Genomic DNA, 144179 nt, shown 5'->3' with positions numbered 1-144179 from the left:
TCAGAATCAGAATCAGGTTTATTATCACTGGCATGTGTCTTGAAATTTGTTAATTTAGCAACAGCAGTTCAACATAATATAGAAGAAGAAGAAAATAAATAGATAAATAACAGTATACGTATATTGAATTGATTAAAATTCGCGCCAAAAAAAAGAAAATATATATTAAAAAAGCGAGGTAGTGTTCATGGGTTCAATGTCCATTTAGAAATTGAATGGCAGAGGGGAAGAAGCTGTTCCTGAATCACTGAGTGTGTGCCTTCAGGCTTCTGTACCTCCTAACTGATGGTAACAGTGAGAAAAGGGCATGCCCTGGGTGCTGGAGGTCCTTAATAATGGATGCTACCTTTCTGAGACACTGCTCCCTGAAGATGTCCTGGGTACTTTATAGGCTAGTACCCAAGATGGAGCCGACCAAATTTACAATCCTCTGCAGCTTCTTTTGGTCCTGTGCAGTAGCCCCCCCCCCCATACCAGACAGTGATGCAGCCTGTCAGAATGCTCTTCACAGCACATCTATAGAAGTTTTAGAGTATATTTGTTGACATACCAAATATCTTCAAACTCCTAATGATTTTTTTAGATTATGAGAACACTCAGTCCTCTTTTATTGTCATTTAGAGATGCATACATGCATTAAGAAATGATATAACGTTTCTCTGGAGTGATATCACAGGAAACAGGACAAACCAAAGATTAACGCTGACAGAACCACATAATTATAACATATAGTTACAGCAGTGCAAAGCAATACCATAATTTGATGAAGAACAGACCATAGGCACAGTAAAAAAAAGTCTCAAAGTCCCCGAGTCCCCAATAGCAGGTGGCAAAAGGGAGAAACTCCCTGCCATAAACCTCCAGGCACCATCAACTTGCCAATGCCTTGGAAGCAGCCAACCACAGCCGACACTATGAGTCCATCCATCCAAAAGCTTTGAGCTTCCAACCAGCCTCTCCGATACAGCATCCTGAGCGCCATCCTCTGCTGAGTGCCTTCGACCTCTCCCCGGCCGCTGAAACAGGCAAAGCCGAGGATTTCGGGGTCTTCAGCTCCGGAGATTCCGGTTACCACACAGTAGCAGTGGCAGCAAAGCGGGCATTTCAGAAGTTTTCCAGATGTTCCACCGTACTCTCACGTCTGTCTCCATCAAATCAGAATTGTGCACGGCCCCCTACTTGACAGATAACAGATATCATTCACCGAAGTGGCCGCGCGCGCTGCCATCACGCCGCCATCTTCTCCTCCCTCCCGGGTTTCTTTGTGATTGTGGTTTACGATACCATGTTTTTTTCATTGACTGTAAATGAACAAAGGGGCACATGGGGTGTCCAGGGAGGCATAGTACCTCTGGTGAAGGGGCATCTCTTGTCCAGTCCAAGGCAGGTCACTCACCTTTGGCCCCCACCAGAACTTGGCTCTCAGCTGTGGCTCCAAGTAGCTGTTGCTGTTTTGACTGTAACTGTTTTGCGCAGATACACTGTTTCGACAGGCAGGCTAAACCAGGGTGAGGGTAGCCGGTGAAATAGGAACATGCCTGTCTTAGCATGTGAAGTCAGGTCCGGTGGACAGGGCGGATGAGATCAACAGTGAGATCCAATGGCCAGGAAGGTGTTCTGCAATGCTACGTGGAGACCGAAGGGCATGACAAGACACAGAAAAGGTCATGGTCATCCTCTGCAACCAAGGAAGACCCCAGTTCTGACAACTACTCAACCCAGACTTCCGAGGCCAAGAAAGTGGAGCTACCCCAGTGCAACAGCTTTTCCACTTTAAGATCACTCCAGCAGACATCTCCTGTCATTGTCAGATATGACAGACAACCACCAAATGAACAAGGTCAGCACAGACACCTAGTGCAGATAATAGAATGCCGTCACACAATGCCTTCGACGACTGAACCCAACAGATTTTCATTTTCATTGTAATACTGAAGATGATTGTCGATATCTTCAAATTCTTCATAATTCCTAACTTGTTGAAGTAGTGAAATAATATCACCTTCGCTGTCGGCCAATTCTGGTATCTCCAAGCCAGAATGTTTGAAATGGCAAAACAGTTCTGAATTGCTGCTTACTTCTTGCAAATATCAGTAACAAAAATCACTGCCTTTTGAACACAAGCAGAAGCAACTGGTGCTATTTGAGAAGCGTTTGATCAAAACAATCACGTCTAGTGGCCATGCAAGTGCACATGACTGAAGGTGGTTAGAAACTGTTCGGCAACAGCGTCCTGTCCCAATTCAACGGCACAGTGACTAAAATAAACGGAGTGAATCCGCTATTTTGTCCATTCCATAAGACCATAAGATATAGGAGCAGAATCAGGCCATTTGGTCCTTCAATTCTGCTCTGCCATTTCATCATGGCTGATCCATTTCTCTCTCAGACCTAATCTCCTCCCTTCTGCCCGTATCTCTTCATGCCCTGACTAATCAAGAATCTATCAATTTTGACTTTAAATATACCTAATGACTTGGCCTCCACAGCCACCTGAGGCAACGAATTCCACAGATTCATGACTCTCTGGCTAAAGAAATTCCTCATCTCCGTTCTAAATGGACTTCCCTCTACTCTGAGTCTGTGTCCTCTGGCTTTAAACTCCCCTACCACAGGAAACATCCTCACCACATCCACTCTATCAAGGCCTATCAACATGCAATAGGTTTCAATGAGATCCCCCTCATTCTTCTAAATTCCAGCAATTAAAGGCCCAGAGCCATCAAATGCTCCATATATGACAAGCCTTTCAATCCTGAAATCATTTTCGTGAACCTTCTTTGAACCCTCTCCAATGTCGGCACATCCTTTTTCAGACAAAGAGCCCAAACCTCACCACAATACTCCAAGTGAGACCTCATCAGTGCCTTATTAAGCCTTGAACATTACATCCTTACTTTTATATTCTAGTTCTCTCCAAATGAATGCTAACATCACATTTGCCTTTGTCACCACAGACCCAACCCGCAAATTAACCTTTAGGGAATCCTACGCGAGGACTCTCAGGTCACTTTGCACCTCAGATTTTTTAAATTTTCCCACCATTTAGAGTCAGTTTTGTTCTTTAAGCTATGTCCCAAATAAGTGACTGCCCTGGTTAACTGATGGCCCAATTAGCCAGAATCCACTGTATATTGAAGAAGAGGGGAGTCATCCCAATATTCTGGCCAAAATTATGCCTTATTTAACATAGTTGCAAGAAAATTGATTAATAAAACAATGAGTATTCATCTGTACAAGTTGAATGCTGCATTTCCAACAGCATTGGCTACAGTTCAGTAATACTTCATTGGGTGTAAAGCAGTTAGAACAAAGAGAGTGTGCAATTAAGCTGGAAAGTGTGCGTAAAAGATTTACTAGGATACTGCCATGACTGGCAGGCTTATGTATTAAGGAGAGACTGGATAGGCAGTGACATTTCCCCTGGAGCAAAGAAGGCTAAGGAGTGACCCTATAGAACAGGGCTTCCCAGCTTTTTTATGCCATGGACCAATACCACTGAGCAAGGAGCCCATGGACTCCAGGTTGGAAAACCTTGCTATGAAAGAACATGAAAATCATGCAGAGCACAGAGAAGGTGCATAGCCATGGTCTTTTCCCTGGGCAGGAGAGTCTAAAACTAAACAACATGGATTTAGGATGGAAAGTAAAAGATTTACAAGGGACCAGAGAGACAACATTTTCACACAGAGGGTGGTGGGTACACTGAATGAGCTGCCGTGGAAAGCCAGAAGGTGGGTATAGTCACAAAGTTTAACAAACACCTAGACAGATACGTGAATAAAAAAGGTTCAGATTCAGATTTGGATTTAATTATTTATCACATGTATATTAAAACATAGAGGGAAATACATTGTTTGCATTAACAACCAACACAACCTATGGATATACTGGGGGTATGGGGGTACTGGGGTAGCCTATGGATTATACTAGGGGTATGGGAGTACTGGGGTAGCCTATGGATATACTAGGGGTATGGGAGTACTGGGGTAGCCTATGGATATACTGGGGGTATGGGGTTACTGGGGTAACCTATGGATATACTGGGGGTATGGGAGTACTGGGGTAGCCTATGGATATACTGGGGGTATGGGGTTACTGGGGTAGCCTATGGATATACTGGGGGTATGGGGGTACTGGGGTAACCTATGGATATACTGGGGGTGTGGGAGTACTGGGGTAGCCTATGGATATACTAGGGATATGGGAGTACTGGGGTAGCCTATGGATATACTGGGGGTATGGGAGTACTGGGGTAGCCTTACTGATCACTGTTTCCCCAGCTGCAATGCTGATATTTTCCAGAATAATTCCAACAGTCCAATCAACGGCAGGAACAAGCCACAGCGACAGGGTTTCTCGCAGGTCATCGACACTCGTTTAAAAGGAGAGCTTCGCAGGCCTTCTGGCTCATTCTGATGGTCCAATCAATGGCAGGAGCAGGCCATAGCGACGAGGTTTCTTACAGGTTGGCAACACGTGTTTAAAAGTACAGAAGGGACAAGTGGGGCAGCCATTGTTGGGAATAGACCAGTGAGAGTAGAAGTGAGGCTTTGGCTCAAGTGAGGCGTTGGCTCTGGGTAAGCTTATGTTAAGGTTCATTTTTTTCTCTCTCTTGCTGTAGTTGGTGTAGTAAATGGCCATTGTGTGTTCTTCATGCCGAATGTTGGAGTCCTTGGAGACCCTGGGAAGTAGTCACCCTGAACTTGCAGGAGACGAGTAGCCGGGTGACTGTCAGGAGAAATGGAAATGTGAATAGGCAGTTAGCACAGAGCACCTCTATGGCCATTCCCCTCAATAATAAGTATACCATTTTGGATACTGTTGTGGGGATGACCTCCCAGGGGAATGTCATGGAGACCAGGTTACTGGCACTGAGCATAGGTCCGTGCAGCAGAATGGAGAGAGAAGAGGGGAGCGGTAGTGTTGGGGTCTCAATAGCCAGGGGAACAGACAGGAGATGCTGTGGACATGAACAGGACACCTGGATGGTATGTTGCCTCCCAGTTGCCATGGTCAGGGTCGTCTCGGATTGCGTCCACAACATTTTGGAGAGGGACAGAGAGCAGCCAGACGTCTTGGTACATATTTCTACCAATGACATAGGAAGGAGTAGCAAAGAGGTCCTGAAAAGAGAACTTAGAGAGCTAGGTAGAAAGCTGAGCAGCAGAACCTTCCAGGTAGTAATTTCTCGATTGCCGCCTGTGCCACACACCAGTGAGGGTAGAAACAGGATGATCTGGCAGATTAATGCGTGGCTGAGAAGCTGGTGCAGGGGGCAGGGCTTCAGGTTCTTGGATCATTGGGATTTCTTCTGGGGGAGGTATAACCTGCTCAAAAGTGACGGGTTGCACCTCAGCCTGAGGGGGACCAATATTCACGCAGGCAGGTTTGTTAGATCTGTTGGTGAGGGTTTAAACTGATTTGGCAGGGTCGTGGGAACTGGAGTGAAGGGACTCAGGATAGGATGGATGATAAAAAAGCAAAGGTAGCGTGGAGCCAGACTGTCAGGAAGGGCAGGCAGATGATAGAACATAATTTCAGCCAGCAGGGTGAGTATCAGTGCATTAGGGATGCAAAATCAAAAAGGGGAGCAAATGCAACACTCAAAATGTTATATCTCAATGCATGGAGTATAAGAAATAAGGTGGATGATCTTGCTGCACTTTGATAGATTTTTGGGTATGATGTTGTGGCCATCACTAAATCGTGGCTGAAGGATGGTTGTAGTTGGGAGCTGAATATCCAAGGTTACACATTGTATCAGAGGGAGAGGAAGGTAGGCAGAGGGGGTGGCGTGGCTCTGCTGGTAAAGAATTGCATCAAATCAAGAGAAAGATATAACATAGGATCCAGAAGATGTTGAATCCTTGTGGGTTGAGTTAAGAAACTGCAAAGGTAAAAGGATTCTGACGGTAGTTATATACTGGCCTCCCAACAGATTACAATGGAACATAGATTACAACAGGAAATAGAAAAGGCGTGTCAAAAGGGCAATGTTATGATAGTCATGGGAGATTTCAACATACAGGTCAAATGGAACTAAATCTCAAAAGAGTAAGTTTGTCCAATGCCTACGAGATGGCTTTTTAGGGCAGTTTGTCATTGAGCCTATGAGGGCATTAGCTATACTGAATTGGGTGTTATGTAATGAACCGGAGGTGATTAGGGAGCTTAAGGTAAAAGAACCCTTAGGAGGCAGTGAACACAATATGATTGAGTTCAACTTGAAATTTGATAGGGAGAAAGTGAAGTCTGATGTAGCAGTATTTCAGTGGAGTAAAGGAAATTACTGTGGTATGAGAGGGGAGTTGGCCAAAGTAAATTGGAAGGAGCTGCTGGCAGGGATGACAGCAGAGCAGCAATGGTGTTCATTTAACACTTAAAGCTGCCTACTGTTTGATTCTTTTTGGTGCAGGGGTGACTGTATTTGAAAGTAATGAGCAGCTGAGAGATGCTCATACGAGGATAAGAACATTTGCAGGTTAATGCATCCTTGACATAATTTTCAACTCATTTTTCTGTAGAATTTTGGCTCCCTGCATTCATTTGAAATTAGCCTTTGGAAAAGAACAGCTTAGCTCATTGGACTTGGTTATTTTCACCAGTTAATGAAATTGAGGGAATGTCCAGCTTTGAAATGTGGTTACCAAAACTCCGAGCAGCACGTTTCATGTACCCACCATTCTCTGCATATAAAAAAAACCTCTGACATCCCCCCTATACTTTTCTCCAATCACCTTAAAGAAATGCCCCCTCACGTTAGTCATTTCTGCCCTGGGAAACCACCTTTAACTGTCTATTCTATCCATGCCTCTTATCACCTTATATACCCCTATAAAGTCATTTCTCATCCTCTATCTTCCAAAGAGAATAGCCCTAGCTCGCTGAACCTAATCCAGGCAGCATCCTGGTAAACCCCTTATGCACCCTCTCCAAAGCCACCAGATCCTTATGATAATGAGGTGATCAGAACTAAATGCAACACCCCATCTTTGGATAATAAACAGAATCATATCTGTGTTCTATTGCTCACTACTAATTCAATAGGCGCAATCTTCTCTGAATTAATTCACTATCCCGCCAAGCAATACACGGTTATCTTACGTAGATAATGTATGTTTTATTTAATAGAAATTCTAAACAAGACTTAATGATATTTATGTGACAACACAACATTTATTGCTATCAAATCTGAGGAAAACCGGAGCAATATAACAATGTCAGAAGTTTAAATGTTCAACATGGTTAAAAGTTAAATATTCTGCTTGCAGATAAACTACTGTGCCAAAATATATTGCAGTTTAATGGGAAAACTGGTATTTCCGTCCAGATAGTCAAAGAATATTCATGTCTCATATTTTGCAAATGATAGGTATGTAGCATCAAAACTGATCTTTTAACAATACCCTATTCTCCTGCAAACGCTGGTATGGAATCTTGTTTGTCTACATAGAGAGGGATATAAAAGAGGTGGGGAAGTTGCACTACTCATTGGGGAGAATGTTTTACTTTAGACGAGACAGTTTATGTCCCGTCTGCAGTTTGTGATGAAAAGATTGAGAGAGGGCAGAGGGCCAGAGTGGGCTGTCCAAGAGGGCTGAGATGCTGCCTGACCTGCCAAGTTCCTCCAGCATTTTGTCTGTGTTGCTCAAATGCAAAGAGAATAATATTGTGGTTGAAGACAATATCATGAGCGCTCAAAATAATGTGATATGTGGGAGTGAAAAAGCAAGGGTCCCGAGGGAGTTTGGGCCTGAAACATATGGTTTACTGCCAAATCCTGTTTTGTGCAAAGTGATAGATGTCTTGCTTAAAGGTGCGTGGGGAACGGAAGGTCAGTAACTATTAGAAATATATGTGTGTTGTCCATCTGAGATGAGAAGCCAGAACTAAAGTGAAGCACTTTGAGTACATTGTTTCAATGCAGGATTTATTCATTGACTCACAACTTTAGTCCCCATATGCCTTTTGCATTAGGATTTGTATATGAACTGGTAGAAGAACACATTTGGTCAAGGTTGAACTTCTGTGTAGAATTACTAGGTCGTTGGAAGTGGCAACCAAGAATGGTAAAGAATTTCATCGTACTGATGCAACTGGTATAAGCTCCTCTGGAGACGATCCAGAGGAGGTTTCCGATAATGATCCCAGGAATTAAAGGATTAATATATGAGGAGCCTTTGATAGCTTTGGGCCTGTACTCACTAGACTTTAGAAGAATGAATGGGGTCTCACCGAAACCAATTGAATATTGACAAGCCTAGATAGATTGGACATGGAGGTGATGAGTCTAGGGCCAACGTTAACAGCCTCAGAATAGAAGGATGTCCCTTTAGAACAGAGATGAGGAGGAATTTCTTTTGCCAGAGGGTGGTGAATCTGTGGAATTTATTGCAACAGGCAACAGTGGAGGAATGTCATTGGCCTATTTAAGGCAGAGTTTGAAAGGCCCTTGACTAGTAAGGGTGTCAAAGGTTACGGGGAGAAGGCAGGAGAATGGGGTTGAGAGGGAAAATAGATCAGTATGATGGAATGGTGGAGCAGACTTGATGAGCTGAATGGCCTAATTCTGCTCTTATGTCTTAGCTACATTCTGGAGTCAGAGGACCACAGCGAAGTCTAAAGCTATGGTTCAAAGAATCCTGGAAAGATCTCTTGCAACAGCCATAATTCTCCATCATTTGCCAGTTTAGAACAGCCAATTACTCCAATTGCCAAAAGAAATATCACATTTTGACAGCCTGCAGATCCAAAATAAGACACGAAACAGTAGAAAGGAGTCCTTCATTGTTTGAGAATTTCTTTGGCCATTGAAGATCTGGGATTGTACATTTTCTATGGCATGAGCAGTAACAGAAATGAACAGACTGACAGATTGACTTTCAAGTAAGTCATTGATTAACAATTGGTGCATTGAGATGCAAATTAATTGCTGCAGGCTGTCCAACAATTTGCATATACAAATTTAACCATTCTGTTGACAGCAAACACTGTTGAACTTAAAGCCTGCTCTGCTAGGGATTTGCAGTTAAAAGGTCAAATGGAGTGCATGATACAATACAACAAACAACAAGAATAATTATTCCTCAATGCCACAAACTATAAAACCAGAGCATCTTTAATGGTGTGGTTTGTCTGAGGTCAGATTGATTAGGTTTAAAGGACGGTACAGCATTGTGGGCTGAAGGGCCTGTACTATCCTGTAATGTTCTATGCCCTATGCAACAATAGAAATTGGATGAATGTTCAACATTCAAGACTCAAAGTGCCACCTTGGCTGGCAAGAAATAATAATATCCGTGGACACAGCTTACAGTCACAATGGATACAGCAAACAGGTCCACGTTGGACTAGTTTATAGCAAGCTCAGAACAGTCCCATATGGCCTAAAGCAGAGATTCCCAACCTGGAGTCCATGTACCCCTTGCTTAATGTTTCGGTTCATGGCATAAAAAAAAGATTGGGAACGCTTCATTTCAAGAGTCAAACTGAGGCTGAACGAGAGTGGCTAGAACAAAATGATGTGCCAACAAAAATTGATCAAAGTGGTTGTTTCAAAGGCAGAGGAAGACTATTCAGCTGTGTGGGGCTAGAGTCAAACTTAATCAAAATGTAGATAGTGAATAATACCTGCTGTCCATTTCACAACCCTTGTGCACAGCATTGACAGGATCGAAGGTATTCACGTAATAGGACTCGCCTGGACTCTCACAACAATAAGTGTTGAAAAAGGCAGTCAGCAGTACCTACTCATCAAAACACAAAAAGGACTCTACTCGTAGGTAAGGTTACCCAATGCAGTCAAAAATGTTCAGGCAGTATTGGATAAAATATTGCAGGTACTGATGCAACCATGATAATACACCTGTTTGTTTATTTAACATTTAAATTTCAAAGTAATTTTATTACATAGGTATGCACAGTACTGCGCAAACATCTTAGGCACATATATACATAGCTAAGACATTTGTACAGTACTGTATATGTCAATGTGGAGCAAAGAGTGAGTTTGTAAATCTAGCAGGAGCAAAGGAGGTTGAGAATATTGAGAGTTGGATGCCACGGGAAAGGTGTGGGGCAGGTGGCAGAGAAGAAGTGCCGGGGCGGATGCAGACACACCCAGCCTTGAGACATCTCGCAAGGTCATTTGATTCCAAACAATGACCATGATACTGTGCTCAAGCTGGAGTTGGCAATATGTTGCATCAGGTTAGGTGCAAATGTTGTGATAAGCCATGTGATTGATGAAGTTTGTTGTTTAATTTAGTACAATAGACCAGCAATCAAGGAAGAATTGTGAATAGTGTTTGGAATCAAGAAATTCTCATAGGTTCAACAAGACAAATCCTTTAACCTAATAACATATCGTAAACCATGGCCAATATATGGTCCCAAATTAGTGATCCTTACTATTCTGTTATCAAAGATCCAAAGATGGACAATCCTTCTGTCACAATAAAATAGTACAGAATTTCCAAGCAGAATGGTGTCATGTCTGCCACATGAGTACTCAGATGTTGGAAGTGAAAATGCGTTCAATGCACTAAATGCAGTCAATGACAAATTTTCACTAAATGAAATGGAAATTGCAAATAATAACCGGAAAGACCCAGGACTGAAAAGGATCGTTCAACAAACACTGAAAGGATTGGAATGATCCAAAAGAGGAACTTAAACTCATTAAAGATTCATTGAAGTGAGTTGTTGTATGAGTGGGGATCCATCATAGAGTGGACTGAGCTGCTACATTGAAGGATTCAGAATCAGAATCAGATTTAATATCACTGGCATATGTTGTGAAATTTGTTGTTTTGAGGCAGCAGTACAATGCAATACATAATAATAAAAAAAATTACAATAAAGATATACTGTACAGTATATTAAAATTGAATTAAGTAGTGCTTGAAAAAATGTTTGTTTCAATTTCATATACAATTTCATAGGAATAGATAGTATTAGGAAGTCATATTTGCTGCTGCATTTGGACAGTAGCCTTGAATAATTGGTAGGTAACCATGGTATTTGTTAAAAACTAGGAACAGGCCACCAATTTTTTTTTCCAGCTACAGTCAGGGCAATATAGACTTCTTCTGAGCATAAATGAAGACTTTTATATCTTCATTTCTGGGAGTGAAACTTTCCTGGTGCAAATTGATAATTACTCAGAATAGGTTGAAACAAAATACATGTGTTAATGCAACCCAACAGAGCATAATATAAATATACTAGTCCAAAATATCTTTAGCTGCTTCATGAATCACTTTGCTTCCACCATAAATTCAGAGGTGGAGATATTCATTGGAATTGCACAATATTCAGTTCAACTCATTAGCTAATGAAGTAGTATATGAATGATTGCACTAAGTCCTAGAAATCATTCAGACAGGGGCTGATAAATGTCAAGTAACACTCGTGCTACAAAACTGCTAGTCATTCAGAGAACATCAAACCTCCTCTTCTAATATTCCTTGGGTTTACCAATGGGAGTCCCACACTATTGAGGATTATCATGGATCAGAAACTCAAATGGGCCAGCAGCATAAATACTGTGGCTATAAGAGCACATAATTGGCTAGGTATCCTGCGGAAAGTAACACACTCCTAATACCCCCGTCGGCAATCGCCTCTGATCTGGGCCGACATTTATGTGCCGGGCAGCACCTAGTTAATTAGCTTGTTTATTTCGACTTTTTTCTTAAATATGTACTGGGTGCATTCCGGCTACTGCTGCACCCCTGCATGCTTCGCGGCAATGTATCGGTCCGCGGCCTGGAGGTTGGGGACCACTGATTAACATCAAGAACTCAGTTCAAAGATCACAGTTCCAAAGGTTCAAAGGTTCAAACGTTCACTTATTATCAAAGTATGTATGCAATATACAACTCTGAGATTCTTCTTCTCCAGATGGTCAGGAAATAAAAGAAAGCCATGAAAGTCAGTTCAAAGAGAAACAGCAAACCCACCCTCCCCACACAAAAAAGAAAGGCAACATTATCATCAATCCCCCCCAGACTTCAACCCTCCTGCACAAAACACAGCAAGAATATCGGTCCCTAAATCCCTCACATTAACCCAAATCAGCCCCCATCTACTGTGTTCGCAGTCTTTATGTAACAGTGCACTTCCCTGTTTATTCTTCATGGTGCATTTAGCAGGCAATATCCACTATTTGAGCAGTGGGTCCCCCCTCCCTGCCGAGGAGAAGATACTTCCAACTAGCAAAGTAGCCTAAAACATTATGTACAAACGTTTGTAGATCATTTAATTTCAGTGATACACATTTAAATCCAAACAACAGTCTTAAAGCACTTTTAAAACTCACAGAGCATTTTTATCTTCTAAATTGCAAACCATTTCTAAAATACAAAGGGTTTCCAAAATACAATTCCTAGAAACTAAAAGGACAAACCAACAATGCAGATGTCATCCATCAGAGAAACCGAAGGCAGAGGAACGGACTCTAGCTCACCTTATGTTTCTCTCATACTTCTTGATGTTTCTTACCCCATAAACCTGAACTGCTCTCTTCATTCATACAGTTCCTCTGCCACTTGAGTGACTTCACATACATATGATATTCTTTCAGCAACTTTTTTTATACAAACAACCTTAAAGTTTCTTGGAGACACATTTCCCAGGTACCGACAATTAATGCTGTGAGGTTGACTTGCCTGAGTACATAAATATTCCAACTCATTACTAGATCAGTTATTGATGTGCTAAGTGTCTGGCTCCATCTGGTCTGCAAGATTCCATGAGTTCAAGAACTTAGCTAGTGTTGTTTGTTTTGAAACAAGCCCAGTTAAATTCAGCTATAAGACAAGGGTTGTGACCCAACATCTTGCTTTCTATAGACAGTGTGTCTGTTTGTGAAACTGTTTTTTTACAATTTCAACTGATTACTGCTTTCTATTTACATTCTCAGAAATGGAGCCTGGCTCCTGTTTACTACCAGAAGCTAAATAACGAATATTAGTTTGAAGTTTAACTTACAACTGTTTGTTCTTTACAAGCAGCCACTGCTATATTTGGAAAGCTAAGCTTGGGTAAAAAAAAACACGAGGCTCCTTGGCCCAGGAGTGGATATCCATCACAGACATACACTCAGTGCCAATTTATCAGGTACAAGAGGTCCCTAATAAAGTGGCCGCTGAGTGCGTATGCACAGGTACAATGAAAAACTTACCTGAAGCAGCATCAGAGGCACATGCCATCATATAAGTAACATTCACAAGAAAACTAAAATGAAACATAAACAAAAGAAAACAATTAGAACAAAGTGCAAAGTGATCAAAGTTGCCACAGTGTTGTTGAACTGTGGTGATTAGGAGTGTGCTTGTTGATTTATGAATAGTTGAAGGGAAGTAGCTGGTCTTGAACCTGGTGGTGAGGGACTTCAGACTTGTGTACTTCCTGCCTGATGGTAACTGCGAGGAGATGCCATTACCAGAATGGTGGGGTCTTTGGTGACGGATGTGGCCCTCTTGAGGTAGTGCCTACTGTACACACTGTACACATGGTGAGAAGGGATATGCTTGTGGTGGTTAGGACAGAAACCACTAACTAATCTCTGCAGCTTCATGGCACAGACAGCACCTGAGGTCAAGACTGAGCCTGGGTTTCTGGTGCTGCGTCGCAGCTACGCTGCCCCTGTGGAGCAGCTCAAAGCTTTGACTAAATACTTGGAGGAAGCCTTTCTCACCAGTGAGAACATTTCCAAGGAGTGCTGCCTCAAGAAAGCAACATCCACCATCAAGGACGCCCATCGTCTAGGCCGTGCTCTCTTCTCGCTCCTCCCATCGGGCAGAAGACACAGGAGCCTCAGGTCTCATGCCATGGCCAACCACTGCTCAGAGCTGGAAACTTCTACACAGCTTGAAATCTACATGGCTCTTTAATAAAACATTAATTAAAAGAAAATCCTAACTGTGTGGCAACAAAGGCTATGTGTGCAGGAGCATTTCAGTTACTGCAGGGCTGTGGACCCATGAAACTTCAATGAAACAGTGACCACGAGGCTCAGGAATACTTACTATTCTACAGTCACCAGGCCCCTAAACCAGCGTGGATAACTTCACTCACCTCAACTTTGAACTGATTCCACTTACTGTCAAGGGCTCTACAAATCATGTTCTCAGTATTATGTATTTATTTTTTAGTTCTGCGATTTGTCTTCTTTGCACATTGGTTGTTTGTCAATCATTGTTTATGTATGATTTTTCATCAACTCTACTGTATTGTTTTTATGGAGGCTCAGTTATGAGTAGGGAGGAGATCTCATTGCTGACTGGTTGTGGGGCAAATCTACCCATGAGGATCAAAAGGGACACAAATTTGACTGGGCATCAGTTGCTACCCAACATACGGCATGCAAGAGAATTCCTAGAAGCATAGTTTTCCACAAACAATTCAGTAAGCAGACATGTAGACCTTGATCCTATTTATGAGCCAATGCAGTCAAAATTCCAGACCACAACTCACAAAATTCGCAATCAACCAGCGACGAGATCTCCTCCCTGCAATCAGAACTGGGTCTCCGTAATGACAATCAGTCAGCTGATTGATAAGTAGATAAAGGCCCAGAATTCGTGGGAGACACCACAAATCAACAACACACCAATGATGTGTCCTCGTATGGTGACAAGACACTTGCAAATGAGTTGCCAAGATCGGAGGACAACTCCACCCAACCATCAACCACCTGAGCTATACATTTTCCAAATTATTTCCAAGTCCAAACGTTTAATGCTAAAATCAGGAAAAGCCAATAATGGCTGAGGTGTGCTTTGTGCCAGATGTTGGAGAACTGGAAGATCCAGAGTCTCCTCGGGAACTACATCTGCGTAAAGTGTATCCAGCTGCAGCTCCTTAAAGATTGTGTTGGGGATCTGGAGCAGCAACTGCATGACCTTCAGCTTGTATGGCAGAGCGAGGATATAATTGATCAAAGTTAGAGGGAGGTAGTCACCCCAAAGTTGCAGGAGGCGAGTAGCTGGGTGACTGTCAGGGGAAATAGAAATGGGCATTTAGAGCAGAGCACATCTGTGGTCATTCTCCTCAAAAACAAGTATACGGCTTTGATTACTTTTGTGGGGAATGACCTTCCAGGAGAATGCCACAGCAACCAGTTTACAGGCACTGAGCATGGGTCCATGGTGCAGCAGAAGGGAAAGAGAGAGAAGAAGGGAACGGTAGTGTTGGGGAACTCAACAGTGAGGGGAACAGACAGGAGATTCTGTGGACGTGAATGGGACACCCGGATGGTATGTTACCTCCCAGGTGCCAGGGTCAGGGATGTCTCAGATCGTGTCCACAATATTTTGGAGAGGGAGGGAGAGCAGCCAGATGTCTTGGTACATATTGGTAACAATGACATAGGCAGGAAAAGCAATGAGGTCCTGAAAAGAGAATTTTGAGAGCGAGGTAGAAAGCTGAGAAGCAGGACCTCCCAGGCAGAAATTTCTGGATTGTTGCCTGTGCCACACATCAGTGAGGGTAGAAACAGGATGATTTGGCAGATAAATGTGTTGCTGAGAAGCTGGTGCAGGGGGCAGGGCTTCATGTTCTTGGATCATTGGGATCTCTTCTGGGGGAGGTATGATCTGTTCAAAAGTAACGGGTTTACACCTGAACCCGAGGGGACCAATATTCTCACGGGCAGGTTTGTTAGAGCTGTTGGGGAGGGTTTAACCAATGTTGGCAGGGGTGGATGGGGTGGGGGGGAACCAGAGTGAAGGGACTCAGGAAAGGACAGATGGTAAAAAGTAAAAATAGCATGCAGTCAGATTGTCAGGAAGGGCAGGCAGGTGATGGGACTTAGTTGCAGCCAACAGGGATGATTTTGTGGCCATCACTGAATCATGGCTGAAGGATGGTTGTAGTTGGGAGCTGAATATCCAAGGTTACACGTTGTATTGGAGGGATAAGAAGGCAGGCAGAGGGGGTGGTGTGGCTCAATGGCATCAAATCAGTAGGAAGGTGTGACATAGGATCGAAAGATGTTGAATCCTTGTGGGCTGAGTTAAGAAACAGCAAGGGTAAAAGGACATTGATGACAGTTATATACAGGACTCCCAACAGTGGCTGGAGGTGGACCACAGGTTACAGCAGGAAATAGAAAAGGCGAGTCAAAAGGGCAATGTTATGGTAGTCATGGGAGATTTTGATATGGAGGTCGATTGGGAAAATCAGGTTGGTAATGGATCTCAAGAGAGTGAGTTTCTTGAATGCCTAAGAGATAGATTTTTAGAGCAGTTTGTCGTTGAACCTACTAGCTGATCAGTTATACTGGGTTGGGTGTTATGTAATGAACCAGAGGTGATTAGAGAGCTTAAAGTAAAACAACACTTAGGAACCAGTGATCACGATATGATTGTGTTCAACTTGAAATTTGATAGGGAGAAAGTAAAGTCTGATGTAGCAGTATTTCAATGGGGTAAGGGAAATTACAGTGGTATGAGAGAGGAGTTGGCCAAAGTAAATCAGAAGGAGCTGCTGGCAGGGATGTCAGCAGAGCAGCAATGGTGTGCGTTTCTGGGAAAAATGAGGAAGGTGCAGGACGTGTGTATTCCAAAAATGAAGAAATACCGAAATGGTAAAATAGTACAACTGTGGCTGAATAGGGAAGTCAAAGCTATTGTAAAAGCAAAAGAAAGGGCATACAACAAAGCGAAAATTAGTGGGAAGATAGAGGATTGGGAAGTTTTTGAAAACCTACAGAGAGCAACTAAAAAAATCAGAAGGAAAAAGATGAAATGTGAAAGCAAGCTAGCAAACAATATCAAAGTGGATAGTAAAAGTATGTTAACAATAAAAGAGAAATGAGAGTGGATATAGGACCACTAGAAAATGAGACAGGAGAAATAATAACAGGGGACAAGGAGATGGTTGCTAAGTCTTCACTGTGGAAGACACTAACAGTACATTGTAGCGTGTGAAGGAAGAGAAGTGGGTGCAGTTACAGTTACAAGAGAGAAGGTGCTCAAAAAGCTGAAAGATACTGAAGGTACATAAGTCACGCGGACAGAGGAACTGCACCCTGGGGTTCTGAAAGAGGTAGCATTAGAGATTGTGGCGACATTAGAAATGACCTTTCAAAACTCATTGGACTCTGGAATGGTGTCAGAGGACTGGAAAATTGCAAATGTTACTCTACTCTTTAAGAAAGGAGGAAGGCAGCAGAAAGGAATTTATAGACCAGTTAGCCTGACCTCAGTGGTTGGGAAGATGTTGGAGTCAATTGTTAAGGATGAGGTGATGGAGTACTTGGTGACACAGGACAAGATAGTACAAATTTTACATGGTTTCCTTCAGGGGAAATCCTGCCTGACAAACCTGTTGGAATGCTTTGAGGAGATTACAAGTAGGATAGGTAAAGGGGATGTAGTGGATGTTGTATATTTGGACTTGCAGAAGGCCTTTAACAAGGTGTCACACACAAGGCTGCTTACCAAGTTAAGAGCCCATGGTATCACAGGAAAGTTACTAACATGGTTAGAGCATTGGCTGATAGGTAGGAGGCAGCGAGTGGGAATAAAAGGATCGTTTTCTGGTTGGCTGCCAGTGACTAGTGGTTTTCTACAGGGATCAGTGTTGGGACCACTTCTTTTTACTCGGTATATAAATGATTTAGATGATGGTATAGATTGCTTTGTTGCCAAGTTTGCAGATGACAGGAAGTTTGGTGTAGGGGCAGGAAGTGTTGAGGAGACAGATAGGATGCAGAAGGACTTAGACATATTAGGAGAATGGGCAAGAAAGTGGCAAATGAAATATGATGATGGAAAATACATGGTCATACACTTTGGTAGCAGAAATAAATGTGCAGACTATTTTCTAAATGGGGAGAAAATAGAGGAATCTGAGATGCAGAGGGACTTGGGAGTCCTTGTGCAGAGCACGCTAAAGGTTAAAATAGGTTGAGTTGGTGGTGAGGAAGGCAAATGCCATGTTAGTATTCATCTCAAGAGGTCTAGAGTACAAGAGCAGGGATGTGATGCCGAGGCTTTATAAGACACTGGTGAGGCCTCACCTTGAGTATTGTGAACAGTTTTGGGCCCCTCATCTTAGAAAAGATGTGCTGGCATTGGAGAGGGTCCAGAGGAGGTTCACAAGGATGATTCCAGGAATGAAAGGGTTATCATACGAGGAGTGGGTTGATGGCTCTGGGTCTGTACTCACTGGAATTCAGAAAGATGAGGGGGGATCTCATTGAAACCTTTCAACGGTTGAAAGGCCCAGACAGAGTAGATGTGGAAAGAATGTTTCCCATGGTGGGAGAGTCTAGGAGAAGAGGGTGCAGCCTCAGGATAGTGGGGCGCCCTTTCAAAACAGAGATGCGGAGAAATTTCTTTAGCCAAATGGTGGTGAATTTGTGGAATTTGTTACCACAAGCAGCTGTGGAGGCCAGATCGTTGGGTGAATTTAAGGCAGAGATTGATAGCTTCTTGATTGGACATGGCATCAAAGGTTAGGGGAGAAGGCCGGGAACTGGGGTTGAGGAGGAGACAGAAAAAAAGGATCAGCCATGATTGAATGGCAGAGCAGACTCGATGGGCCAAATGGCCTAATTCTGCTCCTATGTGTTATGGTCTTATGGTTTTTAAACTACATTCACAATAGTTTTTGTTTAAGTGAGAAAGTCAGTTATAATTATGCAAAATGTGCATACTGATGAGTTACTTGTATCTTGTTTAAGGTTTAAAAGGAAATTTGACAAAATGGGGATCAGCATAATGTGTCAATACACTCTGTACTGTGTATCTATGTGTGTGAAATATTGTGACCTTGTCGAATGGGACAGTGATGTGGAATGCCCACTTTGTTACTATATAACAATGAATTGGTATGTCACCAAAGACACTTGTAAATTTTTACAGATGTACCATGGAGGACATTTTAACTGGTTGCATCACCGTCTGGTGTGGGGGGACGAATGCACAGGACCTGGAAGAGCCGCAGAAATTTATAAGTTCTGCCAGCTCCATCATCGGTACTAGCATCTAGGACATTTTCAAAAGGCGATGCCTCAAAAAGGCTGTGTTCATCAACAAGGACCCATCCCCCCACCCCCATCACCCAGGACATGCCCTGTCATTGCTACCACCAAGAGGAGGTACAGAAGCCCAAAGGCACACGCTCAACATTTCAGGAACAGCTTCTTCCCCTCTGCCATCAGATTTCTGAATGGACACTGAACTCATGAACACAACCTCAGTATTTTTCCTCTCGTTTTGCACTATTTATTTAATTTAAATTTCTTTTTATATATATATATGTCCCACTGTTCCTTATAGATTTTATTATTATGTATTACAATGTACTGCTGCTGCGAAACAACAATTTTCACAACATATGCCAGTGATATTGAAATTGATGCTGAATTAAACACAACAGAACCTTAAAGCCTCAATATGTATATGGGCTGCTGCGGTATGAAACTATTATAAAAACCAAGTTTTTGACCCATTTCTGAGGAAGGATATGCATCAAAAACATTAAAATGTGCCCTTTCTTTTTTACAGATGCTACCTGACCTTCAGTCTATTTTTAGCATTGATAGTCTTCTATTATTGGTCTATTGAGTTTTTTTGGTACAGATTTATTTATTGCTTTCAACAATATCAGACATTCACAAATTCCTTATTTTCTTTATTTTGTATTTCTCACGTTCTTTTCTCCCCCATGGATTTTGAGCTAGTCCTGACAGCGTTTTCAGCTTTTAATTGTCTTCCTGCCTACTTGCCTGTTAGTAAGTATCTTTTCTTTGCCTCTCTTTGCAATGCGCATATTAACATTACTTGGTAACGTTACAAAAACATTAGCTAGTTCCTTTGAAGTTAGTCAGATTTGGATTCAATCTTATTAATGTTCAACTTTTTTCCGCTAGAATATATCCAGACCTCTCCTTATCAGTTCTATCATATAACCATATAACAATTACAGCACGGAAACAGGGCATCTCGACCCTTCTAGTCCATGCTGAACACAGGGGCCTCTTTAGGACGGCATGTTAGTTAGTGCCAATGATTGTGATCGGGGTCCAATTTCCACTGCTGTCTGTAAGGAGTTTTTATGTTCGGCCCGTGACCACGTAAATTTCCTCCTGATGCTCCACCTTCCAAAGACGTATGGGTTAGGGTTAGTAAATTGTGAGCATGCTATGTTGGCACCAGAAGCATGGCGACACTTTCTGGCTGCCCCCAGCACAGTCCAGATTGTGTTGATCATTAACGCAAACACTGTATTGCACTGTATGTTTCAATGACAAATAAAGCTAATCTTGCTTTAATCTCTAAAGGTGGCCACGGCAGTTTGAAGAAAGTTTGTAACCAACCTACCAATGCATCAACTTGAATGACTCAGAAGGCACATTGCCCAAACCCACAAGCACCACTATCTAGAAAGGTAAAGGAAACAGGTGTAAGGAAATGCCGCTAACTGTAGCTTTCTCTCCAAGCTACCCATCACTCTGATGTGGGAATGCATTAACATTTTGTCTTCAGTGTCGGCTGAAAATCCTGGAACTCCCTAGCCAAGTTTGCTGTGAGAACTGAACTGAAGCAATTCAAGGCAATGGCTCACCCCAAGTACTTAAGCATGGCTAACACTAAATACTGGTCTTGCCAGCAAAGTCCTCTTCCTAGTAATGATGTTTAAACTTACACTGGAGGCCAATCTAAAGAGTGCTGCATTGTCACAGTTTCTCCCAAAATGTTAAACTCAAATTTCTATAGTTCATTCAGGTTTGGAGGATTTTCAGACAAATTGATGAGAAGTTGATAGTTATCTTATTGCCCAAAGCAATATTTCTTAACCACTGAATAAATATTCTAGCCAATCAAAGTTCTTTTATTCTATTTTTAGGATTAAATGGCCACCATATTTTCCTGTGTAACAAGATTAGAATTTCCAATTAGTTCAGAGTCAGAATCAGAATCAGGTTTAATATCACCAGTTTATGTTGTGAAATTTGATGTCTTTGTGGCAGCAGTATAATGCAATACATAGTAATAGAAAAATAATGTGAATTACCATAATACATACATATATACTGTATTAAATAGTTAAATTAAATAAATATTATAAAAATGTTTTTAAAAAGTAGTGAGTTAGTTTTCCTGGGTTCAATATCCATTCAGAAATTGAACAGCAGAGGAGAAGAAGCTGTTCTTAAATTGTTGAGTGTGTGACTTCAGGCTTCTGTACCTCCTCCCTGATGGTAACAATGAGAAGAGGGCGTGTCCTGGGCAATGGGATCCTTAATGATGGATGCCGCTATTTTTTTCACTTTGAGAAGTGTCACTTTATGAAAGCATATCTTGTTTGGCGCAGATTTCCATTGTTTTCTACTTTAATTAAGTTGTATTAAGCCGTTATCGTTGCTAGTATACAGGGAATGTTGACTTTGGATGATAATAGCAGCTAAGCAATGGGAGGGGCAGTCAGCACCATGCTTTGCAGTGGCAGCTGTAAGACCGGTGTTCATGTTCCACTGCTCTCTGTAAGGAGTTTCTACATCCTCTCCATGACCACGTGGGTTTCCTCCTGGTGCTCTGGTTTCCTCTCACATGCCAAAGATGTACCGGTTAGGGTTAGTAAGTTGTGGGCATGCACTGTTGACGCAGGATGCAGAGTGACACTTATGGACTGCCCCTAGCACATCTTCGGACTGTGATGGTTGTCGACACAAGTGAAGCATTTCACTGTATGTTTCGATGTACGTGAGGCAAATAAAGCTAACCTTCATCCATATTTCATTTTCACTTATACTGGCTGCTTTGACCATTTATACTAATTTTTGTTGACGATAACTGTCAGAAAACTTTCTCTTCCCATAAGTAGGAGGAAATCTGCAGATGCTGGAAATCCAAGCAACACACACAAAGTGCTGGAGGAACTCAGCAGGCCAGGCAGCATCTATGGAAAAAAGTATAGTCGACATTTTGAGTCAAAACCCTTTGGCAGGACTGGAGTAAAAAAGATGAGGGGTCGAGTTAAAAGATGGGGGAGGGAAGAGAGAAACACAAGATGATAGGTGAAACTGGGGGGGGGAGTAGGATTGAAGTAAAGAGCTGGGAAGTTCATTAGTGAAAAAGATCCAGGGGGATCTAATAGGAGAGAATAGAAGGCCCTGGAAGAAAGAAATGGCCGGGGGGGGGGGGGGAGGAGCACCAGAGATGGGCAGGCAAGGAGATAAAGTGAGAGAGGGAAAAGGTGATGGGGAATGGTGAAGGGGGGGGGCGGTCATTTCTGGAAGTTTGAGAAATCGATGTTCATGCCATCAGGTTGGAGGCTACCCAGACAGAATATAAGGTGTTGTTCCTCCAGCCTGAGTGTGGCCTCATTGCAACAGTAGAGGAGGCCATGGACTGACATATTAGAGTGGGACTGGGAGGTGGATTTAAAATGGGTGGCCACTGGGAGATCCGGCTTTCTCTGGCGGATGGACTGTAGGCTCTCTTCTCTTGTCTTACTTCCTAAGGCAATGGACTAACTGAGTTTCAGTTTCATAAGTATTATCCTGCTCAAGTAAGTACTGCTCTGAACAATTCTTCTCATTCAGTGTGGGGTCCCCATTTCCCGAAAATAAAGCTACCTGTTCCTATGCTAAACAAATGCTCACATACTGTCAGCTGTGGGTGAGTGATAGCTTCAAATTGAAGCTGGAATTACACATATCCGGGGCTCACTCCACTCCAGAGAGATCTAACTCATTAATTCAATACTCTACTAAGTAATGGTCTATCAGTGGTATTGGACTTATTGATCCCATAATACCATTTACAGAAGAGTAGGAATATTAACTTGGTACCTCATCAACATCCATGTCCTTTAGATTCTTTAGCCAGAGTGGTGAATCTGTGGAATTCATTGCCACAGACAACTGCAGAGACCAAGTTTTTGGGTATATTTTTGTGTGGTTGACTGGTTCCTGATTAGTAAGAGCATCTAAGAACATGGGGAGAAGGCAGGAGAATGGCATTGAGAGAGATAATAAATCAGCTGTAATGGAATGGTAGGGCAGACTCCATAAGACCATAAGACAAAGGAGCAGAAGTAGGCCATTCGGCTCATCGAGTCTGCTCCGCCATTTTATCATGAGCTGATCCATTTTCACCTATTTAGTCCCACTCCCCCGCCTTCTCACCTTAACCTTTGATGCCCTGGCTACTCAGATACCTATCAATCTCTGCCTCAAATACACCCAATGACTTGGCCTCCACTGCTGCCCATCGCAACAAATTCCATAGATTCACCACCCTCTGACTAAAAAAATTTCTTCGCATTTCTGTTCTGAATGGGCGTCCTTCAATCCTTAAGTCATGCCCTCTCGTACTAGACTCCCCCATCATGGGAAACAACTTTGCCACGTCCACTCTGTCCATGCCTTTCAACATTCGAAATGTTTCTATGAGGTCCCCCCTCTTTCTTCTAAACTCCAAGGAATACAGTCCAAGAGCGGACAATGGGCGGGATGGCCTAATTTTATTCCTATTTCTTATGATTTATGGTCTTATAAAATTTACTCCTCAACAACTTCCAAAACTCATCGAAAAGCAAAAAAAAAATTGCAGACGGTGGAAATTTGAAATTAAAACCGAAAATGCTGTCAATCTTCAGTATTTGTGTGGAGAGGTAGAGTTAACAGTTAGGCCAATGAACTTGCAGGTTTCTAGCTTCTGTTGTTTTACTTTCACCTTCCATTACTTTTTAAGTCACTGTCATTCCTCTTCCAGGAAGATCATAAGACCACAGGAGACAGGAGCAGAAATTAGGCCATCCAAGTCTGCTCTGCCATTCACTCATAAATGATTTATTTTCCCTCACAACCCCATTCTCTTGCCTTCTCTCTGTAACCTTTGATGCCCTTACAAGAAGCTATCAATCTCTGCTTTAAATATATCGACACCATTGCTCACAGTGGTTTCTGTTTCCTTTCTCTTTTTTTGTAAAGATGTTATCCAAAATCATTCCACACCCTCATTTTTGTCCTTAGCAGATGTTTGTAGGTCCAACTTATTCCATGGGGACTTCACCCGAAATTTTATCCTTCACACCCACAATTACCGATGTCCAGTTTTTTCCTCAAATCGCTGTCCTTGATGCATTATGAGATCTATTTTAATGCAATTCCTAGACACATGTGTTTTCTCGAAAACAACACCAACACTTATTCTGTCTCTAAGCTGTCCCCATCAGCACTTTCATTTCATCAAAGTTCACCACATTTCTATACTTCAAACTTTTCAGACATCAACGATGGGCCAACTTTGACAGCTCTTTGATTCTAATATTCCTTTCTCACCTTCACATTCCACTCACCCCACATCTGCATCTAATCCAATCTCTTGCCATCTTTTCAACATTCCTCCTAACCTTCCCCTCTCGGATACTGAACAATCAATCCTTATCATGGGCTTTAGCATCATTGAACTACATGCCCATCTTATTGAGTTCTGAGCTCCACGTGCTCTTGAACTTTTCTCCTACAACCTTCACCTACATGTTCATATCTTTAGCCAGGAAACTTCAACCCCAAGCCCGTGGAGTCCTTTTCCCCATTTCTAGAATTCCCTATTCACGTGGATCATTCCTTTGGTCCTCCTACGCACTTCAGCAATTTTCATCACTAATTCCCAAACTAATATTGGACATTTCAAATTTTCTACTGATTTTCAAACCACTGAGCTTGCAGCAGTGCCCTCACTAACATTAATTGGGGGGGGGGGGGGATTGTACCTTAAAGTTTCATTAAAAGGGATTGCTGTTAGGTTTTGACAAGGCGACCATTTCTAAACTTCAGCTTGTCACATGTCCTACTAGACCATCTCTCTCCCACCAAACATCAGGTTACCATCACTAAGGTGAATACTGATCTCATTTTCTTGGGAGGTCCTCATGTCACAACCTCAGCCTCTTGGTCCTCCAGTCCTGGTAATTCTATTTTTACCTCTTCTCCAAGATTCAATAATATATGAAAAGATATCAATAAGATTGAAAGAATACAGAGGACATTTACAAGAATGTTGCAAGGACCTGACAACCTGACTTAATAGGGAAAGTCTGAATAGGTTAGGACTTTATTTCCTGGAGTGCAGGAGAATGAGGAGAGATTTGATAGAGGTATACAAAATTATAAAGGGTACAGATATAGTTATAGATACAGATAGAATTAATTTTTCTGTACATTGACTCCATTCTTTCTTCCCCTATTTAGCCATGTCCATAATACCTCGGCTGCCACTTCTCTGGCAGATCGACATCCTTGATCCTAGCTGGCTTATTTTCACCGTGATGCCCTTCTTCCATGACAGAGTTCCCCTCCACTGCCATCCCTCATTTCCCTGGTGAATTTGTTCTTACATCAAACAATTTCTCCATTAATTCCACTCACTTCCTCTAACTCAGAGTCATAGCTGTGGGAACTCATGTGTGCCAGACTTTTTAAAGGAGACATGTAGCAATTCTTGCGTTAGTCCTACACAGACCTCTTTCCTTGCCTCTTTTCCCAGTATGTTAGAAAGTCTATCAATACTGCTTTCTGCCTTGTACAAAACTCAAGAATTCCCTTACATTTATAACAATTTCCACTCTCCTGCCCTTTTTATAATCCATCGCCAACTCATCCTTTCCATTTCTTAAAAACAAGGGATTCTGTATATGCTAGAGATCTTAAGCAATGCGCTCAAAATTTCTTGACTTCTCTGTCTCCAGATAAGATAGACAACCAATATCTATTAGAAAACTACAGATTCCCAATGAGTGAGTGAGTGAGGCCTCCAATGGTCAGAGTTGACCCTGGATATTGTGTCCTAGCTGTCTAGATACTCAAGCCTGGGCAGTACGATATGGAGAGCAAGCTGTTGCCCATGTAGTAAGCTCCCTCTATCCACACATCTGATGAATCCAAAGGAACAGTGGAGACTGATACAGTTTGGTACCAGCAGTGTCACAGGAGTTGCCAGTCAGTGTTGAACTCAATGTAGGATGCCTTAACGACTCCAGCTCCATATTTTTCTCTCAAGGTTTACTCCCAAAGCCTTCCCCATGAGTGGGTATAGCCACAAGACAGCGGAGGTTTGAGATCAGACCTTTCCTTTTCCTGGATAAGCTGCCAACCACGGCTGATGAGCCCCTTCTGCCCAAAGCTACCGGTTTTAAGGTGCCGGTAACCTGCCTTTGCCCCTTCTACACAAACAAAATGCTGGAGGAACTCAGCAGGTCAGGCAGCATCTACAGGAATGAATAAACAGTCAAGGTTTGGGGCTGAGACCCTTCTTCAGGGCTGGAAAGGAAGGGGCAAATGCCAGAATAAAAAGCTGGGGAGAGGGGAAGGAGCGTAGCTAGAAGGTGATAGGTGAAGCCAGGTGGGTGGGAAAGGTAAAGGGCTGGAGGGGAAGAAATCTGATAGGAGAGGAGAGTGGACCGTAGGAGAAAGGGAAGGAGGATGGGACTCTGGGGGAGGTGATAGGCAGGTGAGAAGAGGTCAGAATGGGCAGGTGTTGCAGTTTGGCCGCTTGCAGGAATAGATGCCAGGAGGGAGGTTATCGGGGTGGGATGAATGGACACTGTGGAAAGTGGGGGGGGGGGGAAGTAAAGATACATTTGGCGGTAGGATCCCATTGGAGATGGCGGAAGTTGCGGAGAATGCTGTGTTGGCTGTGGAGGCTTGTGGGGTGCTAGGTAAGGTTGAGAGGAACTCTATTGCTGTTAAAGCAGCGGGAAGATGGGATGAACGCAGATTCCCATCGCTATTTTAAGTACACCTCCCCCAACCTTGCTTCCTATGAGGTCTCCGTTCTTCCAGTTACTACATCTCCATCATTTCTGCCTGATGATGAGACTTTCTTGAACACCTTCCCTTTTCCTCAGCAACACCTTTCCTCTACTGTAGTTAGCTGGGCTTGCAACGGTAAGTGCTCCATTTACCGCGCTTCTGCTCTCAACCTGAACAAGCACTGCTCTTGTCCTCACCTTCCAATTAATCATTTTTCATATTCAATGGATCATTCTTTATAAGATCTACCAGCTTCAATGGGATCCCTCCATCTTTCCCTTCCCAGCACTCACATGAGTCTGCACCATACACAGCTTGGTCCAGTCTTCCACCGGTCACTTCAATTCTCCATTCTGACTCTCCTGTTTTTGGCTACCTACTCTGTTCCAACAAAGCTGAACATAAACTCAAGGAACAGCACCTCACCTTCCTGCAAGGCTCATTGCAACTCTTGGTACTTAAAGAATCCAACCATTTCAGACAGAAATGTCACCACGGTAGCATAGCGGTCAGCGCGATGCTATAATAGCTCAGTGTGTTCCAGAGTTCAGAGTTCAGTTTCGGTTCCGGTTCCGTTCCGTAAAGTCTCTGTTTGTTGTCCCCGTAGAAGGCACGGATGTTCCCAGGTGCTCCAGTTTCCTCCCTCAGTCCCAAGAAATACTGGGTAGGGAAAATAGTCATTACAAATTGTCCTGTGATTTAGGTCAGTGTCAATTGGGGTTGTGGGGTTACTGGGGGAGCATGAGCCAGAAGGGCCTACTCTGTGTTGTATTGCTAGGTACATTTTTTTTAAATTTAAAAAGAGTGAACAGAGTTACTTCTGATGCAACTTTTAAGAACAGTGCAGGCTTTCATCTTTTCAAAGATGCTAGCAGACCTACTGAGTACTTCCAGCATCACAAATGTTTGATTCACTGGGTTGCAAATTCTTTTATTTCTGATTTTCAGAAATGCTGTGATCTACATCCCACATCTGCAGCAGTTTTCTTTTTCGCTACTACCTCCACCCATCTCCAGTTACACACCTCCTAACAGAGACAGAACCAACGGTATCAACATCACCGGGATAGTTTTGGTTTCCACACCCTCCCGGACATCCACCATGTTTTCCCCATCTCCTCTCTTTGCAACTTAAAGTACACTTTTGTTTCATCTTTTCCGGTTCCGCTAAGGTCATCAACCTCAAATGCTATTTCTGTTTGTCTCTTTACAAATGCTGATTTACCAGCTGAATATTGTCTACTTTTTTTTGTTTCAGAGTAGTGTGCATGAATTGGCTATTGTGTTTCTGCAAAACAACAGTAACCACACCTCAAATGTATTCCATCAGTTTTAAATGATATTTGGCTGATTCAGAAAGGTGACTTATAAATGCACGTCTGTTTTTCATTTCTCAAATGTAAACTTTGCCATTCTTAGGATTTCTTCACACGTACACACAAAACGTTACAACAGAGGAAAATTAAATTTGGAACACTTCTTTCTTGTATCACATCAGCTTGAGCTTTTCAAATAATATCTTGGGGTGTGAATATTCAAAGTTCGACATGTTGACCAGAGCAAAAAGCAATCGGTTTCAGAAGAAACCCTTCTGCTCGCCCTAAAGCAACTTGATCATAACCATCAATTCTGATGAAGTTTCGATTGTTGATTGGATGATCAGCCTCCAGCTGCTTTCATTCTGATTGGTTCACACTTCTCCTTCCTCTTGGATACAAGGGCGGGCTACTGATTGGCCAGAGATGACGCGAAGCAAGGAGTGAAGCAAAACCTGTGCTGTAATTGGTTAAGTGTGTCCACTGGACCCGCCTTCTTTCCCAGGACAGACTGGGCTGTGATTGGATGACGGTGCGTTTGATTGACAGGCTGGTGCCTCCTTCCTAAGGAGGTTGTGCCTTGACTTGTACGGAGGAAAGGACCGGCTTTGCGGGACAAAGCCCCGGCTCCAGCGAAAGAAACAGCAGAGGGAGGAAAAAGAAGCAACAAGGGGGGATAAAAAGTCAATGCAAAGAAAATGATCATCAGTATCAGCGAGGAAAACGACAGGAACCCAGAGAACATGGCAGCGGGGGAATATTTAAACCGCTGTCAGAGGATCTCCAGACAGGTAACCGTGCAAAAAACAATATGAACAAAAGGAATAGCAGAGTAAACAGCAGCACTAGCAGCTCCCTGTACATATAGATTGGGCTAGTGACAGGGTAGCCACTAACCACTTTTAGCATTCCAATTTAATTCATTATCTTACGTTCCCGTGTTCTTGCATATCTTTCATTTGCACCATTGAGTCCGGCGACTTGGGTGAAAAAAAATCATTGTAACTTGTTTTGTCTGTTATGAATTTGCGTTTTATTTCTAGTCTTCCCCTTGTTAAGATGTGTCTTTTCCCCCCAATACAATGTTCTTTTTCACCTACCTCTTTTTAATTTTTTTTCATGTTTGTGATTTCAAGTGCTATGGCACAGGGGGAAAAGGTGATATTCCAACTAAATCGATCTCTATTGAATAATGAAGTGGTCATTTGATTCACTAGGTTGCAAACTTTGCAAAAAAAATTATTTTGAAAGGGTATTGAACTGTTTTTGTTTCCTCCTTCACCTCCCCCATTCGACATTAATTGTGTATAAATTAGTGAAATCTTTCCCATTAAGTGCAGCCACGTTCCTCGATTGCAATTTATATTACGTTAGCCAGTTAAAGTATAACTGCAACACATAAAAATAGTCATTCTAAAATTACAACACTGCAAATTCCACCGCATCAGTGTTAAGTAGTGATCCAAGATAGCAAACATGTATGTCTGTGTAGCTTATTTTAAATATCCCAATTCATTTTGGTCAGGAGCATAATCCCCATTATATTGTAACGATCCTTTGTGAATCGACTAAAATGCAACCTCTTTGCATCATCTTTCCGTTTTCCCCCCTTCTTTGCATTTTTTCTCTCTCTCTTTGCTGTAAAGAAAGCATTTGGCCAACATCGATGCCAATCAAAGTTGTTTTTCTCTTCCAGCCGTGCCCGCAGTGTGTGTTCTGCCAGGGCAGGGGGCGCTCCAGCTAAGGATCTGCTTGTTTACATCATTGCTGGACTTATTCCAGGCTCCTTTGTGATTTCACTTAAAGCTGCAGAGGTCTCTTTTCAACCTGCCAAATTCTGCAATTCAGAATCACCCACTGACAAATGCATCTGTATGCAGATTGATATGTAAAGATGGACAAATAGATCTATTGTTGCAACACAATTGCGTTTTTATTGAAAAGAGGAAAAAATTCCTGGAATTAAATTATTTTGACTGCTGAGAAGTGACATCAGTGAGACAAAGCCTTTTTTCCCTCTCTTGCTGCATATTTTAATTTTTGTACTCCAATGAGGGAAAAAAAACCATGCAACAGTATTTTAAATCATTAATGTCTGTGTTGTTAAGGTTACTTTTTCAACATTTGTTGATATAACAGGCTTTCATCCTACCTGTTATTCCTTTTCTTATCCTTTGTGTGCCTACAGTGATAGCTCTCTCAGCTGTTCTTTTTTTCTTGCAAATGAGATGCACAATCTAAAAAAATATATACATGGGCAGTTTTCTTAGAGAACTGCATCCCCAGGCTTTAGGATTAGATCCATTATTTTGTATCAGCCAGATCTCCTGTTCTTCCAATAAAGGTTTGCTGCTGAAACAGAGCTCTGGTAAAGTATGAAAGCTTCACTGCCTCTTTAGTGGGTCATACTGATTTATTTTACCATTGGTCCTGATTTGGCCTGGACAATCCCATCTTTCAGATGAATGATCTAATTTCTAAGAATGTTACTGCATTAAGTCATCACTTCTTTATATGTCTTAAGAGTTAGCAAGATTAAAGTTTTCAGTGAACTTTCATCCAAGCAGACATGCATCTACCAGGCATCTGTCTGATTTTTGGGCTGTGTGGAAAATCATTATTGTATTTTATTATCAAAGCATTTCAGCAGTCCAGTTTTAGATTGGTTTGCAAGAACAAAGGCAGCTGAAGAGAAACAAAAGTGGGTAAAGATGAATGGATGATATTTTCTAACCTGGAGCCCTACTGTTCCATTTCTTCCCCACCCCACCCCCAACCAAGTGTAATTGTGGTTCTGTTTAAAGGCCCCAATAAGATTGGGGAATTAAGTGTCAGATCATAATCAAATACCATCATTAATGGAAATAGATTATACACTTCTTCACTGTAACTGTAACCACAGCACTCTCGTTCTTCTATGGCCACTTTAGTTCCTTATCACTATTCTCTTCACCACCCTGTGCCCCTTCACTTATTACAGGATCTTTTTGCAAAACAAATTAAATAGCCAGTTTTCCCCTTAAGGTGCTGACTCATTGTGCTTCAGTGGGCTGCAGAATGTTCCGGTGTCTTTTTTTTAAGATGTGGAGGCGCCAAGATCATCCCCGAGTCCTGCCCTTGCTCAATATTCTTTAATGAAAATGTTCCAGTAGGGTCACTAAGCTCTACACTGTTCCATCTGAAGGGCACTTGGAGGTAATTGCTGTGTTCTTATTCCAGCACAATAAGTAAATTAAATCTAGGTGGCTTGCCTCTGAGGCAAATGTTGAGGTATTTTGGGAGTCTTTGACACAAGGCCATCAATATTGTAGTCTTAATCGGAGGATTGTAATCCTCACCATCTGTGATGCTCAACAGGGTGTCAGCCATACATTCTTTGCTTGTCTCGAGAAATAATCCAAATCCAATACTTCAACTGCATAATCTTATTTATACACTGAGACTGTTGTCTGCTACAGCAACAGAGCCTTTTGGACAAACTTGGGTGGGATCAGTTTGTATTCTGGTATTAAGCTTGCTGGGGCAGTGAGTACACAAATTGGGTATGATTATTTCCGAACTACGAACATGGGATTATTGTATTCCACCATGTATGACTGAGATAGAGCATTACTGTTTGGAGTAACACTGGATGCTAGGTACACAAGAGGCTGACTCAAGCTTGTTGATAACATACGAGATGTGTAGGAGCCCAAAGTCTTGCAAACTGCTTATCTACACCAACCAATGAGGAAAAATTTGCTCCCTGCCAAAAGTAAGGATAGAATAGCACCTTGGAACATCGGACTATTCATGCATGTTTTGTGGAGGAGATGCCACATTCTTTAACAATTTATTATCAAAGAGAAGGCAAAATTGATGGACTCTTGCAACCAGCTTACACGGCCAGAGCTAAAGTAGGTCAACTCAAATAAATAACTATCAAGAAGTGTGTAGAGTCATACGCATTACTATCTCAGGGCATTAATAAAGGTTTATGGAAAACTGGCAGTATGTCAATTGTTTGTGAGAGGGTTGGGGCGGAGGAGTTATTGAGAAGAATTGGTGATTGAGAAATGAAGCAGGTTCGAGCATGATGAGAAAGGAAGATGGAGTGCATGTCACGGTTTCCAGTTCTGGTAAGTTATTCTCAGAATTTTGAACTACTTATGGTGCAAGATTACTATGATATGAGCAACACGAGGATATTATTTGTATAATTAGCACTTTATCTTCTCTAAATTTGACTGACAAAATTAGTTTTGAGATTTCAGGAATAATCCTAAAACTACACAGTCAGTATATGTACTCAGTGGCTACTTTATTAGGTACACTGGCCTAATGCAAATATCTAATTTACCCAATCATGTGTCAGCCACCCAATGCAAACAGCATGCTGATATGGTCAAGAGTTTCAGTTGATGTCCAGACCAAACATCAGAATGGGGAAGGAATGTGATCTAATTGACTTCTGACCATGGAATGATTGTTGGTGCCAGACTGGGTGGTTTGAGTATCTCAGAAACTGATCTCCTGGGATTTCGATGCACAACAATCTCTAGAGTTTACGGAGAATAGTGCTGAAAACCAAAAAAGATCCAGTGAGCAGCAGTTTTGTAGGCAAAAGCTCTTTATTAATGAGAGAGGTCAGAGGAGAATGGCCAAACTGGTTGAAGCTGACAGGAAGACAACAAGAACTTAGGTAGCCACACATTGCAACAGTGGTTTGCCGAAGATCATCTCTGAATGCACAACACGTTGAACCGTGAAGTGAATGGGTTATAGCAGCCGAAGACCACAAACATACACCAACTGACCATTTTATTAGGTGCGGGAGTTGTATGTTAATACATCATTAATATTTAGACAGATTATTCATATTTGTGAACTCGTCCAGTACTTAAATCTCAAAAGAAAATACTATCAACAGGCACCAAGGGCATTTTAAGAGGGGATGAATGCTACTGCCATGTAAGATCTTTAGCAACCAAGGAAGGTTCATAGACCTTAACAGAATCCTTTCTGTAAGTACGTAGCTACCTGAACAGTCTGTGAATCCTTGACCATTTTAGTCTATCTTAGACACTCAACAGAGTTCAATTCAGGTTTGCTGCAGTTCAAAGCATTATTTAATTCTCTGATTCAGCAAGGCTGGATTAGTTGACCATTGGGATCCCACATTGGATGATACACAGTTCATCTTTAGGCAGGCAATCTTTGTAGTGATGTCATCCCTCAATATCAAGTAGTTTACGATTATTATATGTGAGATAGTTGACCATTGGCTTTATAATATTACTTGTGCAAAAATACTCGGATATTATTTAGCACAGGTCACTAAACCATTTTTTGTTGACATGATTGGATAATAAATAAAGGAAGTTGGTAATTAAATCAAGTCAAACAGGAAGTTTACTGTGGGAGCTCTTTTTTTAAAAAAAATTATTCCCTGAGGGACTTTGCTGTGCTTAGTTTGAAGACTGTTGATGGTGCCTTTCTCAGCTCCCCAAAAGTAATCATCGTCCACATAAACCAAGAAGGTCCTAGGGCAAGTTGGTCAGCTGTGCTGATGTCAGGCAAGGCAACCGTCCTTTGTTTCCTAAGGCAAAGTAGAAGACCTTCATTTATCATACCTGGGAAGGTGTGTCTTTAGTGTGCTCCTTGCTCATCGAGCTGGCCTGCACTGCCAAGCATGAGGATGGTTTATTTGGATAAGAACCAAGATGGCAGACGGTGACTGGTATTGTACTGAAGGTAGTGCTAGAATTTGACTTGTAGGGAAGTCTTCCTCCAGAAGGAAAACAATGGTGTTTCAACATGTTGAACAAAATCTTTGTTTACAGAACTTTCGTGCATCCTTTCTGTCTTTGGTGACTTGATTATTTTTTTGAAGAAAGTCAGCCCCAGTGTCTTCCTGGCTTCTTGATGCTGGTGTTAAAACATGGTCCGGATTGGGAACAGTTTTCCAGCGCAGATGAAGTGTGCAGCCAGTGGAAAGAGTACATCTTTTTGTGCTCTATTTGACCTTGACAGATGATAATCCGTTGCATTGGTCATCCTGGTGAATGAGGCAACTTCCAATCCACATTGACATCCGGAAGTCCCTAATTTCTTTTGTTTCCTTGTATCAAGCTGACTTCCATTTTAAATAAGACCCGGATATTTTCTTACACCCTTTGCTTCTGGAGTCTGTTAGGTCATGGACTTGGTTCCCCATTGTCCTAATGTGCACAGATACTGGCTTACTGGCATAGTATTAATTGCCTTCCACCTTGTCTCATGTTGAAGATCTGTAAGTTAATTTGTACAAAAATAATTTGACTCCTCAGGTATTTTCAAATATCTTTTATACTCGCATTGAACTTTGTCACTGCAGCTAAATTGTTACGTTAAGTGTACGGAAGTCCTAAAGTTAGTTGCTGCCTGCCTGGCCTATTGATGGGGATTTTTTTTTCTTTGCATATGGCCTAGGAGGAAGGGTTGGCAAGTTTGCAGCTTGCTTTCTCTTCAGCAAAATCCACTCTGCAATCACTGACGTGCTGGAGTTTGTTACAACTGCTCAAGGCAAACCTGCTGCAAGTGTAGCAAACTGCACTAAGACTTGTAAGTGACTGATGCACAGAAAGGATTTTTAAAAGAATCTTATTTTTAACCCTGGTGTTTCAATTTTTGGGAATCTAATTTTGGCGGTAATTTGGTGCCCAGCCTCTTGAGCTTGCTGTCTCAAATGATGAGATTATTGTTGATCTATTGTTTCAGTATAATTTTCCTCTACTAGTCTCATATACGGTGAGAAGCTGGGTCTCCACAGCCATCCTGGAATGGTGAATTCTAAAGGAAATTTTTCTGAGTGGCAAGCTTTCTTCTCCTTGCTGCCAAGTGGCCATTTCCCCTTATTTTGAAGCAGTGATCTGGGATTGAGACACTACAGAGAGTCATGGGAAACATCTGCTTATCCGTACTGTCAAGCCTCATTGTATGCATTTCAAGGTGTGTTAGCCGAGGGTGAGCAGTAAGCAGGGCAGCACAGAAGAGTAGCGGTAAGTGTAGTCGCTTACAGCGCCAGCAATCACCGATTGGGGTTCGGTTCCCAGTGCTGGCTTTAAGGAGTTTGTATGCCCCCCCCCCCAAGTGGGTTTCCTCTGGCATTTCAAAAGATGTCTGACACTGGAAGCATGGTGACACATGCAGGCTGCCCCAGCACAGACCTCTCTGATTTCACGCAAACAACGCGTTTCACTATTTCGATGTATGTGAGGAATAAAGCTAATCATAATCTTTTATCTGTATTTCACTCGGACTTTGAAAACAAACATGAAAGAATTATTTTGGGCTGTGACCTGGCTGGGTTAGTGGGAGTATACGGTAGATTTGTGGGTGACCCAAAAAAACAAAGTCAGCATTTTTGCCTGTGGGATATTTCTGCACCTGCACTGCCCCTCCCCCAAAACCACCACCTATTTATTTATTAAATTAATAAATAATTAATAAATCTGGTTAATTAAATTAGCCACTTTTATTAAATTTAATTACATAATCTGTGCTGGATATCACAACTGCCCGAGCACTCTCATTACCGAGTGCCCTAATGACACATATATTCTTAGTTTTACTCAATTGTTCTGTCAGTTAACCATTTGACAGTTGGATAAATAGCATTGTCATCATGAGCTTTGCAAATACAGGGAAGTAATTGAATCAGTAATGCAAATTATACACTGTGTCCTTGTGTGTTTTTATATCTGGTATCAAGTGAAATTGATAAATTGGGAATAGGCTAATCAAGTCTCCTAGGCAGGGAATATGTAACCTGTAAAATTTGTATCGATATTCTCATTTGCAACAGTATGTTGTTAAATTAAAGAACACAGGCCCTTTTAAGTCTCACATATACAGGAATAACTAAGTGTCTGCATTGGCCATCTGGGGGTCTCTACTAATCTACTTACCAGGATATGAATGGATTTGAGAATGAGCCTTTTGTTATACTTTTGAGTGTGAACAAACAGAATCATTAAACATAATGATCTGGTCCAGATTGGAACATTTGAAATAGATTATGTGTATAATTAAGTAATTAACGTGTGGTTACCTTGTGGAACTTTAAAGTTTCCAATTTGACAAATTCCTTGGATCCACCACCCATAAGACAGTTTGACCTTAAGTCTTTATTGCCCTTGTGATCATCTGGTGCATAACAACGCGATACTTCTGTCTGAATCTGACCAAGCCTGAAGAAATTGTCAAGCAGGAAACGCCTTTCATTGGTGGTAGATGAGTATTTGAAAATTTATATATTAAAAATGGGGCACCGTGCTAGCATAATTGTTAGTCTGATGTTGTTACTGCCCAGGGCACCGGAGTTTGGACTTTGTAAGGAGCTTGTATGTTCTCTCCATGACTGCGTGGGTTTCCTCAGGGTGCTCCAGTTTCCTCCCACAGTCCAAGGACATTCCAGTTGGTTGGTTAATTGGTCATTGTAAATTGTCTTGTGATTAAATGAGGGTTAAATCGGGGGTTGCTGGGTGGCGAGGCTTGTTGGCCATGAAGAGCCTGTTCTGCGCTGCATCTACAAATAAATTTAAAAAGGGGCTTGGAGTATGAAGGTGATCTTATCATGGATGTATTGGAGAAATCTCTTCTAATGCAGATGACCAATGCGATCTGTGAGGAATGTGCCAAGTTTCCCACATCTGCATTAGCAAGCATAAAAGTTCCAGTGCTTTATCACACAATGGTTCTTGCATCTAAACGGAAAAGTCCAAAGCTGTTGACGATGTATTCATTCAGAAAAGCGCAATTCATCAGGGAGGGATGTGGATTGCTTAACCCTGCTGGAGGATGGGAGCATTTTAGCCGTTAATATAGGAAGCCAATCACCGGAATGATTCACTGATTCAGTTAATGTTTAGTTCACTGGATGCACATTGAAGTGCTCTCTGTTGATTTGCCTGGTGATTCCTGCATACTGAAACTTCTGAATTAGGTATTCGCTTTTTAAAAAAAGGCGTTCCAGTGGCTCTCTGCAACGGCAAATGCAAGGGGGTTAAAATTACCATTTTTGATGGAGGATTGGGGAGTGATGGTGCTACTATTGGCAGGGATGAGGATGAGAGGTGTGCCGTGGATGAGTTAAACAACCCAGGTGAGGGATCAGGATGAAGTGGGTGGGAATTCTGTCTTGCCCCAACACACACCCAGTGGATCAGGACTCCTGTCCTTGCTGAGTCAACGTCCCATCAGAAGCTTGTCCCAGAAGAGTAAGTTAGATGTGCTATAGGAACTGGCCTAATGAGGACTCGTATCCAAGCTGTGGAGATGAAAAATAGGAAAAGGCTCCACACCCTAAGGATCACCAGCAAAATCCCTGCTGCCTCCTTGGAATGTACTGTTGACCCTGTTTTTTGGGCTCTGCTTTTCCAGCGGAAAGTTAATTGGGTGATTTGAGTACACTGTAAAGGAAATATTGGTTTTGGCTTATTATTGCCATGTGTACCAAGATACAGTGAAAAGCCTGTCTTGCATACTGTTCATACAGATCAAGTCATTGAACGGTGCTTTAAGGTAGAACAAGGCAAAACAATAATAATGTAGAATAAGGTGCAAGAGCTACAGAGAAGGTACAGTGCAGATAAAGGGCACAATGACTGTAAGGTCAGAAGTCCATCCTATCGTACAAGAGGTCCATTGAAGACACTGATAACAGTGGGATCGGGGCTGTCCTTGAGCTTGGTGGTGCGAGCGTTCAGGGTTTTGTACCTTTTGTCTGATGTGGGAAGTGTACAAGGCACTGGCAGCTCAGTTTTTCACTGCATGAATGAACGTTATTAAGAGTGATGATCTGACTGCAAGTCTCCATACTTGGTTTCCTTTCCAACTCTACCACTGCACAGCCACTGGCTGTGGAAATCTGAGCACTGGATTATCTCAACAGCAATTCTATAACGCTATCTTAATTCCTGCAATGAGCCAGTCAAAGTGGATTTGAGGGAGTGGTGTCGATAGGCAAGAGAGTTGAATCTGCTGGAGCAATGGAAGCAGAATGGGAGAAGGAAGACCAGAAACCTCCTGCTGAACGTGTGTGAGCTTTTACAATAGTGAGAAAGGATACTTTGCCTGATACGTTCCCAGAACTTTCAGGAAAAGGAAGTTCTTGTCCAAACAATAGCTGGAGAGAGCAGGCTTGTTTGTGGTGAGGAAGGATGCAATAATGGGAATTTGGAAAGTGTTGGTATTTAGTGAGAAAGATGGTGGTTGCTGACTATGGTTGGTGAGGTATTGATCGACTGTTTACCCCCGCGGGTGAGGTATGTGAAATGAGCCACTGAACGTGGGAGATGCTCTGAAAATTGGGGGAGGCAATGATTAGGAGTCTGCAGTATAAGTGGTAAATGGTCTGAGAGATCAGATGATTGTGGTTGAGAATGGATGGGACTCAAAGAACCCTTAATTTAAAAAGAGCTGAATGATGTGTGTCATTGTGAGATGACATTGTCATGAATGTGAGTGAGGAAGTGATGGGAGAGTTTGAAATTGAGGAAAGCGAACGGCAAAAATGCCATCGCCTCAAGGGAAGTGCAAATCTTATTGGAGATTAAAGTCACCTTGGGTGTAGAATCCTTTGGGATAAAGGTAGCAGGAACAGAGAGGCCAACCTTGATAGAAGAACACTGGGACTTGCAGCAAATCCAAAGAAATTTGGTTAGATATGAAAAGATGCCTTTTCCATACCAACATTGTTGGCAGCTGTACCTTCTGGTCCTTCTAATGTGTTGTGGCCAGTCATTCATTGAAGAATCTGAAGTTGTGGATGGCAGGTTACTGGAAAGGATTACTGGGAGAAAAGGTTCACGTACCCACTCTTTGTACTTGATTGGTACATTTGCTGAAGCCTCCCCCCCCCCCCCCCCACTTCATTAGCTGAAGCAATAAGCCTTGGGTTCAAATTTTGCTTGAGCACTGGACCGTACACATTTAGTGTCCATAAACTCATTACCTGAGATTCAATTTTATTGACTCCAGAGCAATCAAGTTTGCATAATGGGCTCCTGATTTAACCAGGCCTGTTTCACCAGAGACAAATTCCTTACCCCCCAGCATAATGATAATAGATCTGGTGAATTGCTTGCCACAACCAAGTACAAAATTAAATTTATTATCAAAGTACATATGTGTCACCACATATAACACAGACATTAATTTTCTTGCTGGCATACTTAGTAAATCCAATAACCATAATAGAATCAGTGAAAGACCGCACCAACAGGGCAGACAACCAGTGTGCAGAAGACAACAAACTGTGCAGAGACAAAAGAAAGTAATAATAATAATACATTTCAAGAACATAAGATGAAGAGTCCTTAAAAGTGAGTGCATGGGTTGTAGGAACAGTTCAGTGATGGGGCAAGTGAAGTTATGTGCTCTTGTTCAAGAGTCTGATGGCTGAGGGGTAGTAACTGCTTCTGAACCTGGTGGTGTGGGTCCTGAAGCTCCTGTACCACCTTCCTGGTGGCAGCTGTGAGAAGAGCAGGTGGTAGGTGGTGGGGGTCCCTGATGATGGATGTTGCTTTCCTGCAACAGCGCTTCATGTAAACGTACTTAGTGGTGGGGATGGCTTTACCCATGATGGACTGGGCCATATCCTCTTCTTTCTGTAGGATTTTCCATTCAAAGGTGTTGTTGTTTCCATACTAGGCTGTGATGCAGCCAGTCAATATACAGTCCACCACACATCTGTAGAAGTTTGTCAAAGTTTTTGATGTCATGTTGAATCTTCGCAAGCTTCTAAGGAAGTAGACGTGCTGCTGTGCTTCCTTTGTAGTTTGCTTTGGTGCTGGGCCCAGGCCAGATCCTCTGAAATGACAACACAGAGGAATTTAAAGTGGTTGACCCTCTCAACTTCTGATTTTCTGCGATTAGGACTGGCTCATGGACCTCTGGTTTCTTCCTCCTGATGTCAATAATCATCTTCTAAGATGAATTGCTTTTTCTTGTTTGTCACATTTCCAGAGCTGCAATGCACGCTTGTCATTTGTTTAATATCAACAAGTGGCTGAACCTCTGATATAGAGGGCTATGTTTAACAGGCTTGTTAATTCTTGGGTGAAGCACTTATTAATGGGAATCACGGTGATTGGTGTTTTCAGAGGTGGTAATTTAATATATGAGCCAAGAAGTTCACTGTACTCCCAGGAAGATATTAATGGTTGGCACTGTGCCTCATGTGTTAAAGGGACCAGGAGGGGCAGTGATTCAGTTGTATTCTAATGTGATGATGATGCTTACTGTTTCTTACCAGGTCACTGTGCTAGTAAGATGGATATTGTTAGCTTACTAAATAAGTAATATCCTTGCTTTAACTTGCAACCTAACCGTGTCCTTGCATTACTGGGTTTCCATTCAGACAGAAGCTACTTGCATTGGGGTCTCTCTCAACAAGCCACTTAATTAGGGCAATTCATACATCAGCCCCAAAAGGTTAAGAAACTGTGTTTAAGAACAGAAAACAAAAATCATAGATCATTTGGCCAGTCCATGGAGTCTGTTGTTTGTAAGATTATGAGACATTTGTCATGAACGAAGAAATAAAATGTATTTAATATAATGTACCATATACCCAGCTATATAGGAGGTGGAGATAATATTGTTTGCATGTTATTTGGTCCTGCAAAGAATGTATACTATTTCCTACATCACGACAGCGAGAACACTTGAAATATAATTGACTGGCTGTGTAATGCTTCTGAATGGCATTAGATTATGAACAACACTCCATTAATGCCAATTCTTCCTTGCATTAACCTGCATCTTAAGTCTGAATGCTGCATGTAATATTCACTGAAGTGCGACTCTAAGTTACTCCACTGGTCATTATTACTGACAGACGGAATAAACTTGCCTAAGCTTGTGTAAGTGACCCATGTCTGCCAGCAGTCTGTCTGAAATTAATTTTTGGGGATTTTTTTTCAAACCGGTTAATTTTGTGCTTCAAGTACTTTCTGGGGGTTTGTGTGGATTGAAATCTTGTAGCTTATTCCTAGTTTTATTAAATTGTAATCTGAGCAACGTTTGTGATTTGATTCAGGTTTGACTTGTGGACATCTGCAATTTTGGAAGCCTTCAACACAGTCTTAAGAAGTAGAATATTTAATCTGGAAAAACATTGAATTTGCTACCCCAAAATTCTCCCAACACCTACAGCACCTGCTGCAGACCTGTTTACATCAATAATTCATTCTGGCATCCTCTAGCTCTAAACACAATCTCTGGACAAAGACCAAATTTGAAAGAGTAACAAAGAAAAGAGGTGAATGAACGGGCCATGAGCCTCCATCTATTGATATATCTGATCACCAGTATTTGGAAGGGTTGTGAATGATCTCAACCAGCAGATCACTGAAAACGGCTTCTAGGTGAATAAATTGCTTTACATAATTCTGAAAGCTCAGTCACAAACGAGAAAATTTGCAGATGCTGATATGCACTCAGTGGCCACTTCATTAGATACAGGAGTGGAACCTGGTGAATTTGCTGCTGTTGCCTATCCTCTTCAAAGTTTGACGTTGTGTAATCAGAGATGCTCTTCTGCACACCACTGTTGTAATGCATGGTTATTTGTGTTACTGTCACCTTCCTGTCAGCTTGAAGCAGTCTGGCCATTCTCCTCTGATCTCATTTACAAAATGTTTCGGCCTGCAGAAGCAATACTCACCGGATGTTTTTGGTTTTTCACACAATTCTCTGTAAACTCTAGAGACTGTTGGGCGTGAAAATCCAAGGAGATCAGCATTTTCTTAGATACTCAAACCACCCCATCTGGCACCAACAAACATTACTTGGATCACGTTCCTTCCCCATTCTGATGTTTGGTCTGAACAATAACTGAACTTCTTGACCCTGTCTGCATGCTTTTATGCATGAGTTGTTGCCACACGATTGACTAATTAGATGTCTGCATTATTAGGTACACCTGTACAGCTTGTTAAAGTGGCCGCTCAGTGTATTCTCAAAAGCTCTCAGTGCTTTTGTATTCTAAACCAGTGAACGGGTTCAGACCCGTAACCATAGCTGTGAAATAGGCAGGCAGGCCAGTGATGATAATACATATTTTCTTTTTTTGAGACAGTACTCTTTTCACCCAAGACCAGCTTTTATTGGAATAAGTGGTGGCAGAAAGTGAATGGTTCATTAAAATCTGAAGAAGAATGCTGAAGAAAACCCATGAGGGGTGAGGAAGCACTCTCCCAAGCTTGTACTTTATTTCCTTGTAGCGCCACTTTGCTGCAGGCTAACCGTTATATAGAAAATGTCACAATACCCCAAAAAAATCATGCATTCATTTTGCTGTTAGGGAGCCCAAAGGACCCAGCTAATTGGCAGCTGAGATCCAGGTCGAATGTGTGGCTTTGGAATTTCTGTTGTAGACTTGGATTTCTGAGAGCTTAACCCAGCGGTGAGAGCCAGAGAAACCTGGCCACTTCTGCGTCAGAAAAACATAATTTAAAACAATAGCAATTTGTTTCTCTTATTTGCTGTGTTTATGTACTTTGTAATGACCTTTGTCCAGTCATTCAGTGCACACAGTCTTTTTCCCACAGTGCGGGAGCTTCAAACCAGAGGGCACAGTTTTAACGTGAGAAGGGAGAGGGTTACAAGGAATCTGAGGGGTAGTTTCTTCTCAGAGAGGGTGGTGCATCGATAGATTGAGTTGCCAGAGAAGGTTGTTGAGGTGACAACATTTGAAAGACATTTCAGTAAGTACATGGGTGGGAAGAGTTTAGAGGATATGGGCTAAAATGGGACTAGCTTAGGTGGGCACCTTGGCTGGCATGGACCAGCTGAGCAGAAGGACTTGCTTCCAAACTGTATTACGCTCCTGGCAGTTTTTTTAAATTTCCAGAGAAGATCTTGCTTACTTTATCCAAGTCCTTCCAAATACATTCCTAACTTTGCCCCCTGTATCATTCGACATGCGCATAGCCTTTGCGACACAGGAGCTGTGATGCTGCATGTGGTCATTTCATTCTGCACTTTATCTTACAGTTATCAATCTTAGTAGTTAGAAATATTTACTTAGCTGTTTCTCTAATGTACATACAAGCAAGCTATCAGCCTCTTTATCAGAGAGCCTGCTCATTGCTAGTTCTCTCTAGCATCGTTGAGACTTTTTAATTATTTTCACACAAACACTTTGTTCTTTATTTAACAGGCACATTTTTTTACTCCTGCTGTGCAATTTGGGGCCCAGTTTAATTCCTTTGTTGGGTCCATGTATTCTTTTGCAGTAGGATTGGTACCAGCAGAACTTCCTATTCTAAGCTATACGTCATTGATTTGAGAAGACATGCTATTGTACCAAAAAATTATCTAACCAAGATTGTGGAGCAGCATTGTATTGGTGCTAGGAGGTTTCCTCTTCAAACATCTGATACCATTTATCACCATATTCTTAAGTGGCTTTCTGTGATTGTCATTGACATGTACAGTATCGCATTGAACATTACAGTACAGGCCCTTTGGCCCACAATGTACTGACCTTTTAACCTGTTCAGAGATCAATTTTATCTGAATGTTCTGGTTTATCCACCCCATCTGCCAGTTTTCCCCCGCATCTGCCAGTTTTCCCCCGCAGCTGTGGTTATGCGGCCATATCCCAAATATGAATCGCACTTGTGGCTCTCTAGTTTGTACATTGGCTAATTTTGTCGGTGACCATGAAAAGAAAATCTTGGACTAAGCAGCCATCTCAGTTGTAGTCCAGTTGATAAAAATCACTCAGCATTTAGTTCTGTTGCAGGTATTTACATGTTAATTTGTAACCCGTAACCCTCTCCTTTTGGAAATCCCTCACTGGCCCATGATTTGAATACAATTCAATTCAATTCAGCATGTAATTGTTTGAGGTTATAACTGACTTGTAGGTAACTTGGCACAATTGTTGCTGATATTTCTTTGGTCCCATCAACAGACATCCCACCCTGCAAAAACTCATTTCAAGGAGGTAGCACCATCAGTTTGCAGGAGACTCCCGAAACTTCCGGGAGAGGTGGGATATCTGCATCAATCCTCTCATATGACTCGCCTCCCCCTGGTTATGACTGTATGGGTACAAGTTGTTTCCCTGCCTCCCCTTCAATGCTGTGGGCTTGGCTTGTGGAGCGATCTTGATTGGTGTTCACTGCTTTTGCAGAGATTATTCCATAACACAAGGATGATCACTGAGAAAGTCATTTCTAATTCTTATCATTAAAAGTGATAGCAGGAAGCCAATTTCTTGTCCATTCTCTTTTACTCTGCATTTGCTAAAGTGTCCTCTTTTTCACCTTAAACTTGTTATGGTTTTCTGTTATCATGGTTTACTCCTTTAGAACACGGAAGAGTACAGCACAGTAGAGGCCTTTCAGCCCATGAAGTTGTGCTGACCTTTTAGCGTACTCTTAAGATCAATCTATCCCTTCCCTTGTATACAGCTCTCCATTTTTCTATCATCCATGTGCCTATCTGTGTGGTGCATGGCCAATTGGTTAGGGCGTTGGGCTCGCGATCTGAAGGTCGTGGGTTCGAGTCTCGGCCAAGGCAGTGTGTTGTGTCTTTGAGCAAGGCACTTAACCACACACTGCTCCAGTCCACCCAGCTGGAAATGGGTACCAGCAAATGCTGGGGGTTAACCTCGCCATAGACTGGCGTCCTATCGGGGGTGGGGGGAGGGGGGAAGTCTCGTACTCTCAGTCGCTTCACGCCGCAGAAACCGGCATAAGCACCGGCCTGATGGGCCACAAGGCTCGGGACAGACTTTAAAAATGTGCCTATCTAAGAGTTTCTTAAATCTCCCTAATGTATCTGGTTCTACCACCACCCTTAGCAGTGTGTTCCATGCACCCACCGCTCTGCATATAATAAATAAATAGACAATTCCTGCTATACTTCCCTCCAATCACTTTAAAATTATACCCCTTAGTATTAACCAATTCTGCTCTGTGGAAAAAGTGGCTGTCCCCTGTATCTATGTCTCTCATCTTATACACCTCTATCGTCACCTCTCTTTCTCCTTTGTTCCAAAGAGAAAAGCCTCAACTCGCTCAACCTGTCCAATCCAGGCAGCATTCTGGTAAACCTCCTTCACACCCTCTCTGAAGCCTCCACACCCTTCCTATAACGAGGTGACCAGAACGGAGCCCAGTACTCCAATTCCCTTTCTCGATATTTCCTTTCTGTTTAGCCCAGACACTCTGCAGAAAATAACAGGTTCCCATCTTTGGAAGAGGCTCAGTGACAGGCCCATGTTGCATTAAGAATCTCATGCTCAGCAAAACTTGAAGATTAATTTCTCAGAGTGTGACAGCAATGTTGCTGCTTCAATTTTACAGAAGCTACTCTGCACTGTTGATTAAAACATTTTGCTTCTGGTGTTCATTTTGCATGTATCTGTAGTGTTAATTTTGCATGTATCTGTAGTGCATTTTGTTGTTGTGGGCTGAGATTACACTGCAGCTATGTTGAAAATTAATGACTTTGTTTTTGCCTGATTTTAATCAGCAGTGGACTCCTGGGAACTACATCATAGAAGAGTGCTAATTACTACTCGTAATCCAAATTCAGCAGTAAATGGAAATTAAGTGCTTCAGAGGACTAAAGGCGCTCTATTGTTTCTTCCCGTCTGCACCATCCTTCAAGCACCTCACCAAAGTCTCTGAATTGGTACTAAAATCTGAGATTGCCCTCTGGACAAGTCTCCCAAATTGCCATTCCACCTGTTTGGTCCTGAACAGTTTGTTTACTCTTTGTTGCAAATGAATGTGTTTGGAGGTATTCCAGTATCCGCACGTGCAGCTTTCAGCAGGGCCTGGGTCAGCAGATAGAGATAAAGAGTTGAGAATCCTCTGCATCTTTTTTTTCCTTTTGGCTGTTCTGAGAAACCCAAACAAAGTTCTCTGTGTGTTTGCCTGTTCTTCCTGGAGTTGCTGCCACGATGTTGTGGCTTGTGATTGTGCAGAAGAGTTCTGGCACTCCCTTGTTGTGGAGTACTGAGCCTGATGTGACATGCAAGTTTGAGTATGTCGATCATTCTAGGCATGCTGTCTTTAGCAGGAATCACTGTGTTGACTGGGAGGACATCTTGTCCCTCGGCCATGCACTCTCACACCAGTTAGCACTTGGCCAGGGTCAACTTACCAAGCTGGGGTTCTAAAGTGAAGCTGCTCAAACTATCTTTATATTTTCCAATAAACCTTGAAGAGTTTGGTAAAGAAGGTAAAAGCAAGGATGGTTTGCTGAAGGTTTATAAGGCATTGGTCAGATCGCATTTGGAATATTGAGAGCATTATGGGCTCCTTATCTAAAGAAAGCTGTGCTTGTCCTGTTGAAGATCCAGAGGAAGTCTACAAGAACAATCATGAGGATGGGAAGGTTAGCTTATGAGAATAGTTTGCTGGCTCTGGGCCCTGTACTCAATCGAGGAGAGGGCAGTAGAATCTGAAGGAAATATGCTGAATGGCCTGAATAGATTGAAAGTGGAGAAGATGTTTCCATTGGCAAGAGAGTCTAGAATATAAGGGCACTACCTTAGAATAAAGGGATGTCTTTTAAAAGTGAAATCACGGTGAATTTCTTTAGCCAGAGGGTGGTGAGTCTGTGGATTTCGAGCAGGGCTGTGACAGACAAGTTGTTGGATTAATTGGTTAAGGGTTACAGGGAGAAGGCAGGAGTATGAGCTGAAAAATAAGTCAGCCATGGTTAAATGGTGGAGCAGGCTTAATGGCCTAATTCTATATCTTATTGCCATGATTGGCCTGTGATTGGGTGAAGCATGGCCATTAATATATAATTCTGCAGCACTGGAGGGGATTGATACTCATTGCAGCAAGCAGTCATTGGCTTAAGAAGTCCATTGTTTGGATATGAATATCACTGGTATGCTCGGTATTTACAGGGAGCCAGAAGTTGTTTGATGACTGAACAGAAGAGTGGTGTTGTATTAATGAGGGAAGGAATTGGTAACCTCAAGTGTGAGGTGACTGAAGGAGAAGCTGAGACATAACAAGGTGAAACAGGGTTTCCACGGGGAGTTTCTGATGATCTAGAATTGGAAGCTGATCCAATGATGTCTTTCAGAAGGGAATTAGATGAGCATCTGAAAGGGAAAATGTGAATGGTCTTGGACACGTATAGGCAATTCCTGGGTTAGGAACATCAACTTGCGGACACCTGCGCACAGGAACGATCTCAACAATAATATTAAATTCCAAAAAGCCCAGTGTACGTGCATACGTTTGTTCCTGCAAATATCAGAACTAGTTTCCTCTCTCTCCATTTTACCAATTGTTTTTTTTCTCTCTTGTTACACCCATATGCTTTTCATTCTAAAGTAATGCTTTTGATGCCATCCTTTACAATGTTGTGGTATATTTACCAAATTAAATGATTTTTACGTGTTTTCTGACTTAGGGACAAATTCAACTTGTGCGTTTCTGTAAGATCAGGACCTGTTTGTTACTGAGGGAAGGCCTGTGAATGAAAACGTTACTGCTTGTGCTCTATTTCCTTTTCCAATTTTCTTACATTGCAGTTCAATGCAGATTGATCTACCTCCTTTCGTTTGCAAGTCTGAGCTGCTAGAGCTTTCGTCTTGTAGCCCTTCACAATGTTTGTCATCAGAAAGCTATAATGCTCTCATTTCCGAGCTTGAAATGTACACTGTGTTGTCACTTCATTAGGTACAGGAGGTATCTAATAAAGTAGCCAGTGATATGTTCGTAGTCTTCTGCTGTAGCCCATCCACTTCATGGTTCGACATGTTGTGCGCATTTAGAGATGCTCTTCTGCACACCACTGTTGTAACAAGAATTGCTGTTGCCTTTCTATCACCCCTCTCATTAACAAGGTGTTTTTACCCATTAAACTGCTGTTCACTAGATTTTTTTTTTGCACCACTCTCTGTAAACTCTATATGAAACTTCCAGGAGATCAACAGCTGAGATACCCATTGGGCACCAGCAATCATTCCATGATCAGCGTCACCTGGATCACATTTCTTCCCGATTCTACTGTTTGGTCTGAACAACTAAACCTCTTGACCATGTCTACGTGCTTTTATGTGTTGTATTGCTGCTACTGTGTGGTCCAGAATCTCTGGAGGAGAAGGCCCCGAGTCCTTGGCTTTGCTTGTTGCTCGGCGGCTGGGGCGGGGTTGAAGCGCTCGGCGGAGGATGGTGCTCGGAGAGGCTGTGTCGGAGGCTTGAAGTTTTCAGATGGACTCAGAGTCCGCTGTGGTCGGGTGCTTCCAGTGGTGTTGCATCGGCAAGTTGGCAGCGCTTGGAGGTTCATGGCAGGGAGAGTTCCTCCCTTCTGCCGCCTGCGTGAGATGATGAGGCTATCGGGACTTTGAGACTTTTTTTTTACCGTGCCCATGGTCTGCTCTTTATCAAATTATGGTACTGCTTTGCACTGTTGTAACTATATGTTATAATTATGAAGTTTTGTCAGTTTTAGTCTTGGTTTGTCCTGTGTTTTCTTGTGATATCATTCTGGAGGAACGTTGTATCATTTTTTTTGTAATGCATGCTTTTCTAAATGACAATAAATGAGGACTGAGTGTCCTCATAATCTGATCTAATGATTGACTGATGAGATGTATTTGCCTTTATGGGCAGGTGTATCTTAACAAGAGGCTACTGAGTGTATAAATAAGATCCATTCCTATTGGATTCTATTGAGCCATGCTCACCACATGTTCACAGTCAAAGATAATCATCCACCCCTTCCCTGATTATTTTGGAATTGAACAGCCTCTGTTGTATGATCACATTTCCCTTAATACCAGAGTTCTTTCTTTTGGTGGGCTGAAATGGGTGCAAGAGTTTGTTCATGGGTGACCCAGAGCAAAGTTTAAAGAGAGCTCAGGAGCTTTCAGCTTTCTGGTGGGCTGAAACCAGCATGGGGCCAATAAAAAGAAAGCAAAGTGGCCATTGTGTGAGCGGGCCAGTGTTAGAGTGCTCCGTCTTTGGTTCATCGGGCTTGGGCAAGAATAGATGGAGGGTTTAAGTAAGTAAGAAAGTTCTAGTCTTTTTTTTTTACTGTGTTGGTACATGGCTAGTGTGCTGAGAATGGATCAGGAGGTAGTAGTATGTTCCTTCTGTGAGATGTGGGAAATTTGAGAGACCTCCAGTTTCCCTGATAACCACATCTGCCCGAAGTGCATCGGGCTGCAGCTCCTTAGAGACCACGTTAAGGAACTGAAGCTGCGACTGGATGGGAGCTACAGTGAGGTAGAAGTTGCAGAAGGCAGGTTTGAGAAGGAAGAGAGAAAATCGATTGTATCAATTGTACGTGGCCTATCAGTGGCGTCAACAGAGCTTTACCAAGAGGGATTTCTCACAGGTCGGCAGTTATTTAAAAAGGGAGCTTCGAGAGCGTTTGTCCATTGTACGTGGCCTATCAGTGGCCATAACCAGAGCACTAATCGTGAGTTAGATAGCAGGGAAGGTTCAGAGATAAAAGGGAGACACTGCCTAGTGGAGCGGTTATCGATAGAGTGATCTGAGGCAGAGTAGTCGGGCTTTGGCTCATTCAGGCTTCAGCGAAGTAAGTGGGTGAGTGGACTTCATTTTTTTTTCTTTTTTGAGAGGAATAAAGAGCATGTCTATAGGGTTAGGACTTTGCTCTGGGTGTCAGATGGGGGAATCCTGGGAATCTTCCAGTCTCCCAGATGGCCACATCTGTGCCAGGTACACCAAGATGCAGCTCCTGAGAGACCGACCGTGTTAGGGATCTGGAGCTGCGGCTTGATGAGATACTGCTCATTAGGGAAAGTGAACAGGAGATAGATAGGAGCTACAAGGGGTTAGTCACCCCAAGGCTGCAGGAGTTGGATAAGTGGGTAACTGTCAGGGAAGGGATGGGAAGAGCTTAGATAGTAGAGAGCACCCCTGTGGCCATCCCCCCTAGTAATCATTATCTCGTTTTGGATGCTGTTAAGGGAGGGGGGGAGGTGACCTGACAGAGGACAACCACTGTGATCGGGTCTCTGGCACTGAGCCTGGTTCCTTGGTGCAGAAAGGTGAGAAGAAGATGAGGAATGCGGTAGTCATAGGGTATTCCCTAGTGAGAGGAACAGACGGGGTTCTGTCAGCCCGATAGAGAGACCCGCAAGGTGTGTTGTCTCCCAGGTGCCAGGTTACGGGATGTCTCGGATCAGGTGCGGGGTATTCTGAAGGGAGAGGGTGAACAGCCAGAAGTCTTAGTACACGTTGGTACCAATGACTTGGGTAGAAAAAGGGAGGTTACCAGTGGAGTTCCACAGGGGTCAATGTTGGGACCGCTGCTTTTTACGATGTATGTCAATGATTTGGACTATGGTACTAATGGATTTGTGGCTAAATTTGCCTATGATACAAAGATAGGTGGAGGAGTGGGTAGTGTTGAGGAAACGGAGATCCTGCAGAGAGACTTAGATAGTTTAGGGGAATGGGCAAAGAAGTGGCAAATGAAATACAATGTTGGCAAGTGTATGGTCATGCACTTTGAATCAGAATCAGGTTTATTATCACCGGCATGTGACGTGAAATTTGTTAACTTAGCAGCAGCAGTTCAATGCAATACATAATCTAGCAGAGAGAGAAAAAATAATAAATAAAATAAAACATAATAAATGAATAAATTGTGTATATTGAATAGATTTTTTTTAATGTGCAAAAACAGAAATACTATATATTTTAAAAAAAAGTGAGGTAGTGTCCAAAGCTTCAATGTCCATTTAGGAATAAACGGGCAGACTATTATTTAGATGGGGAGAGATTTCAAAATGCAGAGATGCAAAGGGACTTGGGAGTCCTTGTGCAAGATACCCTAAAGGTTAACCTCCAGGTTGAGTCAGTGGTGAAGAAGGCGAATGCAATGTTGGCATTTATTTCTAGAGGAATAGAATATAAGATCAGGGATGTGATGTTCAGATTTTATAAGGCACTCAGGAGACCACACTTGGAGTATTGTGTACATTTTTGGGCTCCTTATTTCAGAAAGGACATACTGATATTGGAGAGAGTTCAGAGAAGATTCATGAGAATGATTCCAGGAATGAAAGGGTTACCATATGAGGAACGTCTGGCAACTCTTGGGCTGTATACCCTGGAGTTCAGGAGAATGAGGGGGGATCTCATAGAAACTTTCCGAATGTTAAAAGGCCTGAACAAATTAGAATGGATATTGGATCACTGGGAAACGACACTGGAGTGGTAGGAAAGGGGCAACAAAGGGATGGCAGTAGACCCTTGTGTATTTTGCATCTGTCTTCATTGTGCAAGATACTATCAGAATGCCAGAAATGTGAGAGTGTTCGGGGGCAGAACTGAGTGTCATTGGTTTTACTAAGGAGAAGGTGCTTGGGAAGTTGAAAAGCCTAAGGTTAGATAAGTCACCCAGGGTTCTGAAAGAGGTGGCTGAAGAGATTGTAGTGACATTAGTAATAATCTTTCAAGAGTCACCAGTTTGTGGAATCGTTCCTAATGGACTGGAAAATTGAAAATGTCACTCGCACTCTTCAAGAAGGGAGGGAGGTAAAAGAAAGGAAATTATAGGCCAGTTAGTCTGACTTAAGTGGTTGTAAAGATGTTGGAGTCTAATATTAAAGATGAGGTTTTGGGTTCTTGGAGGCACATGATAAAATAGGCCAAAATCAGCATGGCTTTTCTAAAGGGGAAATCTTGCCTAACAAATATTTTGGAATTCCTTGGGGAAAAGAACAGGCAGGATGGACAAAGGAGAACCAGCGGATGTTGTTTATTTGGATTTTCAGAATGCCTGTGACAGGGTGCTGCAAATGAGGCAGTTTAACAAGATAAGAGCCCACTATATTGCAGGAAAGGTACTAGCATGGATAGAAGATTAGCTGATTGGCAGGAGGCAAAGAGTGGGAATAAAGGATGCCTGGTTGGCTGATGGTGGCTGGTGGTGTGCCGCCGGGGTCAGTGCTGGGACCACTTCTTTTCATGTTGTATATCAGTGATTTGGATTAAGGAATTAATGGCTTTGTGGCGAAGTTTACGGATGATATGAAAATGGGTGGAGGGGCAGGTAGTGTTGAGGAAGCAGGGAGACTGCGGAGGGACTTGGACAGATTGGGAGAATGGACAAAGAAATGGCAGATGGAATGTAGTATAGGGAAGTGTATGGTCGTGCACTTTGGCAGAAAGAATAAAGGCATGGATTATTTTGTAACTGGGGAGGAAGTTCAAAAATCAGAGGGAATTGGGAGTCATTGTGCAGGATTCCCTAAAGGTTAACTTGCAGGTTGAGTTGGTGGTAGGGAAGGGAAATGGAATGTTAGCATTCATTTCGAGAGGACTCATACCAAAGCAAGGGTGAAATGCTGAAGCTTTAAGGTATTGGACAGATGGCACTTGGAAGACAAAGAGCAGTCTTGGGCATCTTTTCTTTAAAAAAAAGATGTGAGATGTGTTGGCATTGGAAAAGGTCCACGAGACTGATCCCAGGAATGAAGAGGTTCGGATAAGAGGATTGTTTGTTAGTTCTAGCCCTGTACTTGCTGAAGTTTAAAAGAGAGAGTGGGTGGGGGGACAAATCTCAATACAACCCATCAAATCTTAAAAGGCCTAGACAGAGTAGATGTTCCCTATAGTGGGGGGAGTCTGGGACCAGAGGGCACAGCCTCAGGTTTGAGGGATGTCCACTTACAACAGATGAGAAAATGTTTCTTTAGCTAGAGGGTGGTAAATCTGTGGAATTCATTGCCACAGGTGACTGTGTAAGCCAAGTCATATTTAAGGTGGAGGCTGATATGTACTTGATGAATCAGGACATTAAGGGTTATGGGAAGAAGGCAGGAGAATGGGTTGGGGGATAATCAATCAGTCATGATGGAATGGTGGAGTAGATTCATTGGACCGAATGGCCTAATTCTGCTCCTATATCCTTTGGTCTAATCATCAGCACTAACACTGTGTCAACCTTGACATTGTCATACTGCTGTCCAAAGTGTTGAACTACAGTAAATTGTGGAGATTGCATTGGGTCCAATTTTTGATTTTCCATGTATCTGTGATGTATTTTTCTCTCTAGGCCATCCCTCTAACTCGAGGATGCCTCATGTCCTCTCTGGTTCTGTGGGCTACAGGGTCCCATGTAAGTACAGCCTACTCTGTGCCAGTGGGACAGGTGGGCGAGTTGTTTAAGAGGTTGTGCACTCCTTTCCCTGTTAATGTGTGGCCTTCTCACACTTCTGGCGTAGACCAAAGTACTCAGTACCTTCCTTAATTTTGAGCAAACGTGGACGTGCACTGCGTTACACTCTTCACTGCAGAGCCACAGAGTACTGCAGCACTCAAACAGGCCTTTTGGTCCATCTAGTCCATGCTGTGCTGATCTTCTGTCAGTCACATCTACCTACACCTAGACCATATTCCTCCAAACCCTTCCATGCATATGCCTACCCAAGCTTCTCTTACATCTTACAACTGAATCTGCCTACACCTCCACTGTCAGCTCATTCCACACTCGCACTTCCCTCTCAGTGAAGTAATTTCCCCTCCTATCTCCTTTAAATATTTCACCTTTCACCATAAACCTGTGACCTCAAGTTCTAATCTCACCCAACCTGCCTGCATTCACCCATAAGACATAGGAGCAGAATTAGGCCATTCAGCCCATCGAGTCTGCTCTGCCATTCCACCATGGCTAGTCCTGGATCCCACTCAACCCCATAAACCTACCTTCTCGCCATATCCTTTGATGCCCTACCTGATCAGAAATGACCAAGTTCCGTCTTAAATATACCCACGGACTTGGCCTCCACTGCAGAGCGTTCCATACATTTACTACTTTCTGGCTTAAAAAGAAGTCTCTCCTGTTCTAAACAGTTGCCCCTCAATTTTGAGGCTGTGCTCTCCAGTTCTGGATGCCTCCACCATAGGAAACATCCTCTCCATATCCACCCTATCTAGTCCTTTCAACATTTGCTAGGTTTCAATGAGATCGCTCCACATTCTTCTAAATTCAGGCCCAAAGCTGCCAAACCCTCCTCACATGTTAACTCCTTCATTCCTGGAATCATCCTTGTGAACCTCCTCTGTACTCTCCAATGACAACATATTCTTTCTAAAATATGGGGCCCAAAACTTTTGGCAGTACTCCAAGTGCAGCCTGACTCATGTCTTGTAAAAGCTCCACATCATCTCCTTGCTTTTGTATTCTGTTCCCCTTGAAATAAATGCCAACATTGTGTTTGCCTCCTTTATCTCAGTATCAACCTGTAAATTAACGTCCTGGGAGTCTTTCACAAGGACTCCTAAGTCCCTCTGCACCTCTGATGTTTGAACCTTGTCCCCATTTAGATAATAGTCCACACTATTGTTCCTTTTACCAAAATGCATTGTCATGCATTTCCCAACACTGTATTCCATTTGCCACTCTTTTTCCCATTCTTCCAGTTTGTCTTGAGTCCTGCTCAGGAAGCAATGCCATTGCAGACTACCTACCCCTCCACCTATCTTGGTATCATCCACAAACTTTGCCACAAAGTCATCAATTCTATTATCTAAATCATTGACAAACAATGTGAAACCTTATCTATAACCTTCATCATTTTGTATATCTCTATAAGATCTCACCTTTTCAACTATGCTCCAAGGAATAAAGTCTTAACCCATTCAACAGATCCTACCTAGATCTTTGGGTGCTATAACTTGTCTCCATCTTTCCAGCCCAAAGATCTTCATTTTCTCATGACTAATTAATCCAAAACAGCTCAATCCATAGACCTTCCAAATCCATTTTGGGGTTGGGGGGAGAGTTGATGAGGACCAGTGTTAGAATCATGCCATTGTTAGTGTATCATGGTCCGTGCATCTCACTACATGAAATAGGGAACAGTGAAGTTCTGAGGACTTACTTTCAGTTGTTGAGCTTAAATTAAGTATTTCGTCCATTTGTCTTGATAGGAACCAAAGTAGATTTGTTTCTAAAAGCTGTGGGATTGGAATCTTGAGTAAAGATTGCCGGGATAGAAATCACACAAGTCATGAGATTGGAGCTTTCTTTTTAACTTGCCTTTCCACAGTGGCTGAAAATATATGGTTTAAAAACTGTTAATGATCATCGGGAGTTTAGACAGCACCGTTCTTGGGTTGGGAGCTGATGGGTAATCCAATATGGCATCAGCTGTTGTCAGTGATGGATGAGGCTTCCCACGGGTGGACAGCTGTTGTGCCTGTCAACAGCACAGCTGGTATGTAGAGCTGGTCATGTTTCACTGCTGGCAAGGCCTGGCAGTGGTTGAATAGGATATCAGATGAACCCGTTAACCCTTCTTTCATTGAGAGAATGCTAGTTTATTGCTGTCAATAATCAACCACGGAAACTCTTAAGTGTGCTGTCCTCCTACATGCCAGTATTACAGGCTGCCAGCAGGCATTCAGATCATTTCTTTTAGTGAATGATATTGTTTTTATTTATTCAAAGATGAGCTAGATGAGCATATTCCAAGACCCTACTCAGACATTCTCCCCTCTCCCTTCTTGCAAGGGACAAAAGGTACATACGCTTGAAAGTGTGTACCACCAGGTTCAAAGACGGCTTCTAGTCCACTGGTATCAGACTCGGAAAAGGACCAGTTGTATGACAAAGTGGACTCCTAACCCCTCCAACTCCCTCATTATCATCTTGCTCTTTATCGCTTGCCTGCACTGCTCCTTCTCTGTAGCTTTTACACATTATTCTGCATTGTTATTGTTTTACCTTGTTCTGCCTCAATGTACTGTGTAACCAATTGTACGAACAGTCTGCAAGCTAAGCTTTAAGCTGCCTCCTGGTACGTTAATAATCAAAGTATGTACAGAATACTACATGCAACCTTGAGGTTTGTCTCCTTACAAGCAGCCACAAAACAAAGATACCCAATAGACCTCATTTTATAAAAAAAAAAGACCAAATGCCCAATGTGGGGGGAAAGACATCATACAAACAATAAACATAAGCAAATAACATTCAGAACAGAAGTTTACGAAAGTGAGTGCATAGCTACAAGTAACAATAAGTCAATAGCATTTTATTCCTATCACTAATTGATTTTGAACTGAGAATACCTCCATGAGTAAGTTGAGAGTCGAGCATGTTGTTGTGGTCTGGAATCATGTGGACTTGTTAAGGATTCCAGTCCTCCTTCCCCAAAAGGCATCTGTTAACCAGCTGGGTTTTCCTGATTTCAGGGTCACCATTATGCAGATTTATTCTTGAATGTTTTGAATCAATTGAATTTAGTTGCTTTGGAGATGATATACAGGTCATTAAATTAATTTGCAATTAAGTTGTTAACTAGAAACCAGTACAGAACCGTCCTTGATGTATTATGTCAAAACTAATGCAGAACCTAAACTGGAGATTTTGTAGGCACTGGAAATCGTACAAAGTGCTGGAGGAACTCGGCAAGTCAGGCAGCATCTATGGAAATGGATAAACAGTCAGCGTTTTGGGGTGAGACCCTTCCTCAGGTCCTCTGAACAAAATGTCTACCCTTTATTCTTTTCCATCAATGCCTCCTGACCTGCTAAGTTCTTCTGGTATTTTTTGTGTGTGTGTGTGTGTGTGTGTGTGTGTTATTATGCATAACCTTCTGTCATACTGAAAACCAGTGGTCAAAGTAAATTTATTATCAAAGTACAAATATGTCACCATATACAATCCAGGCATTCACTTTCTTGTGGGCATACTCAATGAATCCAATAACCATAATAGAATCAATGAAAGACTGCACCAACAGGGCGGGCAAGCAGTGTGCAAAAGCTGTGCAAATACAAAAAGAAAAGGAAAAATAGATAAATAAACAGTATATCTCAAGAACATGAGATGGTGAGTCCTTGAAAGTGAGTCCATAGATTGTGGGAACAGTTCAGTGATGAGGTGAGTGAAGTTACCCCTCTGGTTCAAGGGTCTGATGCTTGAGGGGTAGTAACTCTTCCTGAACCTGCTGGGGTGAGTCCTGAGGCTCCTGTACCACCTTCCTGATGGTCGCTGTGGAAAGGTCAGTGACTTCAGGTCCCAGCCTGATCCTTGTCCGTCTTCATTCTCTCTCGGTCAGGCCAATATGGGGGTGGTGTCATTTGCTGTTAGTTTGATGGGGAAAGAACAGGAATGCCATACAGTAATCCCTACTGAAAGTGCTCATCTACAGGTGCTCTTCTCTGGTCAAAGAGCCATTCTTGTGTCAATACTCAATAACCATCTCTCTTCCATTAATAATAAATGACCTCCCTCTAAGTTTCTAATATACAGAGCAATAACTTTGAGGGAAACAGATGGAAAGCACTGTTAAAAGAAAGTTTCTGAGTGGTTTTTAAAGGGAAATGAAAGATCACTCAGGTAGTTTTAATGGTTTTAGACAAACCTTTGTCCTGCAAAGTTGTTCTGTGGAGCAGCTTGTTCCATAGGTCATTGAATCTCAGTAATCAGGACCTCCTGAGACCTATCCTAGTTCTATGCTTGCGTAATTTATACTCGTGTGTCCTGATCTCTCCTAACCTATCTAACTCAAATAGTCTATCCACATGGACCAAATCTAATCATTTCACTATATAAAAACCTTATTCAAATCTCTCTTTTGTCTGCTTTGCCAGAATAATCAGACAGATGGCCAAACCTATTCTGATAACCAGGTGCTTTAAAACTGGGCCTAGAAATTCTAATAAATCAAACATGATGCACTAGATTGGCTTTAAACTGGGGCACCAGTAATGACTTTGACCCCTTGCGCTTGAGGTCCCCTTCTTCACTGCAAAGTCAAGCATGGGAGAAACAATACTATTGGGGGTGGGGGGGTGTGAACAAAAACTGCAGGCATTGGAAGTCTGAAATAAAAACAGAAAATGCTAGTAATATTCAGCAGGCCAGGCAGCATCTGTGGAAAGAGAAACAGAGTTAACTTTAAATGTTAACCGAAGAAAAATGGATAATAACTGAGATTTGAGTTACTGGCCTGCTTCCACATGGACTCTTCAGTTGACTTAAGTGTTGGACAATGGATAGCGGCATGTGATTTCTTTCAGGGTAAAGTGTTGTTTACTGGACTAGCTATCTGAAGCCCGAAAGCAGCACAGTAGCGTACTGCTTTCACAGTGCCGGCAATCCAGGTTCGATTCCCACCACTGTCTGTAAGGGGCTTGTATGTTTTCCACTTGACCATGTGCTCATTCCAAAGATATATGGGTTAGTCAGTTATTTCGGTGCTGCGGGCTCGTTTGGCCGGAAGGACCTGTTACCGTGCTGTAAAATGAAAGAAATACATAGAGGCGTGAGCATAAAACTCTCTGGGTGATTTAAATCCCATTAATTAAATGGATTCAATTTATTTATGGTGACTATCAAAACCCAAGTGGTTCACTGGTGTCTGTTGGGGGGGGAGGGGAATATGTTGTCCTTAATCTGAACCATATGTGGCTCCAGCTCCACAAACTCTCAATTTGTCTTCCGTTGCATCGCGGAAACACCAGTGCTCTTGAACCGAAAAGTCATACAGACACTGGTGGATACGGTCCAGGCCATCATGGGCAAAGTCCTTCCCACCACTGAACACATCTGCATGGAGCCCTGTCATAGGAAAGCAGCATCCACGATCGAGGACCTCCACCATCCAGGCCGTGCTCTCTCCTCGCTGCTGCCATCAGGAAGAAGGTACAGGACCCACACCACCAGGTTCAAGAACAGTTATTACCGTCAGGCTCTTGAACCAGAGGGGATAACTTCACTCACCCCATCACTGAACTGCCCACAACCTATGGACTCGTTTTCAAGGATGCTCAATATTTATTACTTGTTGTTTGTCCATCCTGTTGGGTATGGTATTTCATTGATCCTATTGTGTTTCTTAGATTTACTGTGTATGACCACAAGAAAATGAATCTCAGGGTTGTATATGGGGACATGGACCTACTTCGATAATACATTTACTTTGAACTTTCAGCTGACCTAGCAAGCCATTGTATTCAAGACTAATTAGCAAAATGCTGGTCTTTGCCACCCAATGATCTTTGAAGAAATAATGAAAACAGCAATTCTGTCCTACGGGTGGGCTACAGTCTCTTCTTGTGAGTTTTGTTTAATATCTGATCAGACAGACAGAATTGGAGTGTTGGTGTTAATTTTTGAGCTCAAATGCATCTAGAACCCATAACCTTCTCATTTCTTGGGCAAGAGTACTACAGACTGAACCACAGCTGGCACTTTCATTAAAGTGGATGTTGTGTAATGTTGGTTACTGTTCCAAGAATGAGGAGCATTTGGATTTAGGCCTAGAACAAGCCTGTGTGACTGCTCCATAGTAGATCATTACTTTCAAGGAATCTTGGGGCGGGAAGAGGGTGCCCTGAGAACTGAACCGAGTCTTGCCTTTGGTATCTACAGGGTTGACTGGTGTTCTTTAAAACAGGGTGCTGAAACTTTGTGAACAGAGCTGAAGTTGTATTATGATAAAGTGCATTTTATGAGTTCATCTTCACAGAATGCACTGAATTCCAGTGAAGTCTAACAGATGCATGAAATTTTTCGAGCTGCGTCCCATGTTGGTCTGGACCAGATCCTGGTATCTGTTCACACATAGTTCTTTAATTGCTTTGGCAGACTGCGTTACATTGGGCAATTCAAGGCTTTATCTAAAGGGCTTTGCTACTTTTATCATCTTAAGGCTATTACCCCTGCTGGGCCAGCAGCTCATCCGAGTCCTCGATCCTGGGCCAGTCTTTAAGCAGTCCCCAAGTGTAGCCCATCTTCAAAGACCCTTCCCCTCCCAGGTCTTTGGAGCTTCTGTTGATGATTCTGTAGCTCTGGGTGGGGTTACTAGCTCCATACCTATCCCCCACTCCTTTTGCAGCCCGCTTGGGACCTTGCATGGCACAATTTACTTTTATTTTACAGTGAGCTAAATCTATCCTAAATTGTGTGCGCTCTGTCCATACAAACTATTGGCCTCAAACTCTTTTATCTCCATGCTTTCCCTGTTTTGAAGCCAGTTTCCTGTGAAGCTGGAGCTATGTTAGTAGCACTGTTTCCTCTTGAATCAGATCTTGGTCTGACTTGGGAGACCAATGAGCCTTTGAACCAGACTGAGACTTTGGGTTGGACTTGGGAGATTTGTGCCCCTGAGCCATACTGAGACTTTGGTGCTCTTCTGAATGCAGATCAACCTGCCAACAGTGCCATATTTGGAAGAGACATTAAAGCAAGGCCCGATGTAATGTCTCAGACCAATGCAAAATAAGCCAGGGATATCTCTGAAGAAGGTCCGGGGAGTTGGTATACTGGCATGTAGTGATCCCTCAAGCAGGAATTAAACAACTAGCTAACATGCAATTGTTGCACCTTGCTGAGTCCAAATTGGCTAGCATATTTCCTACATAATTTTGCTACAATTAAAACCTGTTTGGTTGTAAAGTCCTCCAGAGTATTGAAATCTCCGAAAGGCACAGCAAAAATGCAGTACTTTTCTGCCTTTTAACAGGCAAGGACATTCCAAACCTCCTCTTTCACCCACTGCAGGATTTTTTTTAACAAGTATTTGAGATTAGATAACAGTTCTATTGTTTTCAATAGTCCTTGATAATAGTGTTGGTGTGTGACCTCAGTTCATACTTGGGGAAATGTTTTAAGCAGAATTTTTAAATATTCACTCTGGCAACACCCAATTATTTTTGTCTTTTTCTTAAGACCTTTCAGTAAAGCATAATCCCAACAAAAAACTATCCTGACATAAAATCATAAGCTGCATAAAATACAGGATTATACCATTTAGTCAACTCCATCATTTGTTTTTTAACTCCATTCTCCCCATAACCTTAACACCCTTAACCCTCTTACCAACTAAGTGTCTATTGCTTTCTGTTTAAATACATTCAATGACTTGATCTCTACAGCCCTCCATTATAACAAATTCAACACCCTTTGAAAATGAGGTGAGAAGGAATTTCTTCAATCAAAGAGACACCCGTTTATTCTGAGCGCAAACATGAGGAAATCTGCAGATGCTGGAAATTCAAGCAACACGCACAAAATGCTGGTGGACGCAGCAGTCCAGGCAGCATCTATAGGAAGAAGTACAGTCGACGTTTCGGGCCGAAACCCTTCGTCAGGACTAACTGAAAGAAGAGCTAGTAAGAGATTTGAAAGTGGGAGGGGGAGGAGCAGATACGAAATGATAGGAGAAGACGGGTGGGGGAGGGATGGAGCCAAGAGCTGGACAGTTGATTGGCAAAAGGGATACGAGGCTGGAGAAGGGAGAGGATCATGGGACGGGAGGCCTAGGGAGAAAGAGAGGGGGAGGGGAGCACCAGAGGAAGATGGAGAGAAGGCAAGGAGTTATTGTGAGAGGGACAGAGGGAGAAAAAAAAGGGAAAAATAATAAATAAGGGATGGGTAAGAAGAGGAGGAGGGGTTATTAATGGAAGTTAGAGAAATCAATGTTCATGCCATCAAGTTGGAGGCTACCCAGATGGAATATGAGGTGTTGTTCCTCCAACCTGAGTGTGGCTTCATCTTTACAGCAGAGGAGCCCCCAGTCTGATGGCATGAACATTGATTTCTCTAACTTCCATTAATGTTCCTTCTCCCCTTCCTATCCCATTCCTTTATTTATTTATTATTTTTTCTTTTTTTTTTCTTTCTCTGTCCCTCTCACAATAACTCCTTGCCTGCTCTCCATCTTCCTCTGGGCTCCCCTCCCCCTTTCTTTCTCCCTAGGCCTCCCATCCCATGATCCTCTCCCTTCTCCATCCTTGTATCCCTTTTGCCAATCAACTTTCCAGCTCTTAGCTTCATCCCTCCCCCTCCTGTCTTCTATCATTTCGGATCTCCCCCTCCCCCTTTCATATCTCTTACTATCTCTTCTTTCAGTTAGTCCTGACGAAGGGTCTCGGCCCGAAACGTCGACTGTACTTATTCCTATAGATGCTGCCTGGCCTGCTGCGTTCCACCGGCATTTTGTGTGTGTGTTCCTTTATTCTGAGGCTGTGCTGTCCATTCCTAAACACCTGCTAATGGAAACATCCTCTCCATGTCCAACCAGTAGCCAACTGGTTTCAGTGAGATCTCCCCCGTCCTTCTGATCCAAGTACAGATCCATATATAACCACAAGGTCTCAGTTATTAAGGGCAGGTTGAAAATTGAGACAAGACGCTGCAAGTGCTGGAATCTGGAGAGAAACAAAAAAGCCTTTTTGGGCCAGACAGCCCCTATGGAAGGAAATGGGCAGGTAATGTTTTGGGATTGAAAGTTAATGAACACAAAATATTCCTCCAGCAACTCCATGCAGAAAAACTGAATTACATTTTTGTTTTGGTGTTCATTTAGCGGAGGATAAGGGAACATTTTCTTTGTGAAAGAAAGAGTTAATGATATTTCTTGGGCACGAGGAAAGTGAATTTTAGTATTGAACTCCTTGAAACAGGAAACCAAAAGAAAGTTTCCTCTCAAACTGTAAAAGGCAAGAGAAAGCTGTCAGCTGCATTTGCGATACAAAGGCTTTGAATCGTGCCGTGTTGACGTGTGGTAAATGTAACGATCCAAAGTTCCTCTTTGTTCCACCTTTGGTACTGTTGCTTTAAGCCAACCAACATGATGCACTGCACACAGCCTCTTTCGAGATTATCAATCTAGCATTGCAACTTGGATGGGAGAAGTCTTGTAGTGGCATTTTAAAGAAACGCTAACTACCTTTCCTATGATCTTTAAGGTAGGACATTTCTGTGCTGAGGAATGGAACACTTTGGCATTAAGAAACCCATGTCAGTTTTGACTTATCTTAGTGAACAAAGTGCAGAAGCTCAGAAAACATCTTCCCCAAGCTTCCACAAATAAGATTGGCATTTACAAACAATGAGCCCAACGCGTATTTGCGTTCCTTTGAAAAGAATTTTGCACCTTCCCCACATCAAAGCTGCTGGTGAACGCAGCAGGCCAGGCAGCATCTCTAGGAAGAGGTACAGTCGACGTTTCAGGCCGAGACCCTTCGTCAGGACTAACCTAACGAAGGGTCTCGGCCTGAAGCGTCGACTGTACCTCTTCCTACAGATGCTGCCTGGCCTGCTGCGTTCACCAGCAGCTTTGATGTATGTTGCTTGAATTTCCAGCATCTGCAGAATTCCTGTTGTTTGCACCTTCCCCGCTATGCAATTATTCCAGTGGCTTGTAGCCCAAATTCTAGGTCAGATATTTTTGCTTGACTCAAATTTGCAATCCTACTTGAAGCTGTTGAGGGAACTGCTTTATTTTATCTGGTACTATTTTCTGGAATGTTGCTCCAAGACCGAGAGGTTGGATCTTGAGGAACCTGACTGCTCTAATACTTGGAGGATCCTGTTGTTAACTTTGGATTGCAAAAGTAAGGAACAGTTCTGGTTCTTAGTACTGTCTGCTAAAGAATATGTTTATGATTTTTATTTTGAAGAGGCAGATGTGATTAAGCAATTGTAGGTCACTGGGTATATGGTGCAGGGCACACAGAGAATATGGCAGGTCTTCTGCATGGACTCTCTAGGCAGGGTTTGGTATTGTGAATAGTCCTTTGCAAACAGAATGCAGGGACCTTGGAGTTTTTAAAAAGAACAAGTGTCATTGTCCTGAACAGTGATCTCTCAAAGTGCTGTGCAGTGTTTGTAAGGGGCAGCGTGGTAGCATAGTGGTTAGTGTAACGCTTTACAGCATTAGCGACCCGGATTCAGTTCTGCTGCTGTCTGTAAATAGTGGGTTCTTTCTGGATCCCTCTTACATTCCAGAGGTGTACAGGTTAGTGTTAGTAAGCTGTGTGGGTGCCAGAAAGATGGTTCCACTTGTGTGCTTCCCCCAGCACATCCTTGTACAGTTGGTCGTTGTGTTTTGATGCACACGTGACAAATAAAGCTGATCTTTGTCTTTTAAATGCCTGATTGCAGAAATAATTCTACTTTCACTGCTGGGTTCGTACTGTCAGTTATTTCAAGCATTCTTCTAGTTGTTGATTTCTCCATGAACCTCTTGTTAGGCTTATAGTTACCAGACAGTAATGCAGAGTCTGCTTTACTGGGAGTAACGAAGTACGTTCCTTCCCAAAGGCTATGGAAGGCCTTGTTATTGGGTGTGATCGTTGTGAAACAGACCCATGTTAATTTTTTTTTAAAAAAAGTAACTTTGTTTTATTCCGAGCTAAGTGATGTTTGACCTTTTAATCATTCAATTTTGGCCTGTGTTTATCACACTCTCCCCTTTTTGCATTCTGCCCCTTTCCCTTTCATAATCTTTGTACGTCCATGCCTTGGACTGCTCTGTTTCTCTACCATCTCTGATCACGTTTCACCCCTTTTTCTCTGCAAATCATATTTTCTTCTTACTGTTTTCCTCAGCTAATTTACATCTTTCACTAGTTCTGCTTTCCTAGACATTTTTTTTCTCTTTATTTGTTTTCTATTTCGGTTTCTTCTATACTTCCAGCTTTCAATTCCTGTGCTTCTGTTGAATTAATTCCCTCCGATTTTCCTGGTTGCCTTCTAGCCCTCCTCTCTGCCACGCCGTACTATAGTGCGCTGTTTCTGTTAGAGTAAAGGACAAGGTAAAATTACGATAACATGCTGTCCAGCATCGGACTAACCAGATGTTTGCGGTGCTCCCCATCTACACATCGAGACATTGGTTCCCATGCATCCTTTAAGCTAACTGAAGCCTTGATACTGATCGTCCTTTAAACTTGTCAGTGGCACAGCGGCGTAAAGCTCTGACAGCACCGGTGACCTGCAAGGAGTTTGTATGTTCTCCCCGACACCATGTGCATTTCCTTCTGGATTGCTCTGGTTTCTCCCACATTCCAAAGGTGTATGGGTTAATAGGTAACTGGGTCAGGTGTGTAATTGGGCCTGTTACTGTGCCGTATTCCTAAATAAATAAAAATAAGAATCCTTGGAAAATGTATTATTCTTTGTGGGAATGCTTTTTTAGATAAAGAGGTGAGCTTGAAGTATGTTAAAACATTGTTGGAATTATGTTCAGTGGTGTGGAAAATCTACTTGAATGGCATCTCTGAAGGCCTGGGCATATCGGATTAACTGGAGTTTTACTGTCCTTTGGTATATTATCACTCCAGTGCTGTGTTGACATGGCCTAGATTCAAGCAACAGGACTGTTCCACATTTCACTCAGCAGACACTTATTTGTAGCTCTGCATCGCATGTGCCTGGTGTGCTTTTCCACACCCTCGGTTATTTTGAAACTCATTCGTCAGCCTTGTGTTTATAGTAGGGCTTCGTAGAGCCAGCAATGTCCCTTCTCTGATCCACAATCATTGGACTACTTTGTCTGGTTGTGGACACTGCCCCACTCCCCATTCCACACGCAACTACTAACCTCTCATAAAACATAAGCGCATAAAGCATAGGAGCAGAATTGGGCCATTTGGCCCATCGAGTCTGCTCTACCATTTGATCATGGCTGATCGATTTCCCCCTCAGTCCCAATCTCCTGCCTTCTCCCTATAACCCTTCATGCCCTGACTAATCTAGAATCTATCAATCTCTTCCTTAAATATACCCAATGACTGCCTCCACAGCTGTCTATGGCTGCAGATTCCACAGATGCACCTCTCTCTGGCTTAAAAAAAAATTCTTCCTTATCGCCATTCTAAATGGATACCCCTCTATTCTGAGGCTGTAATCTCTGGTCCCAGACTCCCCCGTCATAGGAAACATCATCTTCACATCCACTCTTATCAAGACCTTTCAACATTTCTATAGGTTTCAATGAGATCTACACTCATTCTTCTGAATTCCCAAGGAGTACAAGCCTAGAGCCATCAAACACTCCTCATGCAAGACTTCCAATCCTGGAATCATTTTTGTGAAACTCCTTTGAACCCTCCCCAGTATCAGCACATCCTTTCTTAGATAAGGGGCACAAAACTGCTCACGATATTCCACGAGAAACCTCACCAGCACTTTATAAAGCCTCAACATTACGTCCTTGCTTTTATATTCTAGTCCTTGCAATGTTAGCATTCATTTTTGAATTTGCCTTCCTCACCATAGACTCGGTCTGCAAATTAACCTTTCATGAATCCTGCACAAGGACTCCCAAATCCTTTTTGCAAGTCAGATTTTTGAATTTTCTCTCCATTTAGAAAATAGTCTATGCTTTTATTTCTTCTATCAAAGTGCATGACTGTACACTTCCTGGCACTATATTCCGTCTGTCACTTCTTTGCCCAGTGTCCTAATCTGTCTAAGTCCTTCTGCAGCTTCCCTGCTTCCTCAACACTACTTGTCCCCCCACCTATCTTTGTATTGTCCACAAACTTGGCCACAGAACTATCAATCGTGTCGCCCAAATCATTGACATATCATGTAAAAAGTATCTGTCCCAAAACAGACTCCACTGGAACACCGCTCAATCAGAGAAGGCTCCCTTTATTCCCAATTTTTGCCAGTCCTCCAGAACCATTCCAGAATCTAGTGATTCTTGAAAGATGGTTACCAATGCCGCCACAATCCCTTCAACGACCTCCTTCAGAACCCTGAGGCGTACATCATCTGATCCAGGTGATTTATCTGCCTTCAGACCTTTGTTTCCCAAGCATGGCAGCTTCACTCACTTCTGACCCCGGCACTCTCGAACTTCTGGCATACTGCTAGTGTTCTCCACAGTGAAGACTGATGCAAAATATTTATTCAGTTTGTCTGCCATTTCTTTGTCCTCCATTACTACCTCTCCAGCATTATTTCCCAGTGGTCAGATATATATGCTCAGCTCTCTTTTACGCTTTATGTATCTGGAAAAATCTTTTAGTATCCTCTTTAATATTATTAGCTCGCTTACCTTCATATTCCACCTACTCCCTCTTTATGACTTTTTAGTTGCCTTCTGTTGATTTTTAAAAGCTTTGCAGTCCTCTAATTTCCCACTAAGTTTTGCTCTATTATATGCCCTCTCTTTAGCCTTTATGTTTGCTTTGACTTCCCTTGTCTGCCATGGTTACATCATCCTGACTTTTAGAATACTTTTTCCTCTTTGGGATGTGTCTATTATCTTGCACCTTCCAAATTGCTTTCAGAAACTCCAGCCATGGCTGCTCTGCTGTCATCCCTGCTGGTGTCCCCTTCCATTCAACTTTGGCCAGCTCCTCTCTCATGCCTCTGTAATTTCCTTTTATTCCACTATAACAATGATACATCTGATTTTAACTTCTCCTTCTCAAATTTCTGGGTGAAGTCGATCACATTATGATCACTTGCCCCTTGGAGTTCTTTTACTTTAAGCTCTCTAATCATATGTTCTCCATTGAGATGCCCTCCTGTTTTCCTTTTCAACTGTACAGTACCATTACAGTGGGCTTCATATTTTTAATTTCTAGATATTGGAAAAGTACTAATTGGAAAATGAGATTGAGTTGCATTCTTGCTTGCGGGATGTGACTGGAGCCTTGAATTATTCCACCCCTGTGATGTTTAGTAAGAAGTCTCCTCCTGGTTCTCTTACAGGAACGGACAAACCGGGTCCCTCGACCATGCAATAATGGACAGAACGCATTGATACCGGAACATGAGGTAATGTTGAACTTGGTTCCATCTTTTCCGAGTAATTTTGGGGGAAATTTGAGGGAAAAGGAGTCATTAGGATTGTTTAGATATTGATACCACTACAAGGCAACCTTGCTGCAAGAGAACAAATCACAGAACAGGCCCAAACAGACGAACACTCCACTAATGGTGTGCAGTTATAAAAGGCAGTCAGTGTGTTGTTCAATCACAAGGCCGTCACTACCAAGGAATAATCATCGCCTTTTGGCTAGCAGGTTACAAGACAAAATTCATGAATGGAATCACACATATTTCTATTTCAGTTCACAGGTTTGAATAGTTATTGCAGTTTGCCCTGTTGCCAGTCTACTCTGTGATAACATAGCAATTAGCACATGGCCTTGCGGCCCTGGCTATAAGATCGGGGTTCAATTCCTGCCGCTGCCCTTAAGGAGTTTATATGTTCTCCCAGTATCCACGTGGTATCCCTCTGGGGGCTCTGGTTTTCTCCCACATTCCAGAGACGTACGGATTAGGATTAGTGATTTCTGCTCATGGCTATATTGGCTTCAGAAGCGTAGTGACCCTTGTGGGCTGCCCATCGTAACCCTCGCTGATTTGATTTGATGCAAAAGGCGCATTTCACTGTGTGTTTTGATGTACGTGTGACAAATGAAATCTGATCTTTTTCAGTACGTCTTAATGTGAGTTGATCTAATCCGTGAGTTTTGGAAAGACATTTCCAGAGTAATTATTGCAATTGTTTATATTTATCATCCTTGTTGTTTTGGGATATAAGTTTTAAATGAATTTTTTCTCCCCATCTTCTGGAGTTGTCATCACATTTGTTCTTACACCTGTATTATTATACAGCCAGCTATTACTGTTTGCCAGCAGCCTGAGGTGACTCTCTTGCCCCTCCGGTTTTCCTCATCTTCCCCCCACCCCACAACAGTTTTATCTTGATTGCTGATGCTACCTGTGGACAAGCATATCAGCTGCTGCTTGTGCCTGTAGGAGTTTGGTTTCAGGACTTCACAAGCTGCTTATAGTGTTGCTCTCACAAGTCATTCTGTAACAATCCTAGGAGAATTTCTAACTCTTGATCTTTTGTGTTGATAATCAAAGGTTCATTTATTATCAAAGTATACAACTCTGAAATTCTTCTTCTCCAGATAGCCACAAAACCAAGAAAGAAAAGAATGGCAGCACGATCATCGACCGCAAAATCCCTCCTCCCCGCACAAAAAAAAAACACAAAATCAGAACTGGCACATTCACCCCCAAAACCCCCTCCCCTGCACACAAAAAAATGAGAAAGATCAGGCAAAAAGCACAGCATATTAATAAAACCTGTAAGACTGAAAAAGAACAGTCTATAGTCCAAGTCCATAGCAAAACACAGAAAACCTGGGTAACCTGTTTTTTTTAAACCAAAAAAAATAATCAGAATCTGGTAGCACAGTGACACAGCTGGCAGTGCCTCTGCTTCTCAGCAACAGGGATGCAGGTTTGATCACGATCTGCCAGGGTGGAATTTTCATGTTCTACATATGACTAATGGGAATCCCCCAGCTGCTCCTCTTCCCTCCCACATCCCAAAGAAGTATGGGTCTGTAGATTATTGATTATTGTAACCTGTCCTTAGTTGCAGATGAGTAGTAAAATCACGTGAGAGTTCATAGAATGAAGAGAGAATGAAATTAATATAAGATACAGAAATAAATTCCATATGCATCACTGGCACCTATCCCTGCCATCAAGGACATGTATGCTGAAGGGTGCCAGCAAAAGGCCAGCAAAATGATGAAGAATCCTAGCCACCCTGCTCATAGACTGTTTGCCCCACTCCCATCAGGGAGGAGGCGACGTAACTTCCATGCCAAGAGCAGCAGACTCAAAAGTGGTTACTTTCCCCAAGCAGTAAGACTGAGGTTCAAAGGGGACGTGAGTTGAGAGCTAAAGGGCAAAAGTTTAGGGGTAACATGAGGGGGAACTTCTCTACTCAGAGAGTGGTAGCTTTGTGGAACGAGCTTCCAGCAGAAGTGGTTGAGGCAGGTTCGATGTTGTCATTTAAAGTTAAATTGGATAGCTATATGGACAGGAAAGGAATGGAGAGTTATGGCCTGAGTGCAGGTCGGTGGGACTAGGTGAGAGTAAGAGTTCGGCATGGACTAGAAGGGCCAAGATGGCCTGCTTCTGTGCTGTAATTGTTATATAGTTATCAACACCTCCACCCACTAACTCCACCATGAGTTTATTTCCCATCAGTCACCTTAAGTACAGTCTATTGTCATTTGATGAACATACAATCAATGTATATAAGCTATCTTAATGTATAATTATTATTTTTTCATTATTATTATATTCCTGATCTCGTGTCTGTGTGTATTTTTTGCACTGTATCAGATCCAGAGTAACAATTATTTCATTCTCCTTACACTTGTGCATAGGAAATGACATTAAGCAATCTTGAATGAGAGGATTATAGGTGTTCGGCAGTCAAGTCAGCAGGAACTCAGTAAGCCAAAGGACCTGTTTCCCTGCTGTATCTCTAAGCACCTTTAGCTGGTATGAGCATGGTGGTGAAATGCTTGCGCGAAGATAGAAGATTAAACCTCTCTTGTTACAGTTACACTCTGCTTCTTGCCTTCCCTTTGTAATGGGAGCACTTCCATATTTGGTATAGATCGAGCGAAGGAAAGATTTGTAAGATCCAGTCCATCTACAGTCAACAGGAATTAGACTGATATATTTTTTCCCCTGTTCTCGTTCTTTTTTACCACGTAGATCAATAAGGTGAGCACAGAGAGTGATCGTGCCCATCTGTTTGTGAAGGCGCTGGGCAGCAGGAGCTGCCTGGATGGAGTCGTACAGCTCATGGGATGCCACCCTCAGTACCTGGAGTCATTCCTGAAAACCCAACACTACCTGCTGCACATGGACGGACCCCTCCCCTTCCACTACAGACACTACATCGCCATCATGGTAAGGCCAGCGAGCGTTTGAAGGCTGTTGACAGTTTAGAGTGATGTTAACCAAAATCTCCGTATGGCAAAGTTAGAGACTGGCGGCAGAGAGGGACAGTCAGGGGGAGCACTGCAACACCCACAGAGTCACTCGCTCCGTTGGCTGAGTCACAAACTTGGTTGGCCACAGGAACTCCTGGGGGGGGGGGGGGGGCATGCATGGCCATTGGAACCTTGGGGTTAAAGTTTTATGGGAAAAAAAATATTTAAAAAATTTCTTCAGCATTTTTCCCTTCCCGTGTTACGTTTCAACATGCATTCATGAATAACAAATTGTATTTGTAGAAAAATTGAGAAGCAAAACCAGATTCCTTAGACTTGCTGAGTGCTTCGAGCATTTTTAAAATTCCTGTTTTGTTGTTAAAACAGTGTTAAGTAATGCCATAAAGTTTTTCAACTCATTTCATTGATGTAACACACAAAATGCTGGAGGAACTTAGCAGGTCGGGTGGCATCTATGGAAAGGAATAAACAGTCAACATTTTGGGTCAAGACCCTTGAACAGGCTGGAAAGGAAGAGGAAAGAAGCCAGAATAAGAAAGGTGGGGGGGGGAAGCCAGGTGAGGGGGAAGGTGGGTGGGTGGGAGAGGGGGGGATTGAAGTAGGAATCTGAGAGGTGATGGGTGGTTGTAAAACTGTGTCATTCAATCATGAAAGGGAAGATGAAAGTTGGACTGCGGAAAGATTTAAAGATGGGTTCAAGAATTTTGATCTATTCAGCTAAGGTGCTGCAACTCAGCACGGAAAATCTGGGAAGCACATGATGTGGATTTGTAGGCTTGGCGTAAAGTATGGAATCGGGGAGGACTGAGATCAAGAAGGAATAGGGAGAAGAATTTGAAATTTAAGGTATTTGTAAAGCCAGTTAGCAATAGTGTCCTCACAGTGGACACTTCAAGGTAGGCAATTGTTCTAGATCAGGTTGTGACATCTCATCATGTAAACTTGATGTGCATCCTCTAGTGTTGGAATCTGGTACTGCAGTAATCTAGTCCAACATGAAAGTGAATGTGTTGAAACCAAAAGAGATCTCCGTACAAGACTGTTCCCTAAACCTTCCTTTGGTTTCTGTCATGTGTCCCTGGGGGATGAGATTCTTTTGCTTCCAGCCTCCTCATTATATTCAACACTGCACTAAAATCCCAGCCTCAAGCTATTGTGTAAACTTTGGTATTTTCCTACTTCAGCTCAACAGAGATGGGTTAATGAAGGAGAGAAGGTGATGCTGAGTTCTCTGCGTAAGAGGTTCTCTGTTCACATTGTGCCAGGGGTTCCCAATCTTTATTATGCCATGGAGCCTTTCCATTGACTGAGGAGCCCGTGGACCACAGATTGGGAACCCCTGACTGTGCGGACAAATTATAAACGGTGGTCTTTACACCGGTGCATTTAGTGAGTGTGGAGATTTCTGCAGCATTTTCACTAGTGGTTTCCTCATAGTGATCACACAATAACTCTTCCTCCTCCTACCTTACCATCCCTCCACTGCCCACTACCTCCATGTCTCCCCGCACCCCCCACTAAATATTGCCTTTGAAAGAAAATGTGATGCATTATTCAACTTATCATTGCAACAAGCCCATAATCCTAAACCAATTCACATTATTACACACAAAATGTTGGCAGAGCTCAGCAGGTCGGGCAGCACCTGTGGAAGGAAATGAGCAGACAATGTATTGGGCTCAGACCCTTCATCAGGACTGAACAGGAAAAGGGAAGAAGCCAGGATCAGGGGGAGGGAAGGGGCAACAGTACCAGCTGGCAGGTGATGGGTTCCCTCTTCTAATTCTGCTTTCTGCTCCCTTCCTTTCCAGTCCTGATGAGGGGTCTTGGCTTGAAACTTCCACTGTTTATTTCCCTCGATAGATGCTGTCTGACCTGCTGATTTCCTCCAGCAGAGTGAGTGAGTGTATGTTGCTCTGAATTTCCAGCATCTGTAGAACCTCTTGTCTCTAATTTTTGTCGAACCTTCTTTCCCTTTCCCTCCGTGCTAGGCGGCAGCCCGACACCAGTCCTTGTACTTGGTGGAGGTTCACATTAATCAGTTCTTGCAGGTGGGTGGTGACCCACAGTGGCTACAGGGGCTCGGTTGTATCCCGCAGAGACTGAGGAACCTCAACGAGATCAACAAAATCCTGGCACATCGGCCCTGGCTCATTACTAAGCAACACATTGAGGTGAGCGTCAGCCTTGCGTCCATCACGTCCGCCACACAATTTGACCACTTTGGAAAGGAAGAAATGTGTTTCGAATGGATCATAACCATAAGCATCCTCACTTCAATGAGGCTCAGTCTGTTACTGTTATCTTGTTGGTAAAACAACAAGCTGCTGAAGGAACTCTTTCAATGGTCTTGACTCAAAACATTGGACCATCCCAGTGCATCCGTCCATATTGATTGACTTGATAAGGTCCTCCAGCAATTTGTTTTATGCTCCGGATTCCAGCATCTGCCATCTTTTGTGTCTCTACTGCGGTTCTGTATCGGGATCTAAATTTGTTCTGCTTTTATAACATAATTAACCTACCCTACTAATGTTAACTCTTTGAGTTATCCAGCTGGCCCAGTGAACCTCTCCTCAAATTAGCATTCTCAAACTCCTAGTTGTAGTTACTAGAGGCAAGTTGATAGATGGTTAAGAAGGCGCATGGTACGTTGGCCTTCGTTAGTTAAGAGGTTGAGTTCAAAAGCCACGAGGTAACGTTGCAGCTCTGAGGAGCTCTGGTTAGACCACACTTGGGAGTATTGCGTTCATATCTGATCACCTCATAATGGGAAGGATTCCATACAATAGCAAGAGTGCGGAGGATACTGCCTGGATTAGAGAGCATGTCATATGAGGAAATGCAAACTAAGACTTCTCTCTTTGGAGGGAAGGAGGAAGAGCGATGACTTGATAGAAATGTGTAAGATAATAAGAGGTATAGATAGACAGCCCATTTGTCCCAGGCAGCACGGCTAATACACAAGGGCATAATTTTAAGGTGGGAAGGAAAGTAGGAAAGTATGGGGGGGGGGGTGGATGTTAGAGATAGGTTTTATTTTTTAAACAGAGAGTGGTAAGTGTGTGGAGTGCGCTGCCAGGGGTGGTACTAGAGGCAGATATATTAAGGACGTTGAAGGGACTCTGGTAAATAAATGAATGATAGAAAAGTGGGGGGCTTTGTAGAAGGGAGGGTTAGATTGATCTCGGAGTAGGTTAAGAGTTGGGCACAGCATTGTGGGCTGAATGGCTTACACTACGCTATACTGTTCATGTGTTATAATGAGTACCTTTCAATTTTCCCTTCATAATATTCATAGCCTGGGAAAGGATTTCATTCACCTCATCTCACAAAGCTCTGGTGAGGTAAATATAATTAATTACAGTTTTCAACTTTGTGCGCACGCAGAACCTGCTGAAGATCGGCGAGCACTGTTGGTCACTGGCAGAGCTGGTCCATGGCGTAGTGCTGCTGGCTCACTACCACTCGCTGGCGAGTTTCGTCTTTGGCTGCGGGATCTGTGCTGAAGGAGGGCACGAAGGCGGTCACATCCTCCGGCCGTCGTCGATCAACAACCAGTGCTCTGGCGACACTACCAACGGGAACGGCAACGTCCCGGACCCCTCCGTGGTTCACCGCAGGCGAAGAGTAAGCAGCAGCTGGAAGGGCGGATGGCGGAAGCGTGGGGTCGCGCGGAGAGCGGTGGTACTGTTGTCAGGCAGCTCCGGTTAATTGCGCAGAGAAGATCCCTTATTTAGTCCAGAATTATGGTTGTACCTGCCTTGGCTGAGAGACAGGTGGAGCAACAAACGATCTGCTGGAGGAACTTGGCAGGTTGAGCAGCAACTGTGAGAGGAAAAGAATTGTCGATATTGCAGAGTTTTGACCCAAAACGTCGCCAATTTCTATCCCCCCCCCCCCCACACTTGACCCACTGAGTTCTGCAACACATTGCCTGGTGCTCCAGGTTACTGCATCCACAGTCCCTTGTGTCTCCATTTAATGGGTGAAGTTTCAAACAAACCACGTGGCTGCTACCAGCCCAACCTGATGTGGCCTCCATTTTGCACTTCCACAGCATTTTTCTCCCTCACACCTTTATAAGATGTACGTTTGCACAGAGTAGTGCTTGCATGTGCAGCCTCGGTAAACCTAGGTGCAGGTAATCACAGTCACAAACTTTCTGAAAGCGCTGATGGCTGCTGGAGTTAATTCTCCTGTAGCACCACATCCAAATAGCCTCTGGTCATGCCTGAGCTGAAACAGAAGGCAGTGTAATTCCAGTTGGGTCCAGTCCTGAGTTTGTCTAGTGTCCAAGTTCAGATATTATAACCACGCCAGAGGCTGCGTGGCAATCAATCAGCCTCTTGATTTCCTTAACCTTGTGCTGGGGGACCAAGGTTAAGAACGTGGACGTGGCTAAAAATTGCAAGCTCAATATTAACCAAGCCTCTAACTTGACTTCCTTGGTCTCCGTGACCAAGTCTTTGGGGAAGTCTCTACTGCTGTGGTTCTGTTTCCAAGTTCAGCTGTTCTTGGAGTCAAAGGGCACTTTCACACAGAAACAGGCCCTTCAGCCCAACAGGTCTGTACTAACTATTAGCCCCACCTAAACCTGCACCTGGACCGTAGCCCACTTCCCATCCATGTACTTATCCAAACCTAAAATGTTGAAACCGTACCTGCATCCACCACTTCGGCTGGCAGCTCACTCCACACTCCTACCATCACCTAAGTGAAGAAGTTCATCGGGTCCACTTAAATATTTCACCTTTCACCCGTAACCCATGACCTCAAAGTTTTCATCTCATCCAATCTCCATGGAGAAAGCCTGCTTGCACTTACCCTATCTATACCCTCATAAATTTGTATAGCTTTATCAAAATGCACCATAAAGCCCCAACCTATTTGGTCTTTCTGAATAACTCAGATCCTCGGGTCCCAGCAACATCCTTGTACTCTTTCAATGTTATTGATAATCCTCCCTGTAGGTGGAAGACCAGAGCTGCACACAGTAACACATGATTTCTCTTGTTCCTCTTGCCAAAGATTAAGAGATTGTTTGAAGTTGCATATCCAGAGTGGGCAGGGGAGGGAGCATAAACTTTGGCTCGTAGAGTATAAGTTATTTTGTGTCTCGGCTTTAGACTCTGGCTTTCTGCACAGGGAATGAATTTTGCCAGCAGCACAGTGGTCCAGTGGAAGGGTATTGGGGGGGGGGAAAAGGAACAGTTTTGTGAAGCCCTGAGCCTGGGGCGAGGAGGCGAATGAGTCTGATGTCCTGGAAAAGAGCCAGCGCTGAGTGACTTCGTTTCCATTCCTTCCAGTCGGTGGATTACTCCAGTGATTCCGAATATTTGGTGGACAAGATGCAGAAATTCCAGGCAGAGAAGGAGAATGAAGATGAGATGCTGAGGGAAGAAACCTGGATTGCATCAGAGACGGAAAAGGACACCAGTCCACCAACAGTGAACCGGGGTAAGCAAGGTCACCTCAGCTGGTGTCTGATTTGTTCCTGCTTTACTGATCTGGTGTAAAGTTTGTCGTTGCTACTTTCATCTTGAGAAGATTGGTAACCTCTCTGAAATCTCCACTTGTGCTGCCTTTAAGACTGGGAAGAGATGAATAGTCTTGGAGGAGGAGCTGAGACTTGGAGGAGATGATTAGTCTTCCAAAATAATTGATTTCTCTGTCACACAGCATGGAAACAAGCCCTTTGGCCCACTGGCTCGCTTAGATCCCCATCTGAGCTGATCCCATTGGCCCTTAAATCTTCTCTACACAAGTGCCGGTTCCCCATGCCAGTGAGTGGTTTCTCTCCTCTGGAGTATCGCCGGCTGTTGTGGACTTTCTCCCAGGAAGCTGAGGAAATGCTAGTCATCTTAACGTGTTTGGATGCAATGCAAATCCTCCCCTCTCCTCCCCCACCACCCCAGGAGCCAGCCGGTGGGTGTAGTGGCACATCCACACTGGATTTCAAAGTAAGTGGTCCTGGGTTCGGATCCGGCCAACTTTCCATCTGTGCTGGAAAAACAGCCCCACCCCCGCCTCAGCTGTGGAATGGAAGGTATTTTGAAGCTCCATTCCATGGTCCCCCTGTGGAACGGTGATCTGTGTGGCTCTTTCCCAGCCACATCAGCAGACCTCTGGTTCACTCCAGATTGAAGGCCAAGCGATTGACTAGTACAGGCCTGGCCATGAGTGACCTGCCAAGGCCTGGACTGTAAGCAGAGAAGGGAAACTACTACACTCAGTACTGAGTTAGGACAGGATAAGATTCTGTTTTTGTGAGTGCTTTTTAATCTTCCCATCTAAGTGGACAATGAACCTGTGAACGCTACCTCATTATTTTCTTTCTCTTTTTGCACTATATATTTTAATTTATTATTACAGCAGTGTAAACAACAAATCACAACATATGCCAGTAATATTAAATCTGATTCTGATTCTAACGCCTCACTCTTTGATTACACAGCTCCGGACGACAAACCTGTTACTATCCCTGACTTGTCCTGTTACGTAGAAGACCCTGAGTTTGGTTATCCCGAGTTTTCCCGAAGAAGTGGAGAGCAGCTTCCTGTTTTCCGAGCTCAGGTAAAATTTCATCCGTTGGATCTTCCGCTGTGGCAAAGGATGTCCTGTAGCACGATTTTGAAAGCCTTTTTGAAGTTAAGGTGGAGAGACTATGGTCCAGTGGTATAATGATTAGGTTACTGAAATGGACTTCTGATCTAGAGACATTCAAATTAAGGTAAAGAAATTAATAATCTAATATTATTAATCAAGCTGCTGGCCTGTGAGTAACATTCTACAGTGAAGGAAATTTGTCATTCTTGCCATGTTTTGTTTGTCTTGGATCCATGGCGATGTGGGCATCTCCGAACTTCTCTTTGGAATAGTCCGGCAGATTAAAGGACAGTTACGGAGTGATGCCACCAATGAAGAATGAATAGGTCAAAAAAACTTGCTCGGTGTAGAGGTTATAGGAACTCCAGAAAAAGAGATGATGATTAGAAGGTTTGAGAGCTCACAGCTAAAGTTGATTTAAATACAATCTGCTCCAGACATGAAAGTAACACAGATCTATAAAGTTAAGAGGGAGTAGTAAAAGTCGTCTGCAAACTTGGCATTGTAAATTCCTTGTCCTTTAGACCATTGCTCATTCCTGCTTGTTTCACTTCCTCTGCTGAACAACAGGAGCTGACACTGGGGCTTGGCTGACGAACTGTGCACACACCAGTGTGGTTACAGGGTTACCTTTGAAACTAAAGTTCTACTCTCATAACAAGGTGGACTTAAACCAAAGAATTGGGTGACGTAGACCTATAAACATTTATATCCCAAAAGGAACAATTTGCCATTCTAATCTTGACCCTCAGTCTTTGGTTGCCATTGCATCTGAGGTTGATGTAGAGATCGGTGTAGAAATTGGGGATACCAACCCCAGTCTAAGACCAGGGGCCCGGTACATTACTGTCTTGATGACCAGTCAACGTTCATGCTTTTGGACAATGAAGTTGTAGCGCAGATTTAAAGCTGAGGGCTGATATGTAAGACAAAGCAGTAAGTTTCTAGGCCCTTGAGATGGCAGGGAAAAGTCTCTTCATCCGGTGCCCCAGCACTCCCTAACGCTTTTCTGCACTTTCTCCTGCAGGACTACTCCTGGGAAGACCATGGGTTCTCGCTGGTGAACCGTCTGTATTCGGATATTGGCCACCTCCTTGACGAGAAGTTCCGCACTGTGTACAGTCTGAAGAATGGCACTATGGCCAAGCAACGAGGCTGTGACTTCTCAGTGCTAAAGAGAGGAATTTGGAACTACATCCATTGCATGTTTGGTATTAGGTAACTGCCATTTATACAAGATCCTTTTCAACAAACCATAGAGTTCTCAAAATTTTTAAAAACTCACAGAACGAGCAAAAACGAGGAAGTATTTCATTCTCAGAGTCATAGAGCACTACAGCAGAGAAATGGGGCCCATCTGGTCGGTCTAGCCGAACTGTTCGTTACTCTGCCAAGACCCATCGACCCACACCTGGACCATAGCCCACCACCCCGCCCATCCATGTACTTATCCAACCTTTTCTGAACTGTCGCAGTTGAACCCATATCCACCACCTCAGCTGACAGCTCATTCCACGTCCTTACCACCCTCTGAGTGAAGTTCCCTTGAAATAGTTCATATTTCACCCTTAACCCATGACCTGTAGTTGTAATCTCACCCAACCTCAGTAGAAAAAGCCTGCTTGCACTTACTCTATCCATACCCCTCATAATTATGTATCACGAATTGATGTCTGAGCAAGAATACTTCCTATATACAAAAAAATTGTCGTCTCTCAGTGGCTAAATCAGACTGGATCAATTTTTTTTGGTCTTAATGGGCCCATTTCATGGGAGTTGGTCCCTTCCTCAGACTCATTTGCAATTTTTGGATGACAAATGCCAACCAGTGTTGTTGGATTATTATCAAGGTCGGGAGTATCACAGGAGTTCCCCTCCCCTTCACTCCACTGTGGCTTCCTCCCAACAACCCTGCCTTCCTTAGGAACACAGGAAGAACTTGAAGCAAGCTCTTTGCAATCTGCAGCAAAAGCACACTGCTGGAGGAACCCAGGAGAAAGAGGAAGTGTTGACGTTTCAGGTCGTGCTGCTGGATCAGAGTCTGTATGGACTGTGAGCTTGCTGTGTTGGTTTAAAGAACCTGATGTAGATTCTTGATCCAAAATATTGGCATTTCCTTTGCCCTTCTCAGATGCTGCTTGATCAGTTGAGTTCATCCAGCAGTTTACTTGTTCACTCTAATCTTCAGTCTCCTATCTCCATCTCAATGATTTAGTACAGCTCGGGGGAGTGAGTTTGCCCGCGTGGTGAGCATACCGGTGTTCCAAAGCTGCTGATTAATAAATAATCAGATGTACAGTGTGGAAGCAAATTCATTAACACAGCATTTACAGAACCTCCCCACGTTAAGGAGGAGTTGCTCTCCTAGAAAACCATAGGTATCCTCGTATTCCAAAATGTGAACAGTTGACACAGATGGACAAAATTTGTTGATGCTTTTTTATTTTGTCCATTTAGTTATTTCTCTCTCTTCCCCCCCCCCCACATAAATTCCATAAAAAATTTGTATTCCATATCTCAAAGTTTTTGGTAGGGATTTGTGATCATAAGGGCAGGAGAGTAGTACTGCAGATTAGTGCAACACTGAACAGTGCCCGTGATCGGGCTTCAATTCCCACTGCTGTCTGTAAGGAGTTTGTACCTTCTCTCAGTGACCATGTAGGTTGCCTCCAAGTGCTCTGCTTTCCTCCCACACTCCACAGATGTCCAGGTTAGTAAGTTGAGGGCATGCTATTTCAGCACCAGAAGCACAGCATTACGAGAGCTGCTCACAGCACCTCCTCGGACCATGTTGCTACTTGACGTAAACGATGCATTTCACTGTACGTTTTGATATACGTGTGACAAATGATTAAAGCTACACCGTAAAACAGCATGAAAGGGACAGTCTAAAATAATTTGTACCAATCCACTGGCGCAGATGCTCTGGAGAACATTGGCGTTAATTGATGCTATTTTTCTCCCTTCAATGTGACAGGTACGATGATTATGACTACGGTGAAGTGAATCATTTCCTGGAGAGGAATCTTAAGGTTTACTTGAAGACTGTGACTTGCTATCCTGAAAAAACAAAACCTCAAATGTTTGAGAGGTACTGGAGACAGTTTAAATACTCAGAAAAGGTGAGTGGTGACCCGGAATAACCCTGACAACAAAACCCAACTGGAAAGAGAAAAGGCCATCTTTTCCCTTCTGTAAAGCTATTATAAGATGCTGGAGCAACACACAGACAAAATTCTGGAGGAACTTAGCAGGCCAGGCAGCACCTATAGAAAAGAGTAAACAGTCAACATTTCGAGCTGAGAGCCTTTGTCAGTTCCTGCAGCATTTTGTTTGTGTGTGTGTTGCTTTGGATTTCCAGCATCTGCAGGTTTTCTTGTGTATATAATGCTGGAGTATGTTATTAGAGAGGTATGTTTCCCCTCAATCTCTTGTGTACGAGGTGTTGTGAACTTGTAAATGGGGGTATTTACTTCATTGTTTCTTTGGACAGTGGTTGTCTAGAGAGTCACATGCACTCTAACGAGTGTGCCAAGTGGGCACAGCAGTGGGGCATCAGCCACTGTATGGTTATTGTCCCTCCACTGAAATCTGCCGTTGTACACAAGACCGAAAGCCTAAGGGTTCTCCTCCGCCCCCCCCCCACAGAGACACACACACACACACACACACACACACACACACACCCCCCCCCCCCCCCCACCGGGCAGGCAATGGCTAATACTAGAGGGCATGATTTTATAGTGATTGGAGGAAACAATAGAGGAGATGCCAGAGACATTTTTTTGCACAGAGTTTTAAGTGCATGGAACATACTGCCTGGGATGGTGGTAGAAGCAGATAAATCAGTGGTCCCCAACCACCGGGCCGTGGACCGGTACCGGGCCTCAAGGAAACGATATGATTTGGTGATAAGAAACGATATGAGTCGGCTGCACCTTTCCTCATTCCCTGGCACGCACTGTTGAACTTGAAATAACCTACCAAATCATACCAAATAACACAAAACGTAAAATAACACTAACATATAGTAAAAGCAGGAATGATGATAAATACACAGCCTATATAAAGTAGAAATAAGGTATATGCTGTGTAGTTTCACTTAACAGAATCGGGAAGATTAAGCCAAAACCGATTTGTGGGGAGGGGATAAAAAATCGGCAGGTGCCCGCGCAAGGCTTCATGGTCATGGTAGTCTTTCTTGGGGTAAACACAAGTGTCCCGTATTTGACTGCTACTTTTGTCCCTTATTTGGGAGTGAGAAAGTTGGCAGCCCTACTCGAACACCCCCCGCTCCCCCATCAGCCGGTCTGCAAGAATATTATCAATATTAAACTGGTCCGCGGTGCAAAAAAGGTTGGGGACCCCTGAGATAAATTAAGGACTTCTTAAAAGATTCTTGGATAGGCACAGGAATGATAGGAAGATGGAGGGCTATGTAGGAAAGAAGTGTTAGATTGATCTTGGGGTAGGTTAAAAGGTCAGCACAATGTGCTGGGCTGAAGTGTCTGTACTGTGCTGTACTGCTCCGTTCTATGCCCCTGGATTCTGCTAAAGGATGTAGGCCCTTCCTCTTTACTGTGTCAAAATTCCTCTTAATTTCATTTCTGCAATCCCAGCTTTTTGATTTATTGCTGTTTGCTTGCAACTAAAGAGAGTGAACTTCCACTCGTAGAACAGAACTTAATTTGGATATCTAAGACGGTAAGAGGCATTGATAGAATGAACAGTCAGCATCTTTTTTTACCCCTGGGCTAATACAAGAGGGCATAATTTTGAGGTGGTTGGAGGAAAGGGGAGGATGTCAGAGGAGAGGGTCGAGTACATGGAACGTATTGCCCAGGAATGGTGGTAGAGGCAGATACATTAGGCGGACTAATGTATCTCTGCCTTAGGAGGACTCTGCATGACTTAAGGATTGAAGGGCGCCCATTCAGAACAGAAATGCGAAGAAATTTTTTTTAGTCAGAGGGTGGTGAATCTATGGAATTTGTTGCCACAGGCAGCAGTGGAGGCCAAGTCATTGGGTGTATTTAAGGCAGAGATTGATAGGTGTCTGAGTAGCCAGGGCATCAAGGGTTATGGTGAGAAGGCAGGGGAGTGGGATTAAATGGGAGAATGGATCAGCTCATGATAAAATGGCAGAGCAGACTCAATGGGCTGAATGGCCATCTCCTGCTCCTTTGTCTTATGGTCTATGTGGAAGGGAAGCATTAGAGTAATCTTGGAGTAGATTTAAAAGACACAACATTGTGGAACAAAGATCTGTATTGTTCTACATCCTATGCCCCTGGTTCTTGTTACAAGATGTAGGCCCTTCCTCTGATGTTTCAAAGTTCCTCAAGTTTCATTTCTGCAACCTCGCTCTTTGGTTTGCCTGTAACAGAAGAGAGCTGAACCCAAACAGAAAAGAGTATGGTACAGATGCAGGCCCTTCATCCCACAGTGTTGTGCCAAGCTACAGAAAAGCTGTTCCCAGCAAATTTACTTTTCTTTTTTAAAACAACTGCCTTTCTCTTCCTGTTGCAGGTTCGTGTGAATCTGTTGATCCTGGAAGCTCGAATGCAGGCAGAGCTTCTCTATGCACTGCATGCAATAACCCACTACATGATCTCTTAGAAAGGTCAAAAGGAAGGATGCCCTTACCTGCGGGGAACTTTTTTTAAAAAAAAAATAAAGACTGGACATAAGCTTAAAGACTTGAACGTCTTCTTGGATGGAGGCATCGCAGGGCAGCTGGAACCATGTCACAATGTCTGTGACAGTTAATGTGCAATTATTGACAATGACGCAATCAAGCATTGTGACTGTATGTACAGAGAGCAATGTTACTTCACAAAAGTGTTTCATGCCTCAGCACCAAGTATTCACTTGAGGATCTTCAATCTCTCTAAGTTTTCAGATGTCAAAAGGCTATCGCATCAGTGGTTTGCGTGACTACCATCAAGCCTTGATGATGGGACGGATGAGCCCCCCTTTTTTTGGAAAAGAAAGACTTATTTTTGCTATGAATAGTAATAACAGAAAATATGTTTGACACGTGTTGAGTCTGTTTCATATTGGAATGGCGTTTCCAGATCCTTGCCATATTACTTTTGGTTTTAAGACTTATCCAAAGCCTTTGTGTGTTTGGGTGTGTGTGTGTGTATGAGTCGGGGGGGGGGTGTGTTAGGTGGGTTCGGGGGGGGTGGGTGGGAGTGAAGGGCAAGGGGAGGGAGCAGAGTTTTAACTGTGCCAACGAGCTGTGAATTTAGTAAATCTCGGGTGACTGAATAGGGGAAGAAAGGAAGTATCGTGAGCCAGTGGGGCATAACATTTCTTGAGTTTATCCAAAACAAAGGCACTAATGAGTGAAACGTGAATGTTCTTCCCTGCCCTAGTTAGTGGTTACCGAAGTAAGCACTGCCATAATGCAGTGTGCCAAATAAGCATGGTTGACTTTCTTGAACCTACTGAACAGTCAATGACAGAATCCACAACGTTTAAAAACTGATTTTGGAGTCCAAATCTGCGCAGGTCAACATCAGTGCTTTTAAGTTGTTCATTAATCTAGTGGCGTCCAGTCCTTCCAATGTTCTGAGGTAACTTCGAGCCTCCTTACCAGAAGTTCTCTTGCAAGTTGCATGTGCGATTGGATGGTTGACAGCACTGCATGCTTGTGCTTTTTTCTTTCTGTTTAATATAGAAAGCACTTCAGGCCTCAGACAGGTACCTGAACTTGGGATGAGTATGGCAGCCATTGGATTGGTGACGCAAACTTAACTGGAGTTGGATCTCTGTGGAACTGTTTTATTTATTTTTTACATTCTATATCCAGTAACAGTGTTACATTACAGGAAGAAAGAAATGGGGAAATATAACCCTACCTACAATGTGTATAATTGGCTTGTACAACAATTTTACCCGTAGCTGGTTCTCACCATGCATGTAATATGGTCATTTCCACTACAACCAAACGAATGACAACCCATCATTTTCCATTTATCGTCAGATAGTGAAACATAGAGGATGTCTGGACCTTGTGGGAGTACTCATAGTTTCAAACTACAATTGTGAATTAACTCCAACAAGCCCTGCTCCTCTACTTGTTGCCAAGCAACCAACCACACCCCTCCCCAATTTTAAAAAAAAGAAAAAAAAATTGTTGGTGCTGGTCTATCACTAGATATAATGAGTATAAAAATACAAAAAATAACACTTTTTCTTCCTTCTAGCGGTATAAATGTGACTGTAAAAGTTTTTTAAATTAAAAAAGGAATATATTATAAATGGACACTATTTTGGAACAAACGGTCCTGTGGTTTAATGATACCCAGAATGAGAGTCTTGTGCAGTCACGATCTGAATCATCACCTTCATTGTGATTAGAATCATTTTATGTGATGTGTTCTATTTGGGAATTATTGGTTTAGTGTTCCAAAATGGAGTAGCGGTCAGTCATCGATCTCAAGAGCCTCGTGATCATACATGAGGATTTTCTGTTTTTCAAGGATTTTCTTACAATCCAAGAATAAGGAAAATTTCTGAGCTATTGCAACATATCTGTTGCTGCTGTTGTTGTCTCTGATGTAACTTCGGAAATTTCAAAGCTCTGCAGTAGCATTTTATTTGCACCAAAATAAAAAAAAAATAACATTTTTAAAACTGTGAGGAAAAAAAAAGTGGTCTGTGGTGAAATTATCTCTGACTCTCCTGATTTCTCTGTGTTAGTTTACATTTTCACCTTTATTCACCCCCATGTATTGTTTTAAAGTATGGATTACACCTGGGACAGGAGTCGAGGGCAGCAATTACTCTTGCAACAGGGACAGAACAATTAGTATCTCATTCAAGTCTACATTTGTATCAAGAGTGTCTGATGTTCTTTTTAGAAGAGGAAGCCAGGTTTTGTCCATCCTTGTCCACCTCTCATACTGAGACCAAGTGAAACACTCCAGCATCTCCTGCAGTTTCTTTCCAGAACAGACTTATAATTTGGAAAATCCTGGGTTCTGTTGCTCAGTAGTATAACATCTGAAACACTTTTCAAGATGCTTTTATAGTCATGGAGTCTACAGCACAGAAACAGGCCCTTTGGTCCATCTAGTCTCTGCCAAACTCTTACTTTGTGTAGCTGACCCCCCCCCCCCCCCCGGAACTGGACCATTACACTCCATACCCGTCCCGGCCTTACTCTTATCCAAACTCTCATTTAAAAACAGCAATTGAATCTGCATCCACCATTTCTGCTGGCAGCATATTACACACTCTGCACATTTTGAGTGCAGAAATTCCCCTTAAATATTTCATCTTACACCCTTAACTCAAGACCTCTGCTTCTAGTCTCACCCAACCTCAGTGGAAAAATCCTGCTTTCATTTACTCTATCTATATCCTTCATGACTTTCTATACCTCTATCAAATCTCCCCTCATTATCCTACATGCCAGAGAATGAAAGTCCTAACCTATTCAACCTTTCACTATAAGTCACCCTGAGTCTCAGTAACATCCTTGTAAATTTTCTCTCTACTCTTTCAAACTTATTGGGCACAATACAAACCAGTAGAGGTGGGGTGTAGAGGTTTTGCTGGCCACTCACTCTGCAGAACCTACTCCCTCCTTGGCATTATGGGGCTCATCACAGGCTGCTGTGTGATCTTCTATGGAGCAAGAGGGGTGACCTGTGCACCATTGCTACTGGGTGACCTGGGCAAGTGTGTCTGATGTTGAAATACCCACTGATGAGGGTATACCCAGCCCATCGTAGGGTGCATCTCAGCATCATCTCTTTCCTGGAGGTAGGTGACCTGACCTGCAGACAATACTCCAAATTTGGTTTCGCCAATGTTTTATACATAGAACTTCAACACAACATTCCAACTCTTGTACTCATTAATTTATAAAGGCCAATGTGCCAAAAGCTCTCTTTATGACCCTTAAATGATTTCCATGATATACAGTACCTTTTACTCAAGTAAATTTCTGCCACTGGATAGTGGTGGGTTTAGACTCTGTTACACTGTCAAAAGTGGGGCAGATTGAGCTACAGTTGAGGTCTGACTACTTGTGTCCACTTGTGGAATTATCCTGGTCAATTTAAAATGGTGTAAAGCATTTGTATTTGCTGACCATTTATGAAAATAATTGTCATGATTGATGTGGCATTTGGTGGTTGTAGGTTTTCATTTGGTGTGGTAGTAAATCCTGGGGGGGGGAGGAAGGGGGCAAGAATCTACTGGGGGAGAAGAAAGAGCAGGAAAATGGAGCCAACTCCTCCTGTGGCTAATAAAGTGTCTCCAGAGTATGTTTGTGGTCTTCTGCTGCGGTAGCCCATCCACTTCAATGCGTGCACATCACTGTTGTAACGTGTGATGATTTGAGTTCCTGTCGCCTTCCTGTCAGCTTGAACCAATCTGGACATTCTCTGGCCCCTCTCATTAACAAGGCACCTTCACCCACAGACTGCCACTCACAGGATGTGTTTTTGTTCGTCACCTCAAGCCATTCCGTCTGGTACCAACAATCATTCTGCAGTCAAAATCACTCAGCTCATATTTCTCCATTCTGATGTTTGCTTTGAACAACAACTGAACTTCCTGACTGTCTCCATGTGTTTATGCATTGAGTTGCTGCCACATGATTGGCTATTTAGTTATTTGCAATAATGAACAGGTGTACTTAATAAAGTGTCCATTGAGTGAGTAGGTGCTCCTTCGACGCTATACTGTTCTACAACTGGGGCTGAAACCGTTCAGCGTTTACCAGTAATAAAATACTGTGGAAGACAATTTTAACACCAATGAAACTGGAGTGGCAATGTATTTTGCTTTAATAATATGGCTTTTAGAATGCAGGTATTGTGCAAAGGCTAATGTCCAATTAGATGAGGTTGTTGGCACATAAAAGAGAACATATTACTCAATAATGTTACCAGGTAGCCCAGTGTCAGGTCCCAGGATTACTGTCATTACCAACCTGTATTTACGATTAAACCAAAAATTGATGCTTTTGCCTCAGTTTATTTTGTAAGCAAATCTAAACGCAATGTATCAGAGTGGTGAAGGGCCCCCAGTCGTCTTGCACTCTATGCCCCTGATCTGTCAGGGACTGTAGGGTGGCTGCCCCTGCATCAGCCTCCCCACGTTAAACATAGTCACGCATAGGAGTTCTCTGTTAATGAAATCCACCCTAACTAACACAGCGGCATATGTGGATCCTGGCTCCGCCTCTGAAGCCACCCGAGGACCCACCAATAGACAACACATTAGGAAAGTATCATACTTGATTCAAGTGATCACAGCCATAGATCATTGTAGATTCAAAAGGTTGTGTGTCTGAATCCCCTCCAGCATGAGTACTGTTGGACCTCCAGTCCAGTGATGGAGATGGTCAAACCAAATCCCTTGTCCCCCCTTTAATAGAGAAACTGAGATATCCCCAGTGACCTGGCTGACATTTTTCTCTACTTCAAAAGAACAGGTTATCTGATCATTCTCTAGCTTTCAGGAACTGACGAGAGTCCACCTTTTGATGGGCTTTGGGATTCCATGATCCCACCGTGGATTCTCTTCAATCCCATCAATGCATTGATAAACTGAGGCAATAGCGATTTTTTTCCCCCAGCATAAATACATTTCTTAATGATCCAGTAGTATTATGGATTTTACAAGTAGCTCAGGCAATTGTGATGTTTTGTGTTTGTGGGCAATGTGTTCCAATTTTTCTTAATTTCAAATCTTTAATACATTTTAAAAGTTCTTTGTTAACTTTAAAGTACTTTGGGATGTTTTGCAAGACATTTGATAGATGCCATATTAATGCAATTCTTAATTGGTCTGAAATGCAACAGCACCCTTAACTGGCAGGAGGTGTGTACTGCAGCTTGGCTATTGCCATTTAAAAATGGCAGCATAAATTATACGTCACCTCAGGAAAATACCCCATTGAAAATTGCACTTGTCGAGGGCTCTCTTGAAGTTTACCATTACAGTACAATGGATTTGTATTTTTGTTTAATCTTGCAGGATACACTGACTTGGAGTTAGCTGAAATCTGCCTCACCATCCACACTAGCTGCTGTGGTCATTCCCTTACCAAAGTCTCTATCCAAAATAGTGAGGGCCCAAGGGTGGGCAGAAACAGCTAAAAACACTTTGACAGAACACAAAACCTGCTCGAGTGGCTTTGACAATTGTCCAAGTGTAAGAATGCCCTGAAACTTTGCAGCCCCAAGGACCTGGGTTCCGTCCTGACCTTGGTACTTTCTGCAGTTTTATTTACTTTTTTTTTTGACCGTGTGTTTCTTTGGATGAACTTTTTAAAAAATCTCTTCTCAAGGGTATAGGTTATTGGGATACTAAAAATTACCCCTAGTGTACAACAGTGGCAGAAAGATACAAAGGGGTTGCTGAGGGAGAAATGTTGCACTGACACAATGATGCGGCGGTCTCCCATCTCCAGTGAACTCTGTTCAATCCTGACCTCTGGTGCTGCCTGTATGGACTTTGCACATTCTCCCTAGAACTGTGTGGATATTCCAGTTGTCCCTTAAAGACATGAGGGTTGTTAGACTATCTGGTCACTGTACATTGCCCCCCTATTGTACAGATGAGTAGAGGGGAAAAACTTGTTTCCCTGCAGCATGACTCTAAGCGAGGAGGAAATCAGCTATGATGGAATGGTGGAGTAGATTCAATAGGCCAAATGTCCTCATTCTGCTCCTGTGTCTTAAGGTCTTATGGAAGTGATAGGATTGTCTGTTTCAAGCCAGCATTGATATGAATGGCCAAGTGTTCTTGTGTTTTAATTTTAAAAAAAGCTAGCAATGTGCCAGTCAGCTTGTAGACCTTACCCACACACACATTATTTCCTCCTTCCTTTCAGGTCCTCTTGAAGATTTTTACAACCACCCTATGCTTATATCATTACCTAGTAATAATATATGCCAGTCATAATACACCCATCAACCCCTCTCCAATCTAACACATCTCAAAGCTTCCAAAGACTATCAGCTACTTAGTAAACCATGTACACTGTTTCACCCTGGTACTTTTGAAAGAGGTGACACCCATTCAGCAATGGCAACAGTTGCTTGATTGTGGACAAATGAAGAGTTCAAGAAAGTGGATGGACTATCAACAAAATGGGTTGCTTCCTTGCAAATGATGTTGGACATCACCAATATTGTAGAAACTCTAGCCTGTTAGCTAAACAAAAAATATTTCATGAAATGTGTGAATTGGATCAAAGGTATTTGAATGTTTGGTAAGTTGGAAATCGAAGGCCCAGCCTCTGATGTGTCCTTGTTTTCAAGCTATTATGTTCCAAGTCTGGTCACGTGTATCTGGTCAGTGGTAATCCTCATAATATAGACGGTATATCTTTAACAGGAATAGACTTTCTCTTGTTGGACATGGTTACTGATTCAAATTTGCAAGGTATGAATGTCACTTATCAATCCATGCCTAAATTTATCAAGACATTGTTGGGTTTCCTTTTCCTTGGCCCTAGTGACACAGCTCAGGCTCCTCACTGGAGCCAGAAGATAATTAGGATTTCACAGCATGATCAGAAAGATCTCCATATCCTCCAGCAGGCTGAGGGGAGTCATAATAAGCGGAGACACCCTCTCTGGTGTCTACCCTGGGAAATGTATCCAAAGAAAGCCCCTACACCCTTCCTCTGAATGTCTCTTCCTGATATTTGGATCCACTCCAGCAGCAGAGCAGGAATGCCCATTTTCTAAACAAGTGGGCTCAAAGCTGCTCAAACAACAAAGAGATTATCTTCTCCAAAAATATCTTTATCACAATGGTTGCAAATCAACCAAACTCAATCACCAGCAAACTTACAAAACAGTGAAGATTCTTTTTAAAGGCATAGATGTTGTTAAGGTTGGGGAATCAAGATTATTTCAATTAATATAATTAGCTGGGTCATTACAATCCATTTTGAAATACTTATGTCATATCATTATTGCCCTGGAATCGATTCCCTCCAGTCCCTATTCTGTCCACACTTGGAAGGCACATGCTAACCAATTTGCAGAATACCACACTTTGAAATCTAAATTGGAAGCAACTTGACACATATAGCATAAAAATTGGCACCACAAAGTCTAATTTCACAGTCACTGCCTTTTCTCAATCTACTGCCATTCAGGCAGAATAAATTATAAGAATTGTGTTCACTCACTGTTACAAGCTCCCAGCATAATGCTGAAGCATCTTAGGACTTCAAAAGAATGATTTGTATAGTAAGAAAAAAAGATTTATATCAACAAGGCTAAACCAAAACTACTAGGTAATTCCTAAAAAGTTAGCCTCCACAGCTCTCTGGGACAAAGACCTTTGGAGATTCACCACTCTCTGGGAAGTCTCTACATACATCAGTTTTAAATGTCCCTTGTCCAAAACTCTCCCAGTAATGCAAGCATCTTGACATCTTTCTGTCATTCCCCTTTAGGAATGTATGTGTTTCAATAAGCTCACCCTTCATTCTCGAAAACTCTAAAGAATACACATCCACCTTGTTTAATCTCTCGATTAATTATACTATATTATTTCTTGGGCAACAGGATCAAAACTGTGCACAGTAGCTCTTCCAGCACCCTGTGCAACTTAAACAAACTCCCTATTTATGAACTCAAACCTTTTTGCAATAAAAACTGATGTACATAAGAAATTCTGCTTTGTGTTGGAAATCTTGGGCAACACACACAAATGCTGGAGCAAAAGTAAGTGAGTTAGCAAGCTCCTCATCTATAGAGGGGAATAAACAGTTGACATTTTGGACAGCGACCCTTTATCAGTGCTGGAAAAGAAGAGTAAAGAAGCCAGAATAAGGTGGAGGGGAGGGGAAGGAGTACAAGCTGGTGAGTTTGGGTGAGCACATGGCCGAAGAGTTGTACAGCAGCAGAGATCACCGAGGGAGAGCAGTGAGACAAGGTCTCACTGAATGCCAAAGAGAAGATTTAAACTTCGTCAAGGTAGAAATACCTCAAAGAAACTTCACAGTGGAGCAGCAAATCATGAGCATGAGATTCTGTAGGTGCTGGAAATCTGCATTTACTGTGTGTTGCTCAAGATTTCTATTATTAGTATCTATTTATTAACTATGTTTGAAATAAGTCTACATTATGAACTGTATCTTTACTATTGTTTTAAACTTTGAAAAAAATCCAGACCCTCATACAAGCTCTTCCACCCCCCCAAAGTGTCTCAAAAATACTTAAGCTGCAACTAGACCTGACCATACTATGCAGTAAAACATCTTTTCTTTCCTATTCCATACTGTTCAAAAATAATCACAGATTAGCATTGAGCCTTGTTTTTATAGCAGATAAGTAGTTGCCTGTAAGGGGAAATATTTGCTGAGCTATGATTTAGAAGTATGCTGTGCACAATATTTTTACTTTTTTCCAAAGACATTTCTTTCATTTTCATACTATGGGTAACTTCCCCAATTTAAAATTGTATTGTTCAAGATTCAAGATTGTTTAATGTCATTTCCAGTACACAAGTGTAGAAGAGAACAAAATAATTGTTACGCTGGATCTGATGTAACACAAAAAACACAATAAATACATCAGATAACTTAGATGCGTTGATTGATTGTATGTCTGTAAAGTGAAGCCAGGCATAGTATTGTCTGTACAAAAGGTGACTGAAGTAGCAGTGGTTGGGGGTGTGGAAGGGTGTGTTAGTGGGTGGAGGTGTTGGTCAGCCTTACTGCTTGGGGAAAGAAACTGTTTTTGAGTCTGGCGTTCCTGGTGTGGATGCTACGTAGCCTCCTCCCTGATAGGAATGGGACAAACAGTCCTTAAGCAAGATAGGTTGGATCCTTCATGTTACTGGCCCTTTTCCAGCATCTTTCTGTATATTGAAACAGCAAATGCAAAATGCTGCAGTTTAACACTCTACCCTATTTACCCCGTTTTTTAAAAAGTGCTTCCAAACGGCTCAACGGTGAATCAGCATGTAACTGAGCCACATAGGTCTCAGATTAAATCTCATATCTACCCACTAATAACAATCGTCGTGGGAGCTCCAGCAAGGGGGTAAAAAAAATCAAATAAGGTTGCAACATCTGCCGTACATGCTGTAAATAAGCTAAGAGGGGTGCAGTTCCATGCTGATGCAGTACAGCAATGTGAAAACATACTCTACCATGAAGAATCAGCACAACAAGAAACTAAAATGCATTCACACCAGTAAGTTCAATGTGGCAGCTGGAAGTCATGTAAACTCAGACAAATAAATGACAGAAAATTCTGTTCATTAAAACTTGCTTTTTTTTTTAATATTGATGGTCAAGCAGAATATTCTATTGTATACAATTTTTTTCCTGGGATTTTGAAAAAAAAATCAATCACAGAATGCATATTTAGTCTACCAGAAATGCAAAGGACTACACAGTATTTTGATAACCTGTGCCTGAACAGATCTATTATGATTTTTTTTTGAAATATTAGTACCAAGCATTATAGAGATGGACATTAGAACAATATGGCAACAGCATCACAAGTTACACAATTATAATAAGTGAAATAAAAATAAATCAATAAACGCAAGTTATGATGTCAGTTTTCTCAAGACATCATAAATCTACTTAAAAGGTAAAAATATCCAGTTGGGTTAACATTTAAAATAATATTTATATGATCATTCTAAATGTGCTACTGCCATGGATTACTCAATAGGCAAAGCGTACAATACATAAACTGTAAATCATTGATCACATACATCGCGCACCCATTGCTTTCTTCATTCATTAGGTTTATAACTGACATGCATTTCTTTTATAGAATGTACAAGATCAAGCACCACTAAAATGTTTAAAATATTTGTATTAGTACCACACACCCCAGTGACAAGTGTGGTTATCACTACACAAGGAGACAACAGGTTGTGTTCTGAGATGTTGGAATTTATAAAAAATGCCTTATAATACGAGATTAATAATAACTGGTCATCTCCCTGAAATCTACTGCAAATTATTTTCCAATAAATTTGCAGTAGAAATACCAGAGTCAAGTCTCAAAATGCCGTGGTATACGGAAGTCTTGGAATGCTCAACCACTTAATTACACCTTTAGAGTTCCCATATCCAAACCTTACAACCAGAATGTTGTAGATACAAGTTTGGTCCAACTGATCTATACCAGCAGTTTCTGAACTTTCTAAATATTTCCTGTCAGGATTTCAAATGGCGCTGTATCTTAGTCATCCTTTTGAATGCAAAAACTTTGACAAACAATGGTGGTGCAGCAAACAGTCTCTTCTATACAGTACAGATAATCAACTTTAGACTGGTTGTGATCTTCATAAACGGAGTACTGCACTCATGGTGCAGAGTGCAAGTTAACCAGTGTGCAGACAATTGCTATTATAATGATCTTGATAGCCAGAGATGTTTGGATATATCCACAGGCAAAAGTACAAATATCTGCTATCATGTCCAAATCAAATTAAATAGTTTAAATGAACATACCAGCAATACAGTTAAGAAATTAACAGGAGCTTATCAAGTCCAGTAAGGGCCAATTGTTGAGACTTCACCTCAAGCTTAAAATGCCACTATTAATGCTACAAATCCTGCCAGCTCTCCTTACAAGTAGGGTTCAACGACCAACATTTTGCAAAAGGGATGGTGGGAGCTAAGTGGGAGAATTCAATATTCCTCGACACATTAATAATAAAATCATGGAAACTCGGACACATATTTTATCAATACACTATTTTTATTTCACTTATTATTCTTGAAAATGACTGTTGACAATACCATGAAGAGCAAATACATACGTGACTTTAGAAAGTAACTCAGGGTAACTACATCTCTCCATGTGAGTACGCAGCTGCTGTGAATTTCAGCCTGTGGCTGACTGATTCAAATCATAAACCTTTACTGCTATAAGTTATGGCCGTGAAACCTCATCCTTCCACTCTGTGGCGCATTACGCTCAGGCTCCTTGAAGGCTTAACCCTACGAGTAAAGACATTTTCTCATTCCTTTCAAAGATGCTGACATATGATGCATCGCAATTCCATCTGCAGCAGCCTCCTTTAGTACCTTACTCAAGCGGTAAATACTTTATGTATGGTCGCTATCATTTACAGTCCAAAGAATATTAAAGAAATATCAGGCAATGCACTCAGGGAGATGCATTCACTTATAATTAACTTCAATAACCTTGGTTCTGGCAGGGAGTAGGGAGAGATGAGAGAAAATACCAAGGTTAATGTTCATTCATGCATAGAAGCATCAACCAATCTCCAGGCTCACATATCTTAAATGATCTTAAGTGGTAAAGGTGACCTCTCCCAGGCAGCAAAATGTCTCATGTCAAATCTCAGCGACAGGGCGGGAGGAGGAGGAAAGAGAAGAGAGAAAACTTTTGCCTCACAGGTTTGCATTTTTCTCCCTCCAGAGGTCAAGGGAAAGGATAAGATTGGAGGAGCATGTTGGATGGGGGAAGAATAGTAAAAAAGATGGGAAAAGAGGTAGGATGCAAGACTCAGTTTTACAGTGGGCACCCAGACGAGCCAAGAGGGCTGTTTGACTATTGCAGAGTTTACTCTTAAACAAAACCTCACAAAGGGTGTGAAGTATGCTTCTTTCTGCAATGAATATATTTCTTAGAAATCATCACATATGGTATATAAAATATCACACATTCATAAAATATACTTTAATGTTGCAAACCCCATGTACCAAAATAGTACCACATGGAGCATTTACATGAATGTTTTACAGATACAGAATACTCTTAAATGCATAATTAAAAAAAATTACAGAGATTATTTTACTCCAAAAGATTTTACTTGGAGCTCTGCAAATGTCATTAATCATTATCCTGATAATAGGCAGGTCTCATGAAACACTCTGGCTATTCAGTAATTTAAGGAAAGGAAAATATTATTGTAAAGATAAAATTGTAAAAAAAAAATCCAAACACATTAGACTAAGAGACTATAAAGTTCACACTCTAATAGCAGACTACGGTTATTTTCTATTTCTTTACACTTGTCTTTCCACAACCAATAATTTGCATCCAGCTGAAGGGACTGTATAGTAAAACTCTATTTGTAATCTACCTCATCAGGAAATGAAGTTATGGCTGGATGTGTGCACCATTCCTACAAGAGAACTTCCTTAACCCTGCTCATCAAAGGGGCTTTTCTGCAAAAAGTTTCTACTGAAATAAGTTTATTTATAACACAAAACATGTCATAAGCATTGGGTTATGGAGCCATTGTTTCATTTTAAGATGACTGTGGGGTTTCAGGACAGGATTAGCCTGCATTCTACAAACACCCTCCTATTCTCCTCTATGAAAGTACTATTTCAATCCCTTCTATGCATCTCCCCACTTTTCCCTAACAATCGAAGGCAAAGATAAAGTATAGACCACTTTCAAATGTGGGGAAAGTTGTACGAAGGTGAGTAAAATCTGCCCAGATATGTCAGCTTTTCCTCTTCTGAAGATGCAGAAACTCATTCAGTTTTGCCCAAAAGGCTGAAATTTTGCAGCAAGATGAAATTGCAAACACAAACCCCATACCCTGCAGCAGTGTGAAGAATACCTCTTTAATCTGGTTCCTGTCAGAACTTTATATGCACACAAACGGAATGAATACCCTGGGCTGAGCAGGAGACAGGAAAACTAAACCTAATTTTTTTTTTAGCTTGCATAAATAAAGTTTACAGAGACATATTAGAAATGGCCAAAGCATTAAAATTAAAATAGTTCAAGTTTAAAAGTCAAGGTGTTTGAAGCTACAAAATTACTAATTAGTGAATGAAGTTAGAACTTCATTTATAAGCAAAATCTGAAGCTAAGTTTTAAAAAGGACAAAAATGTAGTAAAGACATTTAATGTATATGCAATTAACTTAGTCTGTAAACACTTGAATCTGGCATACTGCCCTTAAAGAGCAAAAACAAAAACACACTTGCCTTGTTTTTTTTTTGATACTAGCAATATAATCAGAATCACCCTGAGAGGTAAAGGCAGGTTTATGTGAACATAAAAGGTCTAAAAATTTGATTCCATGAACTAGTTGGTTTTTAGTGTTTATGTGGCATGCACATCTGCTCTTGACTCTGATCCTCGGTAGTTTTATATAAAAACATTAAAAAGAACTTACATGCCAGTGAATGAGACGAACAGAACTGGGAATCGTAACAGTGACCACCAATCACTCCTGTGCCTGTTCCCTCTTGTTAAACATCACAACCTCAGCACACATGCCAACAGCCTACACCATAAAGGGCCACAAGCTGTTTTACAGCAAACTGAGGATTAAGTGCTATAATTGTTATTAAATAGTCATTAAAATGAAGAGGGGGTAGGGGGTGTGCGGTTACAATTCTCTCCCAAAAGAATTTCCTCCACTATAAAAGATAAGATTACCCATCTTTTTCTTTTTGTCTGGCAATGAAAAGGCAATTTAAAAAAATTCGAACTTCTGCTACTGGAGGTTGAAAAAGTGGCAGGAGAGCGTATGGGAGAGAAGGGAGTTCTTTAAAACCATTCCAGGAATCGTTTAAAAGAGAACTTTGCTCCTTAAGTTAAAAACATTAAAGCTGGCAAATTCAAACAATAGTCATTTTCAACATCTAAGGTCATTGACAAAACTCACAAGTTCGGCGCACAGTAAAGCCTAAATAAAAGTGCCTCATGTTAAAGATTATACCACTACTTGGTATTCTTCCCACCAGACACCAATTGTCTGAGGGCGCTTCATAATTTAGTGCTAAATTAGAGGAGTGCTTTGGGCTGCAAGGAAGCATTCAAAATTAACAATAGTAATTCATAAAAATAAATCCTCACAACCTAATTCTAAACTTTCATTGCAAATCTGGGTTGAGTTAACACTAGCCCAGAGGTAAAATATACACATTTCCAATTTCCATTGTCTTATTTATACTTACACCATCTATACAAACTTTAAATTGTATCACCCAGTACTAACTTTTTAAATAAACCATTTTTGGTTTGAATCACCTCTCAATTCAATTTCACAATTTCCCTCATTATATATTCTGATTTTGCATGTAGCAAAAGATATTTTTGTTAAAAAGGAGTGTGTTTCATGGGAAAAAAATGAGTACAAAGTAGGATTGAGGAGGATGAAAGCAGTTTGGGTCCTATGTACTCTATGAATCTATGGTTATAGTATGTAAAAATTAACAAACTTCAATAAAGATTATTTCTTGATACAGCATGCAGGTGATCAAGCCACAATTCTTAATCCTTCGGCAAGAACATCCTCATGAATTCATCAAGAGTGCATTGGGCTTGTGTGACTGCAGCAAACATCAGTCCAGAAATGCAACCCCAAACAGATCAAGTTCAATTTTATGAACCTTAGTGTGTACATTAGGCCCCAGAAGTGATTTCTGATAGTCAGCATCTATAAACTTTGAGCTTATGAAGACATCCAAGTTATTTGGTGACTCATAAATCATTCCTAGGTTGTTTATGCAAACTAATCCTTGACAGCTTTAGGCTTGCTTATAGTTCAGAGCATTATCTCGTAGAATTAAAGCCACTTCTTGACTTAATTACATAGTTTAAATCAACCAACGTGTTTACTTCCTCCTCTGCAATGGACATATGGGTGACATATGAGATCTTCTTCAATTAGAGAGAATAGCACCTTTCATCACATCAAATGATCCCCAAGTATATTTCACCCAATGATGTAGTTTTGAAGTCTAGCCAATGTTGTAGGGAAATAAAACAGCTGTCCAGGGATCAGCAAGATCCCACATATTGCCATGAAATACATTGCCAGACAATTTGCTTTAATAATACTAATCAATATTAACCAAGTCATTGAAAGAACACACTCTTTTTCAAAGATTGTTCTGGAACGTTTTACGCCCATCCTAGAGGAGTAATTTGGTCTTGCTTTAAAATCTCACCAATGGCAACTTTCATCATTTAGAATTTACATATGACAAGGGCATTTTAAAAAGCATGTTTCATGGAAACAAAGCCTGTATCCAGGAGGGGGAAATCAGTTCAGTCATAAGGACACAGACATATATGCCATGTGTTTAATCCCAGTACTATACCAGGATGCTGGACAAAATTAAGTGCTAAAGTAGAAGGCACAGTTTAAATGGAGAGTAGTACAAATTTTAGTCAAACTGCTTTTTTTTGACTTGAAAGAAAATTTCCCAAATTTGTGAGGTTTGCTCACATTCCCCTTCATTAAGCAACATGGCAAAATGAAATCAACCTCCCTCTCTCAAAGAATGAGCCACGGGCTATTAGACAGGGTTCCAAAACTCACTCGACAGTTAATTCTAAATTCAATTGTTAAAAGAATGGAGCGAGAACAATGGGGGAGAGGGGGACTAGACGCAATCAAAATGTCCACATTAAGCACACTAAAATGAAATTACACAATAACTGGTGGTTTTCTTGTTGGCTTTAAAATGTATAATACTAACATACGGAATTGGGTATGAGTGTGTAGGCTGAATGCCTTAGCATTGCTAGAATAGATTGGATTAATTATAATCTATTCCAAAAGGAACTTATGTCACCACAGTTTTACTGGAAAATATCTGTGCATTTCTTTCTTTGCATTTTAATCCTTATTTACAAATAGTTCTGACTTTACTCAATTTAAGTTCCAAACAGCATGTATACTGAATGTAGTCAACGGTATCAGAGAAAGAGAAAGGAGGAAATCCTCAGTCTACATACTCTATACTTCTTTGTGATATTTCACTTCATCTGTCCAACACAATGGTTTGTGCTCAATTAATATTTTTTCATGTGAGTATTGCAAATTTATTTTGAGGGGTTTTGTTGGAAATCTGAATGACTTACTTCCACGTAGTGTTTCAATGCAAGCTCTAAAAGAACAAAATGGTTTGCTACCAATTAGCTTTTTTTAAAAAAATGTTCTGCACTTTGAAAAAAAGTTCCAATAATCATATTTGCTCAACTGTTAGGATCCTATATATTTGCATTATTTTCATTGTCAAGGATCATTGCACCAAAAGTTTAGAACCAGACAAAAATAAACATCCCCATTAGTGTGTGCAATTCCTTCCGAGAAATTCTTCGTAATGTAATAAGCATTTTCAAATGGATTGTGTTGGCACTATGACATTCCAGAATCACACCAGAAAATAATTTTGGATGGGTTTCAACCACACTGGAATCAGAGTGCACGGCAGAAGGAAAGTATCTCCTTAGATGAATTTGTTGGAATAAACAGGAACGGATACTCGACTCCTGGATTAGTTTAAAATAAAACTTCTTTGTGAAGAGAGATGACTGCCAGCTGACAAACAAACCTGTGGAAAAAAAAAGATGTACTTAAATCAAAGATGCAACAGTTAATTTTATTTCTTTTACATAACTATTGCTATTTAAAATTTCAGTGAGGGCAACTGTACAGTATATGGGCTTTTAACTTTAACTTGCACAAAGGAATTATTAAACTTAGTTGTTCCCCACAGCAGCAAGTTATATGGTGACATTTTCTACAAAGGATAAAGGAAAACTAAAAAAAATAGAAAAGAATCCATTAGCAGCTACCACACAGAACTCACTTCTAGTGAATACGACATAATGATTTAATTAAGTGTCTAAAAGCAAATTTCCTACTTATTTCATGCTGCAAGGAAAAGTTAGAGTTTGTGTCCAAGTGAGGGCTCATATGTGGACAGGCTCCCATGCAATACATTATGAAAGCGAATAATCTTTGATCAACCAATATTTATCAATCTGCAGAATCTATTATAATTTTAGAAGCCGAAATGAAGACAAAGATAATTACAAGATCAGAGACCGAGAGAGTGAACCAGGAGACAGACAGCAAAAAAGAGATTGAGTTGGAAAAGGTACTGTGATCGGGGGAATGGGAGAGCAAGACCTTCCTCTCCCACTCCCAACTAATTCCTCACTCCCCATTTTCTCTTGCAGCCATCCCACAGTGATGTGAACGCATAAAGAATTTAAGTATATTAGGAGATTATTAAAGAAAACCATTTTCTAATAGACCCAAAGTGTTTTCATTGTACATTCTATTGTTTTAGCTGCACAATGATTAAATTTAAAAAACTGCTGATCAACTCAGTATCAAATTTGTCCCAACAAAAGTTAAAAATAGGATTAAATGAAGTTTACAAGCATCACATAATTAAATCTAAAACATCTGATGTGGCAGGAGTGAAAAATCTTGCACTTATGTATAAATTATACCCAGTCCAGAAGCTATTGCCATTCCGAATTGACATAAGTACTGATGCCATGAAAAATTAATCATCAGACAAGTCAAAGTGGAAACATTTTCAATAAAGACAGGTAACTACCAGGTACTAGCTTATTAATCAGAACAACTTATTAATGCCTCTCTAAGGTATGCTCTCTTCATTAGAGAGCCAGGTCAGTTCTAGAAGTCTATTTGTCATTTTGTCTCCTTTTTAAAAAAAAAGTGACATTCAGATTATAATTAAATTATTCTAAAAATTTCAGGAAGAAATGCTAGGAACTGTTAATTGTATTCATTATAGAATTAAGGTACACCAAAGTTTGTAAACAGCAAATGAACTTCCCAGAGACTGCTTTCTATTCCTCTCCATCTTTAATTTCTATTTAGACATTTCCCATCTCAGTCGAGTTTGGAAATTTGTTCAAACTCAGTCAGGCAAAACTGGGGTGGTACAGTAGCGTAGTGGTCAGCACATCGCTTTACAGTGCCAGTGGTCACAGATTGGGCCTCAGCTCCCACTGCTGCCTGTAAGGAGTTTTTACGCTCTGCCTGTAACCGAGTGGGCTTCTTCCAGATGCTCCAGTTTCCTATCACATTCCAAAGACTAAGGTTGGGGTTTGTGAGTTGTGGGCATGCTATTTATTTATTTAGAGATACAACATCGAATAGGCTCTTCCAGCCTACAGAGCTGCACCGCCCTCTGATTTAAACCTACCCTAATCATGGGACAATTTACAATGACCAGTTAACCTACAAACCAGTATGTCTTTGGACTGGGCAGGAAACCGGAGCACCTAGAAAACATCCACACAGTCCACGGGAAGGAACGTACAAACTCCTTACAGAGGATGCCAGGATTGAACTCCAGACTGACGTCTGAGTTGTAATAGCATCACGCCAACTGCTACACTACCGTGGTGCTATGTAGGTGCCGGACGCGTAGCGATACTTGCAGGCTGCCCAACCCAATCCTCATTGATTTGATACTAATGATATTTTTCACTGTATTTTTGATGTACGTGACAATTAAAGCCAATCTTATCTCTTTTTACAGAAAGCGTCTAGTTGTTTTGAAATATTGACACTTGATGGTTGGAACCTCAACCTGAAACCAAAAGGCAATTTCTTGGCAATAACATTATCATGTTGGTAACTCTCATGCATTTTCAATACCTGTATCAGAAATATTTCTGCCTACAGATGTTTCCATTTCACATAATAAACCTGACTATAGAAGGGTAATAATTGCTTTGTCATCTATCTCAGTGATATTCACTGGTTAATATGCAGTAATATGATTTGGCAGCAAAGGAAATTAACTACATTAGATGGCAAATCTGTTTTATGTTTACAGAGGCTAATTTTTTTAAGGAATTAAAGCTAGAACGTTACATTTAAGTCATCATCATCCCAATTTTGGTTGAAAAGAGTTACCTGTATTGAAATTAACTTGGCACCCAGCTACGAGAAGACGACTGTGAGGTGTTGGGATAAGATGGATTCGTGGCAATAGGATCCAAATTGAAATCAAGTCCTTCATCGTCCATGAGATCATGATCAATTATGTAATCCACATCACAGTCGAGACTTTCCATGAACATATCCAAATCAAGATCTCGAGGGAAATTCTCATGATTCATATTCACTCCTCCTGAAGAGTTGCTGCTGCCGTTTGAGTTGATGGTGGATGATAGATCAATTTGCAGAGCCTGGCTCACTGGGGTCTGGAGTTGGGCCTTCAAAGTGGGCATTTGGTTTGCATCAGGTGGTGGTCCCAGCATATTCAATGTATGAGGTATAATATTAATAGATGAGGCTGGTGATCCTGCAGATTTTCCTTGTTGGCTGGGCTGGTTAATTTTTGACTCTGCAGATGGACTGTTGATAGAGTCGATGTTCAACAGCATAAGATTTTCACTGGCTAGTCGTCCACCTGTCTGTGGCATGACAGGGTCAACTTGGCTCATCATCACATCTGTATGAGCTGGCGACTCCGAAGTCAGGAGGGCTTCAAGAGTTGCAGGTACACTGAAGTGACTCTGCACAGACGTCAGATCAGAAGAATCATAGAAAGAGTTCCCATAGGCAGAGGTCTTTGACCCAGAGTCAGAGCTCTGTGACCTAAATGTATAGTTTGAGCTTTGCTGTATCAAGCCAGCAGATAATGATTGCTGGGTTGGCAACAATGCAGATGATGGTGGCATGAGGTTTAAACTGTCAATGAGTTCAAGTTCTTCAATTATGTTTTCAGTGAGTGTTGATGGTAATTTGCTTGAAGAGCTGGGGTAGGCTAGTGTAGTATGAAGCTCATCTTCCAGATCATCCTGTTCTGGCACTATGGGGGACAGGTGTCCAGTACTTAATGTACTAGCATTAGAGCTCGTTCTTGGCCTAAAGCTGGTCCAGGTCTCAGAGTCCTCATTGTTACAAGAGGAAGGACTTCCAGGCCATTTGGAAATTTGTGAACTAGGGCTCTCAGCACTTCCTTCCTGAGCAGCCTGAAGGGCAGCCTTTTTCCGTGCAGCCCTTCCTTTGCTCTTTACAAGCTTGCTATTATTGTCCATTGACGCCGCTCTTCTCCTGGGTGACTTCCCACTTTTGCCACCTTCAGGATTAAGTATCCACCAAGAGCTCTTTCCGGTTGCTTCATTGTGGACTCGGATGAACTTGCTGTGCAGAGAAAGGTTGTGTCGAATGGAATTCTGGAAGAATTTTTTAAAAAATAGGTGAGAAAAATACTTGCAGAAAAACTTTTAATCAGAATAGTTTAATCTCACTGAAAATTTATATCCAAAACATTAATTCTCGAAAGCTCAATTCACCAGTGCATTTGAAAAGCTTCCAACTTACTTCAGACATTCTAATTTTTGTTTTAATATGAAGTTACTTTTTTTTTCTTTGAAAAGGCACATCCTACATTCAATCTCTTCAAAAATTACATTGAAGAACATGCTGGGTTGACTCGTTCCCTCATTGCCAAAACAATAAATATTACACTTTCAGAGATCATTTTTGGCTACAATAAAAATAAGTTTGCATTGGAAGACAGACAATAGAAATGTTTTCCAGATTTTTGTATTTCTCAGAGAGTTAGTTGAGGATCACACAAAGATTTTGCGATTCAAAGGAGCCCACGTGCATGGCATTTGTGAAGTCATTTTTGCTCTTTTAGACTTTACTTCCTCAGACCCAAGAGTAGCTACTGTATTTTGTCGGATAGGAAAGTTACTAGGCAGCCGTCTATCCCAGGGGATCATGGGTTTGCACCTCTGGTGGACTGTGTCCTCTCCAGGGCGCAAGCCTGGGTGGGAAGATTTGAAAAACCGGCTGTTGCCCATGCAGCAGGTTCCCCCTCTCCACGTCACTGATGTAGTCCAAGGGAAGGGCAAGCGCCAATACAGTTTGGCATCAGTGTCGTCACAGGATAGGGAAACTATTCCAATATGCCACAATAAATGAGAGGGAGCTTTAGAGAGGGTTGTTGTTCCTTTTCGCGCTTTGTGGCGCAGTGGGCAGCATTTTTGCTGTTTCCTTAGTATTTGTGTTTTTTTTTACGAGGCAGAGTTGCTAGGTCAACGCTCAACACAGCACGGAGGGAAAACGTGCAAGAGGCCAGCCAGATTCGAACGAACCTGGGACCTTGAAGTCCATTACTGATGCCACTACACCATTGGCAGCTTTAGAGAGAGCATAGAGGAGATTTACCAGGATACTGCTTGCATTAAAGAGCATGTCTTGGACCTTTCTCTTCTGAGTTAAGGAGGACAAGAGGAGACTTGATAGAGGAGTAGGAGGAGGATTGATATAGAAGCTTAATACCAGGGCTAATATGTGGGGGCATAAATCTAAGGTGATTGGAGGGAAGTATAGGGGGATGTCAAAGATAGTGTTGCATGTTTTTTTTCCCCCACAGAGAGAGCGCAGTGCATGGAACATGCTGCCAGGGGTGGTGATACAGGCAATTGCATCAGGGGTATTTAAGACACTCTCAGATAGGCGGATGGAGGGAAGAAAAAAATGGGAAGGTAGTGTTAGAAAGTTAAAGGGTCAGCACATCATGGGCCAAAGGACCTGTACTGTGCTGAACTGTTCTATCGAGATCAATGGCTGGTTTCACAGCTGCAAATGTAGAAGTTGCTGATCGGCAACTGTGGGAATACGGAGTTGTGCCAATAAGATATGGCAGGAGTGCCATACTTTTCCACTTCACGTTTCTTTTTAATTTTACCAACAGTAAGGGATACAAAAGTATCAACATCTAAACACACACAATTGTTCCAGCCAGAGATTTTTCAGATTACAGAACAAGTGGATAAATTATAAATGGATGACTAAAACGAAAGATACAAACATAAATCAAAAACCTGTTCAGCATGTGACAGAAGTTTCAAATCCACAACCTACTGGAATGACGAACCCGAGACATTAATGAACCACAAGCTACTCGTGCACATGCAGAATTAATTCAACTGTAGTTATTTCTGGAACATTGGTGCTAACGACACACCCAGCTTTTATTGCCCATCCCTTATTGCCCTCGAAGTAATGGAGCTGAGTCCTTCAGATGAACATGCTCCGGGGTTAGCGGTTAGCACAATGCATTACAATATAGGTGACCCAGGTTCGATTCCCACGTCTGCCTGTACAGAGTTTGTACGTCTGATTGCGTGGGTTTCCTCCAGGTGCTCCGGTTTCCTCCCACAGTCCAAAGGCGTACTGGTTGTTAGGTTAATTGGTCATTGTAAATTGCCCCATGATTAGGCTAGTATTAAATTGGGGATTGCTGGGCAGGTCAGCTCAATGGGCCGTAAGGGCCGATTTCTCAGAATACCTCAACCAATCAATCAGTAAATAAAGGCATCAGATAATATGTTCCAGGAAGTGCATTCAGCAAAGGTGAAACAATAACACTATCTCCGCAAGGTCAAGAATGCGTATGACTTGGGAAGAAAATTTGTGGGTGAAAGTCTGTTTTCAAAAGCTTATTGTTATGGAGCTTCTTGGTCTCAAGAAGTTATGGAATTGGGATGGGCTGTGAGAGAAATCTATGGAATCAACTGTAGTGCATTTTACTCGAGTAAGAGGAAATTGATATGTAGACAGAACAAGCAATTAGGAAGGCCAACAGTGTATAGATTTTAACAGAGAAAAACTTGCTATCTTGCTTGAATTATATAGGACCCTGGTGAGACTAGGCCTAGAATATGGTCTCCCTTCCCAAAGCGAGAGAGCATCCAGCAAAGATTCGCCAGATAGATTACTGAGATCATGCATTTATCTTGTGAAGAAAAGACCTATACAACCAAGTTTAGAAGTATGAATTGGCGTTACTGGAATGCACAGATTTCTTACGTTGCTCAAAACAGTAGATCAGAAGATGTTATTTTCTCTGGTCAGGTGCTTGGAAATGGACACTGCAAATCCCAAGGATTCAGAGGAAAGATTAGAGAAATTTCTTTATCCAGAGGAATGCTTTACCTGAGAATTCGTTTATTTAGTTTATGCCTGTCACATGTAATGAGATACCCTAACAAATTTGATTGGTTAGTTTCCACAAGAGAGAACTGGAGTGAGTGAGGCCTCTGTCGGTCAGAGTTGACTGAATATTGCATCCTAGCTGTCTAGATATGCAAGCCTGGGCAGTATGATATGGAGAGCAAGCCGTTGCCAATGTAACAAGCCCTCCCTCTCCACACAACTGATGAACCCACAAGAACAGCAGAGACTGATACAGTTTGGTACCAGCAGCGTCGAACTCAGCGAAGGGCTGTCTTAGAGACTCCTACTCCGTATTCTTCCCCTCAGGGTTTACTCCCAAAGCCTTCCCATGAGTGAGTATAGCCGTAAGGCAGAAGAGGTTTGAGATCAGAGTTTTCCTCCTCCCAGACAAGCTGCCAATCACAGTCGACAAGCTCCATCTGTCCAAAAGGTTCCTTAAGGTTGTTATGCCGTGGTAGCTAATGGGGACAAGCTCCCACTACCTATTAAATGCTCCCAATGGCATGCGCCTCAAATAGCCTCTGACAACCAAGTCCAGATCCTGGCCTTCAAGTGCGGCATAGCTGCTAAGCCTGACGGAACCATTTCTACTGACAGGAGAAGGGGGGGAAGATGGGTTACCGGCACCTTAAAACCAGTATTAAACCACAAGACCATAAGACATAGGAGTAGAATGAGGCCATTGAGCCCACTGACCCTGCTCCGCCATTCCATCACGGCTGATCCCGTATCCCACTAAACCTTATACACCTGCCTTCTCACTGTATCCTTTGATGTCTTGACTGATCAGGGAACTATCAACTTCCGCCTTAAATACCCACGGACTTGGCCTCCACTACAGTCTGTGGCAGAGCATTCCACAGACTCACTACTCTCTGGCTAAAGAAAATCCTCCTTACTTCTGTTCTAAAAGGTCACCCCTCTATTTTGAAGCTGTGCCCACTAGTTCTGGATACCCCCACCATTGGAAACATCCTCTCAAAATCTACCCTACCTAGTCCTTTCAACATTCGGTAGGTTTCAATGAGATCCCCACAGAGTCTTCTAAATTCTAGTGAGTACAGGCTCAAAGCTGCCAAATGCTCATGTTAACCCTTGCATTCCTGGAATCGTCCTCGTGAACCTCCTCTGGACTCTCTCCAATGAGAACACAACCTTTCTGAGCTATGGGGCCCAAAACTGTTGACAATACCCCAAGTGCAGCCTGACCAGTGTCGTATAAAGGCTCAGCATTATCTCTTTGCTTTTATATTCTATTTCCCTTGAAGTAAATGCCAACATTGCATTTGCCTTCTTTACCACAGACTCAACCTGTGAATTAACCTTCTGGGAGTCTTGCTTGAGGACTCCCAAGTCCCTCTGCACGTCTGATGTTTGAACCTTCTCCCCATTTAGATAATAGTCAATACTATTGTTTCTTTTACCAAAATGAATCATCATACATTTCCCAACACTGTATTCCATCTGTCACTTTTTTGCCCATTCTTCCAATTTGTCTAAGTCTTGTTGCAAACACATTGCTTCCCCAGCGCTACCTACTCCTCCGCCTATCTTTTTGTATCACCTGAGCAACACACACAAAATGCTGGAGGAACTCAGCAGGCCAGACAGCATCTATTGAAAAAAGTACTGTTGGCGTTTGGAGCTGAAACCCTTCGGTAGAACTTTCAGCCCGAAACGTCAACTGCACTTTTTCCAAAGATGCTGCCTGGCCTGCTGAGTTCCTCCAGCATTTTGTGTGTGTTGCTCGGATTTCCAGCACCTGCAGATTTTCTCTTGTTTGTATCATCCGTAAACTTTGCCACAAAGTCATCAATTACATTATCCAAATCATTGCCAAACAATGTGAAAACAAGTAGTCCCAATACTGACCCCTAAGGAACACCACTAGTCACTGGCAGCCAACCAGAAACCACCCCCCCTTTTATTCCCACTTGCTGCCTCCTGCTTGTCAGCTATACTGCTGTCCATGCCAATATATTTCCTGTAACGCCATAGGATTTTATCTTAAGTAGCCTCATGTATGGCATCTTATCAAATGCCTTCTGAAAATCCAAGTAAATGATATCCACTACCTCTTCTTTGTCTACCCAGTTTGTTACTTCCTCAAAGAACTCTAACAGATTTCCCTTTACAGAAACCTTGCTGACTTTGATTTACTTTATCATTAGACTCCAAGTACCCCAAAACCTCATCCTTAGTAATAGACTCCAACACTTTCACAACCACTGAGGTTAGGCTAAAGGCTGATTTATACTTGTGTGTATGGGCTACGCTGGGTTTACGCCGTAGCCTACGCCATTGTAAGCATTTATACTTGTGTGTTGGTGTGTCTGCGTCGTTCTGCAATTCACTGCCAAAATGCTAGTTGGCGGTGGGGTTTCTATGCCATTGTGTTGAGTTTCTTCCTGTACTTCAAACAATGGCGATTGAAACTGAGCGCATCATGTTGGAGTTGGAGCTGGAGCTAATAAATGTTGAACAAGAGTTTCTTCTCTCTCAATTCTGAAATGGTGGAGAAGCAGCAGCAACCGGAAATGCGATGCTACCAAGCAGACCAATCACAGTTGTTGCGGTCTGCGTTGCCGCGACGAGTAGTTACATTTTTGGAGAGGTGCACGTTAGGCTACGGCGTAGGGTTCGACGTAGAGTACAGCATAGGGTATGCGGCTACACCGTACCTCGGCCGTACATTTGACGTAGAAGTATAAAATTGGGCTTAACTGGCCTATAATTTCCTTTCTTTTGCCATCCTCCCTTCTTAAAGAGTGGAGTGACATTTGCAATCTTCCAGTCCTCTGGGACAATGCCAGAATCAGTGATTCTTGAAAGATCATGACCAATGCATCCGTTATCTCTTCAGCAATCTCACTCAGGACTCTGGGATGTAGTCCAGGTGACTTATCCACCTTAAGAACTTTGAGTTTGCCTAGCACTTTTTTCTTTGTAACAGCAATGGCACTCACTCCTGCTCCTTGACAGTCACAAACCTCTGGCACACTGCTAGTGTCTTCCAAAGTGAAGAAAGATGCAAAGTATCCATTAAGTTAATTTGTCATTTCTTTGTCCCCCATTACTATTTCACCAGCACCATTTTCCAGTGGTCTAATATCAACTCTCACTTCCCTTTTTATATAACTGAAAAACCTTTTGGTATCCTGCTTTACATAATTGGCTCATATTTCATCTTTTCTCTTTTTATAGCTTTTTAAGTTGCCTTTTGTTTGGATTTTAAAAACTTCCCAGTCATCCAACTTCCCATTCACTTTTGCTGCCCCATGTGCCTTTTCTTTGGCTTTGATGCAGTCCTTAACTTCCCTTGTCAGCCACGGTTGCCTACACCTGTCATTTGAGAACTTCTTCCTCTGTGGGACATCTATCCTTCACTTTGTGAGCTATTCCCAAAAACTTCAGCCATCAGTGCTCTGCCGGCATCCTCGCCAATATCCTCCTCCAATCCACTTGGGCAAGCTCCTCTCTCATGCCTTCGTAATTCCCTTACATTCCAGTATGAATTCAATCATATTATGATACCATCATCAAAGTAGTACAAAATAAAGGAATAACAGAGTGCAGAATAAAGTGTATCAGCTACAGAAAAAGTGCAGTACATGTAAAAAGATATTGTCTGTCTACTCTATTATGCCTCTCAATCTTGTAATCCTCTATCAGATCTTCCCTCAGCCTCCGCTGCTCCAAAGGAAAATGTGAGGATACGAACAATGTGTAGGCAGAAGAGATTAGTTCAGTTAGCCACTTGATTACTAATTTAATTGGTTCGACACAACACTGTGGGCTGAAGAGCCTGCTCCTGGGCTGTACTGCTCTATGTTCTATGGCTACAATAATTCCCCTTTGTGCAATGTTGAATTCCAAAAGGTATACCACTTTCCCGCTTGGCTGCAGTTTTATTAGAGGTCCTTGATGGTACACTGTCAAATGATACCTTAGCTCACCTCTTAAACTCAGCACTTTGGTGGACATTTACACCAAGGCTATAATGAAGTTTGGAGCAGATAGTTCTGTCAAAATCCTATCTGAAGATTTTCCACTTGGCACCATAGTCAGTGACACCATCCATTATCTTGGTGACGGCGGAACATGGAAAAGATGGAATTTTCCATCTCATCTGTCTGTTGTAAGTGTACTGGAAATATTTAGTTTATGGCATGGCCGGACTTTGAGGTGAATGGTGCCAGGTTTGAATCCGGCTGGCTCCTTATGAGTGTCCAGCTAGCAATTCGGCCTCATTAAAAAGAAGTTGAATGCTATGGAAACAGCAAAAATGCTGTCTGATGCGTCACAAGGTGCGAAGAGGAACATCAACAATGGCTGGCTCTGCAGTATTCAGTATTACAGTAGGAAGTTACCATTGTTGTATCCCCGGTTGTAGTATTTCTTTTTATATGGAGTGAAATAAATTAACTATAAACAGGTGTGTCCAAGAAAGACCATCCAGTATTTCTGCAAGAATACGTCCAATTAGAAAAGGGCCTCTTTACTCCCACTCTTTGCCTTCTGCTAGTCAGCCAATACAGGGAAGGTGTGACTGGATTGAAGAGGGTGCTGTTGGGAGGATATTGCCAGGACTAGTAAATACAGCACCAAGGAAACGTTGTGTGAGGTAGAATTCTGGAGTATAATTAAAGTGTATAAATGTGTAAATAGTAAATGGGAAGTATCTAATTTCCCTTAGCAGGTGGTCATGGTGACATGGATTTAAAACAATATTACACAAGGGGGTGAAAGGTGACAGGCAGAGGTTTCTTTCATCCACCTGCCGCAGTCTCCCAATTCCGCCCCATCCCCGCTCCTACCTTGCACAACCTGCCCACCAACTTTCACCAACTCAGTCCAGCAGTCACCTCATCTTACCACTCCCCCTCTGCTCTTTATGCAGACACCAATACCCTCCACTCTCAATCCTGATGCAAGGTTTCACTCTCCTCCCCTCCAAGGCCACCAGATGCTTGTCCAACCCACTCTGCTCCTCCAGCAAAGTGCCTGATGCTCCACCGTACTGTTAATTTCCTCAATGTTGCCGACTTGGGAAACCAAGTAATATCTTCATTGGAAAAAGAGAAAGTAATTAAAAATGTATTTTATTAAACAAGGCTCATGATCAGGTTGCTGAGGTCAGGCGATACCACGTATCTGAATGCAGAGCTCAGCAGAAACTCCATCAGAACATGCCAGGTTATAGCTGTGTTTTCTCAATGTTTAACTCGTCCAGTCGGCACCACCAGTCTATTGAGCTTTGAAGCGTTACAATGAAGCAAGGCAGCTGACAATACTTAGTATAAAAGGAGCGTCTAAAATTGCTTAAAAATAATTCTCAGTATGCATGAACATGTGTTGAATGTAAACTAAAAAGCTCAGGATCACAAGCTTTGAAACTGGCAATGGATATTGTTGTCATTGTTTCCCACCGCTGAGCCTGCAAACAAGTGCCATGTAAACAGCCATACTCTCTGCCACAGCACATTGACAAGATCATTCCCTCACCTTCAAGTTTTACCCACTCTGCCTGAAAAATATTCTTAAAATATCAGCCTTTTATCCATTTCCATATTATGGTTCGTTACCTGTAGCTGAAGCCAACATTTTAAACGCTTTCTCTGTGACCCTCTCCCTTCCCTACTCTTCTACCAAAATTTAAAAAACATCTTTAAATTACATAGATTTCCTGTTTCCCATTAAACAAGTATGTGTACCCTTTAGAAAGCATTTTTTAAAAATATACGAGAAATACTAAATAAAGTTGCATTGCTATTCCTGGCACTGCAGGGTGGTTATTAAAAATAATGGCCTATAGCCTGCAAGTGGTGCAACACTTCTGACCAAAATGGCCCAGGTTTCACGGAAATGGATAAAAGATTTCAAGATACAGCAAAAATGCACCACATCACTGGAAGATTTATTACATTTAAACTGTCTACAAACCAAAGAACATGTGGGGTGGGGAGGGGGGTCTAGTGTCTGATTTTATGGTTAGTAACAGCTGAAATACTACCAGATTCAGGCACGTCCAAGCTTATGAAGTAATCAGAAGGAAATCAAGACCTGTGGTTAAAATAGCTTACAGGCACATGTGTTATCAATCAAACACAACCAACACAAAAATCTGTCCCAAAAACTGAATAAACATTCACTTACATTCATACTTTTATGACAATATTTGCTATTTTTAACTGATAGTATATTACAGATAGAAGGAAAATTCTAACTAATAAAATTGTACATTCTACATAGAAATTTTGATAATTCAACACTGGCGAAGAGACATTTAGACAAAAGAAAAATCTAATAGAAAAGTTAAAGTGAATTTCTTCTAAATTACTCATCTGGTAATTATACTGTCCTCCATAGAATGAGGAACATGAACCAAAAAAAAGGTTAATAGTTGAATTCCTAGGCTCATGTTAAATGATGTACACTAGGACAAGGATAGAAATACTGCACGTCTCAATCACTTCAGGTTCTGAAACAGAACAACTCTCAAAAAGACTCTACATTGTTCGGTAAAGACCCCTCAGGAAATAGTGGATGTATGGACTGCAAATGAAGAATGGATCAGCCTTCCCTGGTCAAATGTCAATAAATATTCAATATCAGTAAGTGACGTGCAGGAAGCAAACAAAAGTCATGGATGTGTACCTGAGGACAGTCACCACCCAGAGGAAATATAACAACTTTGGAAAAAGTATTAATATACATCACCCTTAAAATAGAAAAATGGTATTTGATGGTTCAATCAAACCAAGATATTCTTGGACTTTAATCTTGGAGAAACTGCTTCATGGAAACATGTAAATGTAATTTTTAATTTTCTTTCTGCTGCTACAACAAAAACCATTTTACAGTATCAGGAAAATTCAATAATAAAGTAAAAAAACAATGGTCTAGGATTGGATACAAGCATAAAAATAACATCTATTTTATATCCTTTCTTGAAACATTGGTAATCAAATAACTCCCCACTTGTTGGAGGGCAGGTCACTCAAACAGAACAGTGCCTTTGCTGTCGAGCATAGTCCCAAATAAAATGAAGATTTGCATTAAAATGAAGTTTCTCACAACTTCAGGAAACCCTGAAAATTCTCACAGTCAATGAAGAGCTTTTTTATTAAGTGTTGTAATGTAGGAATCAGGACAGTCAATTGTTAAAAATCAAAAGGTTCTGCGGATGCTGGAAAACTTGAGCAATGGATAAAAAATGCTGTTGGAACTCAGTGAGTCAGGCAGCATCTAGGGAGGGGAGTAAGCGTTGGAAGTTTCGGGCTGAGACCCTTCATCAGGATTGGAAAGGAAGGGGGCAGAAGCCAGAATAAGGTGGCAGAGGAACGAGAAGGGATACAAACTGGCAGGTGATAGGCAAGACAAAGTGAGGGGGAAGGTGGGTGGGTGGGGAAGAGGGGTTGAAGTAAGAAGCTGGGAGGGGATAAGCGGAAAAAATACAGGGTGGAAGAAAGAATCATTAATAATAGGAGACAACAGTGAACCTTGGAAGAAAGAGATGAAGAAGGGGAAATACAGGAAGGTGAAAGGGTAACCAGATTGCGGAATAGAGAAAAAAAGGGGGAGGGAAATGGGGGAGAAATTATCAGAAGTTAAAGAAATCAGGGGTTCATGCCATCAGGTTGGCGGCTATCCAAATGGAATACGAGTTTTGTCTCATCATGGCAGTAGAGGAGGCCTAGATAAACATATCAGAATTGAAATGAGAAGTTGAAATGAAATGGGTAGCCACCTGAAGATCCTGCCTTTTTTGTAACACACATCAAAGTTGCTGGTGAACGCAGCAGGCCAAGCAGCATCTGTAGGAAGAGGTGCAGTCGACATTTCAGGCCGAGACCCTTCGTCAGGACTAACTGAAGGAAGAGTGAGTAAGGGATTTGAAAGTTGGAGGGGGAGGGGGAGATCCAAAATAATAGGAGAAGACAGAAGGGGGAGGGATGGAGCCAAGAGCTGGACAGGTGATAGGCAAAAGGGGATACGAGAGGATCATGGGACACGAGGTCCGGGAAGAAAGACAAGGGGGGGGGGGACCCAGAGGATGGGCAAGAGGTATATTCAGAGGGACAGAGGGAGAAAAAGGAGAGTGAGAGAAAGAATGTGTGCATAAAAATAAGTAACAGATGGGGTACGAGGGGGAGGTGGGGCCTTAGCGGAAGTTAGAGAAGTCGATGTTCATGCCATCAGGTTGGAGGCTACCCAGACGGAATATAAGGTGTTGTTCCTCCAACCTGAGTGTGGCTTCATCTTTACAGTAGAGGAGGCCGTGGATAGACATGTCAGAATGGGAATGGGATGTGGAATTAAAATGTGTGGCCACTGGAAGATCCTGCTTTCTCTGGCGGACAGAGCATAGATGTTCAGCAAAGCGGTCTCCCAGTCTGCGTCGGGTCTCGCCAATATATAAAAGGCCACATCGGGAGCACCAGACGCAGTATATCACCCCAGTCGACTCACAGGTGAAGTGTTGCCTCACCTGGAAGGACTGTTTGGGGCCCTGAATGGTGGTAAGGGAGGAAGTGTAAGGGCATGTGTAGCACTTGTTCCGCTTACACTGATAAGTGCCAGGAGGGAGATCAGTGGGGAGGGATGGGGGGGACGAATGGACAAGGGAGTTGCGTAGGGAGCGATCCCCACGGAATGCAGGGGGGGGAGGGAAAGATGTGCTTAGTGGTGGGATCCCGTTGGAGGTGGCGGAAGTTACGGAGAATAATATGTTGGACCCGGAGGCTGGTGGGGTGGTAGGTGAGGACCAGGAGAACCCTATTCCTATTGGGGTGGCGGGAGGATGGAGTGAGAGCAGATGTACGTGAAATGGGGGAGATGCGTTTAAGAGCAGAGTTGATAGTGGAGGAAGGGAAGCCCCTTTCTTTAAAAAAGGAAGACAGCTCCCTCGTCCTAGAATGAAAAACCTCATCCTGAGAGCAGATGCGGCGGAGACGGAGGAATTGCGAGAAGGGGATGGCGTTTTTGCAAGAGCCAGGGTGAGAAGAGGAATAGTCCAGATAGCTGTGAGAGTCAGTAGGCTTATAGTAGACATCAGTGGATAAGCTGTCTCCAGAGACAGAGACAGAAAGATCTAGAAAGGGGAGGGAGGTGTCGGAAATGGACCAGGTAAACTTGAGGGCAGGGTGAAAGTTGGAGGCAAAGTTAATAAAGTCAACGAGTTCTGCATGCGTGCAGGAAGCAGCGCCAATGCAGTCGTCGATGTAGCGAAGGAAAAGTAGGGGACAGATACCAGAATAGGCACGGAACATAGATTGTTCCACAAACCCAACAAAAAGGCAGGCATAGCTAGGACCCATACGGGTGCCCATAGCTACACCTTTAGTTTGGAGGAAGTGGGAGAAGCCAAAGGAGAAATTATTAAGAGTAAGGACTAATTCCGCTAGATGGAGCAGAGTGGTGGTAGAGGGGAACTGATTAGGTCTGGAATCCAAAAAGAAGCGTAGAGCTTTGAGACCTTCCTGATGGGGGATGGAAGTATATAAGGACTGGATATCCATGGTGAAAATAAAGCGGTGAGGGCCAGGGAACTTAAAATCATCAAAAAGTTTAAGAGCGTGAGAAGTGTCACGAACATAGGTCGGAAGGGATTGAACAAGGGGTGATAAAACAGTGTCGAGGTATGCAGAAATGAGTTCGGTGGGGCAGGAGCAAGCTGAGACAATAGGTCGGCCAGGACAGGCAGGTTTGTGGATCTTGGGTAGGAGGTAGAAACGGGAAGTGCGGGGTGTGGGAACTATAAGGTTGGTAGCAGTGGATGGGAGATCCCCTGAGCGGATAAAGTCGGTGAGGGTGTGGGAGACAATGGCCTGGTGCTCCTTAGTGGGGTCACGATCGAGGGGTAAATAAGAGGAGGTATCCGCAAGTTGTCGCTCTGCCTCGGCAAGGTAGAGGTCAGTACGCCAGACTACAACAGCACCCCCCTTATCGGCAGGTTTAATAATAAGGTTAGGATTAGTGCAGAGGGAGTGGAGAGCAGAGCGTTCCGAAGGAGTGAGGTTGGAATGGGGACAAAGTGCGGTAAAGTCGAGACGGTTGATGTCCCATCGGCAGTTAGTGATAAAGAGATCCAGAGCAGGCAGAAGACCAGAGCGGGGTGCTCCCCATCTGTAATTTCTTCGGCTCTTCAACTTTTCGACCACACTTTGACTCAGACTCGCTATCACAGCCATATATCCTTTCTTGGAACATGCCTCTATCGCCAACTTACTCCAGTTGGCTTTAGGATTCGTTTCCAAGCCTCTCAATTTGGACCTTCTGAGGATCCCAGGTACTCACATTTTATTGACTCTGCCTCTCGCCGCTTCTCCCGTCAAGCTCTGAAGCCGACTCTCTCCGCCATGAGGAGGTACTTGGTGTCCCTATCCCAGACCCTTCCACACCTTCGGGACACTTTCTTTGCCGTCTGTAATGGTCCCACCCGTTATTTCATCCTCCGTCGGATTCACGCCTGCAATCGCCGTTTTTTTGACTTTGTCATGTTAGGCAAAGACCGCAAGATCCTACATCTGCAGACTCCAGAGCCTGCCAGCCCCGACGCTAGCCGGCATGAACTTCAGATTGCGGCCCCTGCCATTGATCTCGGCGGATCCAACACCTCAGGGCATATTCAAAACCCGGACTCCAGCAACGACCATGGACACCTTCACAGCGATTGCGCAACCACCAACTGCGATGCTAGCCTTGAACTCCAGGCCGGGTCTTTATGTGCTGCTGTTGTGACTCCCGTCTCCCCTTCCCCCACCACCACTCCGCAGCCCCGTCTCCTTCAGATCCCACCGTCAACTCCTGGGCCCTCGGAGGCTCCATCTTCCTCTCACCCCAACCCTCCCCTCTCCATTGACACCCCCAGCCTCCCCCTCCCCCCCTCTGATCCCAGCTCTCATCCGTGCCGGGTCTTTACCATCCCCTCCGACCTTCAACTGTCGGAGGCAGAACGCTCTGTTCTCAGTAAGGGCCTCACCTTTGTCCCCCTTCGCCCACACCTCAGCGAGTTCCGTGTTCGCCACGATGCGGAATTTTTCTTCCGTCGTCTCCGTCTCCGAGCCTACTTCTTCGGCAAGGACTCTTCCACCCCCACTGATGACCCCTTCTCCCGTCTTCAACCCTCCTCTTCTTCATGGACACCTCGCTCTGGTCTTCTGCCTGCTGTGGATCTCTTTATCGCTAACTGCCGATGGGACATCAACCGTCTCGACTTTACCGCACCTTGTCCCCATTCCAACCTCACTCCTTCGGAACGCTCTGCTCTCCACTCCCTCCGCACTAATCCTAACCTTATTATTGAACCCGCCGATAAGGGGGGTGCTGTTGTAGTCTGGCGTACTGACCTCTACCTTGCAGAGGCAGAGCGACAACTCACGGATACCTCCTCTTATTTACCCCTCGATCGTGACCCCACTAAGGAGCACCAGGCCATTGTCTCCCACACCATCACCGACTTTATCCGCTCAGGGGATCTCCCATCCACTGCTACCAACCTTATAGTTCCCACACCCCGCACTTCCCGTTTCTACCTCCTACCCAAGATCCACAAACCTACCTGTCCTGGCCGACCTATTGTCTCAGCTTGCTCCTGCCCCACCGAACTCATTTCTGCATACCTCGACACTGTTTTATCACCCCTTGTTCAACCCCTTCCGACCTATGTTCGTGACACTTCTCACGCTCTTAAACTTTTTGATGATTTTAAGTTCCCTGGCCCTCACTGCTTTATTTTCACCATGGATGTCCAGTCCTTATATACTTCCATCCCCCATCAGGAAGGTCTCAAAGCTCTACGCTTCTTTTTGGATTCCAGACCTAATCAGTTCCCCTCTACCACCACTCTGCTCCGTCTAGCGGAATTAGTCCTTACTCTTAATAATTTCTCCTTTGGCTCCTCCCACTTCCTCCAAACTAAAGGTGTAGCTATGGGCACCCGTATGGGTCCTAGCTATGCCAGCCTTTTTGTTGGGTTTGTGGAACAATCTATGTTCCATGCCTATTCTGGTATCTGTCCCCCACTTTTCCTTCGCTACATCGACGACTGCATTGGCGCTGCTTCCTGCACGCATGCAGAACTCGTTGACTTTATTAACTTTGCCTCCAACTTTCACCCTGCCCTCAAGTTTACCTGGTCCATTTCCGACACCTCCCTCCCCTTTCTAGATCTTTCTGTCTCTGTCTCTGGAGACAGCTTATCCACTGATGTCTACTATAAGCCTACTGACTCTCACAGCTATCTGGACTATTCCTCTTCTCACCCTGGCTCTTGCAAAAACGCCATCCCCTTCTCGCAATTCCTCCGTCTCCGCCGCATCTGCTCTCAGGATGAGGTTTTTCATTCTAGGACGAGGGAGCTGTCTTCCTTTTTTAAAGAAAGGGGCTTCCCTTCCTCCACTATCAACTCTGCTCTTAAACGCATCTCCCCCATTTCACGTACATCTGCTCTCACTCCATCCTCCCGCCACCCCAATAGGAATAGGGTTCTCCTGGTCCTCACCTACCACCCCACCAGCCTCCGGGTCCAACATATTATTCTCCGTAACTTCCGTCACCTCCAACGGGATCCCACCACTAAGCACATCTTTCCCTCCCCCCCTCTCTCTGCATTCCACAGGGATCGCTCCCTACGCAACTCCCTTGTCCATTCGTCCCCCCCATCCCTCCCCACTGATCTCCCTCCTGGCACTTATCCGTGTAAGCGGAACAAGTGCTACACATGCCCTTACACTTCCTCCCTTACCACCATTCAGGGCCCCAAACAGTCCTTCCAGGTGAGGCAACACTTCACCTGTGAGTCGACTGGGGTGATATACTGCGTCCGGTGCTCCCGATGTGGCCTTTTGTATATTGGCGAGACCCGACGCAGACTGGGAGACTGCTTTGCTGAACATCTACGCTCTGTCCGCCAGAGAAAGCAGGATCTCCCAGTGGCCACACATTTTAATTCCACATCCCATTCCCATTCTGACATGTCTATCCACGGCCTCCTCTACTGTAAAGATGAAGCCACACTCAGGTTGGAGGAACAACACCTGAGATTCCGTCTGGGGAGCCTCCAACCTGATGGCATGAACATCGACGTCTCTAACTTCCGCTAAGGCCCCACCTCCCCCTCGTACCCCATCTGTTACTCATTTTTATGCACACATTCTTTCTCTCACTCTCCTTTTTCTCCCTCTGTCCCTCTGAATATACCTCTTGCCCATCCTCTGGGTCCCCCCCCCTCTTGTCTTTCTTCCCAGACCTCCTGTCCCATGATCCTCTCGTATCCCCTTTTGCCTATCACCTGTCCAGCTCTTGGCTCTATCCCTCCCCCTCCTGTCTTCTCCTATCATTTTGGATCTCCCCCTTCCCCTCCAACTTTCAAATCCCTTACTCACTCTTCCTTCAGTTAGTCCTGACCAAGGGTCTCGGCCTGAAACGTCGACTGCACCTCTTCCTACAGATGCTGCTTGGCCTGCTGCATTCACCAGCAACTTTGATGTGTGTTGCCTGAATTTCCAGCATCTGCAGAATTCCTGTTGTCTGCCTTTTTTGTGGCAGTCAGAGAGAAGGTGCCCTAAGTGGTCCCCTATTTGCGTCAAGTCTCACTGACATAGAGGAGGCTGCACTGAGAGCATCGGATCCAAAAGATGATCCCAACAGACGCAGGGGCAAGTTTTGCCTCACCTGGGGGGACTTTCTGGGGCTCTCAATGGTGGTGAGGGAGGAGATGTAGGAGTAGGCGTAGCACTTGTCATGCTTGCAGGGATTAGTGCCAGGAGCAAGATCAGCAGGAAGGGAAAAGTGGACAAGGGTGTCGTGCAGAGAATGGTCACTACAGATGGGGGGGGGGGGGGGCGGGGGCAGGAAAATATGTGCTCAGTGGTAGGATCCCAGTGTTGGAAGTTATGGAGAATAACGTGCTTGATATGGAGGCTTGTAGTGTGGTAAGTAAAGACAAGGGGAACGTTGTTATATCGTTGGGAGGATGAGATAAGGGCAGATGTGCAGGAAATACAGGAGATACAGCTGAGGGCAGCATCAATGGTGGTGGTAGGCAAACACTGTTCCTTAGAAAAAAAAGAATATCTCAGATGTTCTGGAAGGGAAAGCCTCATCCTGAGAACAGATACAGTACAGCAATGGAGGAACTGAGAGAAGGGAACAGCATTTTTACAAGTGACAGGGTGGGAAAAGCTGTCAAGAGAACTGCTAAGAGTCAGTAGGTTTGTAAAAAATGTCAGTGAATAGTCTATCTCCCGAGATGGAAACAGAGATCTTGAAAGGTGAGAGTGGTGTCCAAGATGGACAAAGTAAGTATGAGACAGGGTGGAAGTTGGAGGCAAAGTTGATGAAATTGATGAGTTCAGTATGCATGCAGGTATCAGTACAAATGCAGTCATCAAAGTAGAATAGAAAACGTTGGAGAACATTACCAATTTAAGCTTGGAACATGGACTGTTCCATGTAGTCAACAAAAAGGCAAGCATAGCTGAGGCCCAAGCGAGATCCCATGGCTACACCTTTGGTTTGGAGAAATTTGTGTACAGCTAATTCCCACAAGCAGCTTAAGAGACAGTGACCAGACAATTTACTTTACTGATGTCAACCAAAGCAGACATACATCACCCAACATGAGAAAATGTGCAGATGCTAGAAATCCAAGCAATGCACAAGAATGCCGGAGGAACTCAGCAGGTCAGGCAGCACCCACTGAAACGTCAACTGTTTACTCTTTTCCATAGATGCTGCCTGACCTGCATTTTGTGTGCATTGCAAAAGTCAGCCACGATATCTGGAGGCATCTAAAATTGCTCCTTTAAAAGTATCATGGGGCATTTTATATCCTTTGGAAGTGAAAATGAAGGCTCATTAGGAAAATACTGCCTCCAACAATGCAGCTTTTCTTCAGTGCTGCACCACAACATCAACCTTTGCCTTTGTATTGAAGTCTGTGCAGTAAGATGGGAATCTACAACCCTTTCAGGTATAGGCAAGTACTGCCACTGACACATAATTCCTCTAAGTTTGTCAGATCATTTCCAAACACAAACTAAGTAGATTGTAGACCACCCCTCAAATATCTAATAAGATTATGATTTATGTGATTACCACCACATTCTTATCTACCCAACATTTACCTGTCAAGTATCTATTTTCCTCTGCAGTCAAAGATTGCTTCCTTTAACTTTTGAGGAAACTGAAGACTCTCAATCCTTTGAAAGAAAGAGATTCACCTCTTCACAACCTTTAATGGGTGACAGTTTTATTTTTAAACAGTAACAACCCTCCACCACTATTATTCTCTGTTCTTTACTTAGTGCTCCAAGCCAAAAAGATTGTTCTTCCTCCCCCCCTCCCCCATTACATCTGATATTTGTTCATCTCATTGCTCTAGAATCTTTCATTATTTAAAGATTCAAAGTACATTTATTATCAAAAAAAAATGTATAAATTATACACCTTGAGATTTGTCTGCTTACAGGCAGCTGCAAAGCAAGAAACCCAAATAACACAATTTTAAAAAGGACCAGAAACCACTGCATAGAGAAAGAGAGAAAGAAAAAAAACACATTGTGTAAACAACAGGAGCAAACCAACAGCATCCTGAACCAGACTCAGTCACAGATCCACTGGAGTTGGCCCAAGCTTTGGTCCCCAGTTCATCACACCTGTGGGACTGAAGCGCACAGCAGCCCAATCAGTTTATCGCCATGGAGAAAGGAATAAACATTTGCGGGACAGCGAGAGAAATCAGCCTGACCCTCGCCTCCGTACCTCACACTGGGGCTTCCAGCCTATCTGGGCCGACATTTAAACTGTCCGAGCACTAGCTAGTGCCTCGCTCCAGGACCTTGATCCAGACATGGCGACACACCCAGCCTGAAACCACTCTCGATCTCACCAAATTAAGACAACATTTTCTAGACAAAGTGGACAATTTCACAATTCTCCCATTATGTTCCATTTGCCAAACCTTTGCTCACTCACTTAAAACTAACTAGATTCCTTTGTTAAACCACTCCTCTTTGTTAAGGACCTTCAATTTAACACAATTTAACTACACCAACAGTAGCCATTGGCAAAGTGATTTGCAACACCATTATCAATATACAAACAAATGCTCTGAAAACACAATTGTAAGGATGGTGCCAACTAGAAATGATGACTGCTCAGCTGAAAAGCCTCTCCCAATATCCCCCTTTTGCTCTGACATTTCACCTTAGTTCAACACTCCACCTATATTACAAGCCTTTTCCTTTTACAAAAATTTCCCTGCATTTTCTCACTTTCGCCATTGTCTGCATGAACAGTTTTTGATCTACAATTGTATTTTTAAAAATTTCAACAATAATTTTATCGTAAGTAATTTTAAAATTTAGGGGTTTGTGTAAATTGATCCTTTTGGGCATGGAGCCATAAACTAGCCACTTAACAGATGTGGCGAACACAACATAATGAGTCATGAATCACAGACGCTGCCCAGAACTGAGAAATATTAAGCAATGCAAAATTCCTTCCTGGCAGCCCAATTAACAAGCCGTGCAAAACAAGAGAGCAAATGAAGGGGTTAATGGCTTTATTTAAGTGCGCCAATAGCTGTCTCAGTCAACAGAGAAAGTAACAAAAGAGTGGATGTTGAGCGGATGTTCCCTATAGTGGGGGAGCCGAGGACCAGAGGACACAGCCTCAAGAGTACAAGGATGTCCCTTTAGAACTGAGATGAGGAGGAATTTCTTTAGCCATATGGTGGTGAATCTGAAGAATTCACTGCCACGGACAGCTGTGGAGGCCAAATTATTGGTATATTTAAAGTGGAGGTTGATAGGTTATTGATTAGTAAGGATGTCAAACGTTACAGGGAAAAGGCAGGAGAATGGGGTTGAGAGGGATAATAAATCAGCCATGATGGAATGGTGGAGCAGATTCAAAGGGCCAAATTACCTAATTTTGAGCCTATGTCTTATGGTCTTATCACAAAATGGGCTGGGCAGGACTGGCAACAGATCTTGCTATGTTCTTATCCAGCTATAATAGGGAGAGTCAACATGGCTTTGTGCGTGGTAGGCCATGTTTGACCAATCTATTGGAGTTTTTCGAGGAGGTTACCAGGAAAGTGGATGAAGGGAAGGCAGTGGATATTGTCTACATGGACTTCAGTAAGGCCTTTGACAAGGTCCCGCATGGGAGGTTAGTTAGGAAAATTCAGTCGCTAGATATACACGGAGAGGTGGTAAATGGGATTAGACATTGGCTCAATGGAAGAAGCCAAAGAGTGGTAGTAGAGAATTGCTTCTCTGAGTGGAGGCCTTAGACTATGGTGTGCCACAGGGATCAGTGCTGGGTCCATTGTTATTTGTCATCTATATCAATGATCTGAATGATAATGTGGTAAATTGGATCAGCAAATTTGCTGATGATACAAAGATTGGAGGTGTAGTAGACAGTGAGGAAGGTTTTCAGAGCCTGCAGAGGGACTTGGACCAGCTGGAAAAATGGGCTGAAAAATGGCAGATGGAGTTTAATACAGACAAGTGTGAGGTATTGCACGTTAGAAGGACAAACCAAGGTAGAACATACAGGTTAACGGTAAGGCACTGAGGAGTGCAGTAGAACAGAGGGATCTGGGAATACAGATACAAAATTCCCTAAAAGTGGCATCACAGGTAGATAGGGTTGTAAAGAGAGCTTTTGGTACATTGGCCTTTATTAATCAAAGTATTGAGTATAAGTGCTGGAATGTTATGATGAGGTTGTATAAGGCATTGGTGAGGCTGAATCTGGAGTACTGCGTTCAGTTTTGGTCACCAAATTACAGGAAGGATATAAATAAGGTTGAAAGAGTGCAGAGGTTTACAAGGATGTTGCCGGGACTTGAGAACCTTAGTTACAGAGAAAGGTTGAATAGGTTAGGACTTTATTCCTTGGAGTGTAGAAGAATGAGGGGAGATTTGATAGAGGTATATAAAATTATGATGGGTATAGATAGAGTAAATGCAAGCAGGCTTTTTCCACTGCGGCAAGGGGAGAAAAAAACCAGAGGACATGGGTTAAGGGTGAGGGGGGAAAAGTTTAAAGGGAACATTAGAGGGGGGCTTCTTCACACAGAGAGTGGTGGGAGTATGGAATGAGCTGCCAGATGCGGTAAATGCGGGTTCTTTTTTAACATTTAAGAATAAATTGGACAGATACATGGATGGGAGGTGTATGGAGGGATATGGTCCGTGTGCATGTCAGTGGGACTAGGCAGAAAATGGTTCGGCACAGCCAAGAAGGGCCAAAAGGCCTGTTTCTGTGCTGTAGTTTTTCTATAGTTTCTAATATTGCCGCAAACCCCAAATATATAATTTCTTCAATGTTATCAATACCACCTTACTTAAAATCCAGTGCATGTTTCTCTGAAATAATAAATATTTTAAACCCAGCTTGCTAAAGAGTCTTGACGAAGGGTCTCGGCCCGAAACGTCCACTGCACTTCTTCCTATAGATGCTGCTTGGCCTGCTGCATTCACCAGCATTTTTTGTGTGTGTTGCTAATTACAAAATGCTTAGTTCCCCATGTCAGACTGTAAAGCTTTGTTTCTTAAAATGATAAAAATAAATGTAACTCATTTGAAACGTAGCATCAAAAGTGTTTTCAAATACAAACATGCAAATTTGACAGCGTGTATCTGTACAAACAAAGGCTGCAAGTTACAAATGCTGTAAATATAGCCAAAGCCATAGATGTTTTAAAAATGCACCACTGAACTAAAGTGTGGGAGCTTCGTTCACCAGATGGTCTTAGAGAGTCGAATTTTATCAACCTTAAACAGATAAAACGAGCAACAACACAAAAAAAATTCATTGGCATGATTTATTTCCCTTTTGAAGTTACAGTATTCCTAGCTAGATCAGATAGTGTTGTCTGGTTTCGGTACTATATTTCCCCAACTCCAAGCTTACAATGAGAACATTGTCTCAACACAGGCAGCTTCACTCTCACCCACGTAAACACAGGAGTCTTTCTGTGCAAAAATGTCACACTTGGACAGTATCTAAACCACAAAAACAAACCACAGAATGGGAGAGAGTCATTGCTAGATTATAAAGCTAAAAGTCACCTTCAAAAAAGAAATAGATTTATTTAAATGGGCAGAATTCTGACAAGAAAATATCTGAAGTCTAGCTTGCCAATATCACTTAAGAGAATTCACAGTAATGCGTTTATGGCTTTAAACTACTGGTCAGAAGCTCTCTGGGTGAAACACTGTAGAATTTCCACTGCCATAAAATGATTAGAGATAGAAACCAGTCATGTCACTGCATTGGTTCTGCCAGCTTTTACAAACCAAGTCAAAAAAGTTAAAATAGATAATATTGGCAACAAAATTAAAAGCAACAGATGTTAGGATTAGAATAGATATAGAAGTCTGCTGGACACTAGCCCACTAAAAAATAACAATTTTAGCATGTTGGACTCCAGAAAATAAAAGTATGTTCTAATCCATTGTGAAGGTGATTTAGGAATTGGTTTGGAGAAAAGAACTGGAAATAATATACAAATGTAAAATGTTAAAAGCCTATTTGTATTGCTGTTTTATTAAACTCAAACTATCAAATCTGGAAAAAGCCAAACTCAAAGATGAACAGAAAAAAAACTGAAGAAGATGAAATCACCCTTTTTTCTTGACTGGAGCCTGAAATGTTGAGACCTGATAAAGGACCCAAAATGTAAAAGATTGAAGATTTTGCATTCATGATATGGCTCTTTAGCATTTAGTTGTGGTAGAGTGACTTCAAATGGCTCTACGACTAAGCCATGATTCTTATCCTAGTACACAAGCAGGAAATTTTACAGCTAGAGACAACACTACTAAATACAAGGAGTCAAATGGAGATGAAGTCAACCTGCCACTCAGCCCAGGGTCTCTGTTCAGTGGATGTATCTAGATTAGATGCAAAGAATCAGTTCCACTAACAGGACAATAGGAGGACAACCAGCACAGTGCAATGAGACCAGCTGTCAAAGCCTTGGAAACAACCTTTAAATGTGGCTGACCTTTGGAAACATTTATAAGCCGTTGCAATTGAAATCACATTTTAAGTAATGATCTCCATGCCAGAAATCTCTGTTATGTTTTGTAACTTCAAAACATTAAATTAATTCAAAGGAAAACAGAGGAACCCAAAATGAGTCGAACCTGATGTTTACTTTTGACCAAGGCGCACACGTATCATGTGGTAGCGTGATGACGTATGCAATTCGTGTATTTATATATAACCCATAATTAATAATTTAAATGAACAAGAATGCTTAACCAAACAAAAAAAATACACACACAAGGTAATTCAAATATCACTGAAATATTAAATACACAAAACCTTCCATTTACAAGAATAGGGACTCCAAATTCATCACCAAGTTAACAAGAACCATGGCGATATGTTGCAGGCTGCTTACAAAACTTCTAAGTATCCCTCCTCTAAATTACTCTCACTGCAATCTGCAACCCGTAATTTCCCTTTAAGCAAAGTATTTTTGAACTGCCTTAATGAACTAGTGTCTTCGTGAACTTCTGAAGGAGTTGCTGGGCTTAACTCTCAAGCATGCGGGTATGGCACCTTTAAGTGGACAAAGGCACATCACCATAGTCAAAAGACAGGGAGGAGAAGATTCCAAGCCAGGCTGAATTTTTCTCTACCCAGCATCTTGTTAGTAAATGTACAGTCACTGGAGAACAAGACTGAGGACTCAAGGGCAAGACAGCTCTCTCAGAAAGAAAAGAGGAGTTGCCATGTTCTGTGGTTCATGGGGACTTGGCTCACTCCGACCACAATGGATTCAGCGATCAGACCAGACAACTTCTTGATATACAGGATGGACCAAACAGCTGATCTTGTGTGTCATGATAAACTCTCTGTGGTGCTCGAACATAGCAATCTTGGTATTGTTGCACTCTTGTTCCAGGTAAGGGAAACATCTAATGATTAAGTGCAACTGTTCTACTCACCAACAGAGTTCTCCTCCATGATGCTGACCACAGTTTATAAATCATTAGCAAATAACATGCAGCACCAGGGGTCTCAACATTCTAGACCACTGCAATACTACAATTAGGAATACCTGCTATTCCATGTCTAGACCACATTTCAGTAAATCTAACCACTTGGCTGCGCTTCTCCTACCTGCACACAGGCAGCAGCTGAAGAGCAAGGCTCCAGAGATAAGGACTACAAAGAGGTGGCCATGGGAGGCAAAGTAGTGGGCTACGGGATTGCTTTGAGTTAGTGGACTGGGCTGTGTTCAAGGACTCATCTGTGGATCTGAGGGAATATACCACAGTTGTCAAGGACTTTATAAACCACCTGGGTGAACCATCTACTATCTGCTTATGGCCAGATCAGTGGTAGTCTGGACTGGCAACCATGTAAGATAAAAGAGGTCCAGGTATGATCTCTGGAAAGCTATCTCATGTGCATATTGGCCATTCTGGTCCAAACTTGAGACACTCGGGGGACACCTGACAGCAGACTTGAATGCTGTTACCTGTTACAACGTGAAACCTAGTGACATAGGTGACAACAAGGCTTTGCTACCAGATGAGCTCAATGCTTTCTATGCTTGCTTTCACTGTCAAAACATGGAGGAACTTCACAAACTCCCGTAGTTCCCAATAATCCTGTGATATTAGTCTCAGAGGCTTATGTGAGAGCATCGTTCAGGAGGCTGGCACAGAAAACATCCAGCCCCAGTAAGACCAAGGAGCTAATTGTTCACTTCAGGAGGAGGACGCCAGAGGTCCATGAACCAGTCTTCATCAGTGGATCAGAGGTGGAGAGGGTCAGCAATTTTATATTCCTTAGTGACATCATTTCAGAGGATCTGTCCTCAGCCCACAAAGGAAGCACAGCAGTGCCACTACTTCCTTAGAAGCTTGCAAAGATTTGGCATGACCTTTAAAACTCTGATAAACTTCTATAGATGCACGGTGGCGGGTTTATTGACTGATTGCATCAAGGCCTGGTATGGAAACACCAATGCCCTTGAACAAAAAATCCTACAGAAAGTAGTGGATACGGCCCAGCTGATCACAGCTAAAGCTCTCCCCACAACGGAGCACATCTACACAAAGTACTGTCACAAGAAAGTACTATCCCTCAAGGACCTCCACCACTTAGGCCATGCTGACTTCTCGCTGCTGCCATCAGGAAGAAGATACAGGAGCCTCTGGATCAACACCACCAGGTTCAAGAACAGTTATCATCCCTCAACCAGCAAACTCTTGAATCAAAGAAGATAATTTCATTCACCCCATCACTGAACTGTTCCCACAACCTATGGACTCACCTTCAAAGACTATTCATCTCATGTTCTCAATCTTTATTGCTTTTTTTTAAATCTCTCCATATTTGCACAGCTTGCTGTCCTTTGCACATTGGCTGTTTGTCTATCCTGTTGGGTATGGTGCTTCTTGGATTTACTGTGTATGCCCATAAGAAAAAGAATCAGGGTTGTATTAAGGTGACATATATGCACTTTGATCTTTGAAGTTCAGTGAACTGGGATTCACCATCCGATGAATCCAATTCCAGTACTGGAATTGCATATGGACTGAACAGAAAACAGCTGTGGTCTATCTCAGCACATCCGTGACTAACCCAGCACCATGTAACACCAGCAGTTCCCTTTGGAGCCATCGGCCACAGCAAACATAATTCAGCCCAATAGGGATAATGGCAGCTCCTCTTAAATTCTTAAGTTCAATTTCCATACAATTCCAACAAACTTATACTGGTTATATGATAACAGCTGCATGCATGTTTATAGTCTCTATACCAGAGTCTCAAATTTCACTCTCAGTTGTGTCCGACGTGACGTCACACTTATAACTTTAAGAGACTGTTCACTAGTCTATTCAAAGCTATTTTCTTTTTGTCTTAGTAGCTTTTTGATTCTTAGTTCCGAGTTTAGAAAACAGATCCATTTATATATATTACAAAGAAATCTTTGACTGTCTTAAGACAATTCACAGCCAGGGCTAGAAAAGAATAACAGAGGGTGCAAGAAATTGTAAAGTGAAGTCAAGCTTGCTTTAAAAAAAAATACATGATTGTAAGCTGGAAGAAAATATCTAAACTGAGGCAAGAACAGAATTCTACCGCTTTGTGGTACTGGGGAACAAATGAGTCGTGGCCAGAATCATCAAAGAAAGTTTCTTTCAGCAGGCTTTCTCTTGCCAGCACTTCCCAAGGATTAAAGGGCTAGCACAGGGGTGCAGCTTTTAAGACTCAGGAAAAGAGTTCAGCTTCAGAAAGAAGTTATGTTCGCTCATGATAAATAAAAACAAGTTTTTAAAAAGTTATTTGCAAGACCCAAAACAGTAAACATCAAACAATAGTTACACTTTTATTTATGCCTCTTAGCAAATTACAAGTCAAACATTTAGGAATACATTGCCGTTTCACTTTTAAGTGAAGATTGTTCCTCCATGGCACAGCAGAAGAATCCAACAGAATGTATTCTTAATTATAGAAATGTACATGCATTTCCTGTCGGCTACACTAGAGATATTAAAGGCAAGTTTTGTGCAGCTGTCTGGTCTCCTGTTTAACTCCTGTTGTCTCGGATTTCTTCCAGTTATTTGCAATGTCTACCACTAACTGAAAATGTTTTGTTAAAATGTCATCAGCAATATTTCAAAGCTCACTATTGGGAAGCAATGAGGCAGAGCAGAGACTTAACCATGTAATAATCAAATAAATTTTAAAACCACCGATCCTTTATTTTGGTCCAAAACTTTAAGACAAAATACACTTCAAACGATAAAGAAAGCTGAACATGATAGTTTCTAATTTCAACCTGTCAGATGAACCACAATGAAGAATTCTGATACTCCATGGTGGGATTTTTAGAAAGGAATTAAGATACAAGCAAGTTATTATTAATTTAGTCTTTCCTACTTGCTTACCAAGACCTATTTTTTAAAATATTCTTAACAGCCACATTATACCCCTGTTTAAGTGCTAAAACAAAGCTCAAACAGAGAGGCCTGTAACACTCTCTCCCACCAATGTGCCCATCTATTCTCTCTCATTGATGTAGCTGTTAGACCAAGACCTTGGAAAAATGGTTATTTGCGTAAACGTTAAAGATCTTTAAAGGTTAGCCTTGTCACATGCACATCAAAACATACGGCAAAATGCATTGTTTTCTGGGGGGAGGGGAGAGAGCCCACCAGTGTCGCCATGCTTCCTGTTCCAAGGTAGCATGCCCAAACTTGCTAACCTTAACTCATACTTCTTTTGGAACATGGGAGGAAACCGGAGCCAGCAGCAGGAACTGGATTTCAATTGTGATCACTGACACTGCTAGCTGCTACACTACATGCCACCCTGACATGGAAGTTTACCTTTGATAACTAACTGTAATACGCTGCTGCTATTTATAAGATTTCATGCATTTCCCTGGGGTGGAGCATTGATTGGGGAAAGCAGCAAGGAAAAAAATAGGAGCCCAGAAGTACAGAGAAGGAAAGGAACCAAGTAACACCACAAGATTATGCACATTCAATAAAAAATATGCTATAAATTTTCTTTGATTTTAAGGATGGAGAGAGAAAACCAGAAAAACTGCCAGCCTGACATAAGTAGAAGGAAAAGTATTGCAGTTATCTACAGATAACAGTGCACTTGTTAGATTTGGACAGAGCCTACATCGACTTAACATAGAGGAAATCATGTTTGACCAATTTTTTGGAAATATTTTAAGGTCACAAACAAAAGATTGACAAGGCCAAATTAGTAACTGGACTTATAGAAGGTCTTCAATAAAGTAATAGACAAGAGATTACTAAAGCAAAAATATTCGTGGTTATATAGTAGCATGGATTAAGGACTGGTTGACAGACACAACAGGAACAAACGTTCACTTTGGGAGTGTTAACTGTGGATCCTGTAGGGATGAGTGCTGGATGGACCATGGCTGTTTACTATTTACATGAATTACATCACTGTAATATATCTTGATGCAGGGTCTTGACCCATAGCATTGACTATCTCTCTACCTCCACTTGTACTGCTCCACCCACTGAGTTTCTCCAGCAATCTGCAGTTCTTTTAAAAAAATCTGGTGTCAAGCTGCTGCAATTTAGACCACAAGACATAGGAGCAGAATTAGGCCATCTGGCCCATCCAGTCTGCTCCATCATTTAATCACGGCTGACCCTTTTTTTCTATCTCCTCCTCAATCCCAGTTCCCGGCCTTCTCCCCGTAACCTTTGATGCCATGTCCAATCAAGAACCTATCAATCTCTGCCTTAAATACACCCAAAAACCTGGCCTTCACAGCTGCATGTGGCAACAAATTCCACAAATTCACCAACCTTTGACTAAAGAAATTTCTCCTTGAAAGGGCGCCACTATATTCTGAGGCTGTGCCCTCTTGACCAAGACTCTCCCACCATGGGAAACATTCTTTCTACATCTACTCTGTCTAGGCCTTTCAACATTTGAAAGGTTTCAATGAGATCCCCCCTCATCCTTCTGAATTCCAGCGAGTACAGATCCAGAGCCATCAAGCGTTCCTCAAATGATAACCCTTTCATTCTTGGAATTATCCTTGTGAGCCTCCACTGGACCCTCTCCAATGCCAGCACATCTTTTCTAAGATAAGGGGCCTAAAACCGTTCACAATACTCAAGGTGAGGCCTCACCAGTGCCTTATAAAGCCTCAGCATCACATCCCTGCTCTTGTTTTCTGACTTCTTGAAATGAATGCTAACATGGGATTTGCCTTCCTCACCCTCAACTCGACCAGGTGTTCTGCACAAGGACTCCCAAGTCCCTTTACGTCTCAGATTTTTGGATTTTCTCCCCTATTAGAAAATTCTCTCCACATTTATTTCTACTACCAAAAGGCAAGACTATGCATTTTCCAACATTGTATTTCATTTGCCACTTTCTTGCCCATTCTCCTAATCTGTCCAAGTCCTTTTGCATCCTACCTGTTCTTGTGTGTACCTGTAACACATCCAGGTTTCTCGATGATACAACTGCAGGTAACAATACAGATCGTGGAAAGAGCAGAGGGACTTTGGCAGTATACAGTTACCAAGGTGAAAGGACAATAACAGCAAATGGAACACAATGGGAGAAAATATGAGGGCATTCACTTTGGTACAAAGGCAGCATTATTAGAGATTGACAGGTGTTGGTGTTCAAACGGACCTGGGTGTTCTTGTAAATAAATCACACATTTAACCTGTAATTAGGAAGACAAATGGCATTTTTTTTCCTGTGAGAATTTGTGCATGAAGACATCTCGGCCCAATTGTAAAGAACAACATTAAGGCCAGATCTGGAATACTGGAACAGAACTAGTCTCTCTGGCAAACAATGAAATTTCTACTTAAGAAAGGAATGCATGCAAATTTCACCATATTGATTTACAGGATGGTGAGCCTGGTGTATGAGAAAGGGTTAAATAGATGAGAGTTTCGAAGAAAGTAGTGATCTCACTGCACAAAGTTCTTAAGACTGTTGATAGGATAGATGCAGAGATAGTGTATCTTGGCTCATATATCTAGTGTGTGGAGCAAGTGCCTCAAAATAAGGGATCAGACTTCAAGACAGAAGTTTCTTCACCAACAGAGATGTGAAATTTTGAAATTCCTGACTCAAGAGGGCTGTACAAGTGCCCAAGTACATGTAATACAGGCACTGGCAGGTTTTCAGATACAAGGGTACTGAGAGACATGGGGGTTAGTGTGAGTAAGCAGTGCTGAGGTAAAATATCAGCCATGATCCCACTGGACTGCGGAGTGCCACTACGAACTGACTGCACCCCCCCCCCCCCACATATTCCATTTCCTGCATCCTTATTTTGAAACATATAAACCAAATGGTGCACTTCATAAAATTCTAATTTTTTCCACTAGCAGGCCATGCTCTAGTACATCAACCCCAACTTCCACCTTCCAAAAACAGTCTGTTTCTCAAACTGAAACACCATCACTACAGACAGCATTCACAGAGATAACCCTTTTTTTAATATTCAATGCACTCCAACTGTAAAACTAAAAATGCCAAAAAAACAGAAAATGATGCAGTAGTCGAATATGCAGTTAACCTTACTTTCATCAGAGTTTAACTGTGGGACTGTAATCAGAAGATCAGCACTCCTGCAAACCAATCCTTTTGTAATAATGACATTCTAGTGCAAAAATACAAATACAAAATGGTCCAGAATGAAATAATCTATATCCCATATGAGCCAATCTATATCCCATGCCCATTCAGCTTCTAATCACTGGCTCTGCACTGCTAAAGAAATCAATGTTCAGCTACCCATTGATCCAGTCTAAATTTCATAAACTTAATTTATTGACCAACTTCACTGAAAATGAGCAATGTAGTTTAGAAATCTCCAATGGTGAAAATATGTTTTTGCTCAGGGCTTCTGTTTTTGGTTAGTGAACTGCTAAATGAATATTAAGCAAAATACTGTGAATATTAAGTTCAGGCAAAATTTTACAGAGGGAAAAAACTCATTAACTTACTGATGTCTAATCAGTTTTCTCCATGTCTTCCAGGACTTCGCATTAATACTTAGTTTTCTAGAACTGACGTATTTAGGACTTGCTGAATTAATGAACTGCATTTTGATTTTAATTTGGTAACGAGTTCCTGTAATTTGTGATACTGCAAACTTATCTGATGACAGTGTCAAAGAGATCAATAAAAATTTAACAACTTTAACTTTCTCAAATACAGTAAATATGATTTTATTCCCAAGATCTAGATGTACAGAAGTTGCATCTATGTTAATGAGTTCCCAATGCCAAAAATGTCTGTGGAGAAGATTCTAGTCCCTTGTGAAAATGGAAGATAATACAGAAAAATAGCATTAATATAGGAGGAAAAAAGGAAAAGTGCAGTAAAAAAGCTTCATCTGGAAAATAGGTGCTGCTTAAATGTCAAACTCACATCAGCACACAAAGCAGAATGTGAATAAATCAAATACGTAAAAGTTCAAGACCATAAAGAGCATGCAGCACTAAAATAAAATGTGGCAATGCAGATAAAAATGAAGACAGTGAACTCCAACAACCAAAAGCCTGGAAGGTGAGAATAGGTCCACGCCAAGGCTACTCATTACCCTCTCAGTAGCTCAGAGAAGCCCTCCATTCGACAGGGTCCCCCATAGAAGCTGCATTCTAGCTGTGGATATATAATTATATATTTAACAATAAATAACTAGTTAAAATAACCATCATAAGTGCTCCACAGTACAACTGTAGAAATTGAGAGGGTCTTCGGTGACACAACAATTCTCCTCAAACTCCTAATGAAATACAGCTGCTGTCATTCCTTCTTTGAAATTGCATCAACATTCTGGGCCCAGGATAGATCCTCAGAGATGCTGACACCCAGGAACTGCAGACTGCTCACTCTTTCCACTTCTGATCCCTCAATGAGGACACATGTCTGTCTGTTCCCCCAACTTTCCCTTCCTGAAATTCACAATCAATTACTAACATTGAGTGCAAGGTTATTGCCACAACACCGCTCAACCAGCTGTCCGTACGCCTCATCACCATCTGAAATTCTGCCAACAGTAGTTGTGTTGTCGGCAAATTTATAAATGGAATTTGAGCTGTGCCTGGCTACACAATCATGGGTGTAGAGAGAGCAGATCAGTGGGCTAAGCACACATCCTTGAGGTGTGCCAGTGAGGAGGAGATGTTATTTCCAATCCATATGGACTGTGGTGACCCAGTGAGGAAGTCAAGGATCCAGTTGCAGAGGGAGGTACAGAGCCACAGGTTTTAGACTTTGTTGATTAGAATTGAGGGGCTAACTCTTGAACGCTGAGCTGTAGTCAATAAACAGCAGCCTGATATAGGCATTGCTGTTGTACAGGTGATCCAAGGCTGAGTGAAAAGCAAGTGGGACTAGTCCGCTGTAGACCTACTGTGATGATAGGCAAATTGCAGCCGGTCCATGTCCTTGCTTACGCAGAATTGATGCTAGCCGTGACCAACCTCTCAAACTACTTATCACAGCAGATGAGTGCCATTGAGCAACAGTCATTAAGGCACCTCCCCTTGCTCCTCTTGGGCACTGGCATGATTGTCAGCCTTTTGAAGGAGACGGGAACCTCTGACTGCAGCAGTGAGGGATTGAAGATGCCCCTGAACACTCCTACCAGTTAGTCGGCACAGATTTTCAGAGCCTCATCAAGACCTGAAGCCTCGCGAGGGTTCACCTTCTAGAGATGAAACTTTGAAAAATGTTCTGACATCTGCCTCTGAGACAGAGATCACAGGGTCACCAAATGCTGCAAGGATTCGCACAGGTGTTTTATTCTCCCTTTCAAAACGTGCATAAAAGGCATTAAAGGTCATCTGGGAGTACAGCCATTCATGATGTTAGATATCACTTTGAAGGAAGTAACAGCCTGCAAACCCTGCCAGAGCTGAAGTGCATCCGATTCTGTCTCTAACCTCTGTCAGAATTTTTTTTTTGTTGCCCTTAAAGTAGCCTTCCATAGGTCGTACCTGGATTTCTTGTATAACCACCAGTCTTGAATGCCACATATCTAGCCCCCGGCAGACTACGAATCTCCTGGTTCATTCATGGTTTCTGGTTTGGGTATGTCCGGTATGTTCTTGAAGGCACACATTCATCCAAGCAACTACTGATTCCAAATGAACAGCAGATACAGTTTGGCACCCGAGACATTGCACTCATTTGCCAGTCAGCATTGAACTCAACGTAGGACTGCCTTGGGGACTCCAGCTCTGGATTTTCCATGAATGGGTATAGCCGCAAGTTTTCCTTTTCCTAGATGAGCCGCCAACCCCACGGCTGATGAGCCCCATCAGCCCAGAGCAACTGGTTTTAAGGTGCCAGTTACTGGCCTTTGCTCATTCTCCTGTCAATAGAAACAGTTCTTCCAAGCACAGTAGCTGAGCCACGTGTGAAGGCCAGAAGCTGGACTTGATTGTCAGGGGCTATTTGAGAGGCATGCCATTGGGAGCACTTAAAAGGCAATGGGAGCTCATACACACTACGCAACCCCCCAGCGGTTATGACAACCTTAAGGATGTCCACCCCTTTTGTTCTCACAACCCCCAAATCACTGGCAAAACCAGTCCATAGTGCTAATTCAAAGAGAAAGTAGGAGATATAATTAGGGTCTTAAGTTATTGTAATCAATCATTAAGCTGGAGGGCTATAAAGTTTCTAATACATTGACATAACTCTGACCTTCAGCCTGCAATGAATTTCATTCCAAAATGTGCTCAAAATTGGTAGGAGATCAAAGCGAAACAGGATATTGAAGTAGAAAGCAAAATATTTTAAAAAAAAATTATTTGAACTGGGGAGGGGCAGGTTGGGAGAACAGATGGAGACAGAATATAGAGAAATGAAAAAGATGTAATCAAAGCTACTGTATACATACCAAAGTGATAAGATCAACTGAGGGATGAAAAAGAATACTTTGAATGCCCAGTTGTGAAAGCCATATCATAAAGGAAAATGAGCTTTTCACAAGGTAACTGAAGGGAATGGCAATTTCACCAGAAATGGGGTCTGCTCCAGAGCTATAGAGTGAGTTAGTTAATGATAAATGAACATATAAAGTCTAAGAGCAGATATGAGAAACAGATTGGTTATGTTATAGGGTAGAATTTAAGCAACATAGAAAACCTACAGCACAATACAGGCCCTTCGGCCCACAAAGTCATGCCAAACATGTCCCTACCTTAGAAATTACTAGGCTTACCTATAGCCCTCTATTTTACTAAGCTCCATGTACCTATCTAAAAGTCGCTTAAAAGACCCTATCGTATCCGCCTCCACCACCGTTGCCGGCAGCCCATTCCATGCACTCACCACTCTCTGAGTAAAAAACTTACCCCGACATCTCCTCTGCACCTACTCCCCAGCACTGTAAACCTGTGTCCTCTTGTGGCAACCATTTCAGCCCTGGGAAAAAGCCTCTGACTATCCACACGATCAATGCCTCTCATCATCTTATACACCTCTATCAGGTCACCTCTCATCCTCCGTCGCTCCAAGGAGAAAAGGCCGAGTTCACTCAACCTATTCTCATAAGGCATGCTCCCCAATCCAGGCAACATCCTTGTAAATCTCCTCTGCACCCTTTCTATGGCTTCCACATCCTTCCTGTAGTGAGGCAACCAGAACTAAGCACAGTACTCCGAGTGGAGTCTGACCAATCTATTGAATTTGTTGGTAGTTTGTCACCATCTGAATGTATTTTTTTAAGGTAGTGAGTATGGGATGTGGAGTTAGTATAGGAAAGTAATGCCAAGGTAAAAACCACAATAATATTGATTGGCTGAAGTATATGGATCTTAATTTATGTTCTATATTCTAATTGTTCTTTGCAAATAAAAAGAAAAAAAATGTACAACATTCAAAAGACAAATTAACAACCAAAACAATCAATGCTAATAAATGGCCAATGGCTGACAAATTTCAAAGTTCAAGTTCAAAGTAAATCTATTCATTATCAAATTCCAAATACTTTATGTTGCCATATACAACCCTGAGACTCATTTTCTTGTGGGCATACTCAATAAATCTAATAACCATAATAGAATCAACAAAAGACCACACCAACAGGGTGGGCAAGCAGTGTGCAAAAGACAACTATGCAAATACAAAAAGAAAGAAAAAAAAAAGTTATAATAATAATAAATATGCAATAAATAAAGAACACAAGATGAAGAGTCGTTGAAAGTGAGTCTATAGGTTGTGGGAACAGTTCAGCAATGGGGCAAGTGAAGTTCTCCCCTCTGGTTCAGGAGCGCGATGGTTGAAAGATTCCTGAACCTGGTAGTGTGCGTCCTGAGACTCCTGTACCTTCTTCCTGATGGCAACAGCTAGAAGAGAGCATGACCTGGGTGATAAGGGTCCCAGATGATGGATGCTGCGACAATGCTGTGTGTAGATGTGGTCAATGGCGAGGAGGGCTTTACCCATGATAGACTGGGCAATATCCACTACTTTTTGTAGGATTTTCCATTCGGGCATTGGTGCTTCCATACCAGGCTGTGATGCATCTAGTCAATATACTCTCCTCCACACATCTGAAGAAGTTAGTCAAAGTTATAGCCATCATGCCAAATTTTCGTAAATTCTTAAGGAAGTGGAGGCACTGCCGTGCTTTCCTTGTAATTGCACTTGCGTGCTGGGCCCAGGACAGCACCGTTGAAATAACAACATCTAGGAATTTAAAGTTTCTGACCCTCTCTACCTCTGATCCCCTGATGACTGGCTCATGGATCTCTGGTTTCCTCCTCCTGAGTCGACAATCAGCTCCTTGGTCTTGCTGACATTGAGTGAGAGGTTGTTGCTGTGGCACCACTCAGACAGATTTTCAGCCTTCCTCCTAAATGCTGACTTGTTAACACCTTTGATTGGCCTATGACAATGGTGTCATTGGCAAACTTAAATATGGCATTGGAGCTGTGCTTAGCCACACAGACGCAAGTGTAAAGCGATTAGAGCAGGGAAGTAAACACACAGCATTGCAGTGCACCTTTGCTGATAGAGATTGTTGCCAATCCAAACTGACTGGGGTCGGCAAGTGAGGAAATCAAAGATCCAATTGCACAAGGAGGTATTGAGGCGAAGGTCTTGAAGCTTACTGACTAGTTTTGAGGAGATGATAGTTTTGAATGCTGAGCATCCTGATTTATGCATCTTCACTGTCCAGATGTTCCAGGGTTGAGTGAAGAGCCAGTGAGATGGCATCTGCTGTGGACCTGTTGTGCCGGCAGACAAATTGGAGTGGATCCAAGTCGCTTCTCAGGCAGGAGTTGATATGTATCATCAACAACCTCTCAAAACACTTCACGGTAGACGTAAGTGCTCATGGACGATAGACATTGAGGCAGGTTACCGCATTCTTCTTAGGCACCGGTGTAACTGAAACCTGCTTTAAAGCTGGTGGGTACCTCAGGCTGCCAAAGCGAGAGGTTAAAGATCTCAGTGAACACTCCAGGCAGTTGATCAGCAAAGGTCTTTAGTGCCCGGCCAAGTTCCCCATCTGGACTGGATGCTTTCAGTGGCTTCACCATCCTCAAGGATGCTCTCATGTCAGTCTCAGAGAATGAAATCACAGAATCATCGGGGGCTGTGGGAGTTCATGATAGTTCTGCCATGTTCTGATGGTCAAAGAGAGCACAGAAGGCATTGAGCTCAACAGGAAACGAAGCCCTGTTGTCACCTACAGTATTTTGCTTGATTTCACTTTGTAAGACGTGACTGCATAAAAGCCCTGCCACAGCTGTTGAGCATCCTTCATTGACTCACGTTTAGTCTGGAATTCCTACTTCACCTGTGAGATAGCTTTCCGGAGAACGTGCCTGGACTTCTTATAACTTTCTTGATCACCAGACTTGAAGGCCTCTGATCTGGCTCTCAGCAGATCGCAGATCTCATGGTTCATCCAGGGCTTCTGGTTGGGGTAAACTCTGTATGATTCTGTGGGGACACACTCATCTACGACTGTTTTTACGAAGTCCGTGACAACAGTGGTGTATTCATTCAGCTACACAGTTGAGTCCTTGAACTTGGCCCTGTCCACCAACTTGAAACAATCCCATAGCCATTCCTGCCTTCTACAACCACCTCTGTTGTCCTAAGCTCTGGAGCTTTGCTCATTAGTCTCTACCTGTATGCAAGTAGGAGAATGACAGCAAAGTGATCAAATTTCCAAAAGTGCGGTCTGGGCACGGAATGGTAGGCATTCCTTATCATATTATAGCAGTAGTCTAGTGTCCCAAGACCTCTGATGCCATTTAAAAGAGGTGATTAAATATCCAACTTCTAAAATCACAAGACAGTGGTGACAAAGCATTGTTTTCTGATCTTATAGAAGTGACAGAATTCAAAACCAGGTGAAAATATATAAAAGGAATAATTACTGTGAAATTAGCCTGTGGCAGTTTTGATTAATCCAATCTTAAAAAGGGATAACACACATGAAACTAGCCAACAGAACAACCATGTTTTATCATAATGTTCGTGGACTTTTAAAACAGCATATTCTTCAACTTGCCATTGGATACCCAGCAATGTTTCCAAATTTGACATATTTTCAGTGTCATAGATTAGTGAGGAGACAAACCTTTCTGCAAGTGTATCAGTAAAGTGTATTTTCTTTTAAGTAGTCCACGTAAACTACAAGAACACAGCCAGTGAGACGTGACGCCAAGCCTGGAAACGACTTCTTAAGCTATCCACTACTGTCAGAGCTTCCCAAATAATGCTATGACAATATTTTGGCTAGTAATGGAAAAACATTTAAAATTATGCTTGGCTAACAATATGCTAAAATTCAAAAGGTCCTCACAACAATACTCGTGACTTAATCTTATTTGTTTCATGTGCCTGTTAGCTCATTAATAGTAATTCACATCTCAAATACAAGTCATTTACCCAAAAGCAAACCAGTTTATGCCTAGTCTCTTTCAAGGTAACTGAACTCAGCCAAAAAAAAACAGCAAGGGCAGTAAATCTTGCCCTGTAGCAAATATGCAGGGATTTTTCTAATAATCAAGGATACTTTTTAATCCTAGAAGTGTGATTGACAATGCTGAAAATATAATCAAGATTGCAAAGTCTTCCAATAATTTTGTTGACAAGCTTACATTTCATCACCAAATGGGTGAAAAAAGTAACGAACTGCTGCTAATTCTCTAGCTGCACCTAACACGGGCCAACTCTGAATGATACGCATCTTGTTACTTCAGCTGCAAGCAAAAGCTATCTTCCAAATACTTACAAATGCGTTATTAATTAGGGAAAGAGAACAAGGAGAAATGAATATACAGATTGGCCCACAACTTCTGTCGAACTCTGCAGCTACTGAATTCAAGGTTAGCTCATCTATCACTTAATGCCACAAGATTCCTCTAATATAAACATTTTTACATCAGGATTTATTGGAAATTACATATAATCAGAGTATTAAAGCGCAGAGACAGGCCCTCATCCAGCCTAATCTTTTTGTCCATCTACTCTAGTCCCAATTGCCTGCAAACAGTTTTGGATCATTCATAGGCCAACAAGTATCAATGCGAAATCTGACAAAAATGACCACATGGAATTTGCCTTGATGTTTAGTGATAGAAGTCATGCAGCTAACATTGAAACATTCTGGACAGGCCACAAGCCAGCAAAGTATCCCGGAGGAGACGATTTGCGCACTGTTACAGATATCAAGTTTGAGGCAGTAAACCAAAGTATTGTTCCTTATCACCTTTTGCAATACAAATAATAAGTATGCACATTTAATTATTTATCAAAGCTGTCTTAAAGATTGAAATGTATATGAAATCTTACTTTAAGCTCTTGGAACAAATCCCAGCATGGAAGGTTCAAAAACTAACATTTTATCCACTCATCCCCAAAATAAACTGAATTCTTACCTTCCACCCAGCTGAACTGTTGCTATCTCCTTTGTCCTTGAAGTAAGGCACAGATTTGACCATCCAATCATAGATCTGAGACAGTGTCAGCCTCTTCTCTGGTGAGCTCTCAATAGCTTTGGTGATAAGGTCTGCATAAGATTGATGGCCCCATGCATTTCTTCGAGAAGAACTCTTACGCTGTGCACTTGCTGCAGCACTCTGGGAAGAGACCTCTGCACTCAGGCTAACTTCACTCTCTAGTTTTACAGCACTTGAATCAGCAACATCCTGCTTTTCTTCTTCAGTGGGAGTTCCTGTGGCAGAATCCTCCTGCTTCACAGTTGTCAGTTCTGGTCTTGGCAAAGGCCAAGTGCAGGATCTAGGACGAACCTGTGGTTTGAAGTCAGGGTCAATCTCAGCTTGTCCTGATTCTTCAGCCATCATTTGTAAATTTTTTTGTCAATTAAATTCCAAATGAGAATGGTTTCTTCCTCTTCACAAATTAAAGTTCGTGACTTCTGTCTTACAAAATACATATAATTGATTTTTCATACAAATCTCTCTACATCTTCAACAAAATAACTTGCATCTTACTGAAAAGGGAAACAAATTTGGGTGCTGTTCCCGATTATTTGCAGAATTTAGAAAGTTACAACCACCACCACCTTTCCAAATATACTGATACTTCTTTTCTGCAAATATTACTTTGATTTCAAACTGAGGTTAGCCCCAAACAATTAACACACTGTAATTCCCCATCAAGAGGAATAGAACTGGCATCCACTGCAATACGTTCTGACACGTCCTTTCCAATGGCTTGCACCCTTTGGATTCAAAGCACAGTTACAATTAAACACTTTGCATCTTTCCCGGAATTCAGAATCTGACTTTATTATATGAAACCATATAATACTGAAGAGGTTTAAACACACATGTTGACCCAGATTTTGATCATTTAGATTTTTTAAAAGCAACGTCCACAAAAATTATTTTCCTATCTTAATCAATCTCAGTGACTTTCGATAACAAGGTAATAGAAAAAGACAAGTAGTATTCTGGTTAACAATTTCCTTTTAAAATGCTCAGAATTCACAAAATCATTGCAATTCTGAGAAGCTTTGTTTTCTTCTTCTCTAAGTAAATCCAAAACGATGCGCTGCAAACAGTTTGAGAACGAGTGGCAAACAAGAATCTTCTTTCAGCTGACGTTAAAAGGCAGTGTAAAAGAACGACTGTGAAAACGAATGTCTGATGCTACATGATCACGAACACTCATGACAGATATTTCACCTTTACTGTTCTATAGTGTCCACGATTAAAACTTTGTTTTTAAACCAACGAAAGGACGGGAGCAGGGGAAGAGAGGAGCAATCTGCATAAATTCCTTCGTCGCGAAACAATCTCTGTTCGAGAGGTGCAAGCGTGCAAAACGTTCATGAATCCTCAAGCAGCCACTGGAGTCTGCAAAGCCTTTCCAGGAGGGGGTTGCTGCTCCTCTCTCTCTCTCTCTCTCACTTACTCACTCACTCATCCCCCGTCGGCCTTTCGTTGCAGGCCCCGGCCACAAGGCGCCTCCACTCCAAGCTACCATCTTGACCAGGAGGAGGGGTGGGGAGGGAGGGGTGAAAGCGCCACTGATCCAACCTGTGCCTTCAGCTACGAGTGCGAGCTCCTCCGAGTGGTTTGCAGGGCACCTTGGCCGCTGCAGCCTCGGCTGGCGGTGCCCTCAAGCTTCATTGGAATCCACCCACCGCAAGCCGCGGGATGTCCGTCTCAGGCCAATATTTCAATCACTCGTATAACAAACATTTGCTTTTCATTTTTTTAAAATTCTTTTTCCACCTTCTCCTCTGTTTTGATCCGTCTCGTTCCCTTTGATGTGTTTCAACGCATAGTAAACATTGCCGTCCGGTGAAATGGGGGCGAGGCTTCGAGGCACGACGGGAAATGTAGTCCAAATACCAGCGTTTAGTGGGAACTTTACCATCTTGTAGACTACAGGACCCAGAATGCAGATGGTCTACAACAACATCTTAACACGGCGCCACCAACATGGCAAAAACTGTTTACAAAGCTCCTCAAATGAGTGCAGTCACACAGTTTGATCGTTAACCCATTTTCTTTGAATATTTAGTTGCTGATAATTGGATCCAGTATTTGTCACATTGCGGAGATTACAAGCCCTCATTCATGTTTTCCTTCATTCTGCCGACAAAAAAAATGCCACGGTGACGACATCGACGTCAGACAGAGTAGTTGGATGGGGCGTTGCCTTCTGGGAGTTGTAGTCATGATCGTCTGACGGCCCGCGGCTGCAGCAAAGGCCTACAGTACCCAGCAAACATTAAATGGTACAACATTGGAAAATAAGCTCTAATTAAGCACTCCAGTTACACCTCGAGTAAAACATCTCCTGGTTGTGACTGATTTTCCAGCTAAACAAATATCTTAGTATTGTAAAAACAAGTGATTCTGCAGATGCTTAAAATCCAGAGCAACAGACACACAGTGCTGGAGGAACTCAGCAGGTCAGGTAGCAGAATCAGAATGAAGTCTAATACCACCAGCATATGTCCTGAAATTTGTTAAAATTGCAGCAGAAATACAGAGAAAAATGTGAATTAAACAAATTAAATAAGTAGTGCAAAAAATAGAAATAGGAAAGTAGTGAGGTAGTGTTCATGGCTTCAATATCTTACGGCAGAGATGAAGAGGCCAGACATCCCACCTCTCCCGGAAGATCCGGGAGTCTCCCACATATCGATTGTGGCTCCCTGACGCCCGGAAA

General features: G+C 42.4%; 2 protein-coding genes across 2 annotated transcripts; one reads left to right on the top strand and one right to left on the bottom strand.

Moving 5' to 3' along the window:
• Nucleotides 1-28665: 28665 nt before the first annotated feature.
• LOC140204310 (sestrin-3-like) lies at nucleotides 28666-83395 on the top strand. The gene is made up of 10 exons (XM_072270923.1): nucleotides 28666-28889; nucleotides 67564-67629; nucleotides 70393-70590; nucleotides 72626-72808; nucleotides 74025-74264; nucleotides 75944-76094; nucleotides 77092-77210; nucleotides 78271-78461; nucleotides 80221-80365; nucleotides 82773-83395. The coding sequence occupies exons 1-10, from the start codon at nucleotides 28797-28799 to the stop codon at nucleotides 82860-82862; spliced, it is 1476 nt and encodes a 491-aa protein (XP_072127024.1). The 5' UTR covers nucleotides 28666-28796; the 3' UTR covers nucleotides 82863-83395.
• An 11502-nt stretch (nucleotides 83396-94897) lies between these two features.
• LOC140204309 (forkhead box protein O1-like) lies at nucleotides 94898-143584 on the bottom strand. The gene is made up of 3 exons (XM_072270922.1): nucleotides 141410-143584; nucleotides 101901-103168; nucleotides 94898-99546 (listed from the first exon to the last, which is right to left on the bottom strand). The coding sequence occupies exons 1-2, from the start codon at nucleotides 141833-141835 to the stop codon at nucleotides 101912-101914; spliced, it is 1683 nt and encodes a 560-aa protein (XP_072127023.1). The 5' UTR covers nucleotides 141836-143584; the 3' UTR covers nucleotides 94898-99546; nucleotides 101901-101911.
• Nucleotides 143585-144179: the final 595 nt, after the last annotated feature.

Source organism: Mobula birostris, chromosome 10, assembly GCF_030028105.1.
Source record: "Mobula birostris isolate sMobBir1 chromosome 10, sMobBir1.hap1, whole genome shotgun sequence".
In the NCBI taxonomy this organism is placed as follows: domain Eukaryota; kingdom Metazoa; phylum Chordata; class Chondrichthyes; order Myliobatiformes; family Myliobatidae; genus Mobula; species Mobula birostris.
Note: the sequence above shows the minus strand (reverse complement) of the source record. Positions and strands in the feature narration are given on the sequence as shown.

Bases quoted from the DNA above. Each gene is read 5' to 3' on its own strand.
- LOC140204310 (XM_072270923.1), top strand. From the start codon at position 28,797: ATGATCATCAGTATCAGCGAGGAAAACGACAGGAACCCAGAGAACATG. The intron at 67,630-70,392 runs GTAATGTTGAAC...TTTACCACGTAG, and splicing joins CATTGATACCGGAACATGAG to ATCAATAAGGTGAGCACAGA. The intron at 77,211-78,270 runs GTAAAATTTCAT...TTTCTCCTGCAG, and splicing joins TTCCTGTTTTCCGAGCTCAG to GACTACTCCTGGGAAGACCA.
- LOC140204309 (XM_072270922.1), bottom strand. From the start codon at position 141,835: ATGATGGCTGAAGAATCAGGACAAGCTGAGATTGACCCTGACTTCAAA. The intron at 103,169-141,409 runs GTAAGAATTCAG...AAATTCTTCCAG, and splicing joins ACAGTTCAGCTGGGTGGAAG to AATTCCATTCGACACAACCT.